This window comes from Homalodisca vitripennis, chromosome 3 (genome assembly GCF_021130785.1).
Source record: "Homalodisca vitripennis isolate AUS2020 chromosome 3, UT_GWSS_2.1, whole genome shotgun sequence".
Taxonomy (NCBI): Eukaryota; Metazoa; Arthropoda; class Insecta; order Hemiptera; family Cicadellidae; genus Homalodisca; species Homalodisca vitripennis.
In genome coordinates, this window is record NC_060209.1 from 110,328,312 (window position 1) to 110,435,079 (window position 106,768).

The following is a 106,768-nucleotide window of genomic DNA, read 5'->3' on the forward strand; positions in this document are numbered from 1 at the left end:
ACAAACCAAAGTAGCAAGTTTTCAAATATTCTGTGGATATTAAGTCCCTCAGCTTCCACAACAAAAAGCTGTACTTTGGGATTATACCGACCACACCCAGACATGAATCGTTATTTGACATTTTGCTTCTACTGATTACTAGATTAGCGTAGAACAATATTTCTTCAATATAAAACAGGAATTGTCTTATCGCAAACCCCTCCCCATCCTCAGACAGATCAAAGTCGAGCGGTCTAGTAGATAACGTGATTGCAGTCTCGCCGCCCGTTCAGCTGGTGCGTCGCTTTGTTGTACTTCCGTGTTTTACCCCTACATTTCTCCAAACACAAAAATTCAACAAAAACAAACATTACCAAACAAAAACTAAACTCTTTCTTGATAAAACAAAAACAAAAAAAACTTGTTTTTATTCTTGATTACACTCTGCCACCCAAAATGCGAGTGCCTTTGGCCATCAGCGCGGCGCAGCACCGAAGGAAAAACATCCCTCGAGATAGTACCTATCAGTAAAATATCAAATTCTAAGGGAGCTGATCAGAAATATAAATTGAATTGTAATGGAAAGGCAATTATGTACCGTGCAAAAAACTTAAATGATCATGTGATGCCGCGCGGTCTGCAGTAATCGGGATTCTCGAGAAAGATAAGATAACAGCGACAACAATACCGATCACAATACCTGGAAATGCTTGTAAGTTTGTAATTTTGTAATTAAAGAGTTGTTTTTTCGTTCTATCATGTTTGTTTCTATAAATTTATATTTTTGTGTTCTTCATACTGGTGTGGTCGGTATAATCCCAAAGTACCCAAAAAGCTAACCTCGAGATTCTTTTACATAACTTGTCTATGTGATCTGACCAAGTTAATTTAGTATTGATCGAAACCCCCAATAGCTAAACCAGTTTCCTGCCTTCAGTTGTGCAGTTTCAATACTAGCCTGCAAGTCGTTTATAATTCTATTATTTGCAAAAAGCGATGTGTCGTCTGCGTAGATGACTGAGTGTAGATTGAGGTTGTTCGGCAAATCATTTATTATAACTAAAAATCAAAAAGGACCAGGAACGGACCGCTGAGGTACTCCTATTGTAACAGTTTTCATTGTTGAGTTAGATCGTTTCACATACCGTACACATATTGCTGCCTATTTTCGAGATATGAAGTAATTATTTTACATGAAATCTCTGAGATGCAAAATAACTTAAGTTTCTGTACTATCGGTAAATGGGACACAATTGAACATCTTACTCAAATCCAAAAGTCGAAGTCGACCCCTGTATGAATCTCAAGGTAACCTGAATCAGTTCAGGAAAATTTTAAATTAGCTTTTTGTCATCCCATGCAGATTGCTGAGTGTGGGACAGACTGTGGAGTGTAGGAGGAATGTTTGTTTATCAGGAATGAGTCAGCAGTGGTGAGAGGGAGGAATAGACAACAGTTCAGCTGTCAGAAGATAAAAGGTAGCTGGAATGCAGTGGAGGGTCTGTGGGGGTAGGTCTGGGTCCATATGATCATTTTCAGAGTGAACCTATTTGGCTTTTTTACTACCCTCTCCTGAATGTGAAAACATCAACTTGCGCTGTCTATGATAAAATTTTAATCCTTTGCGCTCGAAGGTAGTATTTGTTATTTGTCCTTGGAGCCCATATGGCCAGCTCTACTGGCCGCCGCCATATTGTCGGGAGCGTGGATTAATTTTTGCTGTTATGTTATCTCAGCTCGTATGTCCAGCTGTACTGGCCAATATATAATACGTCCATAGCTCGTAAGGCCAGCACCACTGGCCACTAAACATAGCAGTTATTTTCTAATATTCTATTTGTTTTATAATGAATGGTGGGTGCTGAAACCTATCGAGCAGCTTTTGAATTAAACAACCAAGCCTTCATTTCAATCGATTTAGCGATAAAGCTCAGTGCAGGCAGTAAGGTTATGTACGAAAGACTGTGCAGTATGCAGTGACAGAAGGGCTGGCAAAGAAAGAAAACAGTAAATTTTACTGCAAGACTTGTGCTAGCCAACCCGAACCACACATCGGTGGATGTTTTGAAAAATGTCATTCCGTAAAAAAATTTAAAGACTAAGAAAATTGTAAAATAGTTGTGACTGTGTTTATAGTAATAAAACATAGAACTGTAATGACATTTATTTTCTTACATTTGTTAACAATATTAATGTAAGATTTATATTTCCTAAATTCATGCTTATCTTAGTATTAGAAAGTTGATATAAAAGTAAATTTTAAATTAGCCTACAATTCTTCTCTAAACATTGACTGTGCAAATGAGACAAATGGCATGTAGTGGGCCTATACACTGAAATGATAGAAGAGATGGAAAATAGAGAAAATATAGAAAATTTTATTTGAAGACGTGTGCTAACTATTCTTAACTACACGTAGGTATGTATTTTTAAAAGTTTAATTCCGTAAAAAAATGTATAGACTAAGAAAAATGTAAAATAGTTTACGTTGAGTGTAACATAAATGTAAAGGCATACTTTATAAAATTTTATTTACATATCTTTGTTAAAAATATACGTTTAAGAGTTAAATTTTCCAAATGTAAGTTTATCTTTGTAATAGAAATATTCATTAAAAATAAATTTTAAATTATTTTTCAATTCTTCTTTAACACTTTGTACCCTGAGCCCGAGTATAGGTCGGGCCGCGTCGGCAGCGCCTTCTACCGGCGCCTGAGTATAGCTCGGGTCGTGTTATTTAATTGTATTATTTAGCTCAGTCATCTTATTTTTGTTTCAAACATTTTGATTATGTTCATTGGTTGTCTAAGTTCCTATTTGTTGGTTTTGAGATCCCTGGGTCACGTTTTAGTAATGAAATACGTACATTTATCGTCGTACTACAAGCGAGTCTAGACAGCTGATCGTAGGCGCCGCGGCTGATCGTCGGTACTTTCAGTTTGCTTTGTAGTGTTTCACGTTGTGTGTTGTGAGTCTTAGTGATGCCTTACTAAGTTTTCTACAAATCTTGCCGACAAATACTGAAGCAAATGTCATTATAATGTATTATAAATCTGAATTTATCTGTTTGTAAATAATCAGAGCTTTAGTTTCTTACTGAGTAAAGTAAAGGTAAATGCAAGCAATGTGAGGTTATTCATGTGTTTTGTTTTGTATTTACACTCGCTTTGTTCTTTCTTCTCAACATTCCGTTGATTTTCTTTTATATTATTTACTTATTATTTTCGATTTTAAATAATATGGGTGATGAAATCAAAAGTGATGCAATTCGCGATTTTTTATTTGACTGCGAGTCGGAAAGTGACGATTTTGATACACACCTGGGACCAAATATTGATTTTATGAACGATCTAAACGAAAATTTGCGAGATCCTGTATTTGATTCAGACCATTGTGCTTTAAAAATTACCACTCTAAGGCGAATTACATGAACTAACAAGCTATGTAGCAAAAACTTGTTTTGTATTTTTTACATAACATTCAATATTATGTAATAACTTTATTTTGAAAATAAACTTTATATTTGTATACATTTAATAAAAGTATGTATCTCTATCTTTAAAAAGATATATAGTATGAGTTTATAACATAATTACTGTAATAACACAGAATTTTTTAAAAGCATCATAAAACCCCCAGGGAGCCACGCCGAAACATGTATTAAGGGCCCAGGGTACAAAGTGTTAAACATTTTAAATTACTATGCAAATAATGCGGAGGAAATTGAAAAACAATTCCGATCTGGTGAGGCAAACAACAAATATGGCCGCCGGAGCTGTTAATAAAAGGAGCGCGGCCAGCAGTACTGGCCATACGAGCTGCGAGGACAAACTACGGCAAAACTAACACGAGGTGTCTGCAACCTTGGTGTGGCCAGTACTGCTGGCCTTTCGAGCGCATAGGGTTAAGATGAAACAATGAATTCAACTATTTGAAAACTTTCAGTTACTGAGTACAAAATGTACTTGTTCCTCTCACCCACACACACACACACACACACACACACACACACACGTTTCGATTGATAGTCAGATTTCCTAGATTAAAATAAAGAAAGTGATTTTATGTTTAGATATCATGGTCACATTCAAACCTTGACTGAACTAGCTAAGTTTACACGCAAAAAGTTGCTCAAGTCTTGTGTTTAAGGGGAGCCCGAACGCCATTTAAACATAATGTTAACTGTGGGACACATTACTCAAAGACTAAAAGAGATATCTAGATGAAACTTTTACAGTACTTAGAGGACACCTTTTGCTAGGTTGTGGTGAGAGGATTTTTGAATACAACCAATAATAATATTATTTTAATTTTTTTTTTAATTATACTTTAGTTTTACAAATTTTATTTAATAAAAAAATCAATATCTCAAAAGTTAGTGACTCAATTCAAATATGCTCTCTCAGGGAGCTAGATTAAGCCCATATAAAGATGTCCTGAAAGTTTCATTGGTCTACCTTTAATACTTTTTTACTTATGTGTCTTCAAAATATTAAAAATGCAACTTTGTAAATTCTTTATTGAACATATTCTTAGAGAACAGTACAATCATCAGATTTTATTTTGTTACATTAGGTTAGAAAGTTCTGTTTAAAAATTCATTTATCGTGTAAAATGGATGGTCTTGAAGCCAGAGTTTTAGTTTGTGTCCAAACTGCAGCCGGTCTCTCCTCTTCAGTTCTAGTGGTAGGGCGTTCCACAGCTTTGCTCCGACATACGCTGGCTTCTTCTCCGTGGACGCAAGGCGGTGAGCTGGAAGATGGTAGTTTGCAGCATGCCGAGTGTTGTAGTCATGTTGCTGTGCTCCAGTCATCACTTCATCGGGTGATTTCAGGTGTACGTAGGTCACAGCTTCTAGGATGTATAGGTTGACCACAGTGAGAATCTTCAGTTCTTGAAAGGCTTGCCTGCATGATTCTCTTGTCCGTAGGCTTGCAAGGACCTGAATTGCTCTCTTTTGGTGTATTAGGACCTGTTGCAGGTTGCCTAGTGTGGTACCTCCCCAGACTGCAATACCGTATCGAAGATGTGATTCGTAGAGAGCATAGTATGCAGTTTTAGCTGTTCCTAGGTCGCTGATATGTTTCATCCTGCGGATCACGTACAGTCCTGCGCTAAGCCTTTTACAGAGGTTGTCAATGTGGTGTGTCCACGTCAGAGAGTCATCTATTGTCACTCCGAGATACTTTGAAGTGCTGATTTCCTCCAGTTCAGGCAGTCCTCCTACAGTGTCTTTGTGTCTTCCAAAGAATAGCTGTTTTGTTTTTGTCTCGTTTACAACAAGGTCATTGCCATGGCAATATTGCACTGCCATATTAACAGCCGTGTAAGCAGCTATCTCTAGCTCTTCTTGATTTGTTTTCCCGAGCAGAAGCACAGTATCAACTTTCGGAAAATCAACAAAAACTAAAATAAAATCATATTTTTGCTATTTACTCACATTTAGTGCCCTCCAGCAGCATATGCTGAGTTGTCTGAGTCTTCTGTATCTTGGTACTGGTCCTCAAGTCTCCTTTTAAGCAAGGTCCTGCTCTGTCTGATCTTTTTTTCCAATTCTTCTGCAGCCTTTTCACTTTTATGTATTCGGTATTTGTCTAGGCGATGCATAGCCTCAATGAAGTGCTTACCTAATTGTAGCCCTAGGTGCTCAATTACTTTACATTTGCTTGAATAGCCATCATTGAAAGACAATACAGCATCTTGGGCACCAAATTTTAATGTTGGTAGGCCTACGAAGGTCCTTTTAGGCACACGGGTCCAAATAAGATTATTCAAGGCCTCGTTTGGGTTTTGTGTTTTACCAGCTAAGCATTTTTTTTAACAATTCAGGGTTAGAGAGATCTCTAAATATTGGCTTTACTTCTGACATTATGATTTCAGGAAGGTGAAAGTGCTTGTCGTGGTCATATTCTTTGCCCTCGATAACTGCAATGTTGTACTTACACCACATATCAGGTTCTTTAGGACAGAGTTCATGACGTGGCTCATTGTTACTTGACATGACATGAAAGTAAGTGGCCCAGACTACTTTTTTCATATCATTCAGGCTGACAATTCCTTCTTATAGCTAGGCCATAAAAAAATCTGAAGCTTTTGAACAGCTAAATCTGTTAGTCGATTTTTTCCCGAAAGCGGCTTACCATCAGCAAGCTTTGTGTTCTTTGATTTCTGTTTCAGTGTACGCAATCGAGTTCCCATTCTTTTTTGAATATGCCCTATACACTCCAATTTACTTATTTTTATATCCTCACCATAGGGTATATACTGAAAAAAATAACTAGTAGCACTATAAAAAGTAAAATGATGCTAAACACAAATGTTGTTGCAAATATCTGCTAAAAATTACGTTGCAAGCATACATTCAAATAATGTTCTATCTAATTTAGAGCTTTATATATATATATGAAGTGTTATATATCACTGGAAAGAGGAATTTCTAGAGAATAATAATCAATAATAATCAGAAAATGTATTAAAAAAAATTATTTGGCGTTTGGGGTGCCCTTAACAATTGCTAGTCTAATCTGGCACAAGAGCTCTCCCGTGCGCTGCTGTAACCAATGTCGGACATTTGCAAGAACTGGAGAACAGTGTCGGTCAATAAAATTTAAATTATAATTAATGCTGAGACATCACTGCCACGTGTGAACAGACTTTTTATTACTTACTTACTTACTTGATACTTGAAGTCTTCATCGATGACTGGAATTCCAGATAGATTGCGTCAGTTTGGTTGATCCCGCAACAACCAGTGATACAGCTGTAGCAATTACTTGTGACAGTTCTCACTAGTAAAATTACTTATCTTATTCACATTATGCACACGTGATGATCAGTTGGATGATTTGAACTGGTCAAACCAAATCGTCCCAATATGTATAAGGGGCCTTATGTTATATTGTTACGTGGTCCATGAATATAATCTAACGAACATGTTGTGACTGGAACCACAGCCTTTAATGTGTTTATTTACTTTGTAGTTGTGTTGGAGTGATTCTATTCTTGCATTATCAATACTAAATATTTAAAAACCAGTATTTGATAACATTGATTATACTCGTATTCTGGGGTGACTAAGAAAGGTGCTGTTCTGTACTGGCATCTCGAATTATCTGTTTACAGATCTCGAATTATCTACACTTCAGTAGCTCTCGTAGTAGCTAATTTTGTGATGCATTCGTCATATACAAGGGCTATCCAGAAAGTAACAGACATTTTGAAATGATAACACGCTGAAATAGCAACATTTTATCATATAAAAGAGCTACACTCTTAAGCTATTTTGTTTGTTAAGTCGACACATTGATAGGCTCAGAAATAAAAACTTCAGGAGCTTTAAATAGGTGGTAGTGATGAATTTCTCACATATCGCTAGAGACGAAATTGCTAGACTACAGCAGCTACATAGCATTTCCTGGAAATACAGCTAAATGATAATGATAAACCATCACCGTTGTACTAGGCCTAAAAGTTACATACATTATTATAGTTGCTTATTTGGTTTGAAAATGGATTAGAGAATCTGAAATATTTGGTTGGGAAAATCAAGAATTTGTAAATAGGTTTTGAGTAGCCACCCTGCTTGAGCTTGTGCATTGCATCCTGTGCAGTGACAATTCCTGTGTTTATTTTCTCTTCTTTGGACTCCAAGCAGTTTTTGGATATGCTTGGCCACTTCTCTTCATCTTCTTTTTTTCTTTTCTTATTCCATGAACTAATTATATCCTCACATGACAATGAGGATAGATTTCAATCCTTAAGATGTGTTATAAATGTTGTAATATACAATGATGAGCAGTGTGAAACTGACCATAGATTATATTTCTAGAAAGAACGAATCCTAAGATATGAATGAATATAACCTAGTTTGTAAACTATTCCTAACCTAGTTTGTGAAGAAATCCCTTATAAAAACTACAGTCATTTAATGATAAGTTATACACGGTACACACAGGGTACCATACTCATATTATTGACTGCGTTCTGCTATAATAGTCCGGTCAATTTAGACATTGACCCTTGCAAAAATTCCCAGAAAGCTGAAAATTTGCATAGATGTTAGGGACACCATTGTTCTGAAATTGTGAAAAGTCCCCATCGATCCCATGTCACAGGTGTTCAGTTGTAGAGTGCTGAATGATGCTAGTAGAAGTAGATTTAAGCAGAGGTTAGTGAATATTGATTGGTATACAGATTGTTGCTAATAACCTAGATACAGCTTTTAATTCATGAGGGTTCTTTCTCATAACTTTAATGATTATTGTCCTTTAAAAACCAGATCTTTTAAAAATGTCAATAGAAATTATAAGAATCACAAACTTAAAAATTGGTACACTCCTTTCTTAAAGAAAATTAGGCTATTTCTAGATGCAAGCCATGGGAAATGTAAGACTAATCCTGATCATAGTTAGAGATTCATAGGAAGGTTAAAAGATTTTATAGAGAACAAGTCAATTTGGCAAAGAAGAATGCCAATGATAAATACCTTCTAGAATCATTAACCTATGTAAAGCAGCCTGGAATGTCATCAATTCTGAAACTGGGTATACGCCTAAGGAAAGATTACAGACTGAGCTCCCTATATCTGTTGGCAACTTAAATTATTATTTTGTAAATATTGCTGGTAATTTAAATAATGTTAATGTCAATTCTAATTTAGCTAGTGCCATGGATATGCTAAGATGATCTGGCATAAAAATCCCAAATTATTGCCTTTTAAATACTATAATGTAAATCCCAATGACGTATATAAAACTATTATTTGACTAAGCAACTCCAAATCTGAGGATATATTTGGACTTTCGAACTTTGTTTTAAGAGTGTCATAGGAGAAATACTTTGTACCTTATTGTTATAAACTTGATATTTAGTGTATGTCTAAAAACCACAATGTTTAAAAACCACTGTAACTGTGCCTGTGTACAAAAAAGGGGATAAATCTAATGCTAATAAATATCGGCCTATAGCTCTAGTTCCTTTGCTTCTAAGATGATAGGGGGTTGTAATAAAGTCTCAAATTGAATATTTTAAACAAAATCATCTATTATTGTCTGCACAATTTGGTTTTAGAAATAATTTGTCTACTGTCAAGGCTATTGAAACTGTTGTGTCTTTTATTATAAAGGGTTTTGAAAATAGAGAAGAAACAGTATTTTACTTCTTGATCTTAGCAAAGCTTGTGGTATTGTACCTCATCAGGATTCAGTTGATAAGTTAAATTATTATGGATAAGAACGCAATGAGCGGTCACTGTTAAAGTTTTATCTATCAGACAGGTGTCAGTTGGTCAAAGTTGGTGAACAGAGATCTGATCTTAGACAGGTGGCAAGTGGGGTTCCTCAGGGCTCTGTCGTGAGCCCCTTCTTGTTTGTTTTTATTAATGATTTCCCAAATTTCACGCCTAAAAAGAGTTTTCTCTATGCTGACGATACCACGTTAGTATAATGTTCACATAGACTTCCTGAAATTAATTCTGTGATGATGAGATATATGAGAGAAAGATCTAACTTCTGGTTTGCTGCCAACTGTTTACATGTGAATAAGAGTAAAATAGAACATTGTTTTTAGCTTAAGCAGGATCTCTGATAACAACAAGTCAGTAAAGTTATTGGGAATTAATTTAGCTGCTAACTTACCTGGAAAACTCATATAGATGTTTTTTGTATTCATTTATGAAGAGTAATTTTCCTGTTAAAAAACTTAAATGATGTACTAGCTCTAGTTTAGTTGTTAATGCATATTTTGCTCTGTTTCACTTATCTTCTTCTATGGGGTGGCCTACTGCCATGCACTTAAGCCTCAAGGGCCTTTTGCACACCCCGGAAGCACACCATGAGGCCTACCAGTCTATGATTTCAGCAGTTCCACAAACTGCCGAAAACAACCTATCAGGTCCTCCTGGGGAAATTCACCACCCTTGTCCAAACTACCAAAGGTGGCATACCACTCCCTTGCTATTAACCCTTCAACGCGTTTTGCCGTACTAGGTACGTCATGACACTTTCACTTGAGATCGCGTTTTGCCGTACTGAGTACGTCATGGAGTAGTCGGTTATTTTTGTAGCTGTAACAGGCAACTATCGAATGTTTTCAATGAAAAATGTATACCAATCGAAAGGAGAAGATTCAAACTTTCGATTAATTGAGTCGATATCTCGAAAAATCGATCTTTAGAAAAATATCTGAGAAATCAGCTGCATTCAAGACGACGTCATTGCCGTGCAGCCGATCGTTTGTCAGCTTACGTTTGTTGTTGTTTACAGTCATTGTTAGTGTGATGGTTATGTTCTACTGACATATTTTTGTGTGTTTTATGTTCCTTTGTTTAGTTATTATTATTAGTTATGCTTATTATTAGTTTTACAAGCTAACTATATTGTTTTGAAGAAGGAAATCCCTTTTGACAGGAAAAATTTGTTGTGTTTTATAAACATGAGTTGGGAATGGTTTGTAGGTTAGCTAGCTTTTAGCGAATTTATTTTAAAACTGTTATCGTTTTTGTAAAATGTTTTAAAATCAATTGAAAATGAGTAATCTTGAAGGACACCTAGTGGAAAGAGACAGTGAAATTGACAGACTTTTGAACCTTGAATCAGATGAAGATTTCAACGACGATGGATATGACAATGATTTTGCTCAAGCTGAGTTTGAAGTATTAGACTTTGGACAAAATAGTGATGATGATATTGAAAATAGGCTAGGTGAAAACATTGTAGTACAAAATGAGTTCAATGTTGTTGAAAGAGGAGGAGGTGATGCAGACCTAAATGTAGGCCTAGGCCTACCTGGTTTTTCTTCTGGTTCTGAAATGGTTTGGGAACACTTGTTCAACTATAATCCTGTAAGGGAGGAGTTTGTTGTGGATTCTGGTCCAAAAATCAACCCAGTAAGTATTTTGGACACTTTTCTTTTCTTTTTCGATGACAAATTAGTTGACAATATTGTATTGGAGACAAACAAATATGCTGATGCTGAAATGGCCAAACAAGGCATGATTTTTAGGCAACATTCTAGGTTATGGAAATGGACCCCTTGCACAAAAAATGAAATTTATGTTTTCCTTGTTCTCTACATGAATATGAGTCTTGTAGTGAAACCTTCAATTAGGTCATACTACTCTAAGAACCCGATATTGGACTCTAATTTATTTTCATCTGTCATGTCTTGTGACCGCTTTGAGCTTTTGTCTAAGTTTTTGCATTTTAGTGATTCAGGTAATAAGGGAATTAGTAAAATTCCCCCAATAATCTCACATCTGAACAAACAATTTCAAGAGGCCTTCACACCATCACAAAACATATCAATAGATGAATCCCTACTTTTATGGAAAGGACGCTTATCGTTCAAGCAGTACATCCCGCTAAAAGCGGCCAAGTTTGGGGTCAAAACCTATGAGTTGTGTGAATCTAAAACAGGCTATACATGGAATCTTTTGCTATATAATGGCTCAGGTATGGTTTTGGAGTCTCCTATTGTCCCCAATAATTGTAAAAAAACCATAGCTATTGTTCTATGCCTAACTGAAAAATTACTGGACAAAGGCTACACATTATGGATGGATAACTTTTACAATGACCCAGAACTAGCAAAATTTTTGAAAGAAAGAAAAACAGACTGTGTTGGAACATTGCGACTGAACAGAAAAACAGTTCCAACTGAAATAAAAAAGCAGAAACTTTCTAAGGAAGAGTTGTGTGTAATGCACTCAGATCATGTTACCATTACAAAGTGGTGTGACAAACGGGTTGTAAGTATGATCTCAACCTACCACAAATTAGAGATGGTACCATGCAAAACCAAACAAAATGAAGAAATACTAAAACCACTTTGTGTAGTTGAGTATAATAACAACATGGGTGGGGTAGACATGAGAGATCAACTTCTGCAAAGCTATCTGATAGAACGAAAAAGGGGTACAAAGTGGTATATAAAGGTTTTCAAGCGATTATTGAATGTCACTGTTTTGAATTGCTATGTAATCTGGAAAGTAGCAAATCCCAATTCAGAGCACTTACACTTTAGATTGACATTAGTAAAAGAACTGCTAGAGAGGTTTCAAGTTGGTGTACCAAGAAAAACTTCTGGAAGACCTTCAACTGAACCACCACTAAGGCGCCTTACTGAACGTCACTTCATCGACAGAATACCTGCTGTTGGAAGAAAAGCAAAACCCCAAAAAAGATGTGTTGTGTGTTACAAGCATGGATAGAGGAAAGACACTGTGTTTTGGTGCCCTGATTGTGAAGCAGGACTTTGTGTTGGAGAATGTTTTAAAAACTACCTCACAAAATCAGACTTCTAATGTAAGTTATTCAGTTTGAATCATTGTAAACTTAATAAACTAACCTAAAGTAGGTTAATTTTGTTTAATTTGGCTAATTTTAAACACTAAAAACATAGAAGTATAATAAAATAATTATAAACTTGGGTAATTTACTTATATTATTTATAAAACACAAAATCTCTAAAAATCCGCCAGAAAAATCAACGCAGGAGGGGGTATGACCATGAAAAAAAAATAACGCGTTGAAGGGTTAAAGGATATTCAAAGAGCAATTGTTTGGTAGTTTCATCCTGCTAGTTTTATCACACATTCTACAGAGCGGATCCTCCTGAAGCATGCCAACTCTGTGAAGATGCTTCCTTAGGTGACCATGTCTGGTGATCAGACCTATAACCCAAGAAGACATTGATCTATTTAGTGAGAGAAGGTCAGAAGCCACTCTGGAGGAAGGGGACTGTAGTACCGTTCTGCTCATTCTCATGCCCGGATGCAACCTCCACCTTCTCATGTTCAGCACGAACCCATTTCGAGACAGCCCAAAAGGATTCACACCTTGGAATCCACAGAACGATTGAGGGCCTACAGTGCTTAATGTTTGTGAAGATGAAATTTAGATGAATTTCATTTGAGAAGCTCTGCTCATGACTATAACACAAGGTCTCTCATAGATTTACGATTTGCTAGGCTAACCAAAACCCAACATGTGTATCTGTATATTGGTATACAATTGTTCAACACGTTACCATTAGGTTGTAGCAATATTAGTAATAAAATTTAAAAAATGTTATTTTGAGGTGGCTGAAGCCAAATTCCTTCTACTCTGTTGAAGAAATGTTATCTGGCAGTACTGATGACTTATTATTTTAATTAGGGTTTAAAGTTTTGACTTTTATTTTTCACTGTACCTAATTGGTAGTATGTAATTTTTTAGCTTAGGCATACATTAGGTAGCCTGTTATGTGACATTTAGACAACTAAGACTTTGTCAATACATTGTCTGTGGGACGACAATAAAAGATTCTTGGTTCTTGAAGTGAAAATTACATGTTGTTATGATGACCAGGTCTTGTTTTCTGCCTCTCAAAAGGAAACATGTCCACCAATGTTTATTAGGCTATATAAATAGGTTTGTCAGGTTACCATAAAATATGTTACTAGTAGTCCCATATTTATGATAAGTTAAAGAAACTTTATGAGAGATCACGTTATCTGAGCTCGAATTTGGGTACTATTTTGAGGAATGTTTTTCTTTCTTTTTTTGCCAAAAGTGCGGAGTGGAACCAGAGGCACCATTGAAGACCACACTGATAATCAGGGGTATTTCATATCAATACTTTCCCAACCTCAGATCACGTCCTAAATCATCAAGCTTTTCCGACATTGGATCACTTATTCACTTTTTATATTTATAATAGGTACATAATTCTTTTCAAATTACAAAGTTCTCTCATTTCTCAAGATGCTTAAGCACTAAGGCAGGGTAGTGTTGTCATTTTTAAGTCATAAATTCGACTTTGAAAAGTGTCAAATATTAGATAATTCATTCACATTTACTTGTGTTTACAGGAGCCCTAAATGTTGTTGTGAGAACTTCTCGGTGGTTTGAGTTATTATTGGAGATATTAAATAACAAGCATGAAAATATAATTATAACTGGTGATCTAAATATAAATGTACTAAATGTGGATTAGGTTTATTTGCAGTTTGCCGGATTTGACTCACTGTAGACCATATTTTATAAAATTAAGCATTCTTTCCCTCCCATCAATGTATGTTTTTTCTACTCTAATGTACATTAAAGAAAACCTCTACGGGTTTTCAACATATAATTGATATTCATGGCTATGAAACAAGGAATAGGCATAATATTGTTACAAAAAGATATAATTACTCTAACACTCAAAACAGCTTCATATATCGGGGCATTAAGTTATTCAATGCATTACCTAGTAACGTCAAAGGCATGTCCCTAAACAGGTTTAAAATTGCTATTAAGTTATGGTTGACTGAAAGATGCTTGTATAGTGTAAGTGAGTACTTTGACGTATAGGGTAACTTTTAACCTGCTTTTGGTCCTCTGGCATCTCTGTATTTTATAAATTGTTAGTTAATTTTAAACCTAGACCGTTAAATTGTAATTTTAAATTAGGCCTAGTTTTATTGAACAAAATATTCACCGTTTTGACAATGTCTTACAAAATGACCAAAGACTTTAATCTTGAATATAGTAAATAATAACATATATTTAAAGGGTTGATGTATTTTTAAAATGTACTTGTATTTAATAATTATACGTTAGTGAGGATTGTTGTTATCCTTTAATTGTTGACGTTGTTGTACACTTTGTGTTCTGAAATAAATGATTGATTGATTGATAGTACCATATATAAACTGTTAATACAGTTATAATTCTTAGGATGTATAATATTATTTACACTGTAGATTTTCCAACAAGAACTTCAAATAAATCACATACAGCAATATATAACTTCATAAGAAATTAATTTATAAAAGAGAGAATTTAAATACATATGGAGTTATAAACAATTTTCTGATTGTGATGCGCAGTTGCTGCAAATTTTTGGAAAACAAATGAAAAGAATTTTGTTTTAAGACAATTAACTAGAACATTCACAGCTAATTTTTATGTGTTTTTAAGACAATTGTCTCAGTTAAACTGGTGTGAAGTTTTCGAAGCACCTGTATTCTTAACTATGAGGTTTTTAGCACTTTGTTTTATTACTACTTTGATATAAAGTTTTCTAAAGTATTTACCTCCAAGTATTTACTGGAAAGTATTAAATAAGAATCTGAAAAGCTGAAATGTAAGAGAAAAGAAATAGTTAAATTAGTATAGGAATTTAAAATTACTAAAAATAATAATATTAAATCAACCATTAAACATATAAAAAGAATTTGAGCCAGTCTATTACCTTGCAAAAAAAGAGCCACTATGTTAGTAAAATTTCTATAGCACCTAATAAAGTTAAAACTACTTGGAATTTAATTAATCATGAAGTCGGTAAACAACAACTTTTGATATCCAATATATCGCTTGCAGTAGAGTATTTACAGATCCAACCCTGGTTGCTAATATTTTTAATAATTTTTGTCTTGAAGCAGTTAATAGCTTAATACTTCCGAGCATTCCACAAAGTAAACATGTTGTTTTGTATGTGACTAGAGTATTTGACAGTGTGTCATATTATAAATTAATACTCTTAAATTTTGGGTTAAATTTCATTCAAAACTAAGAACAGTTAGGCATGGAGTTTCACACGGATCAATACTAGGTCCACTTCTTTTCCTTTGTTACATAAATTTGTTACCTATAGTGGTGGGAGAATCTCTGCTGTCTGTTTATATGCTGATGACAAGAATTTGGTTATCTCGGGTAAAAGTGTGGAAAGTGTTAAAATGTCTACTTTCATAGGTATCTCTCACAATAAGAATAACATCCTTCCTGGAGATTTTTACAAATCTACTACTTTAAACATGTTGGCCATTTTCTTTTTAAAGATATGAATGTCTATAAACATTCTTGACATTTTTAATAATTGCTAGGGTATACAAGAGGTCATTTTTTACTGTTTTGTAATGTATCAAAGGGAAACTTATGTATGAACTTAAATTGTATCACTAACTAATATTTACCTCTCTATAAAGTCACCATGAACGTTTAAACATTTTTCAAGTTGTGGCACCAGATTTTGGATCCCATCATTAAAGAACTCTGCCACCTCCGTTAAACCAAGTAGTAACAGTTTCTTTAAACATGTCATTTTCCAAGCGCTTCCCACCAAGAAATTCCTTAAGTTTTGGAAAAAGGATGAATGTCTGATGGTGGTAAGTCTGGGCTGTATGGTGGATGATCCAGTAATTCACAAAAAAACGTTGTCCAGCTGCATTTGTGTTCTTACCATGACGTGAGGCCAAGCATTGTTGTGAAGCAGAACGAGGCCGTGCCGGCAGATTTGAATAGCGCGCCTAAGCTTCGATAACATTTCACAGTATCTTTCTGAATGTATTGTCATTCCTTGCAATAGAAAGTCTTTTAAAAGTATGCCTTTCCAGTCCCAAAAATCTGTGACCATAATTTTCCTATTTGAAGGTTCTTGCTTGAATTTCCGTGGTTTGTTCCGGGAGTTTGGATGATGCCACTCAAGGGATTGACCTTTAGTCTCTGGAGTGAAGTACGCAACCCATGTTCCATCATCAGTCACAATGTGACTTAAGAACTCATCTCCATCCTTGTGATAGTGCTCTCAAAAGGAGAAAGAATGTGCCATATGCTTTGCTTTATGTTCTTCTGTTAACATTTTTGGTACCCATCTCGCACACATTTTTTTGCAGTTTCTAGTTTTTTCACCAGTAGCAATATAAACTGCAGACGTGAAACTTGTGGAAATTTCTAATAAAGTTCGTCAATAGTGAAGCACATGTTTTGGTGATTCTCCTCATCAACTTTTTGTGTTGTCTTCATATATTACAGTAGGCTGTCCAGGTCACTCTTTATCATGAACATTTGTCCTTCCTTTATCAATTAACCTACACCATTTTTACACGTTTCCACTGTTCATTATACCCTCACCATAATCTTCAACAAGCTGCCGGTAAATTTCAGTAGGAAGAAATTTTTTTACATTTAAAAATCTAATTAATGAGTGCACTTCACAATTCTACAGGACTAATGATTGGCATGGCAAGAAACAAAAGCAGTATAACTTCTCAACCAATATAAGCAGAGACATGAAACATAATGGCGGCCTAGTAGGGAACTGGTCAAGAGTGGCTGACCTTGAACGGACGTCACTTGACAGGTTGTGCTAGCACAGTGGGCAATCAGTTCTTACTTTAAAATTATCCTCATATTTCCCCATTTAAGTTAGGATTCTGTGTGACAATCTTCTAAGGCACCTTTTGAGAATGATATAGAATAGGGTGTAGAAACAGATTTTTTCTAATATTCATTACTCATCTTAGGGATTCCACGTAACATTTTGCTATCCATGTCAGGGTTCTGAATGATATCCCTGTTGGAGGTTGTGTTAAAACTATCCTGTAGCAGTGAGTTGAGGACGGCAAGAAATTTTTTAAAAAAGGGTGTATTTGCCTTAAGATGCTTTGAGGCTAGGAATAGTGTCAAGTCTGATGGAAAAATCTGATTTAATTGACTGTCATATACTTACCTTAATATAATTTTGTGGTATTTCATAAGGAATAGTAGAAAGGTTGTTCTAGTTATGTCATACCAATGAATTAATTTGTTGTTAACTACTAAAATTACATTTCAGTGAAATGTTTTAAATGAGGTTTCTTTTTCCAGTTTTTACGGAGGAAGGAGTTCACGATTCACAGGAGAAGAAGGGAAAGATATGGAAGGAGGAAGAGGTAGAGGAGGAGAGAGAGGGAGAGGAGGAAGAAGGGGAAGAGGTGAAGGAAGAGGCATAGGAGAAGGAAGAGGCAGAGGAGAAGGAAGGGGCAGAGGAGAAGGAAGGGGCAGAGGAGAAGGCAGGGGCAGAGGAGAAGGAAGGGGCAGAGGAGAAGGAAGGGGCAGAGGAGAAGGAAGAGACAGAGGAGGAGGAGATAGAGGTATGATTATTTTATTCCATATTATTAAATATAAATTCAAATTGGATTGAGTTCATCATTCTATAATATTTAATATAAATTCAAATTGGATTGTAGCTGCACGGGTCCTTAATTATTAGCATGATTGTAGCTAGTACATTTTAATGTGTAATAGGTAAAAGCCAAACTTTCCATTCAATATTGATTTTAAATTTCTGAAAACAAGAATCATTATAGATCTGTTTCTTAACCCTTTGTGATTTGTATTAAACTTATATGGTTGCCCTCTCAGATTACCAGGCCACAAGGGTGGCCATAGCTTTTCTCTGCGTCAGGTCAGTGATTTATTATCACATCCTGTCCCTCAGTTCGGCGGGTCACACCTAGTGGCTCTTGCTTTTTTGCCTTCAGCTTGTCAGGCCACTACATATGGCCCACTGTATTGTGCAGTTATCAAATTCAAGCAATACCCAGCTGTGGCAGCAAAGTGCTGCAATCTCTCTGTCAAATAAGTAACTGAATTAATATTTCTTTATTTGAAGCACATACAAAAAGTGATGTGTCTGACGAAGATAGCCTTGCTATCGAAAGGCCTCACAAAAATAAAAGTATTAAATATTGGTTTTATGTTTTAATGTAATTAAGTTAACAGTAACCAATATAAGCTCCATCTACAATATTCTTAATTTTGTTTTTTAGCTCTTCCCACGTGTTTTACAAGAAATTCCACATGGTTAAGATAACTACATGCTTATGAGTGGAGCATTTTTGTCCTCCATCTTTAAATGTAGTTTTAAAGAAAAAAACTGATGATAAAATTTGTGAGAATGTTAATTGAATGTCAGACAACAGGTCCACTCTATTTGATGTTCTTGGCCGTCTGTTATCGATCCGAAACTGGTGTTAAGCAACAGAATGCTGTTTTGTGATGTACACTGACGAGTATGTAAGAATGTTAACTGGTATCAGACATCAGCTGCGCTCTATTCAATGTTCTTGGCCACCAACCAGATAATGTATATTATCTGACATTATTGTACCACACAGCTGATTGTCTTCTACTTTGTTTTTGTAAATAAATTAAGTGCAGATCATAAACATTTAGTATTCAAATGGAAGTGTTTTATTTTGAAAATTTCAAAAAGTTCTAAAATCTTTTTGTTTGTACAGCATTTTTTTAAGGGTGACCAAAATTATTACTATCTATTTATTAATAAAGCCCATTTCATTGTGCTGAGTGTAAAAATATGTATAAGCCAATGGGTTAAAAGTTCTCTTTTTATGCATTTGAGGATAATTTTAAAAGGTGCACAGCAATAAAAGTCATATATAGCACATTACCTTCGAATAGTTTATTTGTGTACAACAAAATGAAGACATTTATACCAAGTATTATAATTTTTATTGACATTATGAATATTACATGTTATGGTGGTATAGGTTCTGAGTTGTAATTATTTCAATTTTAAAATGTGTATTGTTTTAGTGTGATGTAATTCTATTTTGGTGCATTAAAAAAAAAAACTTATTATTTCCATGTTTAAATTGTCTTGTAGTACAGTACACGGTTATTGGTGAAGTATGAAACAAGATCCATTTATTGTTATAGACCAATATAGAGACAAACAGCAACAGTGGTCCAGAACTCAACAGCAGCCACAACCAGGTCCGAGTGGAGACTCAAGAAGCCGTGAAGAGCAGTTCCCAATTCTAGGTGCTGGACACAAAGGTTCGAGAGATGGGCAACATCAGATCTCTGATCAAGGTCCTGGTAGTTCAGGTATGTTGTTCAGGTATTTTTTTTTTGTCTTATGCAAGAATAGTTTGAATCTTGGAGAAGTTTTTTTTAAACTAATCACTAGATTGATTTCATTGGAACATTTTAAACAAACTTGTGAGCTGAAAAACTGCTTAGAAGGGGAAAAATGAAACGGCGAGGAAGTTATAATTGGAGAGGAATTGTAATAAACAATAATATCCCATCCCATCCAACTTTCATCATTTATATAATTTATTTCTTATATTTTTTAAGTTTTGTTGAAGTAGTGGCAATATGAAATTGGGATTTCAAATAATGAACCAAATTAGATCATATTAGTGATACTGGTTGTGTGATCAGTTAAACCATTGATGTACCATCATGAAGGGATCCCATGAAAATATTAGGCGGCCCATTAATACTATTAAGGAGCCAATCTGTGATAACGTTTTAGTTCACTTATTACAAAATGTTGAAATGTATTCATAATTACTACATATATATATAGTTTGCCAATGCTTAGCATACAGCAAGAACAGATTGGATGTCATCTTTTAATAGAGTTATAAATAGTCAAAATAGTTAACAGTCGGGCTGATTTATGAGCTATGGATTGAGTACATTTCTGTTATTTTTATTTTATTATATTGTGAACAAACCAAACAAATTGAAAGTTTCTTTCAAAAGATGGTGTAATTATAGACTTGCACTTGTGAGTATTGCTTCAAGATTCATAACAAATACATATTGCATTGTTCACCTACCTCTATCTTCTTCAGGGCAGATACATAGGAAAAGCTCATGAATAGCACTATGGTTTTAAGACAATCATATCTTTGTCAATATATCTTTTATTTTAGATGTGAACCGTAAGTGTAATATTTCTATACGCATTTGAGTCCAAGGGAACTGTCTCTACTCTTTATGGAATACTGTATAATTTGTCACTGGAGTATATTTTTATCAAGGATGGTGGACTCTTACTAATAGACAATAGACAATATACTTTATTTTACATATTCTTTGAGAACAGTAAGAGAGCCATAAAAAAGGTAATTATACAAATCAAAGCTTTGTAAATGATAGTCCAGTCACTGGTTGATGTTCAAAGCTCTCCAGTTTAGTCTGGCATATCAAATAGCGGTGGTGCTGGATTAGTGAAAATACTGAATTATTGTAAGACCATCATTAAAATACTTTAAATGTACAAAACATATGTAATATATATATATATATATATATATATATATATATATATATATATATATATATATAAATGCGAATGTTTGTTTGTATGTTCCGTTATAACTCTGGAAACAATGCACGAAACATCGTGAAATTTTGTACAGTGATTCTACACGTTCCTGGAAGTAACATAGGCATACTTTTAGAGAGGGAAACATAGATTTAATTAATCTTTTAATTATAAATTGTTGTTGATGTTGGAGTGTTTTATATTTGATCCGACAGACTGCGCTACGACACGTAATACAAAGCGAACTGATACTTAACAGCTGTTAATACTTTCAGCTGAAGTTCATCAAAGAGGCAGAAACATTTGTTTACATTTAAAATTCCGAAAATGTTTATTGTAAAGTGCTTGATCAGTAGTGTAATGCAGGTTGCATAGAGGACGTCATTGCCTAATTTTAAATTCAGATTGCACCAATGATCAATAAACTTTCTAATGCAATTAAAATACTATTAAACGCTATTATGAAAATAACCTCATTGTACAAATCCGTGAATGTTTGCACATAAGGTAATCGAATTTGGTTACATCGAAGTTAAATGAAAAGAGCTGAAAGAAGACACTTTATGATTGAAATTGGGTTTCTTTGATAAATTTTTTGAAGGCACACTCCTAAATAATACTGGAAATATCTTAGACAGAAAAGTAATTTTAACAGACTGAATTTGATTCTTTATAACCTGATTAGTTTACCGAGATTCATCCATATACATTTATTGTTCTGAATAACTTATCAACACCTAGCAAAAACCACGAATGGTAGAGGCAGGAATATGTACCACCTTCACAATGCGCCCAAGAGGCTCACGAAGCAACGGCTATCAATTATCTCAGCAATGCTTAAAATGTGATAGAAAAAGAATAAGTGTATATAGTGTACTGTTTTCAACGGGAAATGGCGTGCAAAGCCGCGGGCAACTGCTAGTGTAATATTATATCAGAATTATTCAAAATTACTACAGTAAGGTAGGCTTACTCAATTAGGGTAAAAAAGTGTTCTATTGTTTTGACACAACACAAACTCTAACACTGAGTATGGGTGGAAACAAACCTATATAATGTGAACAGCAGGTTAACCACAAGACAACTGAGTGATCTTAGATTTTTTTGTTTACTTTATCAGTAACGTGTCTCATCTTGAATTCTCTTCTACGTCCATCAAAATATGCCGGATTACTAAAGTACAGAACTGTTACAGTACTGGATAATAGAGGGTCTTTTGTACTGGAATACATTTTTTGTTTGAACCATATCAAGTAAAGCCTTTATTATGGGCATGTGGCATTCTGTGTCGGCTTTATTACCTTGTGAGGGATTTTTTTGGCTTTTAATTGTCAAACAGAAATAAATGTTTTACAGATGTCTTGGACCTTTAAAAACTATGTGTTTAATTATTGTCAAAATCCTTGTAATGTATTTAATTGTTTATATTGTAGGACAGTTGGTCACCAGCTTTTCGCAAATGATTGTCTCTCCGACAGTAACCACAGAAGGAAACGGAAAGAAGTTTACAATACCTGAAAGGAAAATTGTTGAGTCAAGATTCAAAAAAAGAATCCCAATTGAAGTCAATCACTTGCTCATCACACTTAAGAAAACCAAAGTGGCAATTCATTATGATTGCAGTTTCAGTCCTGAAAAACTGTCAAAGAAGTTGTTAAGGTAAGTGCAGTGAACATGAAAGATTATAGCGTTAACTAAATGTAACAGTTCAGATATATTTATCTTAGATATGTCAGCTCCACAATCACAAACTTTCTCCTTTTATTCTCCTTTCTGGGTTACAACTTTTGTTAACGGTGCCAAATAAGTGCCATGTTTTTTTATAGAAAAGACCATTAGCTTAGCTTAGCATAGCCCATTACATTTTTGTAGAGTATGTCGCTGTTAGGAATTTATCTATTCTGCATTATCTTACAGTTACCCTTTCTCATGGTTTGGGGCTCAATGCTTACCCCTCAGCCAGTCAGCTGTTTCTTGTAATAATCATAACTCTTTGACTGCTGTTGATACCATTCAAATCTTAACGTCTGTGGTAGCTGACAGAATGGCGTGTACTGTTTGATTTAATCTAGTAATTACGACTTCACATTCACTGTGCAGTATAGGTCTAATGGAAGATAGCTATGCTAATACCTTAACTGGGAATATCATGTGGGTTTGTGTCAACTGTCCTCATGAACCGTGTGACGGTGCTTAAATAGATTTGGCACACATATTAGTATATGCTGGTTTTACCTGTGATTCTTTTATTATGACTAGCTTGTTACAAAAGTGCAAAGGAAACATATAAACCATGATGAAAACATGTGAATTAAGAACTTTCAATATTTTTAGAATGTCTTGTATAGCTGAAACTGTTGTTTGATTAACATGGCGTATGGTCATTTTGTATTGCTCATTGAATATGGAATAAATTATAGGACAGTATCAGAAACAATAGGATCAATCATCAAATTTGCCTTTTTCCTATTAATTATCATTGTCATAAACTTAGAGAGTTTTAATTTATAAATATTTGTATTGTTGTTATAGGGAGATTATGGGTAAAATTCAAGCTAAGCACTACAGCAACCGCTTTCCAGCTTTTGATGGGAAGAAAAATTTGTACTCTAGTGGAGAAAGACCTTTATTCACTGGTGATGAGGTAATAGATGCTAAATAATATGGAATTATAAAATCATTTTCACAATAGTGGGAATGAATTGTTGTAAGAAAAACCTTATTCAGTACAAACTTCATCTACTAACAGTGTATTCAATCCGCAAAATAAAATTCGAGCAAACATTGTTGTAGATTATTAATTTTCTATCTAAAGGTACACTTAGTATTAAAATTCTTTGTTATTCTCATTTAAAATGTTAAATTCAGCTCCTGTTTAATCCATTGCGGATCACTGACGAGCTGGGCTCGTCACACAGCGGCCGGGCCTAACGGCACGATGACGAGCTCAGGTCGCAAAAGCGGTCTGCTTTTAAGTTTCCCTCTAAATAGTTCTATTAATGTCTGATAGATCGGGCAATCGTCTTCACTTGTTAACTAAGAGTGTTTAACAACAGTCTACGTTTAGAGTTTTCAAAAGTTTTATAAATATCCTACAGATCGCAGTTGTATGTCGAAGTTGTAAAATCATTCATATGAGTTTACTCTCTGCTTTTTAGCGCTTCTGATTGAGTCAGTTGTTATTATAATACTTTTGAGGTTAGTGACAGAACTAAACGACGCAGACGTACATGTTGGTGGGTTCATTCTAGACATTGGCCCGGATGTTGTAATCGCTTCGCCCAAGCCGCTTTATTTAGACTATGATTCAAACATCATCCTTGCCACCCCGGAACCTTGCTCGCGTGTTATCATTCCTACAACACGGATACCCCAACAGGCCCATGTTGCATCTGAACGAATACCTTCACAGCTGAATATTCTAGTATACAATAGTGAGTGATACGATGTGGCACACCATTGCTGTTTGTGCGGCTGCTGACCGTAAATTACTTCGTGTCCGCTGGTGCCCGCGCACCAAAACAATACGATCCGCAATACGATAATTCAAACCTATCAGAATCATGTGTGTGATATGATTCCGGGCAGACCAGTCGGGACTGGTCATGCCCAAGCTGGCATCACTACTGTACAGCGCCGAGGGCCACTGCCACACAGAGTGCACAATTGGGGCACTAGCCTAGATCCTGAGGTTCTGTTAACAGCAGTGCCACCTTGTGCAGGACATTTAACTAGCGTTTATCTGAGCCCAATCATTGGTTGTACTCGGATCTCCCATTAGTCTTGAGTGACACCTGAGTGTCACCCCTGGTGAGGTACTTTCCCAGTTCATTGGGATCACCCAAACTAAGGTGTCAGCTCATCCCCTCCTAGACCCCGTTCCATAATGCACAGTCAGTGTGGAACCGGATATAGTGATGGGATAATCGATTGAATTATAAAATCAAGCAATCATTACTGTTCTTCTTTCTTCCTGATTCCTTGACCTTCACGATTTAAATTAACATGGTTTTCCACTATGACTCAGGATGTAAGCAAAAAATAATAATAAATACAAAACATTCAGAATAATCAAACATCGAAGAACAAAACGGATGTAAACAAGCGGAACAGAGTCGTTGAGTTGCCTCATAATCAGAATCAGCTGATATGACAATGTGGCTACACATTGATGCAAGGTAAAGAGTGATGTGGGGTGTGGTAACTTGCCCATCTGGCAAGGATTAAAAGATTTGTCTCTTGCTATAGTGATAGTGATCTGTTGTCAGATATTATGTGATAATACTTATGATGTAATTAAGTAGATAACATTAGATAATCTTAATCCGCTAATAATGCAGACTTAGCATCCAGCTATAATAAGTACACTGACTTCATATTTTTGGGTGCATTTGTAAAGTTAATTGAAATTTTACTTATTATCTACTGTAATTTATTATATTTATAAAAATTCACTCAATTTTTATGATATTTTGTAGCAGATTATATTGTAATTTAAAATAATTGGTCTCCCACGTGTAACTTATTTTTGTTTTTTCACAAAACAAGCATTTTGAGCTAAATATCATATTATCTAAAGAGTAATTTCATCCTTAGTAAAATGCTGAAGAAATCATTTAACCCTGGAACTGGCTGTCATATTTCTCTCAGTGGCGGAGTGATTTTAGTACTTCATACATTGCCTTATATTTATTTTATTATTACAATTTACTATAAAGTACCTATGTCATATTATATACTTTTATTCAGCATTGTTCAAGGAACATTTTTCACATGATATAATTAAAACAAAAAAAATATCCTTACTCTACCTTTTCATGAAAAAACTTTTTTAGAAAAAAGAAAAGTTAGTTCAAAGTTTTTGATTTGTAAAATTGTTGTTGTTAGTGATATGCAAAATCCATAATATAAAAAAGAAAGAGCATTTAATTCTGAGTAAAAATAAAAGAACACATAGTTTATAAGGTATTTATTTTTACATGTGGTAAACGATACAAAAATCATACACTGACATTCGAAAGTGTTACTTACCAACAAAAAGTAAGAACTTCAAAGCTCACTTGGATTTGTACAATCTTTTAACTATTAGTTCATATTAATTTTCTATTTTTTTATTATATATTTTTTTAATTATGTTCTGATTGAATGTCTAAATCGGAATCCTCATCGTTGCTTATTTCATGTACAACTAGTTCTTGAATGTCACTTGAACGATCGCGGAAATTACGATCCATTACGTAATCACGTACAAAAAACTTACTATTATTGTGTCATATACACAACCATCATTACAACAAACTCAAACAAACAATAAACCAGACAGAACACCATGCAGCTGACGAAATAACAATAGCCGAATGAACCAGTTGACTCATCACTGCGCGCGCAACTAGCGCAATACGTGGGAGAATGTAAACAAACAGTTCAGAGATTATAAAACGTATGGACATGTAATGAAACGATAAAATTATTTATTAGTGTATTATTTACATAAATTGAACCTTCCTCTTTCAATTGGTATCAATACCGATACTCTTTGATCGTGTTTTAAGTACGTGATATTGAGAAATAAAAGACATATTAAAACGCCCGATATCGGGCGCTGCCATCTAGGATGCGACTAAAACGTCCGATATCGGGCGTTTGCCAGTTCCAGGGTTAAACATGTAATATTAAATTTTATGAGTTGTTTTTTATGAAAATGCTACAAAATACGCTTTTGGGCCTGGTCTTTCTCACTCTACCAAATCTGCTAATCACGCTAATCACTGTTTAAAAAGTTATAGGCCTACCCAAAAATTTATAAAATGTCTGTTGGTCCTCAAAGAGTTGAAAAGTGATTTCATTTAAAAATTATATAATAATACATGACAAAGTGAGTAATAAAAGGTATGGTCTCTCAGCTAGCTGATACTGTGGAGCTGCCTCGTGATGGTCAAGACGGGATGTTGGCAGTTCAGGTGACAGTCAAACAAGTCGCAGTCATTGATATGTCAGAGGTCACTCGGTTTTTGACCAAACGCATGGATTTGCCTCAAGCTGCCCTCCAGGTGTTGGACATTGTATTGAGAAACCCTTCAGCAATGAGGTTAGTATCTGAGATCATGTCATGGTGACCAATACATTTTTTTTTCTTTTTATATTTCCATGAAAAATCTACTTTTTATGTTGGTTGGAAGTTTAGTAATAAATTTTCATTAAATTTGATTAAAACCTTTGTATGAGTAAAAATGTTACATTATTGTATATATTCTGATTTAGGCATTGAACTACGTTGAGAAATGTTTTAAGACTGTAAATTGATTATTGCCTATCTTCTATTGCAAAAAATAATTTTATTTTTGTGGCCTGCTGTACCCTTTGTCTTAGGTTTTGACACCTGACAAAGAGGACTGGTACTAGTTCAAAACTTTGAGTATCACAATTTTCAAAATTCTTTTATTATCATTTAAAATTATCCATCTCAATAATGTGGCTTAAACATTGGATTGCTCTGTTAGTTACTTTCTCATTAGGCATACTTTCAAGGATTAGAAAATGAACTTTGTTACTATCAAAATAAACATTATACTTCATGAAAGAAAAATCCCTTATACAATAATTACAATTCTATTTTATGTTTATCCCTGAAATCTCCTCTCCTATTTAATACAATTTATATGACTGCATACAAGAAGTGTCCCGGTTTCCTATAGTCAAGAATGTCCATGTTATTAACCCTTCAATGTGGGGATTTCCTGGAGCCCACCAACTGCCTGCTGCGGGAGTTTTCTGTGCTAATGATTGTAGATTGCTATATTTTAGTTATAATGACATTAAGTACCCCTTGTAAATATTGTAACAAATTTTATTTTATTAATTTATCTTACATCTAATAAAAATAACTGTTTAGGTTACAATATCAATTAATATTGAATATTATTCATATCGAGATGAAAAATTATCAGTCAAACAATTTGATTTGGTGTGATAGTTCTTTGAAGCAGGTTCCCACACACATTGCAGCCTGGCAATCAGGGCACCAAAATCTTGTTTCCTTCCTTTTTCCTTGTTTGGAACATACCCACACAAACTCTGTATGGCTTGGATTTCTTTTCTGTAGGTGGTATGTTTTCGATGAAATGCCTCTCAACTAGGCGTTTTGGTTTAGGCTCAATGGAAGGGCGCCCATAGACTGGCCTCTTGAACTTCTGAGCCATACTTTTCAATAAGACCCTTGATTAGTTCTAGTCTTACAGAAATATGCTCAGACTTATCATTCCGACTCTTCCAGATGATAAATGTGTTTTAGTACACTTACGTTCAAAATTCTCTTGAAAAGTTTGATGTACCACTTTAGATTTTTCTTTCTTTCCAAAAGAAAGCTATGGAGCAACTGATCCCTAAGGTCAACTCCCCCCATATGTCTATTGTAATCAAGTACAAGTGCAGGCTTTATTTGCTCAGTGCCAAGACTATTTCTCTGATACACCGAGCTCATGAGAATGAAATGTTGAAATCAGTGTAACAATCCGTTTTATCATGCCATTTTGAGAACCATTACTTTATCACTATGGAAACAGACAATCTCCCCTTTATTGATATTTGTTTTTTTCAGTTGCTCTGGTACCTCCTTTCTACACAATTTTAGGGTGCCACAGGAATCAGTTTTCCTTTCTTTTAAAATTTTGGAGAGCTCAGGGGAGTTGTACCAATTGTCTAACCAGACTGTGTGACCTTTATCAAGAATTGGCTGTAAGAGCTTGAGGACAATTGCAGTTGAAGTAGGGCAGTTGTTTTGGTAGTGCTTCACTGGTAAAATCAGTCCCTTTACCAGTATAGATAACAAAAGACCATGTGTAACCACTAGTAGACTCGCATAGCTCAAAAGATTTGATGCCGAATTGAGAGGCTTTTAGTGGAATATATTGTCGAAAAAGACAATCGACCTTTCCACAATGTTAGGGACTCATCGATAGAAATATTTTGTGACAGACCATTAGCAACTCTTAAATTTGTCATTCAGGTGATCTATGATAGGAACAATTTTGTACAGTTTTTTTTGAGCCCTGAAATTCACCAATTTTTGTTTTGTCAGAAAAATGCAAATACTTTGAGATAAGTTCAAAGCGTTCTAAAGGCATAGTGCTGGGGAATACTGGACTTTCAAGCAGAGGATTCTTCGAATAATACATTCTAACTGATGGTTTCTGAACAACTCCCATTAACATTACAATGGCAAAAAACACATACATTTCTTCAACTGTAACCGGTTTCCAATCCCAGCCCCTTGACCTTCGCCCAAAAACCATTCCCTTCTTGGTTCTTTCTTGTTCTGCATACAAGTTTGTCTGTTCAACTATAATTTTCATGATTGTTTCATCAAAAAAGTTTTCAAATATATGTAACACATTTTCAAATTCAAATTTAGGTCCTGGTTGCCCAGTAAAAACTTCTCTTTCAGGAATGTAACCCTCCATGGTTTCCCAAATCATTGAGGGACCTTTTTTTGATTTTTTAGGCCTAGGAGGCAAGATTTCATTTTCTGGTGTACTTTCCCTAACCAGCAACATTTGATCATCATTTAAATTATCTTCAATACAATCTAGCTGTGTATAATCCAAATCTTCCACACCAGGGCTTATAGTCTATCTCACTGCCACAGTCTGACAGTTGGTCATTTAGCCAGTCGGCTATTTGGTCACTGCCATTTGACATTGTGTTAAAAGAAACAATAAAGAAATGTCTAAAAGTTAGAAATTATAAAAAACACTTACTCTGAATTGTTCAAATTATCCATAAAAACAACTAAACTTTCACAGATAGTAGGCTAGGCCTACGTCACTCACAAACACACATTCACCAAATTACTACCATTATTATTTGCACTTACTGAAGAATGTAATAGTATTATTTAGGCTCAAAATAATAACCAATACATCTAGTACCAACTATAAACTTAATATAAAACAATTAATATTATAAAAGTTCTAATAAAACACAGTGTAAACACAAGCCGGTCAGCAATAACAACAAACAGACACGATGTATTGGAATACCGCGAGACAGCTGACTGAGTCATCTGTTTTGGTTTAGGTTTAGAACAGCTGAATAAAAAAAAAACACATATTCTGCGCATACGAAAATCAAGAATGGAATGTCCTCTTTCTAACGATATAAAACATCGCTTGAAGTAGTTCAAACTGTCGCCGCTAGATCGCTTACGCGTACGGTCTGCACGAAAACGTGGCGTTCACGTGAAACCACCGCAACGGGCTTCGTCAGTCGGCCGTGACTGTCACGTGGAACCACGTTGAAGGGTTAATCCTCACAAGTCATCATGAATGACTCCTGTGTGTGAATTATGGACATAAAACATTCCAATTTTGAATTAATTTTCACTATTAAAAGATGCTTTTAAAGTTTGTTTACGAAACCCACATAAAAGCCCAATAATGATTTATTTTAAAAATATTTTGTAAACATTGCTTGTACATTTAGGACACAAAGGATGTACACTCTTGCACTTTTTGACTAACAAATTATTCAAAAGTAACTGATCAATGGGTTTAAGACATATCCAATATTTTTCATAAATGTTTCAACAATAAATTGTCTAAATAAAATAATTTTATTTTTGTGGCCTGCTGTACCCTTTGTCTTAGGTTTTGACACCTGACAAAGATGTGATTTCAATAGTTTTGTGATTTCAGTATAAAAAAATAAATAATTCGAAATAATTTTTCATCACAAAATGAGTAGTGCATTCTGTTATGTTTTTATTTATGTAAATTAAATATGTAATATCCATATCCATAAACAATTTGAGTGTGAGTGCTATGGTAGGATTTGTAAGATTTGTAATCCGTCTCAGGGATGATTTAAACTCTTAAACATTGGAGGCTATTAGTGGATTTGGAGCAACAGTATGAGGGGCAGAACCGAGGAGTTCCGACTACTATCGATAAAACCTCTACAGAACATCTGCAAGATACTCTGAATCGCTTGTAATTTGGTGGGTCAGTGAAGGGTTAAGAGACGCTTGTAATTTGGTGGGTCAGTGAAGGGTTAAGAGAGGGAAGGGTAGATGGGGGAAACGATGGTGGCAAGTACGTGAACTACGTCAAAAATTGTGTTCACTGGCTATTCACACTTAGGATGATAGAGTTCCATAAGGATAGTAATCTTCTGAAGGTTCCATAATCCAGGATAGAATTCAATAGTTTGAAACTTAAACCCGAGATAGATTAAAAGATCTACATTACGGCAGTTGTTAAGCATCATAACTTACTGTTAAACCTGAACCACTTCACTCTCAGCCTAAACTCACAACCAAAATTTTTGTTGCTGTTAAAAAATACCTCATTACATTTCAACCTTACTTACTTACTTACTGCCGGGGCGTAACAAATCTCAGTCGATTCTTTGCCTCGTCTATGAGCCTCTTCCACGCCACCCTGTCTTCCGCCAGATCCACAGACCCTCCACACCGGGTCACATCTTCGACCACTTGATCGCACCATCTTATCTTTGGTCTACCCAAAGGGCGCCTTCCTGCCGGTACCGCCTGGTAGACCTCTATTACATATTTCAACCTATTCTTTAAAAATAAATATCATATATTTAACCTAATTTAATCTTTGTGTTTTAATCCAGACCAGTGTGTGTCCCAGTCGGAAAGTCATTTTTTACACCTCCTCCACGTCCAGACATGACAACACCACTTGGGAATGGATATGAACTTTGGTATGGATTCTTCCAGAGTGCCGTCTTAGGTTGGCAACCGTATCTTAATGTGGATGGTAAGTTTCATATCATGATGCCCCTTAAAAATGTCAACTTTCCACATTCAAATTTGACATCCCCACATGCAAATCGATATCAATCATGGTTTGATATTTGTAGAGTGCTACATTAGGAAAGCAATTGAACAATTTTACTTTATCTCTGATTAATTCTGACCTGTGACTACCAAAATTTGGGGATCAAAGCACATTCATGCCAATCGCACCTTCTTTCCACCAAGTGAGAAGAAATAAGATAGCTCAAGCTAACCATGATAGAAATCCAACTCTCACTGGTTTCCATCAAACTGAAATTGTTTTGTGATTGGCAAATGTCTTTCATATTTAAAGGAGGAAAGTAAAGAAAGGTATTACATCATCAGTGTTGCCCAGACCGATGAAACAAATTGCAATAGGATTCTTTTGTGGCACCTACAAAAACATATTGAACACTCTTTGCATATCACAATTTCTTAAATCAAATAATTATTGTGATAAATGTGAATGGGTTCGCCGAATAACATATTATTAGTTTTCCAGAAATCAAAACAAGTTATAAATATATAATAGTGAATAATTATTAGTTTTAAAGGGTTGAATATTAAAGTTTGAAATAATAATAATAATATATATATATATATATATATATATATATATATATATATATATATATATATATATAGAATAAAGCCCCTAAGACCTTGAATTTTTGAAACATTGATGTTTTACATTTGGTTTACAAGGAATATCGTTTTTCTCTGTTCCAGGGCAGTTACAACGTTATTCTTTGATCTGTTTTGTTCTGATCTCAGTTAGTGACAGGATTGAACAATAAAAAACCGTTATATTTGTAATACTTTTTAATATCATTGTCATACTTATTTTCACAGATCAGTGTCATAAAGAGTAGTAAAAATAGAAACTTGTACGGTACATTACTGAGCAGCTGGTGCTAGGCCAGTTACGTTGTTAACCTCTGCTTTGAGCTATTGGTAGAAAGGAACAAATTCTGCTCATAAGAACTTTGACATTGCATCAAAGTCTCCCTTTTTTGCAGCCTTAATAAGGAATTGACTTTCATACATATTTGGAAACACAGCAACTTTGACTGGAGGGAGATTCCTTTTCTGAGGTCCTTTCATTTTCATGGTCAATAAATGTGTCTGCCATGCTTGTAAAACATAGTGAGATGTTCTTCCTCGCAGTGTTGAAGAGTCATCACTTGCAATTTGATACCATGTGTTGAAATATTAGTGAGATGTTCTTCCTCGCAGTGTTGAAGAGTCATCACTTGCAATTTGATACCATGTGTTGAAATATTAAAATTTCAAATGAAAAATGCCTTTATTTATAGAGGCGAAGTTAGGACTAAAAAGTCCTCTCTTCCACATAAGCTCTAAACACAAATAAAAAAATTAAATCATTCCTATTGCAATATCGTAACTGACATTTAAAACTAAATTATGTTTAATAATTAATTACGATGCAACATAAAATTTTACACTTAAAAATTAAAAATTGAGTATATTCATTGAACTATAACAAAACTATCTTTAATACAATAATCAACTAATAGAATTATGATATCCTTATCAGCTTTCATTCTTCATTCACTCAGCTTACATGCAGGTACCCCAAGTGCGACCAAAAAACCACCAACCGTCACTCCCGCTGAGTTTGCAGCAGAAAGGCCTAACTATTTTTCGTAATAATTGTTGTAGTAAATTGTTGTTATAAGTGACTGCAAATTAATATTCAGGTTATTAAAATCATCAGTCCACATCATGCAAACTTCAAACTGATTTGAGCTTTTTGCGTTTGCAATAACTTCTACCCATTGTTTTGGAATGTACACCATCATCCCTTTTTAGCTTTTTTTATCATTGAAAAATCCCTATATTTAATGTATTGTGAAAACTACACTATCGCTATCTAGTTTCTAAACTATGACAAATGAAGTACAATTTATAAAATGTCGGTGCCGGGTTGCATTTTGTTTATACATATAATTTTACATTTGTTTTTACTGTAGAATCATATATTATTATATATGAGTTTTATTTATAATTTTATGGCCTTTATCATTGTATAAAGAAAAAATCTTAAAAATACTGTGTATACTCAAATTAGGTTCAAACTTAACTTTTGTATAACAATATGACTCACATTCTTCATTTAATTAGAAAAAAAACATCAAAATTATTAAAATCTGTTGAACAGTAGTTTTACAACACTTTTTTTACCAAATGCTTACCAATATGCTAAAAACAGCCCGGCACTTTATGCATATGACTTGGGAAAAATGCATTTTCTTTTTATCTTTAAAAATACATATATAATTGCAATTATGATGTATTATACATTGTTTTTTTTTTTTTTTTCAGAAATGATTCTAGAACAACATTCTGTTTAGATAACTTGATTATATTATAGGTGTATATTTGTTATACAAAGTGGTGTAGTGCCGAATTTAGCTGTGCCGGAGCGACAACGGTGTAAGTATAATAGGTGTGCTACCGCGCAGATTCCCTCCGCTCCCCTCGCACAGGTCGGGCACGTGTCGTCAGCTTGGCGTTCCGACGGCAGCGTTAGATTTGTAGACTTCCACTTAAACTGTCGTTTTACTCACTTAAACTAGAGCGAATTTAATAAATGTTATATATTCTGGTTCATTATTAAATATACTTTATAACAGTAGTAGTTATTTCATGGTGAAAACTGTAATATAAATATATTATACTTACACCATGGGAGCGGCGAGTTGCTGGGTATAGCAATAAAAATCTTTTTGATTATTAATAAAGGACATTTTATTTCGTAAACTAGGCTAACACAATTTGTAATGACAAACAGATAAGCTATGATTTTAGACATACTTTAAAAAATTAATGTGCTGTCGTGCTAATACATTATTGTAGCCTGAAAAGAATACCGTAAAAATGCATTTTAAAAACAATTAAATATTGTAAAAGTAATATTTTCAACGGTAACACGAACATGAATATTGTGCGATAACCTCCAAAGTATGTCCCAAAATTCCTCTCCTTTTCCATTTCCATTACCTTTCTTTGGAGGTTCTGCTATTTTTGTTTGGGTGTCGGCTGCTGAACGATGTCTTCTTAACCATGTCATGACATAGGGGTCAGGCTTCCATCTGTGGAGCGGGGGACCTTGGAGTTTTAAAAACAGTAGGGCTGAGACATAACTTACTGTCAATGAGTTCCTTAATGGTGTGAGTATGTTATTCATACTGCTGAACCCTCTTTCACAGTCAGCGGAACTACAGGTATTATTTTAGTGCAGTTTATAAGCTCTTGCAGTCCATCAGGTACCCCCCTGCTGTTGTCCAAGTAATCCCTGTAAGCAGTCACAGCTCTGTAGATGTTCGACTTGAAGCGTTTGCATAGCTGCTCCACTTGAGTTTTGCCAAACCCAGGTTGAGTATCAGTAGGCCAGTATTCAGGTTCCAAAACTTTTAGTTACTCTACTAACTCCTCATTCTTGACAATTTCTTCGCCTAAGCTAGTGGTAAACATTCTCTTCTTTAAGTTGCTGATTACACTAGAAATCAACTGCTCACCATTAAATGATACGATTTTAGGGTTTTCGTTTAACTTTACAGAAGCAAAACAGCCTTCCCTCATAGCGACTTGTGCCTCCAGAACTCTTGTCCCAGGTTTTTCTTTCAAAGATTCCAGATATCTGATTGATCTATGAATCAGTTTGTCTGCAAATACAAGGGACATGCTTCTGTTTTCCAGACTTTCAGACAACAAAGCCAATTCAGCAAGAATGTAATACATAAATGCTAAGTTTAACAAAAACTTATGGGAAGTCAGCTTCTTCAATAAACCATTATATTTGCATCTATCAGTGGTTGTTCTCTCAGGATCATCCATTGCTTTAGAGAAGTGGCTAACTAAGGCTTGATAACCAAACCACACGGCTGAAACAGTACAAAAACTGCTTGCTACCCACCTCGTGCTTAAAATTCTGCCGATTTTATTCATTTGAATATCGAGCTCCTGTGCACATTATCTTAACTCTCGCTTATTCTTTGGAGATGTGCTGTACAATGAATAAAGTTTATCCATGAATGACTGGAAAAGGTTAACCCCGGCTACTTCACTTATGGCATCCCCAATTGATTCATTTGATCAATTACTTGTGACATCGAATGTTTGTTTGATTTGTCAATAATTGTTTGAGCGATTTGGTGAGCTTTCAACTGTTTATGTTCAATAATCTTTTTCCTCAAAGATTTGAGTTGATTTGTTCTATTTGAGCCATAAAAACAAACTTTGTACGAACGCCACTCATAAGAAAATGAAACATGTTCTTTTTGTAGGCTCCCAAATTACTGACTTCAAAACAAAATTTACAGCCTAATTTACCTTCCTTTGAGTCTATCCAAGGAAAAGCCGCCTTCTTTCTCTCCCACATATCTTCTGTCCAAATTTCAGGCCACTGTGTTCTGTGGGTGGGTCATCTGCTCGAACTTCCTTTTCATTAGGCTCAGGCTCAGTGAAGTTACTTATTTTAATTTTAGCTTTTGGATTTGATGTTCCAGGAACTGGATTTGAGTCAGTCATATTAGGGGCACTAAAAAATGATGTTATATATTTTTGTTTAGGTTTTGGTTCCATCACTTCACAAAATTCACAAACTAATAATTAAAAAAATAGTAATAGGCTTTCACAAATGTATTGTAGAGGACTCAACTCAAACAAAACTAACAGTATATATGGTACGCTGTTTGAACTCAACCACTACAATTAAGACTTTCGACGATAATAGCTTCATACAAGCACTCACAACAACATAAAGACCGGGAACGCGAATAACAAGTCTCGACCTGTCTGTGTAAGTATACATTTCCTGCAGTTAGTAGGAGATGGACGGGCGGGGTGGTGTGGCACACCTGTCATGGGAGGGGGAGAGGGAGAGTGAGAGAGCATCCTGATTTTTATGAAGGCGCTAGTTGCGAGTTACAAGAGTTGTCTATTGCATAGCGCCTACAATTACCTTGATACCACTCAACGGATATATAAGTGATGCGGGTTTGTTCTGGCCTTTTTATTATCCAGCGACTCGTCACCTGCCTACCACTTTTTACAGGCAGGTGGCGCTCCAGTTCACAGCTCCGGCTTAAGATGCTGTGCCGGAGCGCTGCTCCGGCCCCACTACACCACTGGTGGTTATACATATAATTTACATCAATTTTTGGATCTTTCCATTTACATACATAGTACAAAGTACAACGACCGAGAGAAAACAAATCAATAGCCGAATGGTTTTTTAGTTTGTAATAGATGATAAAACAGCAACTAACGATTTGAAATTTAGTAGCCAAAAATGTTATTTTCTTCAGCCCATAGGAATAAGAAACATAAGAAAAGTAGAATAAATTAATGAAATTAAATTTAGATTGAGAAAACAAGTCAGTACCGTATCCATTTTGTTTATATGTGTTTCAGAACTTCATAGGCCTAGGCCTAGAACAAAACAGCAACTATCAATTTGAAATTTAGTAACCAAAAATGTAATTGTTTTGAGCCTAGTAAAAAGAAAATGATCAGAAAGGAAGAATATAGTAACAAAATTATATTTACAGGGAAAAAATAAGTCAATAGTTACTTTTTTTATTGCTTGTGACGGTTCTATTGATGACTTGGACTAAAACAAAACTACGGTATGCATCTAGGTTGTGTAAACAAATATGTTATTGTATTTACGAAAACTACTAACATAAGAACATTACAGGACCATAATAAACACATTTTATGCAATAATTAAATACTTACAGTTAACACACATAATAAATAAACAAAATAACCACTACAGCCACAACTGTGCTGGACTATAACAATAAAGTTGTAAATAAATTGAATTTTATGAACAGCTGATTGCGTTATCTGACCACTCGCTACGACTTTTGAAAACAATGTCTGCAGACAGGATAGTTTCTGATGTTTGCAATGGTGCCCGAATCACGTTGATTGAGTTTTCGTACTATAAGTAGTGAAATAGTGATGCCATGTACTTCACAATGTAGGAGGAGTGATTTGTGCTTGATTCCCATTTCATTATATAAAATAGCAAACAACCTGAAAGTGGTTTTGATTTTATGTAAACTAACTGCTAATGGCTCGCAGTGGGTCTACATAACAGAGAGTGAAACTTCCTGCTCTCTAGCAATCAAATCTGAGTAAACACCATACATAACATTAGCACCATTGGTTGTCAATCAAACATATTCCAACCATTTTATTTTGTTTTCTTGAATGAAACCATCAAGACATTTTAAACCATCTCCCCTGCCATTGTGGAAACTTAAAAAAGTACTTCTACACAATTTTATTGGTAATTGATGTTTAGAATCTTTAACCTTACTCACTGAAGATAATGTTTGTATGATTATTTAATTTTCTAAGGATTTAATTTTGCAATTTAAAAAATACCAAAACAGAATATACATAATTATGTTGCAATCAAGCATTGAGTGCAAAAAGAATACTGTGAAAAATTGTTTCTACAATCCGTAAAAGTTTTAGACAGTAATATATCAAAACATACTTATCGCAATTAAAGCTTATAAAGATTTTCTAGAAATTCCCAATTGTGTAAACGTTTTGGGTTTTTAATGAGAAGAGTTCTATATATATATATATATATATATATATATATATATATATATATATATATATATATTCCTGCTTAGGTTAACTTAGGCAACACCCTTTTACATGGTGAAATCTTTGAGTTTCTTTGATATATGTGTAAACAGATATTTATAAACAATTTATTTTTGTTGATTTTAATGATAAACATACATAATATTCATTGTATATAAAGTAATTTTATTTTTATATGCAGTATTATTCAATAAGAGAACTTTATTTGGATTGTAAACAAAATAATGTATTATTTTAATTCAATATTATTTCATGTGAAAACTGTGTGACAGTTTTAAATAACAATAAATATTTTTTGTTTGACAATTTTAATATTTATAAAGTACTTTATGTGCTCCTTACTAAACTTAAATCCCCATTAAAGGTTTACATTTCCAAAATGTTTATAAATAATAGAAACAAGTAAATTTACTTTTCAATAACGTGTAAGATTTTGACCTAGGTATTCTTTTTAACCCATAAATTAAAACAAACTTGGTTAAACATGTTTACATACTTTCTTTTAATAAAAAGACTTTTTTGGTCAATTTTTTCCCTTATTATATTTAGAAAAAATAAGAAATTTTCAATGTTAACAAGTCTTTGCAAAATTGCAAAATATTTGTCTGGCATATTTTGATACATTTAGTAATCAAACGGCTGGTACTTGGAAGGATTAATATGCTTGACTTTCTCCAAGTTCTCTTATGACTTCTTTTATGGGACACACTCACTCAGCTTTCACGCATTATTCAATTTCTGTCCACATAAAATCGTTGGTGAACAAATTCTATTTTTTGTGGTTTTTTGGAATGCACCTCATATGTAACAGAATTTTCTATTACAGCTTACATTTGAACACATCACAGAGACTGAAGTAGGAGGGGTACAGCATTAAAGAAACACATTCTCTGCATCACAGTCTTACTGCAATAGGCCAAAAAGTCTGTAACTATTAAGACTGACCTCATATTTCAAACCTCTGTAGAATTGAATCTTTGACATTCATCAATTACGTTCACTGCATAGTTCTAACAATACGTGTATGCTATTATCTTAATGTACAGTAATGATTGCTTAATGATACCAATATATATATATATATATATATATATATATATATATATATACTATGAGTAAAGGGAGTTTTAATAGAATTGAATCTCTTATACTTCAAGTGCAAATATTTGTCTTTTTACAGTTGCTCACAAAGGGTTCCCAGAGGCTAAACCACTAACAGAGGTAATTTTGGAAATTAAGGGAAGAAGGATTCGAGGAGATATAAAACCAACATCTGAACTCCTGAAACAAGGGCTCACAGGATATGAAGCTGAGGACTTTGAGAAGTCTATAAAGGGCTTGAGGATCAGATATGAAATCCCCACAGTGTCTGGTCACAGATACTTCAAAGTAAATGGTATCAAAAAAGATTCATGTCGCAAGCACAGGTAAATTTTATTACTTTTGTACAATTGTATTATATATTATGACACATAGTTTGATCCTTTACAGTTGTAATACAATCTGTTCATGAAATAAATAAACAAACTGGAATTGTCTATTTGCAGCTGTACAGTAATTGCTTGGGATGACTTGCTGAGCTTTGTTAGTTGTTTCTTTGTACAGAGCATATGTTTTTCAGTATTTTCCCACATTTGTACCATTAAACCTCATGAGTTAACAATAGTGACTTTTTAGAATGATTAAAACAATATAGTGTTTACTATAGAGTAAGTAATATGTATTGTATATTGTGTTGTTATAAGTTGTATAACCATTTAAATGATCAGTGAAAAAATTTTAAATCACAAAAAATAATGTGATTTTTATATTAGTGATACCTACACTGATGGATTCAGATAAGCGTTTTGTAGTATTTTACTACAAAATTTATAGTGTTATTAAATAATACAATAGAGACTTGAAATTAGTCTTGTTCTTTATATCTTTAAATACTCTATTAGGGAAAAATATAATATGGCCTAAACAATTATTCACAAAATGTTTTTACTTTTTATTTTTGAAATAAAATTTTTCCTACTTTCTCGCTATAATACTAAACATACTTTTCAAAATTTTTTATTGGCAGTGATTTATTGTACAATTACATATTATTTTTAATAAATCCAGAAAACTGGAAGCGTATAAAATTTAAAATGCACCACTTATTAGTAAAATAATAAAACCACTTACATGAATGAGAGGCAATTTTTTGGAGATCCGGGCATTCACACACATTCATTATTCTATTTGTGTTAAGTTTCTGTGTAATCTCTGTTTTAAAAAACTGACTACTGTTAAAACACAATAGTGATGAAAAAGTTAATATTTACACTATTTACAGATTTTTAAAATGTTTTTGAAACTTCAATGGCAAACATGCTTGATTCAGCATGTACACCAAACCGCACCTTACACGCAGTGTACAAGACCTCCGCTTCTTTCCATCAGGATAATTATCCCCTGAACAGGTTCGGCACAGTTTTTCCTTTTTCTCAGGTAGTTTTCTGAGTCCGAAACCAACTGATGGACCATCACCATAACCCTGAAGATTTTGCGGAATTTGCTTACTAGCTAGCCATTCCGAAAAAAATATCCTATGACTTCTTTCATGAACTCAGCACTTTTCAGATGGCCTTGTGTTGTATTTAACTTATACAAACAAGACATATGAATTTAGCACTGTGCATCCATTAAACATTAAAAATTAGTTTTTTTGCATGTTTCACAGTCTTGCGCTCGTCCATGTACACACACATCTGGTCAGTTGAGTCAATATCACCCATGACGAGCAATTTTTGTTTTGATCGTTATCAGTACATGTCCACAACCGATTGAGTAAGTCTCTGAAGCAACCTGACAGTCAGTAGACAAAATCAACAACTGAGATGAATTGGACTTTTTTCTCTATGAGTCATTATTAGGAGAGGCCCTTTCCTCACATAGGTTTTCTGACCCACAGCATATTTTCCCAATAGTTGATTAGGAATGCCTTTTCTGTCATTTCTTAGAGTGCCAATGGTGAAAGTATGATTATACGGAGTCCTGGCAAGAGATACAAAGGTAAAAAAGTTGTCCAGATAAAAATGGTATCTCTAGGTCAAGCAATTTGCCATGCACAACAGTTGCATGACAACTGAGCTTCCTAAACCAGTCTTTACAACTCTTTCATTTTACTGAGTTCTTTGTGCTCCTCTGTAGTAATAGAAAGCTACACAATAACATGTTATTGAGTCACAAAGGACCCAAAATTCAATTCCCCATTTATGTTGTTTAGACAATAGACAATATGCTTTATTCATAATCTTTGAGATTAGAATGGTGTCATTATATAGGTATACAAATAATATAAATGTGTATTAATTCAGGTCGGTTGAAAAGGTGTTGATTTATCATTTCTCCTCCAGTCCAGGAATTCCTCAATTAAGTAGTAAGGACGGTGAAGAAGCCAGGTAGTCAGTTTTCTTCTGAGCTGCTGTTGTCTGGTGGTGTTTTTGACCTCTTGTGGTAGGATGTTTAGAAATTTTGTTCCGGCATATGTGGGTTGTTTTTCAAAGAGGGTCATTCTATGGGTGGGAAGTGTATAATTTTGTGCTGCTCTTGTATTGTAGGAATGTGCATCAGCTCCTCTTGTCAGGTTTTTTTGACTGGCATAAGTAACTGCTTCTAGGATGTACAGAGCTACTGCAGTCAGTAATTTTTGCTGTTTAAAGGCATCTCTACAGGATTCCTGGGGTCCTAATCCTGTTAGTATATGGACTGCTTTTTTCTGAGTACCCTTTGTATGTTAATTTTGGAGGAGCTTCCCCATACATTTATCCCGTATTTGAGGAGGCTTTCAAACAGAGCAAAATAAGCACATCTTACAACTTCCGCACTGGCAATCTGTTTTAGTCTTCTTAGTACATATAATGCTGAGCTGTTTTCTACATAATTGGTCAACCTGGTCATTCCAGGAGAGAGTTTCATCTATGACTACTCCAAGGTAATTCACACTATCCACCCTTTCGGCCTCCGGCAGTTCCAGTACTTCATCCTTTCTTCTTCCTAATACCAGTTGCTGGGTCTTGTTATTGTTTAGTACTAGGTCATTTGCTTGACAATACTCTATTGCTCTATTGCCAGATTTATTGCTATATAGGACTCTATTTCCAATTGTGATGGGTGTGTATTTTTTAGTAAGATGACTGTATCATCAGCGTACATTTGCATAGAGCAGTAGTTTGTGATATATTCAGGAAAATCACTGACAAAGATAATATAGAGAATAGGGCCCAGTACTGATCCTTGTGGGACGCCTCTGTCAACTGGCAATGCTTTGGAGACGGTTCTTTTTGTTACTCCATTATTTGAAGTTTTTATTTTGACTGCCTGAGTTATTCCTGTTAAGTAACTCCTGAACCAATCTGCTGATGTTCCTCTGATCCCTTGGTCTTCTAGTTTTTTGAGAAGCAAGTCGTGACTCAAAACAATCAAAAGCCATCGTTCAGTGAAACAATAAATCAGTAACACTACGTTTCGAGATCTGCAATCTGATCTCTTCTTCAGGTAATTAACTAACCTAATACATAATTACAAACTAGGTTAAAATAAACGAATCATACCAAAGCGCTGTGGCACGCCTAAGTCATGAATTACAACCACCATGTTGTTTGTCAACTTCACTAACTCTAAAAACATGCACTTAATAAATAACTATACACAACACCAATCATTAAAACTGAACTACAGAATACAGGTCACAATACGTCTGCATTTGTCTACCAACAACCTACGACTGACCAGAGGGCACTAGCTAATGGCAATCGTCACGGTAGACAAAAACAAGATGGCGGAAATAAAAAGGAAGGGGGACAGGAATGGGCCCTCTTTATTATTATTGGTTCATGCTAGATTAACTTCTTAAAACCATATTGTAACTCCGCATTGGTTTATTACAAATATCTGATCCGTTTGGTTTTCTTTTTAGTTCATTTTTTAGAATTGGCAACCAAAGCGGCCTAATCTCGACTGATGGTTGACTGATTGATTGGTCTGCCAATTTAATGTATGTTGCCTCAATAAATTTCCTTTTGAAGAAATGTGGTTCCCGATGTATTATGTCAGCTTCATCCCAATTCATATGATGGTCTTCGGACCAACAATGGTGTGCAATTTTTGACTTTTCTGTGAGACCCTTTCTTGGGTTTTCTTTGTACTCTTTTATCCTTACGTTTAGTGGTCTTTGTCTCGCCTATGTATTCCCTATTTCAACTACATTTTTACTGTAAACACAGTTTTTGGAATCCTATGTGCTATTTTTTGGTTTTGTTTTTATGAGACTTTGTCTAAGAGTATTGTGTGTTTTAAACACGGTTCTAATGTTGTACTTTCTACCTACTCTTCTAATTTTCTCCGATAATCCTGGCACATAAGGGATTGACATAAACGCAAATTCATCACACTTCTGTTTTTCTGACTCAGGAATGATTCTTCTGGTTTGTTTGCACTTATTACTAATTGAGGGTACCCATTGCTTCTTAGATCCGATTCAACTTTCTTTAATTCCTCTTTTAATCCCTCTTTATCTGAGCACAAGCTCTTTGCTCTATCAAACAACAAGTAGGCTACTCCTTCTTTGACAGATTTTTGATGGTTGGATTGATAATTTAAATATTTTCTTTCAAAACACAGTTGTCTTAAGGACATCCCTATCTCTTAATACACACACATCCAAAAAGGGAAGCTTGTTTTGGACTTCCACTTCCATTGTGAGGCGGATGGAAGGAGAAATGCTATTAATGTGATTCAAAAACTTATTTAATTCAATGTCTCCATGAGAAAAAATAACAAAGGTATCATCCACATACCTCCACCAAATCTTTGGTTTGAACTGAGCTGAAGCCAAAGCTTTTCACTCAAATTCCTCCATAAGATTTTTTTGGTATGATTTGTTTATTTTAACCTAGTTTGTAAATATGTATTAATTTAGTTATTACCTGAAGAAGAGATCAGATTGCAGATCTCGAAATGTAGTGTTATTGATTTATTGTTTTACTGAACGATGGCAAATGTCTGGCAAAATCCTGTTTCCTTCACAATCTTTCCATCGTCAAAAATAACCTTCAAACAAACAATCAAAAGCCTTAGTGAAGTCCAGGAATATTGCAGTTGTTGTATTTCCCACGTCTAAAACTGACATTAGATATTCAGCAATGCTTGCCAGGGCTGTTGTCGTAGATTTACCCTCAACAAAACCATGTTGATTGCTTGGTACCAGGTTGTTTTTATTGAGATGGTCTAGAAGACGTAACAGTACAATTTTCTCAATAATTTTGGATACTACAGGGAGCAAGGAGATTGGCCAATAGTTACTGTTTTGAGTTGGGTCTCCTTTTTTGAACTTTGGATAGACTTTTGCTGATTTTAATTTTGATGGAAAAATACCTAGTGCAAATAAATTATTGATTATATCTGTTAGTGGGCATATTAGTGGGTCAATGCAGGGTTTTATCAGTTTTGTAGAAATGTCATCAAAGCCAGTTGCATTTTTCGATTTGATTTGCATTATGTTTGTTCTCACTTCATTTTGAGTTGTCGGCCAAAGAGCAAGAGTGACATTTATTTTCAGCCTGGGAGGCGGTGTAACAGGCATTCCATCATAGACAGCTTGAGCAAGTGTGTTGTTGGCGATACTTGAAAAAAATTCGTTGAGTTGTTTTGCTACTATCATGGGGTCTGATCTCAGTGTACCATCGTTTTTAAGTTTTATTGGTTCATTTGTACACTTATTTTTGCACCTCTCTTGATTTATAATATTCCATATAGCTCTGCTTTTGTTGTGAGCTTCATTAATGAACTTGGATGTCAGATGTTTTCTTTGGGCCTTAGGTGAAGGTCATAGGTCCTCTTTCTTTCTGTTGCAGTAGCTTTGTTTTCTTCTGTACCAGTTAGCAGGTATTCTTCTTGAGCTATAAGAAATTGTTCACGCTTGTATTTTGTTTCATGCTCATATTTAATCTGTTGTCTTTTTTTCTTCTTTGATGCAAGTATGAGTATAAGGTCATGCCAAGTCCAGGTTGTATGTCATGATTTCTAAAAATTTATTATAGAAGACTTGTGCTGATGTAGAGGCAAGTATGTCATTCCATCCTTCTTTTTTCAACAGATTATTACGAAGTGCCAGGTTTCTGTTAGTGAGATGTCTGTTGTGTATAATTTGGTCAGGTATATAGTTTTTAGAGTTTTTTAGTTTCACAAGTTGTCCTGTGTGGTGGTCAGAGATAAAGGTGTTGATAACAGTAACTATTGGTTCGCAAGAAAGCTGATTAGAGCAGACCATATCTATGGAAGTTGCACTGTGTGGGGTGACTCGTGTAGGTGGTAGATTAAGTCTTGTGATGTTGTGAGACTTAAGTGTGTCTTGGAGTTTTTTTTTTTTTTATTTCCGCTGGTCTCAAGACAGTCAATATTGATGTCACCCATAATTACAGTTGGGCTATTCCATGTACGTATAGAATCAAGGGTGGTTGATAACATTTCTAATGCTTTGTCAAAATTGTTATTTGGTCTGTAGATTCCAACAATGTAGAAGGACATTTTTTTTCAATGTTAATTTTATTGCAGACAGCTCACAGACAAGTTCTTGACTGTATTTATTTCCTCCCAGACCGGTTGCATAGTTTTTAATATCTTTCACTAAAATTGCTACTCCTCCTTTTTGGTGGTGTACTTGACAAAAACTTTCAATGAGTGTGTAGCCCTGTAGGTAAGTAGTTTCTAAATTTGTCTTTTTGAGCCCATGTTCTGTGATGGGCCCATGTTTCTTTTTTGGAAGGTACAGAGTCAATCCAACTCGCTTCTCCGTGCCAACCAACGATTTATCAACAGACAGAGCCTGTATTGAAGAGTAGTAAAGTTTGAACAATCTATTTGCATGAACAATAATGGGTTGAAATCTACCACAAGGGTCATAGCCGGGATTTCCATGTGGAATAGTTAAAGTCAAAATCTCTTTATTTACATAGTCTTCAAGACTAGTAGTGGCGTCAACATGATATAATACATAGTAATACAGTGAAACAATGTAATAGAACTAAAGTAAAAATACCACATTTAATCTTAGTCCTTATAAACATGGTTGTCTCCAATTGTAAAATTAGTTCAAGGAATAAAACGGTCATTCTTGCAGACAGCGTTTTAGATGTCTTCTAAAATGAAAGTGGCTGGTTGTCTTTATTTCCTTTGGCAGTAAGTTCCATATTTTTGCTCCAGTGTAACTCGGTTTCTTCTCAGTGGATGTTAGTCTGTGTACTGGAAGGCAGAAGTTTCTTGACATCTACAATATGGAAACATTTTTTAATTATTTGGAATCGGTTGCATGTCACAATCTCGGCTTGGTTATCATTCTCATGTTTAAAATAATTGAAAAAAAATGCTTTCATTTCCGGTAAGGTTACATGTATCCACTTCCTGACCCGGCTAAATGGAGACAGTCTCTTAATTTTTAGCAGTATATGATCTTGCATATTATTGATTTGTTTCATTTACAAAATCAGTCAGTATAGTTCTTGAAGTACTCTATTGGTTTAGCATTTTTTGGTGGACAATGCTTTGGCCCACTCAATTCAGCAGACGTGAATTGATAATTGTAAGGTGGAGCATTGCCTTTCTGCACCTCGTCCCAACTACTGTCATCAGCAGGATCATTTTGTCTATTCCTAGGCCTACTAACTCATTGCTCAATGACACTAGGCCTAGGCCTAAGTGGATCTTCTTCTAACTCTGGTGTCAATATATCTCGAGATTTCTAGGCCTATATAGCATCAGTGGTCTTTTACTTCTTGGTTGAAATGCAGATGTAGTAGGTTGCTCAGGGTCAGTAGTACTTTTTTTTTACAAGTAGTACAAAATTTCATCACTGGATTCAGATTCACTACTGTCTCTGTTTGATGCATTTTATGAACCACTATCACTAAATTGAAAATTCACACCAGCGTCTCTAGCAATACCAATCAAAATATCCTCACTCACAGGAGAATTCGGTCTCTTTTACTCATTTTTGTTCAAAAATATCATAACTGGCGATGGAAGACACTAATAACCTCAAACGACCCGATAGTGACACGATAAACATTATTCAATTGGAGTTGAGCAGAAGCCGTTTGCTCGGATGGCACAGCTTTCCAAATCGTGATTTTGTTGAAGTTCGATGACAAAACATAGTATATAACAGAATTATCTGTTATTTTTTATTTTGATGCAGACATATTTCTCTATCAATATAGTAAGATTTATATGGCAAAAAAATAACGCTGCAGTAAATTTTTCATTCAACAACAATCTATCGTTGCATATCAATTTTTGGCCCAAGTTTTAACAACAATATATCGTGGTGTATCACTTTTTGGCAAATTCACTCACAATGATATATATATATATATATATATATATATATATATATATATATAATTGCATATCAGTCATAGGGTTAAACATTATAAAAAATTGGTCAACATCATAATTCCTGTAATTTTAGCTGATCTGAAGAAAATATGTACACATAGAAGGAAAAATTATTTGATCATTAATCCAATAAAAGGTTTTAAAACATTGATAGTCTGCATTTTTGTAAAATTTTTATCTTGGGTATTTCACAAAATAACAAAAGTTATACGCTTTAACCCTTTCCGGGCCAGGTGGCAATATATTGCCGCCATAGATCGCGTCTGAAAAGTGCCAGGCGGCAATATATTGCCGCTTTGATATTCGTCGTTTTCTTAAATAAATACGACGTCAAATGATTAAAGTTTTATGTTTTTTTAATTCCCTGGTATATTTGTAGATAATTAATATGAATATCATTTTTATTTTGGAGGTCTATGCATTTTTATTTCGTAATTGTCACGTGACATTATCAGCTGACTCTATCTATTGTTGTTAATTCTTTATGCTTTAGTGTAATCGCACTATTGTATGCTGGCTTCTTCATTATTTTATTTTGTGGTTGTAAATATTAGTAGTGTTAGTAGTTAGGTGCTTAGCTATTGTGTGTAGTAGTTACAATGACTGACAATTTGCGATCTCACGGGAGTGAAATTGTAAGTAGCATATTTGTAAATAGAAAAAGTGTAAATAAATTTCAAATAAAATTGTGTAAATATTTCTTGGTAAATTTTTTTTTTTAACTGTATTGAAACTGTTTATGGATCCTACAATCATCTGTTTACTGGTACATCCATAATGTGAATATTTATTTTAAGTTTCTTACAGTGTAAGAGTCAGTTGCTGTATCATTTATAAAATGTTGCGAAGTACAATTATGCGTATTTATACAAAATTTGTCATAAAAAATTTATTTATGAGAGAAATAACACAAAATTTTGTATGGTTGTTCCTTTCTAAATGTACAATATAATAACATAGCTTCCCACGGTAAAATTATTTTTCCTTTTTTAGTTATTTACAAAAAAATTTTATGTAATCCATTAAAACATTATTTTTAAAAATTTTAAATTACTCAAAACTACATCTATATATTTTTTTGTTGTAGTATATATCTATACGAGTAATTTGGTGCAACTTTTAGGTCATTCTCTAATTTTTATGAAAAGTTATAAATTTTAATCTAAGAGACTGCAAAATCGCCAATTTTAGCCAATCCTTTATTATTTTTACCACTTTAATTTGTAGCTTTTATACTTAAACTAGCAAGACATTTTAAATGTGCTTGTGCATAATTTGAATAAAAAATTAGATAAAATAAATACACATACAAATTGATAAATGGAATTAAAATTATGTACAAGAATGATTTGGAGATATTCAGTCGCCTGTGTAAGTGTTCCATGTGGTCGTAAGCTGTCAGCTGGCATGTAAATGTAGGAAAATAGTTCTTGTTTACAAACAGAGGTAGAATACTGACACAAATTAATGGTTTGTAACAATGTTGTCGATCAATGTCAGAAGTTCAGAGATGATTATGCCATAATATTATCAGTTCACAATATTTACTGAGCGATATTATTTGATTGTTTATGCAAAATGTAATAAAATCAGAAAATGAAATTCAAGTAAAACTTTCTATCATATTTTGTCCATGTGTATCTATAAAGTTGGTACATTTGTTGGTGTCGATACTCGAGAGCTGGCGATCTAAACAAGTACAAATGGTTGCACTTTTGTTATGCGTATTATAGCTATAACAGTAACAACCAGAAATATGTTATTCAATTCAATTCCATGGAAATAAAACCTTTAGAGTCTCTAGGAATAAGAGATTCACAGTAAATCTTGTGGTGTAAAATGTTTTGGATTTAATATTCGTTTAAAACATTAAATGTTGAAGTGTATGCATGTATTGTACTGATCAACATAATCTGTTGATTGTTACCTTTAAAAACTTAAAACTGATTTATTTAAAAAATTTCACAGAATTTAAAATGTTAGAATTGTTGCCACATTATTTCATGTGTGATTCTAATAATTCCCAAACCATCTGTTAACATGAATATCAACCAACAGATCATACGAGTACTCTGTTAACTATTCATACATGGCTTCTTTCCAGTTTATATAGCCAGGTTCTTATGTTTTCAGTTTCACTGTTAATGGCAAAAGGATTACTGTAGAAGAGTATTTTAGGACACAGAAAAAATACACTTTGAAATATCCGGATCTTCCCTGCATACACGTAGGAAACCCATCAAAAGACATCTGTCTACCACCAGAGGTATGTGTAACATTTACTGCGGACTTGGATAATGTTAAAGAATTGTGTTGGATTCATTTTGTGAAAATATGTATGGAAGTATTGTTCTTATTGCGTGTGTTATAGGTATGAATGCTGTGATTATATGTTAAAATATCCTAATTATTTAAAACATACACAACTAAATCATATATATATATATATATATATATATATATATATATAAAAATATATTTTACTATTTTTTATCTTTTTAATTTTGTAAATAGGTTTACACTGTTCTGTGGAGAACAATATATTTTATTGAATTTAGTTTTGCTACTACACAAAACTTTAATGTCACACAGTAAAATGACTAAAATTAATATATTTTTCTTCTACATGAACAAATTAAACCACTTTCTCTCAAGCACTAATTATTTAAAATCACCAAATCTGGTGTAACGTCGTAGCCAACTCACTGCCGTCAACTTCCAACACTTAACAGCTGAGCAACAGGTGGCAGACAAACAGCTAGAGTAAGTGTGTCAGTCAGCCGGGAGCACTAACTAACCTACAGCGCTGACAGTGCGTCTACTGATAACTGACCTCGGACTTCTGCTCGCTATCTAACTGCATAATCACCAATGTTACTGAATTTCATTCCTCAATACAACTCTTTACTGCTAGAACTAACAATACTGTTAAAACTGACAAGTACTTGTTTCACTACCTATTTTCAAATTAGACTCTACAATGGCTCCTAAGTATCCCTGTGGTAAATGCAGTATTGCAGTAAAGTATTCTGGTGTAAAATGTACAAGCTTATGTAAATGGTACCATGCTGGATCCCAAAATTTTAAATAAAATAACTTGAACAAATTAACTACTACTGGTATCCGTGAAACATAAAATTGGCAGTGCATAATATGTAGAACGATAAACCAAACATGCCTACCTAACCAAGAAATAGTTGACCATACAGCATTTAGCTGTTCAGACACAATTCAAAAACTTGAAAAAAGTATTATTGAAAATAATTTTCTAGAGAACTCCCAATATCCTGAGAAGATGAACTACAAATGGCCGCCAAAATTGAATCAGCATTGGTGGTGGAGAATGAGCATTTGAAGATGGAGGCATTCAATCTAAAAAACTAACTAATTAGTATAAAATACATTTATCACTATTAAATGCAGATCTCCAACCCAAATAATAAAGAGAAGCACCTTCGGCTAGAAGCTCAGAGAATCTATGAGGAGAATGATCTAAAATTAGGTCAACTCGTAGATGACTATGCAACAAGAATAAGAGAACTGTATCTCAGGGCTGCAAAAGAAAATTAAAAATCATGAAATGCCAGCCATAACTTTTAAAGACTCTCCCAGACTTCTCCACCTGAGGAAGTTATCCCAGTAATCGAGAGTAATCACATTGCTCTCTCTCCTATTAGGTATGTCTGAAATTAAAACAAGAGTAGATTACATTGAGTTCATTATTAAAACTTTAACTAATCAAAGACAAAGCAATACCTTGACCTTACCTACGACTGAACCAAACCAAACCAAACCCCAGGATTTACTCAAACCTGCAGTCAAAAACTGGACCATTCAATGACTACATCTTTGGCAGAACAAAGCTCATCACTGAACAACACCTCGACCATGCCAATGACAGTACTAGGCCAAACTAACCAACCCCTAAAAATAATAAGCACTCTCTATTCTGAAACAGACAAGAAGACAAATAGAAATTTCCCACACAAATATAAAAGTTATTTTAACACTGAAAAAAAACCAGCTCCCAAGAAAATAATGAATAAATGCAGTGTCTCTCTTCAATTTTATAAGTCTAAAGCCTCAAATGTTCATGCACAATTCCCTATTCAAAATGTAACTCCCATAGCAGTTTTACGATCCTGTCCAAAAGACAAAAAAAGAACATTTCCCATTAACTTCATTTTCTAGCATTGGTAATAAAAACTTACCTTAAACAACTGCACAGATGAATCTTTCTAAAAACCTCCCTTCAACTCAAAACCAACGGACAAAATTGAAAATTAGAAAGATTTTTTAAAAGCTATTTTGAATTTTACATGAAAATATGATAAAACACTATGGCTTCCCACGAACTAGCCGTCCTGTATCCCTGATCAACAGTCACCCACTTCCTTGATTACAAAAATACCAGATTACAGTGCAGACTGAAACTCATCAACCCAATAGTTTTTTATGTCACAGTAATATGACAAACATCAATTAAAATCCAAACTAGCTCATTAAAAGACGCTTCACAAAATACCTGTTTTGATCACCTAACAGTTTTTCACCAAAATGCGGGCAGAATTAGTAACAAAATTTACCGTGTAAGCCACCTTCGTGGTTATACTAACTGAACATGGACTGACTCAGGATTACATCATCAACGAGTGTCTTGAAGATTACTGTCTAACAGCAGAGTACAGTGGACAAAATCATTTGAGAGGTGTTGCAATTTGTCAAGAATCCTTAATGGATAAAATGGAGCCAGTACAAGTGCATAACTTCAGCATTGAACTTATTTGTGAGACAGCTATGGTGAGAGTAAAACCCCTCAAACAAAATATCCACATATTAGATGTCTACCGTCCTCCTCAGAGTTCACTGTCTGAGAGCATGAATGTCATTGCATCAGTGTTAGACAAGGTACCAACCTGGAAGACCTCAATCATTGTGGTTGGTGACAACAACATTGACTGCCTCAAGCCTGATCGCGACCAAGTGTTATTTAGCGAAACACTTCTCAGCTATAACATTAAAATTATCCCTCTCCCTCCCACTAGAATAACACCACAGTCTCAAACATCAATTGACTGTGTTGCACTAACCTAAAGGAGGATGAAGTGTCTATCAAGATCCTAAGTTCAGGGATTTCTGATCACATGCTCCAACTTTGTATGCTTCAGATTTTAACAGAAAAGACAACTAATATTGAGGAAAAAGAGAATTTTTAGTTATTACAATATACATAGTTTAAAACATTTATTAACTTTTGAAACCTGGGATGGCGTTTTCAACAATGATAATGTTGAGACTGCTTATGACAATTTTTTCCAATTTTATTGCATCATGTCCATATAAAAAATATAACCAGCATAGAAACAAATGTAAAATCTGGAACCTGGAACTCAACACTTAAGAGGGAGTTCTTAAATGCTATTAATCAGTATGTTCTTATAGGCTTATTAGAACACAAACAGGAGGCTGCCACCAAGAAAAAGAATTATGATTTGAAAATAAAAGAGTTCAGATGTCAGTCAACAGCCAACCAAATAGCACAATCAGAAAATAAGACTAAAGCCATCTGGACTATTATTAACAATGAAAGAGGAACCAAGAAGTCACTAGGAGGCCCCAAAGAACTTAAAATTGACAATAAAACTTGTAATGACCCTCAGCAAATAGTAGAACATTTTAAGACTGTTTTTAAAACTATGGTTGACTGTGCTATTTTAAGCAACAGTCCTATAAGGAACCCTAATAATTTACAAGTAACAGTACTTCAGCAGCTTTAAATCTCCCCTTCCACTTCCAGGAGACGAGACAACCATTGAGGAAGGTAGTAAAACAATCAACTCTTTTCCAGCTAAAGTCTTCACAAGAATTGATGAAATTTCACCAAAGTTTTTGAAGGCCTGCAAATATGAAATAACTTTTCCTTTAACTACTCTCATAAACATGTCAAATGTTCAATCTGGTAAATTTCCTAGTTAACTGAAACTTTCTAAAGGAATTCCAATCTTAAAACAGGGTGACCACGGTGAGACAACAAACTAATGAGCAATCTCAAAAGTTGCATAATTTTCTTAAGTTATTGAAACAATAGTACTTACCTGCCTTTTAAATCACCTAACACTTCATTGCCTGCTCACTGAACAACAGCAGGGTTTCACAAAAAATTTATGGCATCAACAGCTCTTCTTAGTTTTATTGAACACATCATCTACCAAGTAGAAGCTAAGAATACCACTACAGCAATATTTTTGGATTTTAGAAATTACCTGACAAACAGAGAACAGATATTTGAAATCTGGCAAACCCAAAATAACAAGATTGTACAAGTTATATCTAGTCCACTTGAAGTTCTGAGAGGTGTCCTGCAAGGATCAGTTTTGGGTCCGGTTCTTTTTACTTTGTTTACTAACGATCTACCCAACCAAGTACCTGAATGAATTTTCCACGACTTTGATGTATGCTGATGACAGTTTTGCCTTTTTTGATAAAACGTCAGAAAACCTAGAGATTGGATCATTTACAGCAAAGAATATGGCATTACAGTATTGCCACCAAAACGACCTGGTGGTCAATGAAGTTAAAACTCAGCAACTTGTATTGGGACAAGGAAGGAAAAATATGTGTACTTGCCTAAGTTCAAGCAGCAGCATAAGCAAAGTACTGGTGACTGACAATAGATGACAAATGGACTCTCACATTGACATCTTGTGTTGGAAATTAAGTACTAGCTTGTATACCATTAAAAGAATAAAAGCAGTCACTGACGACATAACATCAGCCAAAACTGCTTACTATGCCTTATTTGAATCTAACCTCCATGAGAGTGGCTTTCCCAGAAGTTGTAACACACACTAATACAACACCAGACAAGCAACAGTTTTCCATCTTCCTGCACATCGTCTTTCTCTGTTTGAGAAGTAGCCCTCATATATGAGCTTAAATCTGTGGAACTACCTACTTGAAGACTTCAAATAACTTAATGCGAGGACATTCAAGATTAAAGTGAGGCTGTGGCTGCTGCAGAGTCCTTTTTGTACCATTGAAGAGTACTTTAGAAGAGGGGAAACTGACAGTTGGCTGGACTCTGACTTTTTGTGAATTAATATTATAACAGTTGCAATTTTTTATCAATTGATGCAGTTACAATTCTCAAAGAATTTGTCTTGTCTATTATTTATTGTAAAATTAATATTTCTTTAACTCTTGGGCTGTTACCCAAAATAATCACTCCATATCTTATAACTTATTGAAATGTGCAAAGTAGCATTTTCTTACATAATTGCGTTGATTAGACAACTTACAAGATATATAACAGGATAAAGTCTGGTTTTAATGTAGTAAATATGAGTGTTCCATTTGGGTTGATTGTCTATATAAATATCTAAAAATTTACTAGAATTCACCAAGTTATTTTATGTAATGTATTTTTTTTTATGTCCGATTTTTCAAATAAAATTCAATAAAGCTTACTGAGCACCCTGACAATGCATAATAAGATAAATTCATTAAAAGATCAGGATGGCTGACACAGTCAAACGCCTTTTGAAGATCACATAAAGTGACCTGAGTATAGGTTTTATTTTCAAAGACTTGATAAATTTGTCTCAACAAGTTGTCCAGGGCATCTGTTATTGTTCTCCCTTTTCTAAAACCAAAATTGTAATGTATGAAACAGATTTTTATTTTCAAAAAAAGTATTTAATAGTTCGTAAATTATTGTTTCAATTACTTTCAATAAGACTGGTATAATAGAGACAGGACAGTAACTATCAGGCTGACTCTTTTGACCCTTTATATAAATTGGTCAAACTCACAATATTTTAAGTTAATCACAGAAAACCTCTTCATTCAGAATCGTATTGATACAAATCAAAAGAGGATAATTCAAACTTAAAACTATTTTTTCAACAAATTGTTGAACATATCTTAAATATCAAAACTCAGATTGATTTATATTTTTAATAGCTTGTCACATCATCAGTAGTTACAATTCTCCAACTAAATTTTACAGGGGGTATAGGAGTTCTTTTAATTAATTCACTAGACTTAATTATAGGTCTATTTATGCAACTTTTTATTTAGTAGGTTAGTGTTTTTTTTCATCCCAGTCTTTTTCAGAATTGTTGTGCTGTTGCCAAAGTGTTATAGGTTTTTGTAGAGTTACATGTGATAATCTTATCGTTTTTCCTCTGTTCTGATAATCTCTTCTTCTTTACAACATTAATAGTAAAAGTTTTTTATGTGAAATAGTACTGGTATCTATTTTAATCACATTAAACTACACAGAGATTTTATATTACAAAAATTATATGTACATATAAGTGTTTTGATTTAGAAAAAAGAATATAGTTGAAATAGGAAAAACATGCACATTTTCCAGAAATATTTTAGGAACTTCATAATGAATTTTTTTGATGTTTACCAGTTGTGTAGTGTCATTTTTTCTATCAGGATTGTCTTAGAAATTATAAATATCTATTTAACACAACAATGCTTTTGAAAGCATATACTTCTTTCTAATTATAAAATAATTACAGTATCATCATTTGTGAATAAATTATATCACTAGTTTTAATGGTTTTAGGAGAATTAATTATTTTTTTCTTAACTTTGTTATTAGCTGTGCACGATTACTCCTGGACAAGTTGTTACAAAGAAATTGGACAAATTCCAGACATCAAAAATGATCAAAGAAGCTGCAAAGCCTCCAAGTGAGAGAAAGCAGAGGATCATGAGCGCTGTAAGTTTAAAATGATTAAATTTTATTGATTTTGAACTGTTGTATTATACTAATAACTATACTACTACTTTTATGTAAATATATTAAGACCCAGTCTGGGTTTGTATGAAATATTGGTGGCTATATATGACAGGCTGTACAATAACCAAAGAAGTATGGCTTTTTGAAGACTCAGTAAAATTGCATATATTAAACTTACTGTTACCTTTGGCTTCGTACACAATTTCATGATGAATAACAAGTCGTCATAGGCATATCTTTTCTAAATGGCATAATATTACTTACAAGATAAGTAATAATTATTGGAAAATATTTCCATCTAATTTCTGTGTAACATTAGTTTTTTTTATTGAAGCTTTTAGTAGCACTTGCACGGTCTTAGGTCAGGGAAAGAAGTCATAATCGGAATCTGTTCGCTCTCTTAGTGTCTAATATTAATGTTAACTTTGATAAAACTAATTAGAAATGTATCCCTCATCAGTGTGTGAAAAAACTCTGTTCCCTTGATGCTTTCTGACCTCTAAAAATATTGTACTTTTGTGTCATTGCTTTGCGATTCCATTTGCAATAAATTATACTTATGAAGAAATTGGCTCATTGAGTTATGTTATTTCTAGTTCCTATTGTTTTTCTTTCAACTACTATAATATTCCGTGCCACAATGTCAAAGGATTCCAATATCTAGTACATTATATGTTTATATTAACCCATTGCGGATCACTGACAAGCTGGGCTCGTCACGCAGCGGCCGGGCCTAACGGCACGGTGACAAGCTCAGGTCGCAAAAGCGGTCTGCTTTTAAATTTCCCTCCAAATAGTTCTGTTAATGTCTGATAGATCAGGCGATCGTCTTCACTTGTCTACTAAGAGTGTTTAACAACGGTCTACGTTTAGAGTTTTCAAAAGTTTTATAAATATCCTACAGATCGCAGTTGTATGTCGAAGTTGATAAATCATTCATATGAGTTTACTCTCTGCTTTTTAGCGCTTCTGATTGGGTGTTTTCCTCAGTTGTTATTATAATACTTTTGAGGTTAGTGACACAACTAAACGATGCAGACGTACATGTTGGTGGGTTTAGTCTAGACAATGGCCCGGGATGTTGCAATCGATTCGCCCGAGCCGCTTTATTTAGACTATGATTCAGACATCATCCCTGCCACGCCGTAACCTTGCTCGCGTGTTATCGTTCCTACATCACGGATACCCCAGCAGGCCCATGTTCCATCTGAATGAATACCTTCGCAGCTGAATTTTCTAGTATACAATAGCGAGCTTTACGATGTGGCGCACCATTGCTGTTCGTGCGGCCGCTGACCGTGAATTAATTCGCGCCCGCTGGTGCCCACGCGCCAAAACAATACGATCCGCAATGGGTTAACAATTTTCAACGAAGCATTTCAGGAGAATAGAGATCAACAAAGCCTGATACCTATTATTGTTATTTTTGTCTCTATAAAATCCACATAAATCCACTTTGCACATAAAAACATGCTTTTTTAAATTCAAAATGCTAAGCAGAGTTTTGAAGCATGGTGGCACCGTTTTTGCAGACAACAATGTTGTAATATCTGGAAGTAAAAACCTTGTTATGGTGTTGTATGCAGACTTAACTGTTTGAGAACAAACATTTCTTAACTTATTGATATATTACAATTTTTTGACAGTACCTAAATTATTTGTTGTCTAATACAAAGCGATTTTGCAAAAGACCACTGCTAAAATAACTGTTTTGCAGACAGTTAGAAAAAAAACTTTGGTACTATTGGTACTATTTGTCGTAACTTAGTTTCTTTTCCACTTAAATGTTGGGAAATAAACATTCATCATTTAAAAATACTCGTAGGCATAGATTTAACCCTGGAACTGGCCATCATTTTTCCCAAAATGGCAGGCACATTTTGGTGATTTTGTAAGGGTTTTGTCTTTTAATCACTGCTCATCTGTTTTTTAAGATAGAAACATTTTAAAAGCATCAATGTCTTTAGAAATAAATGTAGTTTCCCCAAAAAATATTAAATATTGAATCATTTCAATGTATTTTGATTTTTTTACTGATTAACATAAAAATATTAGTAAAGAATAAATGTTTCTCAAATGTATAGCACCCTCTCAGGTAATATGAAATTTTTTAGAATAATTCTAAAATATACAAAAGTTTGCTTATATATCTGAATTACAAATTACAAAAAAATATTTAGGTAAAACAGTTTATTGGTACTTTTGAATAATATATCTATAAAAACTAAAAAATCTGAAAAAGTTTGTATAGCACTATTATGTATACCATTGTGACATTTTGGAATCTATTGGATGAACAAATATTTTTTTCTAAGAGATATATATATATATATATATATATATATATATATATATATATATATATATATATGTAGAAGAGAAAAATATGATATTTATAGAAGTTTACATTGTATAAGATATTTTTATATGGCAACAAACTTTTTTTGTAATTTTTACAAAAGTCAAAATTGTGAAATAAATGCCTAACATTTTTAGCTAACAAATTTCTTTTCATCCAAAAATTATTTATATAGATAGTACATTTATTGAAGTTTACAAAAATGTACAACAATGTATTTTTATCTCTATTATTTTTTTGTTAAAAAAAAAAAAAAACAAGCGATGGTCATAGAAATAAAACGCTAATACCTTCAGAAAAAGTAACAAAGAATTACTGTCTAAAATACATGAATATGCTTTTATAATAAATATATGTAGAAGAGAAAAATATGATATTTATAGAAGTTTACATTGTATAAGATACTTCAACAATTTTTTTTTTATTTTTACAAAAGTCAAAATTGTGAAATAAATGCCTAACATTTTTAGCTAACAATTTTCTTTTCATCCAAAAATTATTTATATAGATAGTACATTTATTTAAGTTTACAAAAATGTACAACAATGTATTTTTATCTCTATTATTTTTTTGTTAAAAAAATAAAACAAGCGATTGTCATAGAAATAAAACGCTAATACCTTCAGAAAAAGTAAAAAAATTACTGTCTAAAATATATGAATATGGTTTTATAATAAATACATTAATTTTTTAAATTAACACTCATTATGAAATAACTATAAATTGTCTACAAAATAATAAAACACTGAACCTGAAGCGTATAACATGCTTACTTTCAGTTTCACAAAAATCTAACCTATTCACTAAAACCTAACCTAACCTCTACATTTTTCACTTCACTAATTATAAAAAAAAACACTAAACAAACTTTTATTTATACACACTAAATAACGAAAAGTCTAAAATATCCAAATAAATAGCAAGCAATACACTAATACCGGCAATGGCGTAATAACAACAGAGAAATCAACATGGCAACCAAGCGATGCGTTATTCTTACCTACTGGCTGAGTCGGTAATTGTGCAACAGAACAAAAATAAAATACTAGTTCATCGTGTTCGTTGACGATACTGTTGCTTAGAACAATTCGTCTTCTTTGTTTTGATATGATTTTCACTATTTCCAGACAACGATAAAGTAACAAAAATAATAAAATTTAATGAAGCTATTTTCGACGCATGAGGCATTTTGGAATTTTACAAAACACGAGCTTTTCAAAAGCTTATTTTATAAACATTTATTTTCCTACTGGCTATTGAAAAGATTTTTCTGAAAGCCAAGAATACACTGTTTTCAATGACGACACGATCGTGTAGAACGTAAACTCACGATAGGGAATTTTGACAAACATGCGGTAATTTTAGCGTGTTCGGAAATTACGCAAACAAATGGCAATCGGAAATGTCAACATCCAAGTTTAGAATTTTATAATGAAAGATTTAACGTAACTTTAGAACGTTTTATGATATAATATGAAACCTTGGATCTTTATCTTTAGATTTACATATGTTTTACTTCAAACAAAGTAAAAATAGGCTTGCTGTGAGAGATCATATTACGACATAGTTAATGCGTTGAAAATACCTTAGTGCCATTTTGAAACTGAAGTTAATGCGTCGATAATCGCTTAAAGCCAGTTGCAGGGTTAAATTTGTATAATTTTTAAGTGTACAAGTAAAAATTAATTATAAATATATTTGAGAATTTTTAGGATATAAATAAAAATAGTTTAAGAGTAGGAAACTAATTCATTTAATTTACAATTTTATTTTGAACAATACTACAAATTTTTATTACTTAGATTATAAAATCATGATAACAACAATGTATTTTTCACTCACATGCTGGGAAAATAGGTGAAGTAAGCGATTTACGGGTAACATAATAACAGGTAATCTATTTATTCAAAGTAAGCAAATTTTTCAACATGTAAAATATTTATATATGTTCAAGAGAGTATAATGATGTTAGTACAATTTTATTAAAGTTGGAAACTTTTGTTGCATCCATGACATCAGTAAGCATCTATAAACAAACAATGGAAGTCACCATCTGTTGCTTTGTAAACAAGCTGTTGTAATACAGCGTATTCAGGGTAGGCAGTGAAGAATAATGTTGCTAACAACGCAATATATGTCAAATATGTAATACATGATTATAATGTATAAATTAACAAATTTGTATAATAGGCTAAAATTAAAATCATCAATTCCATAAAATTACAGAATCCACACTCAGTCTTAAATCCTAATACAATTAAAAATTCTTTCTTCGTTTTTGTTGTGAATTGTATACTTTATGAATATTCAAACAATAAAGTACAAAATATATAAGAATTCTTTTGAATAAACAGTAAAAATTACAAATGTAGAGATACAATTGTTGCTAAGGATAAATTTTATGCAGTAAGTATATAATAGGTTAATGTAGTGAAATAATTATTATTACAATTTGTAATGATTGGAATGCTGCAATGTAATTGGGAATTTCTGTTTTGTAGCATCAATAAATACTATCAAATTAAGATCAGTAGATATTTTATCAAGCGAGTAATAATGTAAACTGTACAACTAAGCTCAATAAACATCTCACTCTTCCAGACAAAAATCATTTTGAATTCTTGTTTTACATCTTTCTACATGGTTTAGAAAAGGGTTTATGTACTAATCTTCATTTAAATTCATAGATTTGCCATGCAATTTTCTTTTATTAAACTTACGGTACCTGTGTAATAATGTTCAGTCGTATTTTCCCTTTTGCCTTATTTTTATTAATTTATTTGCTTGTTGTATATCTTTTTTTGATGGGCTATCATTCCGAAGTAACACAGTTTATTCATTTTTTAAATGTACAGTTCGGTGTAGATGGCTGGATGTATCATCTATCAGCAGTCCGTATGCTTTTATCACTAAACTAAGTACTTGTATATTAACAACAATAGTAATCCATGATCATTATACAAAGGTGTTTCAAATATAAACGGACTGGTTATCTAAAAATGACCTAAAATCAATTGATGCCCAGGTTTGCCTTTAATGTTAGGAAGAGGAGGGTACTGATCGCAATATACTCTGATCCCTTTATAATCAAAACAAATCATGATGTAATAAGAAGTCACACGTCACTGTGGAGCAGCGAATTATATATCCTGTCAAGAATTGGTGTGTTTTCTTGGTACAATGAATTTTTTAAGGGCGTGAAAAGCTTGAGAACGAGCCTCATGATTGTCACTCAAGGACAAGTGTAACCAAGATCAACACTGAGGCAGTTCAAAAAATCTCATTGAAGAATATCAGTGCATAACTCTTTGAACCTCACAATGCATAATATTATTGTGAAGTACTGGATGACGCAAATTGACTAAAAGTGATATTTTTCTGCACATCAAGATTTGGCTAAATGCGGCTAACCTCACGAGGTAAAAATTGGTTGCATTAGGATAGGAAATATTACAACATTCCCCTTATAGTCTACATTTGCCATCATGTGAATTTCGTTTTATTGGATCCCTCAAACAAGCGGGTGGACACGAGCGTTTTCAAGGACAATGTTGCAGTGGAGGTGTTTTGCTCCAATTGGTAAGAGAATGTCTAAGGAGTTTTTATGATTACAGAATAAGACACCTCCCAATCCGGTGGGAAAAGTGTATTTCAAGGGTGGCAGAATATGTAGAAAAAAGATATAATTGTAAGTTAAGTCAAATTAATGTTCTAAATTAAAAATCAGTTCCGTTTATATTTGATACACCCTCGTACATTTTTTTTATATTTTCTGTTTGAGCTGATATGTTTTAAGTATAGATTTTCAATTGAACTATGTAGATTTAATGTAGAATTGTATTTTTTACAGATGAGGTTTGCAAACTTCAATCAAGATCCTTGTATTCAAGAGTTTGGAGTAAATGTCGAAAGTGAATTTACTAAAGTTTCTGCTAAAGTCATCGACTCTCCGATTCTTGTTTATAACAAGTCTGAGGTTTGTTACATTATAGAATTTAATATTTATATAAGTATTATATATTGAGTTTATAAGTGTAATAAGATGGTAAAAAATATAGATGAAGTGGGTGTCAATATAATCAGGGAAGACATAAAATACATGGATAAGACTAGGAAATGTCATAGAATTTGGTAAAAAAATCTATTGAATAGGCCATCAATCAGAGGATTCCATTTAATGTATAAAAGTCTGTGATGATAAAATTTATAACTTAATGTACAAGGACCGTTCAATAAATCTTATAAAAAGAAATTTTGGTCATTTTATTAATTTTTTAACATAATCGCTTCTTTACCTGTATACACTTCTATAAACTTTCTTTGGCCATAGGGGTGTTTTTCACATTTAAAATGCGGTAGAGGCCAAATTTAGTGAATACCATTTATTTTATATTAATGTAAGTTTGAATTCCATAATTTTGGACATTGAAGCTACATTATTATATGCCAGTTCCTTTACTTGATGCAAGAGGATGTTTTCTCTCTTTAAATGATGACTTTGATTTCCCCGCTCAACTATTGCAGTAGTAACACAATAATCTTTAGTTATTGTCTGTACATTTTCCGAGGAAGTAAGTGCAAATGATATGGCTTGTACTCAAAAAAACCTTGACCAACATTTCACACACGCACAACATAAAAAGACTTTGGCAAAATTTCATAAATAACCCAGTTACACATATTTTTGCAAACTATAATAAAACACTGAAAGTAATACCATTTCTAAGGGGTCCAAAGTAGGTTAAAAATAGGTACATTCTTATGTATTAAAAAAGATTGTAAACCACTTCAGCATGTACATTAATAGTAGGGTCCAATAGTGTTCCAGTCAAAAAGTGTAATATAATTCCTGAAAGTAAATATATGCATTAGTTTTTTATAAAACCTTTTAAGAATGGATTTCCAGTACAAGCATAATCATTAATCTTTGTTTTGTACTGTAATGGTTGGTTTTTTGGCCACAAATTTTTGTTAAAATAGATAGCCAAAAGTCATAAAGTAAATAGCTCAACATCCATACAAAATAGCAGTCAGTGCCCAATAAAGTGTTCTACTCAACAAGAACAATACAAATCCTGAAAAGTATTGTATTAGTTTTGTTTACATTTTTTTTAGTTACAGATTTGTTGCAGTACATGCATAATTATAAATCTTTTTTCAGCTATTGGCTTTATGTCAAAAATCTGTGTTAAAAACACCAAATGCAATCAATTCTGCTCTCTTATTCTATCAGTAGACACACTGATATAAGCCTAGCTGTCACATTGAACCACAATTACATCTATTCACACAGAATTGCTGCAATGAATTGAAGAATTGGACTGCAGAGGGCCATTTATTTTGTATTACATATGATTATTTTAACTTAAAAAACTTAACTGATAATAGACTAATTTAATTGGATTTTGCTTAAATCTAGGCTTGCAATATTTTAGTTACATTTACAATAAGTAAATGTTTATAAGATTACTAAGATTGCTTTTCACATGTCTTAACCCTTAAAGCGCTAATCTAAATTACTGTCAAACGCTAAGACATAAAAAAATAATTTTTTTTTAATTTTCCAATGCTAATTTTTGTTTCATATACCTTGGTATTACCTTAACACGTTGACTGCTGACGGCAAATACATGTAAATTGCCCCTGGACCTAAAGCCTAATATTTATTAATACACTTACTATTTGCTATCAGAGGCTGATTTATGGGCAGATAATAACGTCTGTGATCCAAAATGGCGGATTACATGACGTCACAGATTGACCCGCGGATCCGCGGGGTCAGCACGCGGAAAGAGTTTTGTCGCACAGAGCGCGGCTAAAAAGTCTAATAACGCGAGTGGCTACCGTAAAAACAATCCAATTTTAAACTATTTCATTATATAGTGCAAAACAAAAACAAATAAAACTATATACAATATTTACAAGGTCTTGAGGGCATGGCTTTTACTGCTGGCCTCTGTGATGTATGTCAAAACAATTGACAGCACAAAGTCCTGGTTTACCTGGACAAACAGAACATATATATGTTGTCATCTTCCTTTTCTTTTCATTCTTGTAGCATACCCTACAATCTTTACGTTTTCTGTCACCCTTTTTATCCCGTTCTTCATTTTGTACAAGTTTGTGGGTTGGGTTTTCTTGGCGGAGTAATGAGAGGAGGAATGGGTCGTCCATCAACATAAAAAACCAGTCAATCGGTGAACCATTACCTGGTACATCTACTAGCAATCTATTGTTTCCGGTGAAAGGGATATGTCTTAGTCCATTTGTATTATTAACCCATGAAGGGTTTATTACAATATCTTCACTATCACTACCCGAACTGTCAACAGCAGTGTTTCCACTGGATTCACTATCCACATCTGATGCTTCATCGTCAGTAGCACTATTTTCTGTAGCACGGTTGGCAGACATGGTGAAATGCGATATAAAACTTGTATAATACAATAGTACAATGTCACTACACATAAATAAACAACTCACTAAGAACGCATCACTTGCACATGCTAAAAACGCGGGAAACAGAAACGAAGTACAAGTCAAGGTCAACTCGGAACCACACGCCACGCTCAACGAGTACGAACCGTCCCGGCCGAGAGCTGGGCTCAAACTGAGCAATAGTCGAGACTATGGCAACGCCCCGCGGATCCGCGTGGCGCGCACTGCTACGCCGCCGCTTACCCCCGCGGATCCGCGGGGCCCGCACTGAACGTGTTAATAAGAAAAAATAATAAACATGTAATATTACATATTTTTGAAAATTTTATACGCACGAAAATATTTGAAATTTTGAATAAACTGCATTGCAGGATAATGTACATAGCAACACTATTTGACAGATTACATTACATTTATACAGGTTATTTATAATGAGTAAATTGTAACTGAAGTTCCTGTATAATTAGTACAGTACAGTAAGTTTAGTATAAGATTTTGAAATGTAATAATGTGAAATTCAACACAAACTTATTTATATGATAGCCTACAAGGGAAATGAAACAAATATTGTACTTATAAACCTTATTTATTTAGAATAAATAAACTGGACTTGTATGGTGAAACTGGTATAAAATACAAAACAAATAATTGAAAAAAATATTACACATTATATACCAAAAATGCGCTCATTTGTCAAAACTTGGATCATCTGGATTAGCTATTATAACAAAAAATTATACTAAATGTTAGTAAAAACAACTTTATAAGATAATTGTATAAGAATTACAACGGACTGATTCAAAACACTTTGTTTAACAATATAACCAACATACGACCAACACACACGTAGTTAAACAGCTGAATGAAACGAACGCGTCTATAGGCGTATGCCGCGTCACAGGCCATACAAAAAATGGCGGCGATTGCTTTCAACCCGAGTAGATACCGTTACAAAGTCCACCAACGGTGACAAAGCGTTTTGTCTAGTCCCGACAGTCGAAAGGAACATCGATCTGCTCTCTTACGGAAGTTTTAACAACTAATTCTTCGCCATTTTATAAGTAAAGCTTTTGCGTTCGTAGACGTAATCCGCGTTTAAAGCATCGGCAGTTCCGCGTCTTTAGGCGTTAGCCGCGTTGGAAGGGTTAAGTTATTTGGATCCGTACAGATCCCAAAAACTAATATCTCATATTGGATCTCAAGTTTTCTTTGAAATGTTAATTATATTTTTTATAATTCAATATCATTCCAAAAAAATAAAGATTTGAATATGTGTTATTTTTGAAAACTGTACAGTTATCATGAGCATTGACAAGATTTGATGTCTCCTTAACAGATCAAAGTTGAAAATGGAATGTGGCGAGCTGAAGAGTTCATTTCGTCCAAAACACTAGAGAGATGGGTTGTTGTAAGTGCTTCTCCAGACATCCATAAAGGGGATCTCAGGTAAAACTGATGTTATGCTTCCTAATCTATAGTGTAAACAAGACTTCAGTTCTCAGGGTAGCATGTTCTTCCAACACTGCAATATTTATGATACACTAAACCTTGATTATCTGGATTAATTGTGTATGAAAATGATCCGGATAATCGAAAATTCAGATAACTTAGAATACAGTAAGAACACAGTAGACTACAGACATGGAATTTATTTGTTACAAATACGAACAATAATAAAAGGGCAATAGTTTTTACTGTTCTCATTACTGTTGAAGAACAAGTTTCTGTTACGGTTTATGTGTCTGTAATCACACCGATGCTATTATCAGCCAATCACTTATATCTTCCAGATTTACAGTAATTATCAACCTCTTGTAGGCCTACTGAAATATTGTTAATAACCTAACAATGCAGCAATGATCTGTACTGACTGAGTTTATACCATCGTAAGACAGGTTAGTTTTACTAATTCAGCTAATGACGAGTTGTTGAATAGTAATCCTGCTCATGAGGAGAGGAACTGCAGGTTCGAACATTTTAATTCAAACTTCCAGTCAAGTGACTGAATCCCGCCTAGTGAGCGTTGACATCCACTTGAAGTCCCATGAGTGAAGGCTCAGAAAAATGTGACTGTACTAGGCGGTCTCATCCTGTTGCACGAGTCGGTGATCACGTGCAATAAGTGGATGATTCCGTCTATTGTAAACATGTCCGAAATGATAAGTAGCTTAACTCAGGTTGATCAGTTGTGAAATTGATATCAGGACTGAGCATCGTTCTGTTTGATAATGCATGTTATTACACATGATTCTGAATGCCTAACTTGTGTTAACAGAAAACAAATTACACTAGAAGTACAAAAAAATTAGTTTATACTTATATAACTCTCTCTGTTTTGTAAAACCATTCCAGATAACCTGTACATTCAGATAAATGAGATCGTACTGTACTTGTATTACACTGTTCATAACAAAAATACGCAATGTATAATAAATATACTGTAAATAAAAGTCGGTAACATTGGTTACTGGAAAGTAAATCAGCGGAAGCATGTTGTCTCAATAGTTTTTGGTTGGTCACAGGATTTCTTCACAACTGCAGCCTTTTTGATGTTGTGTTCCCCTGTTGTTTCAAACTGCTGTTGTGGTCTTAGAAAGATTTCTTTCAACCTGCAGGATCTTCATCTGCAAAGAGTTTGGATTTTAGTCTCTTTTTAGGTTTCTTTAATTTTCTGGGGCAGGATGTGTCCTAAGCCATTGCCACTGTCCTGATAAAAATGTTGTAGGCTTCTTCAGCAGTGTCAACTTGTTTCATGTCATTCAAGTTTTCCTGTTGAAGTAGGAATTTTAGATCATAGAGGTTTTCTGGCTTAAAACTGTGATATGAGTTACTGAAATTCTCTATTGTGTGTTCTGTGTAGATTGTACAAACCTGAGCTGTGTGATCTGAGAGATCAGAATGATGCACCGTTACATTTAGTTGTTCCCTATGTATGTTAGTGAAGATCCAATCAATTGATGAGATGGTGTTGGAGGTCATTCTCGTAGGCGGTAACTCCAGCCTATGGATATTGTGAGAAGCCAAGGTCCCGTTAAATTTACCTGCTCTTCTGTTGGGCTTTAAAATGTCTACATTGATATCTCCCATGATTAGAAGCTCTGAGATTTCCAGTTTTATTTTATAGATTTTTTTTAAGAATATCAAGTGTTTCATCTAAGTTGGATGATGGTGATATGTAGGTACCCATAATGTAGATGCAGGTGGTGTTAAGAGCGACTTTTACCACAGCCATTTCACATATGAGTTCTTTACAATACTGGGTAACATTAATTCTCTATTACTGGCTTATTCTCTATTATTAGTCTTGATTTATCCTATGTACATTTTAGGTAGTATTGACGATATATTTGAAATCATCCACATTTTTTCAATAAATAATTGTTTTAGTAATATAGTATTACAGAGACAAATGCAACTAGGATCAATGTCACTAAGAGTAACAATAATGTTTTTTGAAATCTAGGCGAATTGCAGAGAAAATGATAAGTGTGGGATCCAATAATGGAATGAAGATCAGTGAGCCATTACATATTGACGAACAGCAGATGAACCGTCTCTATGAGAACTTCCGGTTCTACGAACAAAAGAAAGTACAGTTGGCTGTGGTTGTAGTACCTGAGCGGCAAAGTGATGCATACAGTAAGTTCAGCCTTTTAAATTTACCTTTAAGTAAAACAATTTGTTGGCTATAGAAGATTAGAAAAGTGGGAGATTGATTACTATTGTTTTAAGTTTCAAAAATATACATAAAACAACTTTACCAATACATTTTTTGACATGTGAATCCTTTCTCAGGCATAATAATAATAATAATAACAGGTAATAATAAATATGAGGTCAAATTACATAATGCTATGGTGGCCAAAGCAAATTGCATGTAAATAGATTGATTGATTGATTGATAACATGTAAGGCTCTAAGCTGAAGAAAATGTGTACGTTACAGTAAACTTATTCAACAGTGAGACAAGATCTGATATTTTGAGATTAGGGCCAAAAATTACTATGTCACAAAATTGCACCCACCATTTTAGGGACATATCCCAAAACTGCATAGACCTATTAGTAAGTGTTTCTTGGAGTTGTAAAAAACCATAATTAGAAGCCCAGCTAAGCTTCAGCTTTAGGCATTATAGGGATTATTTTATTTATAAATTTACCAAATTAAAGACAATTGAATAAATAAGTTATGTTCATTTTTTATTAATACATATGCATATGAGAAAAAGAAGAGATGCCTTCGGACTGGGAGGAAGCCATAATTGTGCCTTTACACAAAAAGGGGGACAAACAAGAGCCAAATAATTACAGGGGAATTTCATTGTTGAATACTTCATACAAGATACTGTCAAAAATAATACAGAAAAGATTAGAAGTGTACACAGAAGAAATAATTGAAGATCACCAGGCAGGATTTCAAAAAGGAAGGTCGACCATCGATCAAGTATTTGTTCTAAAAGAATCAATAGCCAAGCACTGGGAATTTGATAGAGCATTGTACGGATTATTCATAGACTTTCAGAAACCTTATGACAGTATCAATCGAAATAAACTATGGGAAAAAATGGAGCAGTATGGAATACCTACAAAACTAACAAAAATGGCAAAACTTAGCTTAGAAAATTCCAAATGCAAAGTTAAAGTGGAAAACGAATATTCACCCGAGTTTGAAGTAAAAACAGGGGTGAGACAGGGAGACAGCCTCTCTCCATTACTGTTCAATTTAGCCCTGGAAGAAGCGTTGAAAGAAATAAGAAATAGGAAACTAGGTATAAGCATTGGAACTAAGATAGGAGCACTGGCATTTGCGGATGACGTGGTGTTAGTTTCCAATGACAGAGATGAACTGATGGAGATGACAGGAATATTAATAGACAAAACCTGGTCAATAGGACTAGAAATTAACGACGCTAAGACAAAGTTGATTTATTTTAGGCGAGGAAATAATGGTAGAGAAGATTTGGAAATACTGAACCATAAATTCGAACAGGTTGAAAGATTCAAATACCTCGGAGCAATAGTTAATTCAAAGAGTAATGAACTAATAGAAATCCAAAATAGAATAAATTTGGCAAATAGAAGCATGTACGCATTAAATAATATTTTAAAATCAAAATTACTGTCTTACAAAACAAAATTAAGAATATATAAGACTGTTATAAGACCAGTTCTTCTTTATGGAGCAGAGACATGGATTATAGATAAACAGGCAGAAAAGAAAATGGTTACATTCGAGAATAAAATTTTGAGGAAAATTTTCGGACCTATTAGAGATGGAGATGGATGGAGAATCAGGCACAACCAAGAAATCAGAGAGATGTTTCAATCTCCAGACGTAGGAGAAGCAAAGAGCAGGAGACTTCGGTGGGCAGGCCATGTGATGAGGAGGAAGGATGATAAATTGATTAAAGAGGTTTGGAAACACAATCCAGTTGGAAGAAGACCTCGAGGTAGACCCAAAAATCGCTGGAAGGACCAGGTGGAGAAGGACTTGTGGAAATTGAGAGCGGGTCAGGGGGATTGTGAAGACAGGGGGAGATGGAGGCAGCTGGTTGGCGAGGCCAAATACCACCTAGGGTATCCATGGCCATGGGAGTAAGAGTAAGAGTAAGTACATATGCATATAACACCTCATTAGTGTAGACAATTAGAATCTGAAGTAAAGAAAACTAAAATAACTTTTTTGGATTTTTTTAGATGCCTAGAATTAAATAATGTCCGGATGAATTTTCAAAATAAGAATAGGCCTATATTCATTTCAAGAACCCTAAGAATATCCATGTAAAAATTTATAACCATCGGATGTATAGTTTATGCATGAAAAAAAAAACAGTCACTTACATTTATAATATTATTAGGATTAGGAATAACCTATTTAATTATGAATTAAATACTGTAATCTACTTATTTGGCTTGCAGATCACTGTGATATAGAAATATCACTAGATTTTGATGTTATTTTCTTCAGTCATCATGTGAACACCAAAAGGACTGAGAAAACTTAACGAATGTTTTTAACTTATTAAATCCTCAAATTCAAATCTTAGATTACCTTATCTGAATGTTGTTACCTCTTTGACCTTTGAGTGTTTTCATAGATAATATCTTCATCAAACTTTTGCGATTTATCACCTTCTTGGTTTAACTCCAGTTCACCTTCTTCTTAGTGCAGTGTTAAGAATCTGACGTAGTCAGGTCATCCTGGGGAAATTTACCACCCTTGTACAGATTACCAAAGTTGGTGTAGCACTCCTTTTGTATTAGGACAATCAAAAAGCAGGTGTTCAGCAGTTTCCCCTTACCCGTCATATAATACACAGAATGGAATTAGACCTACAACCTGAGAACCTACCTATGGAAAGAAATTTAGACAATACCCTGGGAGAGCTGCAGGACTTATCTACTCATCCTCAGACCCGGATGCAGTCTCCACCTGCTCTCATTTTCAGTGTGAACCCACTTCAAGACAACTCCAAAGGATTCACTCCTAGAAATACTATGGTTGAGGCCTTGTCATGTTGGATGCTGAGTTCAAGTTGAGCAGGACAACATCTCTTTCTTTCCCAGAGACCCTTAATGACCAGGAACCCAACAAACAGGTTGAAACAATCCCAGACATGTTTTTGGTTGAACACACAAAAATCTAAGGCCTTCAATTCTGTCTGATGATCAGTGAAATGCTAAGCATCATATTTCTATACCACAGACGAAGATTCCAAAACCCTGTCTGCTGAAGACATTATGCACTCCTCTTAGCCATAGCCCAAATTACAATGTTCAGGAGGCAAGGTTAAAGATAGCAGTTTAGAGCTGCCCCTGGTGCACTTGGAAAATAGCAAGGCAAGCCATCCTTTGGATGTTAGCCAGACTAGCTACCGCCATCTTGACCTCCGTTTTGGCCACTAGACAACAGCCCAAACATTAATGCTGTTCTAACTTCTGAGATATAAAGCCAATACAGAAGCCTCAGCTTAAGTCCCCAAGACTCTCCTATCACCCCTGTGCATTGCATCAAGAACCATTTCCCTCTAGTGATAACCCTTTCCAGATGAGATCTTTAGTTCAGACTCCCCCTATTAAGGATGATACATAGGTACTTTACTTCAGAAGTTAACTCAATGGAAAGAGTCTTCAGGAAAAATGGACCAATACCCTCCAACTGACACTTTCTTGTAAAGGCGGTCATGGTAGCTTTTTTGGGTCTGACACTAAGGCCTATCCCATCACACCATGTTCAAAGCTGCATTGGTCATTTTCGTGAATGTTGTGTGAATTTTGCCATCACAATACCATCTGCTTACTCCTGTGCAAAGACGAAAGCAGATCATCTTCAACTAGGTTCCACAGAAGGAATAAAAAACACCACCCTGGGGACAAACCCTTGTAGTTCTTAAGACATAACCACCCTATTCATGAGCAGGACCCTTATCTAGTCACATCTGATCATCAATACCATGTCTCAAGACTGCATTGACAATCGCTTAAGTGCCTGTGTTGTCAAAACTCCTTTGATGGCCAGATGGACACCTACGGCTTTTCTTGTTTTGCTGCTAGCACCTTCTCAATCCTACATACTAATTTAATGTAGGGCTGATTCGCATGATTTTCCTGGATTGTAAGAATGTTGATTTGTATGAATGAGATTGCTCGCAAACAAACCATCTTCTCCATCGTTCTGAGAAGAAAGGACAGACATATCAGCCTAAACGACTTAGGCCGATCCAGGCTAGACCTCCCCTGCTTTGGTATAAACACCATACTGGATAATCTCCAGGATAGGGAGACATACCTGAGGGCCACAAAGGCTCTGAACAGCCTGCACAACGGGGGAAGGGGAATATCCAACCCCCATTGTAACCAAACTGGTCTCACTCTGTCCCCCTAAGAGATTTGTTATGATTAAACGTGTCTGTTTGCTAAACCTGAACTTGGAAGAGGTTGTGTTATTGATGTGTTTGTCTTAAAGTAGGGAGCAGTGTTTTAAATTATTTTGTAAAGGGCAGTGCTAACTGATGATTATTGCAATTCTTATTGGCAACAAAGTCATGTTTAATAGACTCATATATTAAATTTCTGTGCTAATTGCATTATATGATAATTAACTACATATAATTAATCTGTAACTGGCATAACCTAAACATAAAAATATAGTTTTGTTGTTTTATATTTTAACAAGTTTGTTATCTGTGCAATATTAATTATAACTATGACTAAATAACAGGAAAAAATAAGTGTAAAACAGGAAACCCTTACTTGATTGTGAAGTGAATGGGTAACCAAAACAAGTGGAACATAGGCCTACCAGCATAGTCATGTGTTTATTTGAACTTCTGTGGTTTTATGCTATTAATTCTTAAGCACTGTGTTACAAATTTTAATATAGATTGTAATTGAGATAGTATTTAATACATTGGATTACTTGTCCTCATCTAAGATGCAACTAAACAAATATGTTAAACACTGAGTTGATTAATGTGGCATTTTAGGCTTGATCTGACAGGTGTAGGAGAAGTACATCTCCATCCTTGTATCTTACAAGCTACTGATAGCTCAAATGGTTGAGAGACAGCTTATATATGGTAGAGCCTGAGATCCATGATTCAAATACTGTTGGTGGCTAAGCTTTTTTGAAAAAAGAATAATAAAGAAATAATGTTGATATATTTTTTGCGCTGGACATAATTATATATACATTATATCACCAAAAGGAGAAGTGTCCCGGTCAAAAAAAATATTAATTCAGTACTTAAAAGGCAATAACTTAAATTTAAAAATTAATAATTTTAATTTCTCTACAAAACAAATGATTGGATTAAAAGAAGTGCAACTAAATGAGAAAAAATGACTTATCAGACAGTGTGTTGTCATGTGGATGATACTGTTGATATTGATGCCAATACAAGCATTAGCAGCCAAGTCACATAATGTAGAAAATTTACTAACTCAGTTATGACTCAAATTGAAATTGACTACACATCTTTACACGCTATAAATGAGCTGTTGGAAGAAAAATGGGTCTCAGATGACATCTTATATATATATTTTGGTTTCCTCAACACTCTTAACCCTTTCCGAGCCAATGACGTTACTAGACGTCATGCCTAAACTAGCGCTAAAAAGCCAACGACGTCCACTGACGCAAAATCAATAAAAAAAAAAATATTATTAAAAGCATTTCTGGGTAACAAACTTAGTAAAAACTGTTAAACAAGGGACAACCATTCGTGTCTATTTTGAAGGTCACGGCTCTTGTTCGATCGACAAAATAGCGGGTGGCCGGATGTTCATAGTCTCCCGCAGAGCCAGCGACGTCTACTGACGCGCGCTTAGTCTGCCTGTAGCCTCCGTGAGGTTAGATGTTTATTCGCCCTTCCATTTTTGATCCGCATATTTATCTTTTCAATTTTGATGTTAATCAATATTTTTAATCAATGTAGAGTGTAGTTTATGCATTATTATCGTGATGTAGGGCTTTATTGTCAAGTTTTTTTTTTAGTTTCATTGCTTTTATTTAATTTATATATATATATATATATATATATATATATATATATATATATATATATATAAATTTGTACTATATTCTTTATATTTTCTCTAAATAAAAATTACTATATGCTTGTTTTTTGTAAAATATTACAATAATTGTGTTCAACTATTGTTAATTTTATATATGAACACATAGAATGTCAAAATTAAATTTTTTCAGTGAAATTATGATTTTACCATTTTTTGGCTGTAAATGAATAAAGAGTGAAAAAATGTGTCTTTTTTACCTCTTTTTTTATTTTTTAAGGTGTATGGCTCTTAGGACTAGTTTTGGTTATTTATTTGTGGCTCGCTAAGGGTTAATGGTTCATTTCTAATATTGAATCCAGTCATTGACCATGCTATTAAGGTTCTGAATGAGTATGATCATTTTCTTGATTATTTCAAATGTAAATGACAAGGATTATCTCATTGTGCCAATAAATGATGCTCAAGTGTTGACCACTGCTAATGGCTCACATTGGAGTACTTTAATGTACCACAAGATTATAATTATAATAATAATAATAGCTTTATTGCCGTAGACAATTACAATATTGTATGGTGAGCGTCGTATCGATTAAAACATACTAGAATATAAATAAAAGTTACAAAACAATACAAATAACAAACAAGTACCCTTAAAAATATCAAATCAAGTTCTCTAAAAGAATCCCTACAGGATTCTCTAATTCCCAGTTTTGCCATGATTCGTACTGCTTTCTTCTGAAGGACAAAAAACCTCTGGAAATGGACATTTGCACACCCTCCCCACAATGTTATGCCGTATGACATATGTTGGGTACACTAGGCCATAATAGGCCATTTTGCAGTAGGTGTATTCCACAAAGTTCTGTCAATTTCCTCAAAGCATAAGATGCCTGAGGACATTCTAGTATAGACAACATCCACATGTTTTTCCCAGTACAAACCTTTATCAATGTGAATTCCTAGAAACTTGGTGCTTAAAACTTCATCAATGACCATATCATTCAGTAAAACTGATAGACCGGGTTCATGGGGCGCGCTGCACCCTGAAAAATAGATGAAGTTTGATTTTGGATCATTTGTTTGTAGATTCATACTTGATTACTAATATCTACTACTACTATGATTCGATGCATAACTACAATCTTGATCACGCTAAGACTGTAATGGGGAAACTCTCATGGTACATGAAAATGCATAGTGATTGCATAGCATTGAAGAAGAATAATTGCTGAATGCTTATAGCACATTTTTAGGATTAGTTATAGATAAAAACTTAATTTGGAATGAACATTTAAACTATGTTTTAAATAAAATTTCCAGTGTTCTATATGCACTGAGACGATTGGCTAAGGTTTGCATTATAGAAGTGTTTGGAATCTCTGAAATCAGTTTATTATGATCTCGTCAAATCTTATACTGTTTACGGTGTAGCTATTTATGGAGCTACCACATCCCATAATTTAGATTAAATTCTATTTAAACAAAAGCAAGATATTGAAATTATAAAAATTTAACCCTAACTTGTGGGTTTTTCTTAGTAAGAGTGCCCTAAAAAGTAAGTTTTTTTTAAATTTTTGATTTGTTTTTTTAGTTAATTTGGGTTTACTGCAGGAGATGTTTTATAAAAAACACTCCATTAAACGTTTTTGAAGTTTTTATTTTTGTATTTATACAGAACTTAATTTATTTAAGAACAAAAGTTATTATATTTACAAAATATCTGAATAAGATAAAATATTCCGTATTTTCTTATAAACGTACTAAGAAAGAGAAATGTGACTGCTGCTCGTCGACCGACGCTGGTCTAGTTGCACACGTGGCATGCTCTCTTTGACTTGTCCTTCTTATTTGTAGTAGGGATGGTGGCGGGAAAATGCCGAGCAGTAAGTCTAAGGGGAGCATGCCATTTTACATGATCAGTAATTACACAAACAGCCACGTGTATTTACTCACAGTAAACACAGCAAAACATTTACAATCAGGGCAACCATTAACGTAAAAGTGAGGTTACAACCTGTATTCAATAAAAACATAAAAAATAGAATCAGCTGATTACTTGGAATAACTAATTGAATACATTTATATGGCCTGAATAACGTCAATTGGGTCTGAAATAAATAAATAAAAGATTAACGGAGATTTAGAGTTAACGATGAAAACTAATTGAAACTGTTTCTTATTTATTCCGCTAGATTGTAGTCATATTCAAGCAAGAGATTATTGATCATGAAACATTATTGTGAAAACTGTTTAGCACCATAGCGCTTTCTGTAGGCTATCGGGATTACTGTTGGGCGCTCCCGAGTTTGTTGCGGGGTTACTAGTCATAGTCAAAGGGGTAAAGATAGGAGATTCAATTAAACATATTTTTAGGAAACTCCAAATATTTATTGTATACAATCTTTACATATTTGAAACTATTAATTACGTTACACATTTCTGCAATCTTGCCTTAACAGAAAGAAAACATCAGTATAATACATGGTTCAATATATCTAATGATTCTCATCTAATGGCATTTTATAAAAATAAAACCTCATACACGGGGAAAACATTTCTAAATCATTTATCAATTGAATTGAAAACTCACTACAACACTAATAATTTCAAAACTGAACTTAAAGAGTATCTACTAAATAAACCTCTATATTCATTCCAAGAGTTTTTTTTTTTAAGGGATAATTGATTGGTTTAGCTGTGTGTGTGTGTGTGTGTGTGTGTGTACAGTGTCGCTAAAAAAGTTTAGGGACAGGCTTAAAAAAAACACAAATTTCTGACAAAAGTTTGTTTTTAATGGAAACAAATATTTAAATTATACAAAATAGTAAAATGGACATGAATACATACAAATCAGTAATCAATAGGTCCTCCATTAGCTTTATAAACATTCTTTGATCCGTTTTGGCATCGAATCAATGAGTGTCAGACAGTCTTCCTTCTTGATACTCCGCCATATCTGTGCCAACATGAACTTCAGTTCAGCTTTGTTCTTGGGTTTTGTTCTTCGCTAGACGACTGGCCATGGTATTCCATAAATTTTCTATCGGATTAAGATCCGGGCTTCGTGGTGGCCACTTCAGAACCTCAACATCATGATTACTGAACCATTCTTGTGTGTGTCTTGATTTGTGGCACGGTGGCATTGTCTTGTTGAAAGATGTAATTTTCACCAAGCAATTTATTGGCAGATTGGTAACATGAATTCTTCTAGAGTTTGACAATATTTAATACTGTTCATTGTGCCTTCAACGAACTGAAGCTCCCCAGGACCCTCACTTGAAATGCAACCCATATCATTACTGCTTCGCCACCGGCCTGAACTGCAGGCGCTACACATGCTGGTAGAAATTTTTCAGTATTAGTACGTCGTACCCTAACTCTGCGCCTTGGAAATAGTTCAAAACGGCTTTCATCAGAAAACAAAACACGCCGCCAAGCTTCTTTTGTCCACCCTAATCGAGCCTTGCACCAAACTTGGCGTGTCTTTTTGGCCTTGTCATTTAACAAAGGTTTGCGGATAGCGTAAAATGATTTCATACCTGCATCTCTAAGTCTGGAACTCACAGTTGCTACACTCACATTGTAACGATCATCATCTTGTTTCATGCTGCATTAGTAAATCAGGTTTGCACTTGCATTTCGGTCCTTTTTGCTCATCACGAGTAGCTTACGATCCTGCCGAGGCGTGGTTTTTACGTGGCCTACCACTCCGCGGGCATCAATCACGGTATAGGCTAGGTTAAAACGTCGCACCTGTATTTTCAACACATGTTTTAGACACATGTAACTTGGATGCAATTGTTCGGTATGAACTACCGGTTTTATACATACCGATAACTTGCCATTTAATGTCCTCGGACACAGATGATGAGCGGCCCATAATCACAGCTTTAACTTTCACAAAACAGCGAAATAAACAAATCACAAAGAAGATTGCAGTACAAACTGTCACAATGGCAGTGTGGAATGCGCGCGCAGGCCTTGTTTCACAAAACAAAACCGCCAGAGGAACAATGACGTGCAGACCGCATGTCTGTAAATGAAGGCGTCTACTTGTAGAAGCGAAATTAAAACTCACATTTTTGTTGTTTATAAAAAGTTCGAAAATAAAATTTTATTTGTACCCTGACCAGTTGAGTACAAAAATTTATTTGTAACATGACATATTTTTTTAAATGATCATCATATTATAATAAAAGTACTGTGCAAGTTTCATTACAATATGGCAAGCCGTTAAGAAGTTATAAAAATAAAATATCTAAAAAAAAACAAGGTTTTTTTTGGCAGTTTCCTTAAAATACATTAATGCATGCTTCTTCCACATTTTTGGAGATAAAATATTGAAATTTTGAATAAAAACTTGAATTGATGTCCTTAAAACAGCCAACAATCAATAGCATTGAGAAATTAGTTAGTTTTAGGGCCAACTGTAACATTTCTCTTTCAGACAGGTGTCCCTAAACTTTCTAGCGACACTGTACATGACAACTATATATTACCATAATATAAAATATTTTATAAGTTGATATTAGATAATTTTTTATTAGTTATAATGTTCTATATTTGACTCTATTCATTGTACATTCTATGCATTTGTTCGTGAATAAAGAATTTCTGAAACCACCACCGCAGATTGCACTTTCGGAGCACTAGCCTAGATCTTGGGGTTTATCAAAAGCAGGGCCACCTCATGCAGGACGCTTGACAGGCTTTGATTCAAGCCAACCATCTTGTATTGCCCCATTGGTCTTGAGTGATATTGTCCAGTCCATTCGAGATCACCCAAACAGAGTTAGCCATTCCTAGACCCCAAATGTATAATGGCTGGTAAACTATTGAATACAAAACTTTGTAATAACAATAGTAATTTCTTTTGTAGATTGTATTTATAGTATTTTAATTGTTGCTGCAGATCAAATAAAGATACTAGCAGAGTTGGAGGTTGGCCTGCTGACCCAGTGCATCAAGGATGTGACTGTAAAAAGACGTCTGGACAATGCCACGATAGGAAACTTGCTCCTCAAGATCAATGCTAAATTGAATGGCACCAATCATTCATTTACTGAAAACTGGTAAGAGTTAATGTCTGCTTTTAATGCTGATGTGCGAATTTCCTCTTAACTTTTCAGCCAAAAATGCTGGTGTGTGAAAATGCACACATCTGATGTTGTGTCTGATTATTTTTTCTATTAGCTTTCAATATTTATGAAATGCGTTGAAATTTGACTGTTTCATAGACATACGGGTATATACAACATATGGTAGAGAAGTATTGTACTCAATGAAATATTGTTTATAAATTATGTGTGTTGTTATTCTAATAGTCAGCTGTGTCCTGCCTTATAGTGTTCTACCAGTTAACTTTGAGATTCCTGATTTTTTTATTGTTGTCAATATTGAAAACAAGTAAAAGAAGATCACCAGTAAGTCTTGGTGGTAAACTTCTTACAGGAACTGCAGAACAGGTGTTTATCCCACATGTCTCAGTGAGCACAAATACTAATGGGAAGCATCATGATTTATTTATATAATACTATACTATTATTTATTGCAAAGTGTTTTATCCAGTACAAAATGACAGTGTTGAGCACAGTCCACAACATCTGTACCATGTAAAACTTTTTTAGTGCACACTATTTTGGAAAAATCACAGCTTCTGCATTTACCATGGTGTAAGTGCCTTAAATTTTGTTTCGTAGTTTGTGTATTAATGTGTTGCAGTAGAAACATAAAATAAAGTTAATAGTTTAATATTTTGTTATTAATATAACAATATTACAAAATTAAAAAATTATGTAAAGTTTTCATAAATCACTTGGAATACTGTTACATACTCTACGGCATAGTGTGGGATCATTGTCCAAATCATAAAATGTGTCATGTATGTAGTCTTTCAGTTCGTCAATAGTATGAGGCTTTCGAGAATAAACAGAGTCCTTGACTACTCCTCATAGGAAAAAAATCCATTGGTGTGATATCTGGTGAACGTGGGGGCATGTCAATATCTGCCCTTCAACCAATAACTTTTCTTTGGAAACGTTTGTTTAAATAATCGCGAACGGCAGTGGCGTAATGTGGTGGAGCACCATCGTGTTGAAAGTAAAGTTCTTGAAAGTTTTCTGCAAACGTCATGAGTCCTGGTACCCACCGCGTAATTCTGAAGCATATCCAAATATTTATCTCCTGTCACTGTTCCTTCAAAAAAATATGGTCCAAGTACGCCAAATGATGATATTGCCCCCCAAACACTCACACCAGGTTGATTCAGCTGTTGTTCTAACAAAAGACTTTGATTTTCAGTATACCAATAAGTACAGTTAAGTCTGTTAACTTGTCCGCTTAACTTAAAATTGGCCTCATCAGACCAAATAATTTTATTAAAAAGGTTAGGATCATGTTTGTGTTGGCTAAGCATCAATCCACAAAACTGAAGTCGTCGATCTGGATCATCTTCAAGTAACCCATGTAATAAACGTGGAATGTAAGATTTATAATTCTGTTTGTGTAACATTCTTTGCACTGACCTTCGTGATAAATCCAGCTCAGATGCTAATCGTCTGGTCGATTTTCGAGGACTTTTGGTTACAGCTAAACATACCTGCAATAAATTGTCATCAGTTGAGACTGTTGTTGGGCGGCCTGACCTCGGTGCATCCATAACAGATCCATGTTGTTCAAATCTATCTCGTATGTTGTACACTGTTTGTCTAGACGGTGGTTTTGATCTAAAGTGTATTCCCCATTCATTAACAACTGCAGTAGCACCACTTTTATAAAATGTTTTTAACGTGAAAATCCTTTCTTCTTTCGTTAACATTATGACTAATGTTTAACATAAATTCTATTAGAATAATAATAATTCTGGGACTACAGCTTTTAAACACGTGTCACAGATGAACTCACTGTTGTTGTGTGTTTCATTGCATTGTATTGTCAACTTAAAAAGGCATAATTACCAACATTTATTAATACCAACATCACGGACGAAAACTATCGTACTACGTCTTGCTGTTATGTTTTTCTTCTTTTAACCAACTGTCCAGTGACTTTTGCGCCACCCTGTATTATTATTGTTTATTCAAATTATTATTATCAAAAATAGTATTGTGTCTAACGCTTTGTACAAAAAAGAATTGATTGATTAGGGCTGACATTTTTAACATGACACCTGCTCTATAACATTAGATTTTTCATAATATAAAAAACGGGTCCAGTATTAAAAGGCTTAATGAAGTTGGCTATCCAAAAAATTGTGGACATACATTACAAGGGTTTAAGATTATTGATATGCCTATAAATGTTTATATTCTTTAAAAAGTCATGTTCTATTTAACTTTACAAAAAATATTATATTATGTATTAGAGAAAGAAACAAAAAAAGTTGACATTTTGTTGTTGCCAGGCTACAAATTTTACGCAAGTGGGCAATTTTGCAAATGATTCCAATGATGTTCTTCTAAACATTGCTTTATATTCTCTAATACGTACAAAATATGTTTATAATCTATCACAATATAGTATAAACTATGCAACTCACTTTTCACTGTAATTAAAATCAGTGGCATTCTTAACCCTCCGACTGATAATAAGAAACTTCAAGAATAACATACTGGTTTTTTTTGTCTTTGCGCACCATATTTTTAGGATATTAAAAAAAATGTGGTAAATGCTAAGTAATTAATTATATATTTATATAATTTTTTCAATAAACGTTGAATCACAAAAAGTACTTGCTCTACCGGGACTCGAACCCGGATCTCTCATGAATGTGCTACCATTACACCATAGAGCCCTTACTTTTTACGATTCAATTATATTCTATTTGGCTGTATCTGTCACATATATGCATTTAAATAACTAAACTAACATATGATCGGAAGACCAAATACCTGTCAAACGACTTTTGTTTACATTAATTAAATTTTGTATAAATGGCAATAGCCTAATTAAATTTTTTCAATAAACATTGAATCACAAAAAGTACTTGCTCCACCGGGACTCGAACCCGGATCTCTCACTTTCCGGGTGAATATGCTACCATTATAATTTAATTTTTGTGATTCAATGTTTATTGAAAAAATTAAATTAGACTGTTGCCATTTATACAAAATTTAATTTATGTATATAAATTATAACAAAAATTATAAACAACTAGCCTACATAATAACCTAGCAACAGTAGCAACAAAGAACATCAAGGCCGTGTAGCGAATCACCAACTGCATACTGCACAGTCCATCAGCTGTATGCAGTGCAGCATTTGGATCAATATCAGCTGACAACGAGTAATATTACAAATATAAACTATATAAAATGAACTGGTATTTATGAGTAGAAGATTCGACTTGTGCAAGTTATGTCTTCATAATTTCAACGGTTTTCGCGTAATAATAGCAGAAAGTTGACCGACGACTGTGCTGTCTTTTATCAGTTCACAAGCGGTATTGATGAACGTCTGTGCTGTTGGTCATCAGTTAGAGAGTTAAAGAGACAATTCTAGAGATAACAAGTTACAAAAGCTAAGAAAACCTTGCTTCAAATTTATTTATGACAAATTTCTCGTCAATAATGTGCTTATGTTGTGAACACAAAATATTTTGTTTGGATGAAGTAGTATTGAAATATTCCAACATTGCCCAATTTGAAAACTGTAATAAATTAAACATTCAGTCGGCACTAATCATAACAAAACAAACTTGACAAAAATGCAATTGGTATGACCCAGCTATACCAGTTAAGAGACTGGGAAGAATTATAAACGTGGTTTGGATTCTCTTAGCAAGCATGCTGAAACATTAAAAGCGATAATATATTGCAACAAATTTGTAGTGCCATGGTGACAACACTTCTCACTCAAGTATGAACCATTACTCACAATGAACCTCAGCACTAAAGGGGTTCAATTATATTTAATTTTAAAATGTTTTTTTCTTATGTTATAACATTTTGTTAACAGGTTATTCTCTAAAGTATTAATTCACATATGTGATTGTACAAAAAAAGTTCTTCAGCTGATTTTCCTTGGATATCTTTACAAAATGATACATAATTCCTACAAAAATATATAATTCCATGTGGAGTGATAAAAAACATGTTATCAATTTTCCTTGTATTAAGGAAAGTTATCTTTAAGAGCTGTGATTAAAAAAAAATTAAAAAAAAAAAACTAAAAAAAAACTATTAACTTGACCTTAAACCTATTTCACCACCTTGAGAAAGTGCTGGGTTAATATTAGTTTAAACATTGCTGTTGTTCTTCTGTTACAGTTCAGTAGCTAAACTTTGTAAAGGAGTTATGCTGTTGGGGGCAGATGTCACTTACTCTTCCCCTGATTAGAAGCATACTTAAGCTGTAGCTGCAGTTAGATCAATGTTGGGTATTAATATTGTGTTGCTCCTCTGTTACAGTTCAGTAGCTAAACTTTGTAAAGGAGTCATGTTGATGGGGGCAGATGTCACTTACTCTTCCCCTGATTAGAAGCATACTTAAGCTGTAGCTGCAGTTAGATCAATGTTGGGTATTAATATTGTGTTGCTCCTCTGTTACAGTTCAGTAGCTAAACTTTGTAAAGGAGTCATGTTGATGGGGGCAGATGTCACTTACTCTTCCCCTGATTAGAAGCATACTTAAGCTGTAGCTGCAGTTAGATCAATGTTGGGTATTAATATTGTGTTGCTCCTCTGTTACAGTTCAGTAGCTAAACTTTGTAAAGGAGTCATGTTGATGGGGGCAGATGTCACTTACTCTTCCCCTGATTAGAAGCATACTTAAGCTGTAGCTGCAGTTAGATCAATGTTGGGTATTAATATTGTGTTGCTCCTCTGTTACAGTTCAGTAGCTAAACTTTGTAAAGGAGTTATGCTGTTGGGGGCAGATGTCACTTACTCTTCCCCTGATTAGAAGCATACTTAAGCTGTAGCTGCAGTTAGATCAATGTTGGGTATTAATATTGTGTTGCTCCTCTGTTACAGTTCAGTAGCTAAACTTTGTAAAGGAGTTATGCTGTTGGGGGCAGATGTCACTTACTCTTCCCCTGATTAGAAGCATACTTAAGCTGTAGCTGCAGTTAGATCAATGTTGGGTATTAATATTGTGTTGCTCCTCTGTTACAGTTCAGTAGCTAAACTTTGTAAAGGAGTTATGCTGTTGGGGGCAGATGTTACACACCCATCCCCTGACCAGATGAATATCCCATCTGTAGCTGCCGTAAGTTTCTTGTTCACAGAACTTGTATAAATTATATGCACATTAAGTCACTGGTCAAATAAAATATCAATTTTTATTATTCCTAATGGCCGTGTTCCAAGTATTATATACATACTGCAATATAAAAAGAACAAGATTATTTTATGAAATTAACGTTAATTAATAGCTTGACAAGTAGCTACAACCTAAGCTAAATTTCATTCAGTAAATTTAACCCTAGAGGTGGCATTATAAATTCTCTGTAGTGGTAGGGTGTTTTAGGCCAACAGTTTTGTGTGTTTTTATAATTTATATTACTATGTCAACTAATGCTCCAAACTTAACATATTATACATAATTTTTTTCATAAAAGAACACAGAAAAACAAATTTTTTTCTTGTTATAACTTTTTTGATGCGGCAAAAAGATTATAAAAAGTAAAAAAATAAAGTTTTGTCCTCGGATTCCGTTTTCTACTTTACTTCAAGCACATAAAAAAACAATTCTAATATAATCAATTGTATCTGGAATTTATTGGTGATATCAGAAATATATAGTTTATAACTTTAAAAATCCATATTTACACTTTTTTAAGAAATGTACCAAGGCACTTATTTTTGATGCACAGGGGTAAGACATAAAGCCAATAATTTATACATATTGACATATAATGTATTCAATGCCCTAAAACCATTTTTATGAATCATTTTGGTTATAAATCAACTAAAACATATATATATAGATATATATGTTTTAGTTGATATATATATATATCTGTTTACATGTATGTTTTAAATTATTTTATGTGTTTCGTTATGTTGTTTTGACCTGAAGAAGCGTAATGCGAAATATAGTTAATTCATATTAATATGTTGGCCTTTTTCTACAAATATATATATAAAATATTATGTATAAAAAAACGTTAAACTATCTCTAAAATCACCTCGATAATCAACATTGAAGTCAGATTCCTCCCCTTCATCACTTGGAACATGTTCACCCACTAGCAGTTCTCTCAAGTCACTTGATCTATCTCTAAAGTTTTCACTAATTTTATCACAAATTATTTACAAAAAAATATGTGTAAAAAACTATTATTTAGCTCATTAGTAATAGCTAGCTAAAATAAACTCCAAACTATGTACTTGGAACAACATAAGAAAGTAAACAATGATGTGCAGTAACAACCACCGTCAGTCACAACTGCATGGGCGGGCCAGATGTCTGCTGCACAACTGTTTATTTATATCCATAGAGGATATCTATAAATAGTATATACGCTATTATTGTAAAGTATGATTCTTCATCTTTCCAAATATATTATTTTTATCACAATCAGATTATATTTACTCCTTCAAAAATAACGTGTAATGTGACGCAACGTAATTGGGCTGGAATTCCGGTGCTGCCACTTAGAGACGACGGCTAACTGCACCGTATATCTGGCGCCTGCCACTTCTAGAGTTAAAATTGTGTTTTTTTATTATAACCTAACTTCAAGTTATTCTGTAGAAGAAAAACTATGTACAGTAGAGTCCCGGTAATCCGAGGTGAATGGGACCGAATGTACCTCGAATTGTGAAGAACTCGAATTATACGGAACACTTTGAGAAAAATTGGGTTATAATTAGAACTGAAGGCAAACAAAAGAAATATGCTTTTATTACAAATACCAGCAGTAAGAAATTACTTACAGAGGTCCAAAGATGCAATGTTTACTTAAAAAAACTGTCTAGAGTTTTTTGTTTCACCACACTGCAGCGTTTGCGGGCAGCCATGTCTCTCCACCGCCGAAGCAATAACGTGTCTGCCGCTGTCGCCTCTGCTTGCTGCTCTACGTAGCGCAGGGCCGCATTCAGTGCCGCATAGCCGTCGCTGTGAGTCATTGCCGGGTCTGTCTCCTGCACACTTTCTTCTCTTCGTCACTCCCGTCAGCTGTCATGTCTGTGACCATCTCAACTATGGTGTCGTCTGTTGTCTCTAACTGTTCATCCCTACTCATCCACTCTCCAATATCAGTTTGATTTGTCCCATTGCAACCAGGAAGTCTGTTTATTAAATTTATTAACGGTAGATCGTCATCTTCATCATCATTTTCAATTTTACACACTCCGATTTTCTTCCATGATTTCTGGATTGTTTCTGGTTTAATTTTGCTCCAAGCTTCAGCGATCCAATAAATAACATCCTTGATTTGTGACTTTTTTCAGGAAATCTTTTATGGTTGCCTCTCCTTCAATTGTTTGAAACATTGATTGCAACAAACGGCGTCTGTATACTTTTTTTCAAAGTTTCAAGTACACCTTGGTCCATAGGCTGAATGAGGCTGGTCACGTTCGGTGGCAAAAACATCGTGCGTATGCCATCGCATTGCAGTTTCCCCTTCATCTGGGTGTGATCCTGCGTTATCAAGTGTTAAGATGGCTTTAGAGGGTAGGTTGCTTTTCTTCAAAAACTTTTTTGGTTTCAGGAACAAATTCACTAAAAAACCAGTTTTTAAAAAATTTGTTTGTCCATCCATGCGTTATTTGGTTTGTATAAGTTGCTGGAAGCGTTGAAATAGAACATGTTTTTAAACGCACGAGGCTTAGCAGACTTGCCAATGACAGTTAGTTTTAATTTATGGCTTCCCGACGCGTTTGAAGCGGTTAGCACAGTCAGTCTCTCTTTGCTTTTTTTGTGACCCGGAGCAGCTTTTTCCTCCCGTGAAGCTAGAGTTTTTGATGGCAAAGTTTTAAAATTCAAACCAGTTTCATCACAGTTGTAAATCTGATCAGGTGTTAAATTTTCACTTTTATAAGATTTTTTTAACTTTTCACAGAACTGAACAACTGCCTCGGAATCCCGCCGAAAGTTTCTCCCCACAAATTTCTAACTGCCTCACGCCATAACGTTTTTTCCAACGGTCAAGCCATCCTACACTTGCCCGTAAAATCTTCCTCACCTTCATTGATTTCATTGCGAAAGTACAATGCCTTTTTCCTGTAAAATAGGTCCGGAAATAGGATAACCTTTGTTTCTTTGTTGACAAAACCATAAAAATAGGGCCTCGCTAGTTTTTTCATACTCTGCTTTCTTCATAGACTTCCGCTCATTAGTACACTTTTTCCGTGCACTTTTCTGATGCAAATTTTTCAATTTTATCACGATTCCTTTCGCCAGTCACCAACTGTTCACTTCACCAACTCCGTACTCGGCAGCCAATTTTTTTAACGTTTCACCTTTATCTTTTAAGAGCTTCTAGTTTTGTTTTTATCGGTACAAACTTTCTTTTACTTTTTGAACTCATAGTTCACTGTACAATGAACACATAAACACTTCAAAAAATACTTTTTTACTAAAACTTAATATTTACACAACAAGTACTGTACGTTGTAAATAACAGACGGGTAAGCGCACTGCGATCGTAATCTAGAACAACCGTTACCGCAGTGGAACGTGATGAGCAACGGACTGATTTATTTTTAGACAATACGGGGCGCGATGTTCCGTGGCCTTGACAATAGGGTGGGGGTGGGGCGGTGCAAATGAAGTGGCACTGATGAGTCAGGCTGCCGGCTTCTCCAAGTAGCCTAGCACTCAGTTTACAGACATGCGCTCGAGTGTGTTGTACAAATATGTCAATATTCACATTTTATTTTTTTACATTGTTGGCTCGGATTTAACGGAACCTCGGACTATCGAGACTCGAACTATCGGGACTCTACTGTAATATGTAAATAAATCTGCTAGGATAAAGTCTTATACTGGTTATAAATCACTGTACAACATTTCTATTTGTTAGATTTCATACATTTTGACAAAACTGTACCTGAACATGAAAAAGGCGTATACACATTTAAACAGGCGATAGTATATGTTTGTTATTATTCATCTGTCTAAGTTAGTTACACTTTACAAATGTCATGTTACATTCAGAAGCTTCTCTTTGTCTGGGTTTGTTGTTATTGGGATTTTAATGAACTACATTATAATGCCATCATTATTGTGTTAAAAGGTCATAAAAGCTAAGGACTTACCTAGGATTTCTCCTCATTGGTCTAAAATAGTACTGAAAGAGTACTCATTGTTACTGAAATCATTGGAGCTATTCAATAAAATATCATGAAATATTGGAGTTTTTATAAAAAACGTATTTCTAAACTTAAATCTATAATGGATCAAGAGATTGAAATATTTTTCAGTGAATATCACTTATCTCAGCATTGTTTGAATTGCCATTTAAAAAGAAATGCTCATAGTTTTCCTGTTTTCAAATTGAAATTGCATGTGAAGCCGCGGGTAACTGATAGTAATATATAAATAAGTGATGCCAGATGAGTCAAAAGAATGGAGGCAACAGGTGAAATACATGTGAACAGAAGCCATGCCAGCTAGTCAGTAGTGGTAGCACTAGAATCATGCCGTTTCTAGGAAATAACCCTTTTCTCCCTCTACCCATCAGTGTCTGTTGAAACTTGTGAGTTCCTGATTTCTAGTACGCATGTATTATTTAAAAGAATATTAATAAGTGATTCATGCTCTTTAACGTAATTATTTTGCTGTATATGTGATTGTTTGATAATTAAAAAAAAAAAACGCAATTATATTATTTTAATTTTGAATCTACAATGCATTTAATGTACAATTTTTAGTAAAGCAGTGTAATATATTATTTAAAAAAATTACAATGTTTTAATAATCATTCAAACAATTTTATAATATAGGTCTAAATCATCTTATTTTAAAAATTTGTTATATTGTACGGTAAATGAAGAAGTACACTGACTAACTGTTTCACATCAATTAGTACGATTTATATTTACTGCGTTTGTTACTTAGTTTGTAAAAACGTTGCAAACTGTGATAGTATGAAATGCTTTTTTTCATTTTTGTTAGTTTTGACCTTTATGCTAGTTAGTACAGTTTAATTGTGTCAAAGGCTAGAGTTGGCTGCTGCATGCCGTGCCGGGCAATAGGCGTATTGTGTGGTAATGCTGCTTGAGCCTGTCCATTCTATATGTCGCCACCAACTGCACTCTTTCGAGGCTCCTACTGTAGCATTATATATTTATTTATCTGACACATATGGTTACGTGAACTATTTATATCCAGGATATAACATGCACATACAAGATGGTACTTACAGAAATGGAAACGTACCAAGATCAAATAAAGCTGCTATCACTGTTAGCTGAATCGCAATGAACAACTATGAGAAATGGTAATGACATGCAATCAGTCTAACATGCATCAGTGTCTCGTTTTGCAACAAAACTGTACTATCTACAAAGAATATGACAACTATGCTATCATGTTTATTTCATTTCATTTCATTTTCTTCCTTAAAGGCAGAATAAACATATTCCTCTACAACAAGTGTAGATTGGTCCTTTTGGATTTTCCTGACCTGAAACCATGCTGCCTATCTGTGAGGATCTGATAAATGCCAGAGCAAGAAAATCCATCACAAGTCCCTCGAAGACCTTAGACCAAGACAAGGAGATGAAAATTGGCCTTTAAGATGTTATATTGCCCATATTCTTATACTATAATAAGGAACCAACCACATATCGGGCTTTGAAGCAATCAGGAAAACTTCAGATCTAAGAGACAAATTGAAAAGGTAGGTGATAGGTGATGTACAGAACAAGAAGATCACTGCATGCCCTGATAACGAAGGAGGGATGTCGTCGGGACCAAACCTTCATCTTATTTTGCACCTGCTTACGTTGGCAGAGGTCTGGAAGTCGTAGACTAAACAATGAGAAGGCGAAGAAGAGTAAATTCTATTAAAATAGTCTGTGAACAAGCTAATAATTTCATTTGAGACTGGTTGGCACCAACTGGAGCTTATTACTACTGGATATAACTCCAGAAAGCTTGAGGATTGGGTAGGATCACCGAACTGATATACTTCATGTAGTCGAGTTAGCAGGCCTTAGACAAGTATTTACACCTACTTCTCAGATGGCTGAAACATAGGCAGTCAGCAGTGGCTCATTATGACTCCTATGAGTAACTCTGATCAGGTTGTAATCTCAAGCACAAATAATCTATATCTGTCTGACGACATGTGGAGGAGGGGGTCTAGACCACATCTATCACTGATCAAACCAGTGGCTCGACATGCCTATCCATTGTCCATTTGTCTGCTCCATGCCAGATGCTTATCTAGTAAAGAGTGAGGAAGAGGGGGAGTCTAGCATGGTGGGGTGGCAAGCAGTAGGGCAGAGTTTGTCTTGTTAATTTATAATTGTTTTACCCTACTTAGCTATATTAGAGTGTATATTAATACTTGTTGATTCCTAAGCATTTATTTGTCTCAGCCTACCAATACTCAGGAACATAGAACACTTCATTTCAAGAGTTATAACTAATTTATAACAACTGTTTGACAAATAATAGACTTGCATGTCCCGAGGAAGGTGATATTAAAACAAACCAAAAAGATTAAAATTCAGTAAAGTAAGATGATTTACCCCTATTGACACTCTTTACGAAATTACAAATTTAGAGTATTGTGTGTATTGTACTTTGTTATTACTTTTTTAGGTTACAGCAAGTCATGACAGAAGGGCATTTCAGTACAGTATGTGCTGGCGTCTCCAGCCCCCAAACCAAGAGGTCATCTTAGATCTAAGGGCTATTGTCAGGAAAAAGATTCGTTTCTATACAAAGAAGAATGGAGAACCACCAACAAGGTTAATCTTTTACAGAGATGGTGTCAGCGAGGGCTTTTTTAACAAGGTAAGATATACTCATATTTGTTATGAAATTTTAACCCTGATCTCACCATATACTGGCAGATCTGTTTTGGGTGATTTGCGAGGGCAGGACTTTCATTTTTGATTGCACTCTTGCCATCTAGATATGCCGTATCGTTAAAATAGCAATTCAATTTTTTTTTTAAATTCACAACTTTATTATTTATGAACCTAGGAATAAAATAAAAATGTTCTGGAATGGTTATAACATTTTGTAATTAATAACTCTTTTAATCTCAAACTGTTTTTGAGGTATTAATTACATGTAAATAAATTCCATGAGAATTGTCTTTCACCAAGTCTATAAAGTAACTGTTCATTTGTCACAATCATTTAATTAGTCAGTTTGGGGACCTCTAAAAATAACATTACAAACTTCTTAAAACCTTCCATTCTATATGTTCAGTATAACTTAAAATAGTTCTCAATATATTTCACAACTAAAAATATTATTGTCAGATGTTGTTCTATGGTTCAAAAAATACCAATAGTAATAATATTGACTAATATTAGTGACTCAGTGGGTTGATTCCTACATTCGATTCTTGATGGTATCAAGGCCTGGACAATTCTCGATACTGCATTTTTTTCACTTGATTCCAATTTCAATATTTTCAAAGTATTTTGTTACAAAATAATGAATAAAATCATCAGAAGTGCATATAATACACTTGGACAGTCACAATTTTACAATATCATCACTAGTGATGTGTTGGAGCTGAATCTCAAACTCACTGAATCTCCAAATAAACCTATTTGCAGACAACAACTTATTGGGAGTATACAAATTACTGATCACTGAAACAAGTTAATGTTATAATGTCTGTATGGGAAAACATAAATAGCTAAATTAACTAAAGTACTTTTAAAATAATCTTTTGATTACATTCCGTATTTTATATATTTATGATCATGCATATCCGTGTCTGCTACATATTATTCATGGATAAGAACTAAATAATCAGAAATACGCAAATTACCATTTGCTAAAACATATTATTGTTGTATTTTCTGTATGAAAACAAGTAAATAGATTACCAAATTCAACTAATTATCCTATTAAGAGATTGACTATTAGAGTAAGTCTCTCAGATATAAGTCTAAGCCAGGAACGTTTCAGTAGTTAAGTTAAGTTTCGTACACTGGCTTGGATGACACTCAGTTGGCTGCAATGTGTACAATCTTCAACTGAGTATGCTGTAACACAGAAACAGCTGTCTGTCTGTGTCTGAAGAGAAAGTGTCATATAGTAATTGTATTTTTATTGTAAAATTAAAAAAAAGTATTATTGTGTACAGTTTTATGTGTAGATTTTGGTACAATAAAACAGTTTGCATCTGGAAGTTTTGTAAAGAATTTTATTTTTACTCAAAAGGAAAAAATGTTTGGGTAATACAATTTTTATTATTACTTTTAATTTTTACATTTGTTTTATAAGATTTTAAAAGATCCATGTTTGCTGTAACAGACAGTATTTATGAGCCAGTTAAGTAAAAAAAAAACAATTCATTTTTACCAAAAAATAAGAGCTGTAGGAAAAAATATAAAATAGTGCACAACAATTTCAAAAGAGCCTGATTTTGTTTGGTAATCCCTGAGTAAAAGCCGCCGGTATTCTTCAGTCACAAAGAAAAACCTTGGTCTGGTACTCAAAGGGCTAAAGAGAGCAAAAAGCCAGGTTTTAAGATGAGAATTTGGATAGGACAGGAAGAGTACTTGCCTTTACTAAACCGAAAGGATATTTCTCTTCTTCATGGAGAGTGTTCTTTTAAATGTCTTTATTATGATGAAGAAGAGGATTATTTCTTCCAGTCTGGTGTCTAATTTCTTTAGTTTCTATTTAAGTCGGTTATTGGTTATTTATTTAGACAGGAATTTGTATTGAACTTAGAATCAATGTATTATATATATTTTGTATTGGCTCATCTCTAATAAAAAGGGCGATACATTTTTTTAATCAGTCTATATAATAAAATATCTCAGTGGGCTGACAGTGATGCAACCTGTGCAATTACCAACCTCTCTTAAATACAATAAAGTGTAAACAAAGTAATTAAAGCAGCCGCCCATGGATCAACCTTCCATCGGTTTATCTACCACCTTTCCTGGATATCTGTTTTCAGCCACATTCAGAGCAACATAAATGAAAAAGTCAATTTTTCTACTACCTTCGTTCTGAGTTATCTTTTGTGCATAACAAATCAGTACTGTAATATAGTTTGTTGTGAAAGATTTGTGAGTGTATTTTAGTTTGCACAAGTTGAGTTAAATTATGTAGAATTTGTAGAATTATGAAACCAACATTAATGGCTATAACCATTAGGCTAATTATATTTTATACCCTATGGATTGTATAGTTGTAATCTTCATTTAAGTGACTCTTTCCTTATTTGATCAAGCTTCAGTCCCGTAGGTAGTCAATTAATAGGGAATATACTGAATGTGGAAATTACTCATAAGAGTAATACAGCAACAATGACATTTAATTTGGACTGTTTTGGGGAATACATCATACTGCACTGAAAGACCTTGTTTCATCACAGTCTCATAAAAAGTATGAAAAGATGTTAAAGATTGCACTAAAGTAAATATTAATAAAAAAATTAACAATTCTAAGTGCCTTGCTCATTTATAAAGGCTATATGCATAAATTGCTAACTTTTTATAGAATTTTGCAAGTATTTGAGGAAAAAGCAATTAATTACAAAGTATAATCTAACTAATTTTTATAACTAATATATTTTTCAGAATTAAATGAAAGAATAAGGGAGTTATAGAACATGATTTCATTTTTATAATTTTGTATTTTTGGTTTTTTGAATTTGGTATGGTGAACCCTGCAACTGGCTTTATGCGATTATTGACACATTAAGTACATTTTCAAATGGCACTAAGCTATTTTTGACACATTACCTATGGTGTAATATAATCTCTCACAGCAAGTCTATTTTTACTTTGTTTGAAGAAAAACATATGTAAATTTAAAGATAAAGATCTAAGGTTTCATATTATACCGCAAAACATTCTATAATTCCATTAAATCTGTAATTAGAAAAATTTTAAACTTTGGCGTTCCCATTTCCAGTCGCAATTTGTTCATGTAATTGCTGAAAACCCAAAAATTACTGTATCTTTGTCAAAGTTCTCTATGAAGAATTTACCTTCTACACTATCATTGTTTTTGTTATTGGAAAGGGTGTATTCTTGGCTTTCAGGAACATCATGTCAATAGGCTTGAAACAAATATAAATGTTTATACAATAGTTGTTTGAAAAGATTGTTTTGTGAAATCCTAAAATGCCTAATGCATTGAAAAGAGCTTCATTAAATGTTTTTATGTTTTATACATTTATATGTCTGGAAGTAGTGAAAATCATATCAAAACAAAGAAGAATTTTTCTAAGCAACAGTATCCTCACTGAAGACGATGAACTATTATTTATTTTTTACCTGTTGCACAATCACCGGCGCATCGTGTGGTTGCTGTAGTGATTTCTCAGTTGTTATTACACCATTTATCAATACATGCATTGGTTGCTATTTATTTGTATCGTTATATATTTAATTGTTAAGTGTGTATAAATAAACATTTGTGTAGTGTTTTATAAATTATTGAAGTAAAAAATGTGGATGTTTGTGTAAGGTTTTACCTGCAGGTTGGCCTATGTTTATTTAGGTTCAATATTTTTATTGAATATTATAAATCATTCATCGTACATTTCACAATAAGTTTTAATTTGAACAGTAGTGGCGTAGGAATGTACTGGGTAGTGAATTAGAAGACAGTGTTAGTTTGGTAGATATAGGCGAAGTTTTTATGACTCGGATGAACCATTTTCTAGTGAATTAAATGTGCCTGATCCTACTGACTTTGAAAAAAAATAAAAATACATTGTTCATTTTTGTAAACTTGTATCAATGTACTTGTTATAGACCTATAAATAACTTGTTACCTAAATAAGGTTAAGTCTTTATTTTACAGTATTTACTTGTATAAAAATGTGTGTCATAGAAAATTTTTTTATATAACATAAACTTCTGTAAATTTATTTTCTTTTACACATATTTATATTTTAGTAAAAAAATATTTCATCAAATCCAAACTGTCATAATTATATACAAAATAGTGCAATAAGAGAATTTTGCTCATTTAGTAGTTTGTATAGATACGAGGTGTGTTCAAAAAGTATCGGGAATTTTGAATTTTCGCGGGTTATGTATATTCGAATTTCGATTTTTTTTTTTTTTTTTGCGTTATGTTGGTACATATGTCTCTAACTTATGTTGACAATTTCGGCCATTTTCAATGTTCAGATAATTGTTGACAGCTGCTTTGTTTGCACGTGTTTTGGTTTGTCTTCGATTTTTACCTATTCAAAAAAAAAATGGAACAAAGAACATGTATCAAATTTTGTGTGAAAAACGAAATTAATTGCGCGGATGCATTTTGAATGTTGACTGTGGCATACGGAGAAGCTACTTTGGACAAAAGCAACGTTTATCGGTGGTACAAAATGTTTTCAGAAGGCAGAGAAGATGTGAATGACGAAGAGCGTGCCGGACGTCCGAGCACTTCAACAACAGACGAAAAAATTGATGAAGTGGAGAAAATGGTATTGGCCAATCGTCGAATCACCGTTAGAGAAATTGCTGAGGACCTAGGCATATCGATTGGCTTGTGCCATTCGATTTTAATCAATAATTTGGGCATAAGACAGGTCGCCGCAAAATTCGTACCAAAATTGCTCAATTTCGATCAAAAAACAGCACCACATGAACATTGCTAATGAGATGTTGGAATCTGTCCGCGACGACCCGAATTTGCTTCAGAGGGTCATAACTGATGACGAATCGTGGGTTTATGGTCATGACGTGGAAACCAAAGCTCAATCAACTCAATGGAAGCTGCCGCACGAACCAAAACCGAAAAAAGCACACCAAGTTAGGTTGAATGTGAAAGTTTTGCTTACAGTTTTCTTCAATTGCAGGGGTGTGGTGCATCATGAGTTCTTGCCACTAGGTAGAACAGTAAATAAGGAATATTACCTGCAAGTTATGCGCAATTTGTGCGAAGCAATCCGCCAGAAACGCCCGAATTTGTGGAAAAACAAAAATTGGCTTTTGCACCACAATAACGCCCCTGCTCACACATCGCTGCTTGTACGCGACTTCTTGGCCAAAAACAACACACTAATAATACCACAGCCACCTTATTCCCCAGATCTGGCCCCCTGTGACTTTTTCTTTATCCCAAAACTGAAGAGGCCCATGAATGGACAACGCTACGCCACGATTGACGAGATAGAGACGGCATCGAAGGAGGAGCTGAACAAGGTATAAAAAAAATGTATTTTTTGAAGTGCTTCGAAGATTGGAAAACCGTTGGCACAAGTGTATAATTTCCCAGGGGGATTACTTTGAATGGGATAAAATAGATATTCACGAATAAATAAATAATTTTTGAAAATACACAAAATTCACGATACTTTTTGAACACACCTCATATATCATTAAAAAGTACTATCAACGTAATTTTTTTTTTTTTTTTAATAATTTGTGAGTTAGATATATAAGAAAACTTTGGTATATTTTGGATTTATTCAAATAAATTTCACAATGGCTATGAGGGTGCTACAGATTGGAGAAACATTTATTTTTTACCACTTTTTATTTTAATAAATTTAACTAAACTAAAATTTAAATAATTTAATACTAAATTCTCTTGTTGTAAACTTCAATTATTTCTAGAAACACTAATATTTTTAATACCTCATAGTCTCAACACTGGCACTTAATGAGAATTTAAATGTCTGAATATTTAAATACCTATTATTTGTTATTCATAATTTAATGGTGCTGATTTCTTAAATAATGAAAAACCCAAAAAAGTCTCTATAAAAGAATTTATAATAAATACAAAATAAATTACAGATATGCAGTATATGTATTATCTAATTTCTACTTATTTAATTACCACAAGGTAAATGATTTAAAAAAATGAAATATAATTTATATTAATACAGCATCTGTGCTACATCTGATTATACTAGGCAAACAATGTTTTACCTAATTGTGTTTTTGTCAAACACCTTGATTAAGGTAAGAAAAATTTTTTTCTCCAACATAAAAAAAATTTGATCCTTAACTTTTATGAATAAGTCCAAAAAGAGTGATAAAAAGTTTTAAATTATAGCAAATAGTCTAAAGGGACAAAACTATACAAGATGTAGTAAGCACTGTATTGTCAGTTCGTCATGTGTTACGACGAACACAACACGAATACTCGTTTAGGGTGACTCCCTATGGAGAAAACCTAAACTACTTTAACCATCTAACCTAAAAATCCTAATCCTAATAATAATATAAATCTGGAAGTGCCTTTGTTTGCTTGTTTTGCTTTCATATGTTAACTATTCCATCAATTGTTATGAAATTTTATATGGACATTTTTAGGCTTCCGTTTATGAATATAGATAGGTATATTCTTTTTTTGAAAATACCACAGAGCTATGTCCCATTGGTCTCTAAAGTTATAGAATATTAATTGAAAAATCCTGTTAAATTGAACTACTTTTTCAATTTGTGTACATATATAGTGAAAGCATAGAGCTTGATAGTAACAACACTTCTTATTTAATACTTTTCTAAAACCGCTGTTGACCACAAAGTAAGAAAATACAGATACGAAAATTGTTAAGTACTAGATGTACAAAGCAAAATCAACTAAGGAACCAAAAATACTAAGATTGGAGTAAATTCCAATGGCCATAAGTGTACACTTTTTGACAGATTTTCTTGATCATGACAAGGCAAACTCAACATTGGCATCGGAAATATAATTCACTCGAACAGAAGTGCTCATATATACTTACAAAAGCCTACGAAATTTCAAGTAAAGCCACAGTAAAACATAAACAGAACAAGAAACACAAAAACCATGTTACTGTTACCAGTCACTTTCAAACAAAATTTAGACTGTGGCATGGCTTGTTAATGTTTTGGGTCTTGGTAAACATTATGTAATATTTACAGCTTTGCCAGTAGGCCAAGCTGATTTATGTAATTTACTATTTCTTCAATGTTGCCATTTTCAATTATTTGGACTCTTCTGACTCTTGGACCATTAGTGGGTGCCTTTAATGTATACAAATGTTTAATTTTCATATTTTGTAAGTAAGGCTTTTCGTCATCTTATCTCTTTGTATGTTGAATAACAAGATTAACTTTCTTCCTTAAACAGGTTCTTAATGAAGAGGTGTCTGCCATCAAGTGGGCTTGCATAGAAGAATTACAGAAAGAACTTCCACTGACTTTTCTGGTTGTTCAAAAACGACATCACACGAGGTTCTTTCCAACCAGGAAAGCGGACATGGACCGAAAAGGAAATGTTCCTCCAGGCACCGTTGTGGATACTGACATCACACATCCTAGAGAAACGAACTTCTACATAGTTAGCCATGCCAGCTTACAGGTAAATTTAGCAACCTTACATTTTCTGTTTGTTGAAAATTTGTTTGCTACCCATTAGTTAGATTCTTATCTCTAGTTTTGTATATTTTAAAATTGTATTTATCTTTCAATGTTTTTGTCAGACACAAAAACCTGAGTTTGTATGGTGAGTTGGTTCGTAACGAGGTGATCTCATAAGGATTCAGATCCTTCATGTTGATTATACCATAGCTCTTTATATTTTTGAATGTCCAAAATAAAATGCCTGAGATATTTGAAAAGGAAGATCGACTTAGGTCTTTATTGTAAAAAAGCACATTCAGATGAGGTTATTCAAGAGTTATGATGTTTAATGGCAAGGGAAGAGATAGTGTCTACACAGGGAAGGTATTCAGTTAATTATTCCTGGTCATTCTCTTCACTTTTTGCACTCTATTTGATTGGTTATTGGTTTCACCCTGAACTCAATTAAAAACTGATGTTTTATCAAACACATTTAAATCATTGATGATCAAACCATATTGTTACTTATTATATATGAATCTTTTCAGGACATTCTGATGAGTAATAATAACAACACAAAACCATATTATACTTGAATGTGTATACTTGATATTAAAAATAATAAATTTATATTTTTTTAATTTACAATTGAAAATACATATGAATTAACAAATCATGTTGAAGCACAAACTGTTGGTGAAAAAATTGATATAATTCAGTGTTTTATAAACAAATACAAAATAAATAATTTTATTTGATGAAATTGGTGATATAACACAGATGATTACTCACCATTTTAAGTTATGGTAGTCACTTCATTTGATACAAATAAAAGTCTGCTAAGCCTCCTAAATCCTAAAAAGTACCTAACAGTATGCTCTTTTTTGCAGTCTTTAGTTTATAAATAGGCTACTAAATATTTACACAAATTATAAAAATGGATGGACAGAAAAATAGGCCTAATGAAAAAGATAAATACAATTTTGTATTGATTATGTATGTGACCATAATAAACACTTGCATTGTATTGGGTGTTAGTTTATATGTGTGTAATATTTATCTACATAAGTATTAGGATTAAGCCCAGGATGATTGGGATAGGTACTGCAAAAAACTTATCTCTTTTCTGCCGCTGGAAACTTTTGTTCGAGCAGACAGCACAATCAGCAGTAAAACATTAATAATCAATGTATTTAAGTGAGGGTTGGTGCTTAAAACCTTTAGTATTCCTATTAAGTTAAGAAAAATTAAATACTAAAGATCATCCTGCCCGGAAGACCAAACAATGTTAAGTTCAAGAAAGAGATACTTTCGGTCCAGAGGCTAACCAAACAATGATTTGTGTGAAATATTGCAATAAAATTAAAAACTAAAGATCCTGTCCGGAGGACCAATGTTAAGTTCAAGAAAGAGAGATATCTGGCCCTGGAACCAATGTCTTGTGAGAAAAGAAATAAAATGAATCAATAAATTATTTGCTAATAATTACCTTTAAATAACAATTGGTTGACCAGTCAGGGTCTCCAGCTTCCAACAGTTTAAAAAAAGATAATTTGAGGATAGGAATTTCATGGAATGTGCCAAAGAAGTTACTCACCAAGAGAAGTTGTTTTTCATGAGTACTGACACAAAAGGAGTCCCAGGACCAGGTGCATGAGATCAGAGGTAAACGAGACCTGAGAGTTTCAGAGGTCCACACTGAAGGGTAGTCCACGTTCGCAGGATACATATAGGAGTAATGTATGAGGAGAGGTAGGTCGTGACAGCGAACCATACCAGTATAAGGAAGCAACCCACTGACAGCGAACGACGTGGGCGGTGTTGGATTGATCGTGATAAATTTAGATTTGGTATAAGGGACAACAGCTTATCTCTCGCTCACTCATTGATTAAAATTAATATACTTGATTAAATAAAAATATTACTAAATGTAATTAAAATTAAACAATTCCGTTATTACTTTTTTTTAGCAAAATAGATTTGGTATTAAAATGTTCATTTGAAAAGTGACCCATATTTTACTATGCTTGTAAATTTTTCATACAATCTTCCGTTTTTGAGGTAATACAGTTTCAAAATTTTTTTATGGCCGTCATTTTAAAACCTGATGTTTTGCTCCAAAACTTTTTTCAGATCGGGTCTTAATTAGGCTAAACATTTGGCAAGTTTATACATTCCCTCATAAAAGTATATGATATACTATAAACAAACTAAAAGTTTTCAGTGTCTCAAAAATTCTTTAAATTGGTTTAAGTCCTATATATCAAAGAGGGCTCAATTCGTTAAAATTAGGTCTTCACACAGAAATCAAGTAATTAAACACGAATCAAAATATTTAACAGTTATATGGGATACCTCAAAGCTCAATACTCACGCCCTTGTTTTATGGTACATTTAAAGAATGCCATCATCAATAATAAAAATATAAATACCAGTAAAAGTCAATTGTTCTTATATGCAGATGACTCAAACTTATTGTTTTAGTAGCTAAAAAAAATAGATAAATATTTTCTTAACAACAGATTGCTTTTAAGTGCTACTTTTAAAGATCCTATAGTGTATGGTTTGTTTAAAAATACAACTAGAAAACAGTGCCAATTCTTATAATACTAGACATTGTAAAGAATAAAATTTAGCCAAACACAATTTGATTTTTTACAATAAAAAAAGCATTCCACATGGGTTCAAAATTTTTAAATTACTTGCCATTTGAAGTAACAAGCAATATTCATAAAAACAACTTTAGGAAAATGTTTGAAGAGTATCTCTTGCTTAAGTATCTCGTTGGAAGAGTTCTCATGTTCAAATTACAAAAATTATTATAAATGAAATTTAACTAATTTTTGTAAACAATTTAATAATAAATCTCTTTGTAGATTATAAAGAATAATAATAGCAAAAATTCATTGGATTACCATACAGGGAAAAACGTTTTAGTAAGTTTATCACTACATAATAGATATTTGTTACTGTCAAGTTATAATTACTTTGTGTTATTGCAATTTTACATTAGAGCGTACTTTTAAAATGTATATCTGATACTATTTTTGTTGTGTATGTACAGCACAAAATTAAGATGTTTGATTGTGATATTTGTCCTCCTTAAAAAACAAAAATAGACAGACATATTTAAATAACACTTCTTATTTAATTTGACCTGAAAAATCAACACTCTGTAAAAAAGCAGGATTACGAAAAGGAAAGTACAAGTTTTATATTATATAAAAATTAATATGTATTATAAGCCTTTGCTTGCATAATGTTTTTACATGGCATGAATGTGAAAGACTTTGATGTTAGTTATAACACAGTCCATGTATAAGCCTAAGAATTAAAATATATTATAATATTTGTATCTAGGGAACAAGCCGGCCCACCAAGTACCACAAACTGTGGGACGATAACAACATAAGCGATGATGACTTGGAAGAGTTGACATACTACTTATGTCACTTGTTCTCTCGCTGCACTCGCTCTGTCAGTTATCCAGCTCCCACCTACTATGCCCACTTGGCAGCTGCTCGGGGCAGAGCCTATTTAGGAAGGTGAGGTTCTAAATTATTTTAGTCGCTTTCAGCATTTACATAACTAGACACAATTCACTTAATTTTATTTATCTTTTAGTTATTCTTCTACTATATTGAATTGTTTTACATATTTCATAGTTTCTCTACCAGTAAAGAATTTTTTATTTGTAAACGTCCTCATGGCAAATGTTTTTCCAACACACATCTAGGTACGAACAACATTATGTGTGTGTAATGTTTCTTTGTTTGTATATTTGTTGTCCACTTATCAATGGGAACTAACTTGGTACATAACATAAGCTCTATACACATCTAGGTACGAACAACATTATGTGTGTGTAATGTTTCTTTGTTTGTATATTTGTTGTCCACTTATCAATGGGAACTAACTTGGTACATAACATAAGCTCTATACACATCTAGGTACGAACAACATTATGTGTGTGTAATGTTTCTTTGTTTGTATATTTGTTGTCCACTTATCAATGGGAACTAACTTGGTACATAACATAAGCTCTATACACATCTAGGTACGAACAACATTATGTGTGTGTAATGTTTCTTTGTTTGTATATTTGTTGTCCACTTATCAATGGGAACTAACTTGGTACATAACATAAGGATAGAACTGCCTTGTTAAAAAAAGCTCTATACACATATGTTCCACAAAATTATACTCAAAGTTACTTTAAGAAAATGTTCAGGAGCTCAGTTTTAGAATTGCCTTAACAGTAGTAGTTTGTAGCTGTAGGACAATTTTGTAGATCACAAGAAAATGTACAGAATGTTAATACATTTTTAATTCAGATTATCAATGTTTGAAACTTATGAAAGACTACTTTGTTTAGATATGTTAACCTACTTTGTTTAGATATGTTAACCTATCTCAGGCCCTCCTGTTACTGGGTTAAGTAAACTTGTTAAATACAGCCCAGTGGTATCAGTGAAATCCTTCCTAATACCAGTTTTATGTAAAGTCTATGAAGTAAAGTAAACTTGTAAAATATATATCCCAGTGTTATAAGTGACAATCCTTGTCACCAATTAATTACTAGCAGCTAAAATCGAAGCTGAATTTCCTGCAACTAGTAGTTATCGACATATAAGGTAATCACTCTTATCCAAGTGATTTTTCATGAGCTCCATGCCCTAGTTAATTATTTTTTATCCGGAATGGTTCTTTTATTCATGTAAACTTTTATATAGCCTAATAGGGTATATCCCAGCTGGTCACAAAGTTTGTAAATCTTTAGGCCATATTTGTAAGCTGTATGTGGTAATTATTATAGAAATTACCTCATAGAAATCATTCTCATCTGCTTCCAAAAAATTTCTTTAAAATTTGATACTAAGAGCAAAATTTTTGAGACGCACACATTGCGTTCTTCAACAACAACGGTCATTAAAATGCCAAAAACAGGGCATAACTGTAAACGGATTCTGTTCATAACTTGACAAGTAACAGAATTCTTATACAAAATGTTGTCAGACCTATGGGTTAATTAGCCAAACCCATCCATATGAGAATACCAATATTTTTCTCATTTCTAAATTATCTGTGAGAGTACAATTTGAAAGTCTACTACGTCAGTTCAGTCTTGTTTATTGTAATACTTGACTGCCTTTTCTGTTGATCTCATTGACCATATCTAAATGGTACCCAAGGGAAATCATGTTGCTGCCTACCTTTAAATTCAGCCATCATTTTCACCAGAACCGCACTAATAACATGATTGGTTTATATTGTCATGACAGACTCACCTTAATAATCGCTACTTTCTTGTTACGAATTACTTGTAAAAAGTCAGGATCTTGATGTGTATCGTCAACAATTGAACGAATCAATAAGACAACAACCTAAGTTTCCCTAATTTTCAATTTTATGTGTCATCGTTAACTTTTCTATTACACATAATGAAGTTGTTTACTCAAGTTAAATTTAATCCACACTTAGGCCAAAAGAAAGATTATGCACCAAAACACAGGTTATTAGCAATTTAAGCAGGAATGCTTGCCGGGGAAATACTAGCCAAGGATGAAGAATAGTTGCTTTGTGTAGAGCAGTAAAAGACAGTTGTTAGTTAACTGCTTCACCTGATACCAGCATCACAACAAAGTACTCGCAACAGAGAGCAAAAAATTGATGGTCAGGTCTGCTGGCAGTGATATTTTTTATAAGAAATTACAAAGAAAAAGTTATGCCGGCCAAATCTGGTTGATGCTCAAATGTCTATAGATATATATGTCAGATTGATATTTAACAGATTTCAATGCCGTTTAGACAAAACATTACTTTTAATTAACATACAAATGACAGTAGGTAAATAAAATACTTGGTAATTACAGGGATGAGCAATCAGATGTTTATAGCCTTTAGGATACCTGTGACATGCAGAATTATCTGGCAACTCTACCAATGATCACCTCATTGACACCAGGTTTTTTAATTTGGTTATTAACAGTGTATTTTCTCTTCTGTACTGAAATGAGCCCTTATGATTTCAATAAGCGTTTGTTTCTCATTGATAGTTTAAGACTGGGTTTTACCTGGGAGAGTTTGTTTCAGGGCTGATTGGCTTTTTGAGTTGTTAAATTTATATAATGTGTCATATTTAGACATTAAATAACAGGTAACTTATTTTCAGTTATATGATAACTGAAAATAATTTACAATTTATAAGCTGTGATTTATTTTAAATTGTTTTATTTACATTGGATTTATAATTGTAGGGACAAAATCAACATTGAACATCTACCTGAGGAGATGATGAAACGGACAGTGCAGGACTCCATTGACATTGACTCACCAATGTTCTTTATCTAGCTTGAGCAAGAGATATTCCTGCAATTGTTAGATACAAACATAAATAAATATAAAAATAGTCTTAGGTTAATGGTGTTGGTTTAGTCATAAGTTAGGTTACCCCTAGTAGAGGCAGTCATTTTACTTTAAAATGGTGGGCTTTTATGGAGTATTGTGTAAGGGTTTATGTAACTATAAAATAATAATTACCATGCGTATTAAGATATGTTATAAATAATTTTTTTAGTTATAATTTTTATATTGATTATAAATTGTTTGAGCTCAGAAATTGAAGTTTCCAACGTTGCCTTAATCTTGTTGATACAATGATTTTTTTACCATAGCAAATAAATTGCATAAATGCGATAGCTGCCATTCATATTTAGTCTGTTGAAGTAAGTGTAAGCAATGCTGCCACTACTAGGGTTAATATATATTATAGGGTTATTATTCATTACTTAAATGATTTTATTTGTTTTGGTTTGGGTTTTAGTGGTAAAGTTTTATGATATTAAGTTAGACTCTTGCAGAAAATTCAAAAATGCTTCATATTTTAAAATTTATAAAGCTGTAGTTTTCAATAATAGAACTACTTTTGTAATAATCTTTATTGCTTTTTTATTATATTTATACTTATATGATGAGTACCTAACGTAGGTTTGTCACCAATTGACCTCTTTATGAATACTACATAAAAATATTTGATCTATTGTTTGTTTGTTTTATGTCTTATATATATATTCTTTTTAATTCATACATTTGTTTTACACTTAAGTTAGAAATGAAATCATACTTTAAACATGCTAATTTGTTTGTTTATTAATGTTAGTTTTAATTGCAGAAAATTGATATAACATTGATATTTCAACTTCTTTATTTATACTACTTTTTTCTTATACTTACCACTCCATATAAATCATATGATTTGTTAATTATCATTTTAATGCTGTTCTTTTGATTAAATTATTAAAATAAAAATGTGCTTTATTATAGTCCCTTGCCTGTAAATTAAATGTAATATATCAATATTTTGAAATATATATATTTAAAAACAAGACTATATTAATATTATATTTCATAGATATGTGCAAATTTCTTAAAAGTAGTTCCATTAACTCTGGAAATGTACATTAGTTTTAACACAAGGGTTTTCAGGTTTAGTGTGATCATTGTTTAAATGAGTTTTAACTATTAAAATTTATTATCATAACATCACTATGAAATAACACAAATTAAGTTGGGTGTTTCTCTATA

The 106,768-nt window shown here is 33.6% G+C and overlaps 1 protein-coding gene across 1 annotated transcript; it reads left to right on the forward strand.

Moving 5' to 3' along the window:
- The first annotated feature begins 17,796 nt into the window (after positions 1–17,796).
- LOC124357292 (protein argonaute-2-like) lies at positions 17,797–106,492 on the forward strand. The gene is made up of 18 exons (XM_046808951.1): positions 17,797–17,854; positions 19,443–19,613; positions 22,281–22,506; positions 23,380–23,491; positions 26,751–26,935; positions 31,483–31,628; positions 39,486–39,732; positions 49,862–49,994; positions 56,346–56,465; positions 62,696–62,821; positions 66,620–66,729; positions 68,747–68,922; positions 79,714–79,873; positions 84,914–85,007; positions 91,521–91,715; positions 98,973–99,203; positions 102,545–102,729; positions 105,442–106,492. The coding sequence occupies exons 3-18, from the start codon at positions 22,307–22,309 to the stop codon at positions 105,533–105,535; spliced, it is 2,514 nt and encodes an 837-aa protein (XP_046664907.1). The 5' UTR covers positions 17,797–17,854; positions 19,443–19,613; positions 22,281–22,306; the 3' UTR covers positions 105,536–106,492.
- Positions 106,493–106,768: the final 276 nt, after the last annotated feature.

Coding starts and splice junctions, on each gene's coding strand:
- LOC124357292 (XM_046808951.1), top strand. CDS start 22,307: ATGATTGTCTCTCCGACAGTAACCACAGAAGGAAACGGAAAGAAGTTT. Junction 79,874..84,913: donor CATTCATTTACTGAAAACTG/GTAAGAGTTAAT, acceptor CCTCTGTTACAG/TTCAGTAGCTAAACTTTGTA. Junction 91,716..98,972: donor GCGAGGGCTTTTTTAACAAG/GTAAGATATACT, acceptor TTCCTTAAACAG/GTTCTTAATGAAGAGGTGTC.